The 144,179-nt window shown below is 41.5% G+C and overlaps 3 protein-coding genes and 1 long non-coding RNA gene across 6 annotated transcripts in view; 3 read left to right on the top strand and 1 right to left on the bottom strand.

Annotated features, from left to right (window-relative positions):
- Positions 1-46,097: 46,097 nt before the first annotated feature.
- TTC14 (tetratricopeptide repeat domain 14) lies at positions 46,098-55,452 on the top strand. Its single transcript, XM_075098414.1, has 12 exons — positions 46,098-46,316; positions 46,432-46,553; positions 46,758-46,957; positions 47,343-47,427; positions 47,513-47,642; positions 48,243-48,395; positions 49,075-49,146; positions 50,327-50,446; positions 50,530-50,652; positions 51,372-51,489; positions 53,402-53,511; positions 53,985-55,452. Exons 1-12 carry the CDS (start codon positions 46,147-46,149, stop codon positions 54,946-54,948), a joined length of 2,367 nt encoding a protein of 788 aa, XP_074954515.1. The 5' UTR covers positions 46,098-46,146; the 3' UTR covers positions 54,949-55,452.
- A 585-nt stretch (positions 55,453-56,037) lies between these two features.
- CCDC39 (coiled-coil domain 39 molecular ruler complex subunit) lies at positions 56,038-79,030 on the bottom strand. The gene is made up of 20 exons (XM_075098413.1): positions 78,754-79,030; positions 78,153-78,272; positions 76,878-77,024; positions 75,688-75,846; positions 74,647-74,739; positions 74,433-74,561; positions 72,515-72,706; positions 70,739-70,842; positions 70,266-70,398; positions 66,892-67,086; positions 66,011-66,175; positions 64,585-64,722; positions 63,106-63,314; positions 61,713-61,836; positions 60,295-60,454; positions 59,179-59,285; positions 57,744-57,884; positions 57,419-57,598; positions 57,093-57,181; positions 56,038-56,477 (listed from the first exon to the last, which is right to left on the bottom strand). Exons 1-20 carry the CDS (start codon positions 78,862-78,864, stop codon positions 56,315-56,317), a joined length of 2,859 nt encoding a protein of 952 aa, XP_074954514.1. The 5' UTR covers positions 78,865-79,030; the 3' UTR covers positions 56,038-56,314.
- A 107-nt stretch (positions 79,031-79,137) lies between these two features.
- On the top strand, positions 79,138-84,284 carry LOC142059598 (uncharacterized). The gene is made up of 3 exons (XR_012661436.1): positions 79,138-79,514; positions 82,132-82,202; positions 84,022-84,284. It is a non-coding gene; the product is annotated as an uncharacterized LOC142059598 (long non-coding RNA).
- Positions 84,285-136,636: 52,352 nt separating this feature from the next.
- FXR1 (FMR1 autosomal homolog 1) overlaps positions 136,637-144,179 on the top strand; it is a 36,315-nt gene continuing 28,772 nt past the window's right edge. For all 3 annotated transcript variants that reach the window (XM_075098409.1, XM_075098408.1, XM_075098410.1), the window contains exon 1: positions 136,637-136,783. In XM_075098409.1, coding sequence (XP_074954510.1) covers positions 136,733-136,783 — 51 coding nt within the window. In that variant the 5' untranslated portion in view covers positions 136,637-136,732. The remainder of the gene's footprint in view (positions 136,784-144,179) is intronic.

Raw genomic sequence — 144,179 nt, 5'->3', positions numbered from 1 at the left:
CTCTAACATAGATGAAACACTGGTTCTGTGCTGGCTAGCATAGCAGTAGCTGCATTCCCAGAACTCTTCTGTCTGCTTTCCTTTCTGTTTCCCTTCTCTCTGTTACATTTCCTCACCTTCCCTAGTTTAAGCTAAGCCCTCTGGCTTCATTACTATCTGCAGTCCTTGTCCCTTTCAAAAAACACTTGTCAGTGGTCTCCATTCTTTATGTAATATTCCTCAAGAAAAGTGGGGTTAATTTTTTCTCATGGAAAAGTAGTAAACCTGAGGTCTCCAAAGTGCTGCCTGTAGCCATGCTTGAGGCTGAAGCCATTTGAATTTGTGGTATTATAGCACTGGACAGGTAAACAGAATCCAGCTCCTCACTTTCCATGTAATCCCACAGAGCTGCGATAACTAGTGACAGGAGGTATAAAAGCTTTAATGCTGCATTTGCAAAACTCTCAGAGAGTGCCAGAGGCTTTTGCCAATGAGCGTCAGAGGGGCTGAAGCAGAAATTGGTCTCAAAATCATTGCTAATCATTCCCATAAACCATTTCTAAATGAAAATGGCGTAACTCTACCATAAAACAGCATGCTTTTCTTGTAAACAAGGGCCTAGAATAGCATGGTGTTACGATTTGCAATATGAGTAAAAAAGAAATCAGACTTCTCAGGTCTCACACACTGCAGAGGAGTTGTCCCTTGTCCCTCTGCTGCACGCTTTGCTGTCGCCATCTCCTGTAGCTCCTTCATTGACTGACCAGTGCCTCAGTCTCCGTCTCCTCCCTGATCCCCCAGCTGGTCATTTGATTGACAGGTGTTTCCACTAGAAAGGCTGTGGCGCGCTATGGCCTATGCCAGCATGTCCTTCACCCTCTACACTAGTCCAGTGGTTTTGGAGTTAAATGGCTTGGGTGATATTTCTGATGCCTCAAGCATGAAAAAGCAGGTGGTCTGCACGAAGGCTGCATACAAATCTGTGCTACAGAAAGGTTTCTTTTACAAAGCAGCTCCTGATTGAACAAAACAACTCCTGATCAAACTGCCAAATCACGTTCACACAGTGATGTCCTGCCCATGGGTGCATACGCGTGGTGAATAGACAGGGCATTTCTGCATATATTTTTACAGACCCTAGGACGTATCTGTTCTGGAACTGGAAATTCTGTGATTGATAGGTTTTGATGTTCAAAAATGTAGTCTAAAATATCTGAAGCACAAGCAAGCACCTTAAGAGCATTTTGAAGAAGCTGGAGGGAGAAGAGATCCTATCCAGACACAGGAAAGGGCCAAGAAGGGAGGAGAAGGACAAGGACCCAGTGCTGAAAATGGGAAAGGAAAAGGAATTAGTGGCTCTGAAGGAGCAAGGCGATGGATGGAAAGACATGCTGCTGGTACATGGGCTAGACTGAGGATGAGTTAGAGGTGGTATCAGTCAGTTGCTTTGGAAACAAGGCCCATCAGAGGAGCACGGTATAGCTATGCCTCCTTAGAGCTGCATTTCTTTCTATTCAACCCAAGTTACAGAAATACTGGCAGTGCCATAGCCCTCGTTCGACCACCCAGTGAAGTCTGCTTTGAGTTGTGATGGGGACTGGGTAGGGGTGTGCACAATCCCTCCATCGGCTCTGCCTCTCTGGTGCTTCCTGCATTAGAATGATTTATCCCACCCCCACCCCATGATCTTGTTTTCTCTCTCCCAAGTCTCTCTACCGTGATGCTTAGGTTGAAATTGGTCAGAATAATGGTCTTGGACTACATCTGGACTTCATCTTCTCTGTCGCCATGACTCCTCCATTTATTCTTCTGATGAAGATTATTTCTGTATCTTGAAGACTGTCCTTTTCAGTTATCCTGTAAATTTTTTTTAATCATCATATAACCTGGTTGTAAGATTGCCTAAGGTTCAGATACCAGCTAATCATATTGAAACTCAAAATTATTGATAAATGCACTAAATGCAAAAAAAACCCTACCAAATATACAAAGCTTTGCCAACTTCGGATGCTTTGACAGTGACAAATGGAAGCTGTATGGAAATCCAGCAAGTGCATTTATTAGCGGTTTCAAAATGCTTGAAAACCTTTTCACAATGATTAAAAAACCCCATCATACTGCTTATTCAGTTGCTACTTAAAAGCTAATGGTGAAAATCCTTAGTCACGGCTTTTTGTTTCTTTTTCTTGGATGCCTTTCTCTGCCCAGGTCTCCAGGTGCAGGAGTGACCTGCTGCGTAAGGCCTCCCTTGCACCCTGCGAATACGGAAAAGTTCCCTGCACTCAAAATCTTGAAACCGTGTGAGCCTTTCCTGGGTTCCACATCCAGAGCCTGTCTGCCTACAGGGTTGTGAGGAGCAGAACACCTAGTCAGCGTAGAAGAGCATAGGGTTGAAATTTAATTTAGTTTATATGTCTCAGTTTGAATATTTGAGTATTTAAGGTTAGACAGAAGTTGAATGAGGAACTGTGGGAGCAGAAGCAGGTAAGGAGACTGTGTTCTAACAATGCCAAGGGTACCCGGAGAGAGAATGCACTTCCAGGTTATCTCTTCTTTCCTGGCATTCTGGGCAGCATGTCCCCAAGGCAGACATGCTCCTGCATACTACTAATCAGAGCCACAGCAGAGGATCTCGGTGGAGGGGTGGCAGGGATAGCTTCACCTTTTATCATTAGGTGGTAAAACCTTTTATGTGGATGGAAGACATAGCTGTGCTCTTGGAGTGTGTGTTGGATTGGGAAGGTGAGTCCAGGAGAAGGGCAGGTTTTTCTCACAGGACTTGATTTGTATGCATCCTGCACCCTTGGGAGGCAAGACAGGCCCATTTACTGAGCCTTGTTCTTCAACAGACGTCCACTAGGGCATATCAGGACTTTACCGAAAATCAGCAAGAGCTCCAGCCTGGCTCACTGACTTCAGAAAGGAGTTTGCTGTGAAAGGACTTCTCAGCCAGATGCATATTCTCTCTATGCCTATTGTGTTTGGTTTAAAAGAGCACAAATAAATTATCTTTTTTTTTTTTTTTTACATCAAGAGGCCTACACACAGATGCAGTCAAGTTGTACCAAGTATAAACAGAAAATGAGAGAGACAAACTGTTCAAATGTAGCCACAAATGGCAGTTGCATCACATGCCCTGAAAACTGAATCCAGTACCTAGCTTTTAATAAGCCTGGAGCGTCTCTAAAAGGTGCATTCCTCTGCTAGACCTGAGGTGCTGCAGAGGTGGAGGCGGCACAAATAATCATTAAATTGTGAGAGGCATTAAGCACTAACATAATGCTTCTGTCTTCACAGCACTGAGCAATCAGTGAATTGTTGGCTCTTCGAATAGCCCTGCGAGGTAAGCTCTGCCCTAGGGAAATACTGCAAATGCTATGTGATGCCCTTTCAGGGAAACCAGTTTTGTGCTGTAGAATGATTTCTGAGGCACGATAAAAGTCAAGTCTGGCAGTGTCTATACAAAAAGTTGTCTTCCTCCAAGGGCAGGGCAATCCATCTGTGCCTCCCAGCACTGCAAACACTGATTCTTATCTGTTTGATATTGTTGGTGTGTCCTCTCGTATCTTCTCTTCTTAAAGTCTGTGCTTTCTGAGAACTTTTGAACATTGTTCTACAATCAATAATACACTGATAATAGTCTAGGTCCTACATAAAGAAATCGCTTAGGAGAACTCTCATATTTGTACCACGTTAGTAAAATCTATCCTAAATTAAGTGAACATTATAAAACTACAATCATAAATGCAAACTTGAATTGTTAATCCACTTTTTCTAAGAACGTGTATATTTATTATGCTTCATTTTCTTAGCTATTCTAAGAAATTATTTCCCTGACATGAACAGCAAGAGTAAACCAAATACTGAAAGGGGCTCTGCAGAATGTACGTTTTAAATCTATAAAATATAGCACCAAAATCCTAGTTTAGGATTTCATCAATTAGATACAAAGATCTATTTTGTATGACTGGAATTTCCAATCAATTCACATCAGACTTTGAATATTGAACATCTCCCAAGAAAGTGCAGTTGCAAATCAAGAATTATTTGTGAAAGTTGTCTGGGGAATGTTTAAGAAACTAACAATTTCTTCTAAAATGATTTGCAATTATAAAGAAGCATAATACATCATTTAAACCAGCACAGTAAATTATTTGTACAGTTCTATTTTAGTTGTAGACTCTGTGAATCCACTTCTGGAAAAATCATTAAAATCCGTGAAAAATGTGTATGCACATTTGCAAAAGTTCGCTGAAAATAGTCACTTGTATGCTTATGTGCAGGGGTCTGAGCTTGTAGACAAATGATAGCAGTGCAGTGGCTGCAGTAAGTTTTGAAAGTGTGAGGGACTGTAAGATGCTGGTCCAGCGACCGGAGAGCCACGAAACACAGAGACATGAAAGTAACGGCAATTTCCCCCATCTCCCCCCGTTTCTTTGGCTAGGTCCTTTGACCAGCTGTAAAAATTTTTGCTGGCTTTTGAGTTGCTATGGGTTCCCTCCACCTGACAAATGACTGCTGCAGATGGCTAACCTGACTACAGGGCATTTTTACATGCCCGGAGCAGTGCAAAGTACCCGAAGCCAGGGAGACGTGTGCTCTGCAAGTATCATCTGTGTGAAGGAGTTGTGAAAACTTATAAGAGGTTGCCTAGTTTCATTCTTTTCCTGCTGGTTTCAGCTCTGTAGGTCTTTGGTGCTGACTAACCAATATTTGATTGTGTGACATTAAGACATTGCAATATGTCTAAAACTTGCATTTTGCCCCATGCATCAAGCAAACAAAGCAATAGTATAGATAAAGAAAGAAGTCTTTTGCTGTGAATTATCTGTTGTTTCCTTATAAAACCTTCTGTTCAGAGCCAGAGGAACTATCTAAAATCATATTGAGCAGAGCTGGAAAGAGTCTTTATGTCTATTATAAAAATTGCTGAGATATATTTTTGCTCATTTTAAAAATAGTGGGAATATTGCAGCGTGCCATGACTGACTCTTTTAGCACAAAAAGGCAGTAATAGAACGTTGCAGTGTTATTCTAACATGCCAGCTATCTCATTTGCTGTGCAGTCAAAAGCTGGTTTGAAAGTAATTAGAATGAATATACAGCCAAGATTTTAAGTGCTAAGTAATACAGCATTTTAAATTCAAGTACCTTGCTGTATAAGGACAGGCACCAGCCTAAAGGGATTGGACAAATTTCTGGTCTTGGGAGCTCATAAAGGTTTTCCTGTTTAGACATAAAAGTTTAGAATCAATGATAGGAACTATTGAACAGATTATTAATTTTTAACTGCCCATTTTTTCTATTTTGTAATGGTTTAAACGATCCATTTTCTTGCTTAACATTCCTTTTCCCCAAGAAGAAATAGTCAAACTAAACCAGTCATTCATGCATTGGCGCTCTTTCCTCCAACTGTTCCCCCATTGAATTCCCTTTCCTTCTGAATATTAAGTCTTGGTAAGGTGCTCTTACTTTCAAAGCCAATTAAAATAAAGTGTTTAGCTTTGGCCTGATTGTGAAGACTGTCTTTTATCAGGGAAGTCATGAAAGTCATTCTCTATATGAATGCTTTCCTGGATATGCTTTGAAATCAGCTTCCTTTAAACTGAGAAGGATCCAGCTCATGTGAGCTCAGCTATGCCAATATGCAGTGTTGCCAACATCAGATGTTGAAAATGTCTGCCAGCCATTTGGGAACCCTGAAAATGGTGTCAGGAATATGAAATGTAAAAATAACAGCTTTGAGGGTTTAGCCTTCCCTTTTGTGAGCTTTGGGTGGTTTTTCAGCCAAATCACAGAAGCTGGCAGCAGCTGGCATGGCGCTGGGAGAAGAGAGAGGTATTTTTCCAAGTACATTTTCAAACTTTCTTTGTGGATGGAGCTTCAGCCAAATTTGAACAAAAGAAGGTGCTAGGAAGTAGCTGATGTACAGTAAAAGACATAGCAAGTAATTTGGCAGTCAACAACATTTTACCTTGTAATATATCTGCTCTAAACAAGTAGGACAGATTGGTATGTACTCTGCTTGCCCCTTGAGGTGGTGTGGGCAAAGTCTGAACTGAAGTGGATAGTAAAAATTCCTAATTTCTACCAACAAATTCAGCTGCTGAAGAATGTGGTGAGGTAAAGATTGGCCAGCTTGATTTTGACATACACACTTGAGATTCAAGTAGGGCACAGGACTTTGGCTAAGGCTGGCCCAGGCCAGTGGCCATGACTACCCTTGGGTAGCACATTTTTCTCTTGATGCAAGCTCTGACATTGCTCCAGTTCCTGTACTGCAGGTTTCTCTCCTCTCTAGCCAGGCAGCTGTCTGAGCAGTTTTGTTGAAGAGAAGGGGTTTCTGTGCTCATGCAAGCTGACGGATACAAAGAGAGGAAATAATTGCTGAGTGAGAACGAAAAAGCCCAAAGGACTGAGACAGATGTGGCTGTTCGGGGCTCAGAAGGGAGCCTCTGCCCCTTGAATTATCTCTAGTATGTCAGACTTGGGATGCTGTGTGTGGGTGCCATCCAGCTTTTAGCATCATTATCCACTGGGACACAGACTATGACTAAAAGCAAAACCCGAAAAAGTAGTGGAAGAAATTGTCTCTAAAGAACACCTCTGTTCATTCACTGTTGCTTTTTATTCCCAGGTTTGCCTTATAGCCTTTTCAGACAAAAGCATAATGTTTTCTGCAGTCTCTAAGGGAAACAGGAACGCAAGATCCAGTGAACCAAGAATAGAATGGGATGGTTTTTCAGGTTTTGCAAATAAAAACCACTGTGTGTTGCTTGGTTGAGGGTCATTGGGTTGAATTATCTGTTGTTCACTCATACTTGGACAACCAAGGAGCTTTCACTGAACCTGTCTTGTGAATGTTCTACATATTATTTATCAGGTATACTCTTATCTTCCCCATCCATGCCACACTGCCTCCTGTGCGTATCACAGGTTGTTTTGTCTGTAAACAATTAGCTAAGAGTAAGCCAGAAAGCTAATAAATCAGTTATCAGTTTGCACATATAGATGGTAGTTCCTGAATTTTATATAATTGTTCTGCACTGCAGATTCCCTTTCTGGAGGTACTTATGTGTATTCTTAAAAGCCAATTCAGAGTCTCCTTCCAGGATGACATAGCGCTGGAGGCTCAGTGGTTTTCGCTAGAGCCTGCCAGTGATGCTGGGAAGGGCAGGGCTTCTGTTCTGGCGTCTTGAATGGGAGGTGTGGAAGCCACCTTCCCCTCAAACACTCCATCAGTCTTCAGTTCAGCTTAGTGATGGGATTGCTGCTGTTCAGTGACTTGCTTCCTTTCTGTGCATTTGTACTATCTTTCCAGGCCCACCATCCTTCCTTCTCTCCCGTTCACTCCTGTGAGTTCACAGACAATGGGTTTTTTAGAGTCAGGGGACCACCAATCCACACTGCCAGATTAAGGGACAGATTTTAATAATGGCCTGGAGGCATTAATAAGCACTAATTCATTAAATGCTGGAAGATAGCAGGAGCAGAAAAATGCTTGATTCAGAGATAAAGTGACTTAATGCTAATTACATCTGTTGAGCAATCCAAAAACATGTCACAAATTGGAAAGGTCCTTTCCCAATTAGTGAAGAGTTCATTAAAAGAAGACTAAAAGCTAGCAGGAGATAGGAAAGAGCTTGAAGTGCACATATATATTTTAATGAGTCTTGAAAAGAGAACTGTTCTCACATCTTAAGGAGTTTGCTGATTCTAAAATCTTCTGTATCTAATTCTGAACAACTGAGACAAGTACTAAGGGGTTTCATTCAGAATTCAGTAAAGCTCCAACCTAGGGACGCATTTTGCCGTGTTCTTAGTTCACCCCGTCACGAGGGTATTCCAAATATGTGCTCAGCTTCCATTGATTTAAATATTGCTGATTCTATTAACAGTTGCAAGAATTCATTGTGTCTGATAATTTCAGTAACAACTATGAACCTGTCTGTTAATCTTCATCCATTTTATATTCCTGCTTAGGGATGCGTTTCTTTCTTGAAGAAGGCCTACTTCCTTCGCATGGTAATGAAGAATACCTAAAAAAGTAATTTATGGCTTTCAGGCATACAACGTCTTAAGAAAAAGTGAACAGACATGCCAGTTATTGTTTCTAAAAGAACAACCCTCTTTTGCCAAATGCTGCCCAAACCATAAGTAAAATGACAGAATGGGCCTGGGGAGTTTAAGTGTCTATTACAGAGGACAGATTTATCAATACAAGGTGTATACAACACGTATTTTGTGAATGCCTTTGGGAGAAGCTCTCCTTTTGAAACTTCATTCTGTCCAGCTGCTGAGAAAGCTGACCCATGGATGGCTCAAAGATTTGCAAGCAGAATGTTTAGCTTGTGAATCTTTATGTCACCCTCCCCCACTGTGTCTCTGGCAGGTGTCTTTTTTATATTATCCGCTGACCAGCTGACTAGCTTTAATTGCCTTTAGCACTGAGAAACTGTACCAACAGTGAGCTAGCCCACGCTGCCAGCAATTAAAGGGAGGTAGTTGGTTTTTGGATAGTATCAATACCTTGATGTTTTTTCTGGACTCCCAAAGAATTTGTGATCTACAGTGAGAGAAATGCTTTTTTAATGCTGTGTTTTCACATGAAAGATGGGTTCACAATGCTAATGAATAAGAAAGACAAATTTGCATGTGCTTACTGTGCATATGAACAACCACAGAAGATGCAGGCAGTGCAGAAATCAGTGTGTGTGTACAAACCATAAGGCAGTGGGGCTTCAGTACTGGGACCCTGGATGTCACTGTAGTGCAAATCAGTGGAAATGATCAAGGCTGACTAACAGGTGGAAAGGTAGAGGAAATACAGTTCTTTGCATATTACTCTTTGCCTGTGATTGAAAAATAAATGACATGCTACAGCTACATATTAATATACAGCATCATTCTACAATCTTTCTCTGGCCAGACTCAGACAGGAGTTCCAAGTTGCTAAGCATCCTTGGTTTTCTAGGGCAAATTGGTGGAAACAGCAAGCTCTTAGCCTGTCTACGAATTAGGTTAACTATAAAAGTTGCCTGAATGGTGGCTCTAGAATCACACCGTTTCACTGCTATCTTGCAGAGTTTAGCAGTCTTGCCTAATATAAAAACATTAATTGATACATCTGTGGTCTTGTAGATAAATTCATATCAGCTTCTGGAATACACTTATTCCTTCTAACTCTTGTACTGCTGTTTTCGATAATGGAACACCTTAAAAAAGACCTAGATAATCTTGTGATGTTTTCTGACGCATAGGGCCAGCTTACAGATAGTCTCAATACTATCCATATATCTGCGTGGGGTTTATATTTTGAAGCATTTCAAGTTACAGCTTTTGGTCTTAGTAAAATTCTTTTTTACAAACTTCTAAACTAATAATGTATGTGAAAGTATGGCTGTCAGCTGGGCTTGTAAGTATATTTCTTCCTATTATGTCAAACTCAAATATAGAAAGGTTATGCATCTCGCCCAGTATCTAAGGAGAGGATGGAGCTCTGGGACTTCTGCATCTTGCTTTCATATTAAAGCTGCCAGTCTAAAGGTCTGCGTAGCAAACAGTCTGCTCCTGCTGCTGGGGATATAACAAAGTAGCAGTCTAATGTATAGACATAATCATCCTCAAAATACAGGTATTTCATTTTTTGATTGCACTTACGCAGAAATCAGAGATTAAAATAATAAATTCTGGTCAAGCAACGTTTTGCCTTCAAACATGACTGTTCCCAAATTAAATTAATTCCGTTTTAGACAAATCAATTCACGCTTAGCATAAGGAGGGCTCTTGAGTTCAGATTCTCAAAAATCAGCTGGAAAGGATAAAGGTTGAGCAATTATTTTTACGATTGGCTGCCCATTCAATTTCTGTTTCTGTAATGGGATTGTTCAGTGAGTATTCTACCAGAAGCACGGAAATTGGTTAAGCTAATTCCGCTCTGCAAAAAAGACGAAAACCCATAACATGGTATTTAGCTGCTTGCTTTTTTTATAGGTTCTGCCTAAGCTCTTGTACTGCGTTTTAATCTGTATAACTTAGTTCAGATAGTTTTGACAGAGGAAGCTCAGCTCTGGCTTTCCATTGAGCCATGCTTCAGCAAAACACCTACACATGTTCTTCAGTCCCATTGCCTTTTGTGAATAAGCGTGCAGCTAAAGATAAGCTGTTGCTTAAATTTCTCCTTGCCTTTGACATTAAGGGGGACATTTATTAACTTGCTGCATATTGTTATTGCTTCGTTGATATGCAGTGAGTGGCGAGGATTTATAACACGTAGGGATCTGGATAAATATAATTCATAGGGAAAAGCACGATGTTTTTAGCCAGAAACAAAAACCTGCCAAGGATCTCTAGCAATCTATAAATTCACATTTAGCCATAACAACCAGGTTAAAAAAAAAAACAAACAAGTAGGAAAGTTCAGAATATCAGAGACTGTCTTCCCACATGCGCTTCTTCAGTGGATGTGATTTGCCCTTGGCAATTTGTACCCACACCAGTATCAGTCTCTCTACGTGTTTGGCTACACAGCAAAACATGGCAGGGAAATTAAAAATCACCTCCCCACGCCCACGTTCCCTTTGGATTATTGTACAACTGCAAAACCACCTGTGCTGGCACAGGCAGGTGCAGGTGGGGGTTAAAGATGGAGCAAATCCTGCTCAAGCAGCCTTAGGCAATTCTGCTCATTAATGGGAAATGATAGCGTCAGACTTTAGAAGCACGACAGACATATCGCTAATATACCCCTCTAGCCTGGGCATAAAGATGCAAATCATAGCCCAGGGGCAGTGTCATGGTTTACCCCGGCAGGCTGCTAAGCCCCACGCAGCCCCTCGCTCGCTTCCCCCCCACAGTGGGATGGGGGAGAGAATGGGAAAGAAAAGATAAAACTCATGGGTTGAGATAAACACAATTAAATAGGACAGAAAAAGGAAGGGAAAAGAATAACAATGATAAAAGAATATACAAAATAAGTGATGCACAATGCAATTGCTCAGCACCCACTGACCGATGCCCAGCCAGTTCCCGAGCAGCGACTGCGCCCCTTGCCCAACTCCCCCAGTGTTTTGTTCAGCATGATGCCATACGGTGTGGGACAGCCCTGGGGTCAGCTGGGGTCAGCTGTCCTGGCTGTGCCCCCTCCCAGCTCCTTGTGCCCCTGCCAGCCCCTTGCTGGCAGAGCAGTAGGAGAAGCTGAAAAGTCCTTGACTCGGTGTAAGCCCTGGTCAGCAACAACTAAAACATCAGTGTGTTACCAACGTTATTCTCACACTAAATCCAAAACACAGCACTGGACCAGCTACTAGGAAGGAAATTAACTCTATCCCAGCCAAAACCAGGACAGACAGGAAGACTTAGGCACACAACAGGAAACATAAAGACCAATTCATTTTAAATGTATTCAAGTTTACCTAATATACGATCTCAGTGTACAGGAAGTGAATCTGATGTAAAATCTTAGTGGTGTTACAGCTACAAAATTGCATGAAATATTTATGACACTTTAATAACATTCTACAGGGCTGAATATTAGCTACATAATGTCTGATCCTCTAACAGTGCCTCTGCTCATGTGAGGCTGCTTTGGGAATGAACTTCAATCACACTGGGGAATTTCTTTGACTGGGTATTTTTAAGTAAACAAAAAAAACCAAAAAGTTAATGGCCTGGAAAAATCTGAGATATTAAATGAGTTTATCAAGTATGTGAAGCTCTGTCACTGTTGCGTGGTACTTCATCTTTCAAAAGGTCAGGCAAGATGGAAATGACTGGGGCATATATCAGAGGTATGAGAAAAGAGTTTGCTGTGGCAAACTTACTGCAGGGCACATAGGGCAATAAGCAAAGGATGTCTGAATAAAAACCTGCTCCCCAACATAAGCCTGAGAGGGAAAAACAGTGGAAATTAATGAGTGCTTGAAGTACGGGGGAAAACAGTGCAACAGCTCTGAGATGAGGATGGGCCTACAGAGCAGAAGCTGGAAGCAGAAGCAGCATTCCTCTGTACGAACAAGTTGCCTCAGTCACAGCCTGACTCCCCACCTGGGACCTGCTGATCATGGACACGTAGCACTGCTCCCTGTTTCCAACACAGGTTAATATTATTTTAGTTCATTTATTAGTCAGAAGTACACTGTGGGGCAGATTTATAAAGAAACAGAAGTGCTTAACTCCTGTTGTCAGCAAAATGCCTTTGAAAATCAACCATTGTCTTCTAACCATCTGATTTCTTTCTATTATTAAAACAAGTTACTTGCTACTTAAAATAACTAGTCAAGTCATGAAAAGGAAAATTATTTCCTTACTGAATTTTAATTCCTACTTAATAATAGGCTCTCACTGGCATTTGAATGTAGGATCAGTGGAGAGTTCAATGCTTTTTAAGATATATTTCCCTAATGAGAAGAGGAACAAAGCATGTCCTATAAGAATGATAACAAATAAGCCTTAATCTTGAAATCTTAGTCCTGGCTCAGTCTTTACCACATCGCACCTACTTCACAGGCCCAAATTCTGCTGTGACTGGAGCAGATAGATCCCTTGTCCATCAGGGAAGGGGTGAATGAGAGGATGCTTTTAATCCATGAAGGGGGAAACACAAACTACAAACTCTAGGGAGTGTCACATTCTACAAAAATTATGAGAATCCTTGGGAAATGCAGAGTTATCTCCATGAAAAGTTGCAGCCTGCGTGGACTCTGATATCCCCTGTGGTTTATCCTGCCAGCAGGTTCCTTTGTAGCTGTAGTGACAGGTTTGTGCAAGCCACAAATATGTTGTTCATACCAGGAAGGTCTGCAGGGCCTGGGCTGCAAGAAAGCGTGTATCCTTTGCCTGCAGAAAATACAAGAAAAAGCAAGTGCTAGAACTGTTATTTCCTTAATTATCAGCTACATTGTCAGACTAAATCCTCTAAAAATAGAAATTATTTTATTTAAATTGTTACAATAGCTTTATTTAATCTAGAGCAAGTATGAGCAAAGCTTATTTAAAAGCTGACCAATCTTTTTAATTATTCATTGTTCTTCAGTTGCTTTGTAATGTGGGAGGAAAAACACTTGAAGTTTTTTCTTAAAGTGGCTAAATCCATATTCATCTTCAGCTTGGTGTTCCCGTTGCTTTTGACGGAGGTAGCGAGCCAGTTTAAACTGTGTCAGCATTTGGCTATGAGTGAATTGTAGGAAATTATTTTAATTGATTTTTATGTTTTGAATAATATGTTAACAGGCAATCATTGAATTTTGCTTATGCATATAAAAACAAACAAGCAAAACTCATGGGAACGTGTAATGTTAAATCAGATGTTTTTCATTTAGGCTCAAATCTAACTAATAACTTCTAAATCCGCTTTCGCATGCACATGCAAATTTCCATCAAAAGCAGTGCCAGGGACTGCAGGGTTGGCCTACCAGAATGTTTTAGGACACTTTTCTATCAAATCTGAGTTCTTAGACCCAATTTTCATTTGAAAGCAGAAATGAGTCCATACAAGTCAGTGGAATTACAGTTATGCAATTGATCTCACCCCCTGAGATCTCATGCAAGCGAAGGGCAGAAGGAAAGCCTGGACCTCAGGCATCCTTTATATGCTCCTGCTCTGAAAAGAACGGGGAATCTGCTTGGTCTCTGCGTGTATTGATCTGGTTTGGAGGTGCAGCAATTTAGTTCTTTACCCCATGATCCTTTTGAGTCTCAGGAGATGGAGGAAACGTGCAGTACAGCGGAGTTTGGCCACAGCCCACGTCACTGCGCACAGTTCTCTGCATGCAAGAGAGGAGTCCCTGTGCTGACACTTCAGCAAATTAATCTCCCCTTCTTTATGGCCCTTTTGGTGCCAGAGTACTATTAAGAGACATTAGCGTAAGGAGTTCAGTACTTTAAATTGCAGGCTTTGCTTGTAATCTCTGCTTGTATCACATATGATGTAAATACTACAGGAAAATTCATGGAAAGATGAAGTCCCTGCAGGAAAGGAACATTTAAAAGCTATTAATTGAAAGAATCACCAGGGAGGAAGGAATAGAGGAGATTAGCATCACTAGAAACGAAAGACAGAAGTGATAGACCATTTCCATCACTGCAGTTCAGCAGCATGCAGGTGTTGAAGGCAGATGCTGTGTGATTTATTATTTTTCTGTGTGGGTAGTTCATATATGGTCTTTGTAATATACTCTAACTCTGCAAAATAGATTTGTGCCTTTTCTTTCTGTTTTACCTCTTATAAATATAACTTCTCTGATAATGATTAGCTTCTTTAATAATTCAGACGTTAAAAAACTTTTGCCAGTTATAGACAGGTATTATGAAATACTCCTTGACTGTATTGGGAGCCACTATTAAAGCATCCCTATTGGGTGTCTGTTAAAGAGGGAATATCAGTCATATCATAATAAGAAAGTGATAAATTTATTACTGAAGCATAATGTAGCTGCTCAGAAGTATTGGCTCTATTTCCTGCTTTGCAACCCTTGCTTTATAGTCCTGGGCAAGTTGCTCCAAATTTCTAGGTATCTCTATTTCATTTTTATTCCATCTTTGGTTTTGGCTATTTAAAATGTTTCTCAGGGTAATGGCTTTCCCACTGGCTTTCTGGCTTACTTTGCACTCTGAAACCCAGATCTAAAGTTGGGATCTAGGCACTGGTGGAGTTCAGTAATAGTGACAGATAGCAGTAGCAATAAGTCAGCATTCAGAAAGGCAGTTCCTCTGACACTTGACATTTACTGTAATGTCAATGTGCAGAAAGGTTTAAAGAAAGTAGTCTGAATCATGCCACTTTCATTTGTGAAATCTCTGAGCCTTCTCAAATTGAGAGCGGCATGCATGGCTAGTATTTGGATTGAGACCTCCAAGAAAACTTAAGTTTTAAAAGAGCCTGCACTGAGACTTACAAGCTTCATATCCATAACATTCAGCTCTTGGTAGCAATTGTGTAATCAATGGTACGGACAGAGTTTGAGTGTGTTACAACCATGATGTTTGACATGACTGAAATATTTCCTCAGTGGCCTCTGCAAGGTTTTCTTTAAGCACCACTGTCATACAGTTGATGGAAATGTGAAAAAGCCAAGACAGCAGGAGGCAAAAAGGCTCAATTCCTAACTACATCACAGCTTTTACAGACCAGTAATTCTGGGACCATAGTCAACTGCAGCTTTGGCATTAACTAACAAAGATACATCCTGAGTCAGTGCAGGAAGGATTTTTCTTTCTCAGACTAGACCTGGGCAGCTCATCGTCAGCAAAGACACCAAGAAACCTTCTGTAAGGATACAGGTATAGGATTCTGATATCTTAGTAAGGTTAGTTTGCCTACAGTTTATTTTACAGTCAATAAGGATCGCAAAAAATTCCTTCGAGGACAGACAAAGCCGATCCCTTGTGCAATAGGATTGGTTTATAAATTCTTTTGGCAGTTTCAGTTGGATCAAGTGTTCCTTTACCTGCTATGTCGTGTTGTGCGCTGCTAGATCATCTCACCCGCAGCTCTGTGTTTCACTGATAAGTGAAGTAACTGCAGTCACTTATTTCAGCAGTGTCTGTGGATCCTGCCTGAGCTCCGGGCCTGTGCAGCTGCATTCGGCAGAAGTCTCTAATGAGCAGCTGTCGCCCTGGAAATGGGCGGATTCCGATGGAAACTGGAAACCTCACAATGGCAGCATCACCAAGCCTAACCTTCTGAATTAGGACTCCAGAACCAAGGGACTCCAGAGAACCACTGAAATGTGCCTAGTCCCCAGGTTATCTATAATGCAAAGGCAGCCTGGAATCACAGCCTTCACACCAGCGCCATCTGGGAAGCCGGGGCTTTGCAAGAAACAATCCAGAAAAAACTTTGAGAAGCCCAGCAGCTTCCAGCAGGTCTCTACTGATATGATCTCTGTTTTGATAAACAGGTATTTTTCAAAAAAAAATTATTAAAACGTTTTTTATCATCTCTACCTCTAATGCTGAGCTGATCCTGATTTTTCAGTGCAGAAAACAGGTGTCAGGGCTATTCGCGTGTTTTCCATAGAGGGCACGGAAACTAAAACCCATTCCTTATTCAGTTCTTGAGAAAATCTGGCAAAATCAACCCAAGAAATTTTAATTTTCAAATTTTAAAAATGATGGGTTTGCTCTCTTTTCCACTGCGAGTTTGAAATCTTTCTACAGACTGCATTTATACTCCTGTTGTAAGGCAGTTGCTAAACAGAACCACAGCAGTTAGAGACAGTAAGAACTTACTGAGTCATCCAGTTCAAGCCCTCTGCTAGTCATATTTGAAAAGTAAAAGAAACAGGCCTTTTACATAAGGATCTTCCTGGTTCGAATGATGACAAATTTGCAGGATTGGTGGCAGAGGATTTTGAATTTTGTTACTTGCATCATATAGGAAGCAATATCACTTTTGCTGTTGATGGAATATGAGGTTGGCCACGTAGCCTGGCATGATTTATGATGGAGTGCTGCACACTATAAAGTTCTTTAGCCTTTAATTCCACCAAGACTTACGATCTTTACAACCAGAATTTTCAAAAATTCACGAACATAGCAGTTGAGTAAGCGTGAAAAGGAAGCAGAAATTATTCCCTAATGACTTTGTTAAATGTTTATTTTAATGTTCACAAGGGACCTTGTTTTTCAAACTTAAGGCTCCTCATGGAGAAACTGGCTCTGAAATGGGACTGGTTAAAAGACAAGAAATTTATTACATTCCTAACGAAGTGATGAAGCTTTAGAAATACAGGTTTAATCTCCTCTTACTTTGCAGAAGGAATACAATTTGAACTTCATCTTAATGTGTTTTTTCTTCCCTTCACCCCAGCCAAATGTAGCTACACTGCAGTGTTTAGGTGTTGCCAGCGAACCTGACTCAGATTTCTTCATCATTATTGTAGGTAATGGCAATGCTACAGGCCAGGCAGCCCCACTTCTGATACCTTTGGGACTTCTTTATTGCCAATGCCAAACAAATGCTTCAAACTCAGGAAGCAAATCTGGTAGAAAAGCAAAAATTGGAGCAGCAGTCAGCTCCCCGTCCTTCAGCTGTGACTCTTCAGTAAAACTCTGGGTTTGTGACTAGCAGAAACGAGCTGTAATCTGGAAAACTGGCAGTAACAAATCTTTGATGTGCAAAGTTCACGTTCTTAAATATCTAATTTTAGAGTAGAATGGCATTAATTTATTTTGGTAGCATTTGAATATGCTCAAGCCATAATCAAGTCATAATATTATCAAGCAAGCAATGATGAACGTGTGAAAAGGCTAGTCACCCAGGGGCTGTATATTACCAAGTCCTTGGAAATATGCATAAGGGAGGATAAAACAGAGCTATGCAGAGTGATGCTCTTCTGAAAATGTGGCCAAATGCATAGCTTTCAGAAGAGTTGCTCCCCTAAACTGAGTCCAAATATCCTTATTATCCTTATCCTCCATATAAATGAAGTACAGAAACCAGGATATGTGCAGCCCTCTCAGCTGGGCAGTGCAATACGCTTTCAGAAGGAGTCAAGGCTGAGAGAGACAGTTATCAAATGACCAGGATATATGGATCATGTTTGCTTTCTCTGTCGGGGATTTAAAGAGCCAGAGAAGAGTATGGTCCATTTTTATGGCCTGAATATTCCTCTTTATGATAGAGTCCTGCCTCTTTTTCACTAAAACGGTGCTAAATCATGCAAGCCTATGCACTGTGACACAAAAAATATATGAATATTGTTTTGGGATGGAAAAGTAAATATCCCATTTCCAGTCAAGTTCATGTTTCAGCACAGAAGGATCCCAAATGCAGCAGTCACTACAGGAGTGAACGCTAGGTCACCACATTTTTGCTGCTGCAGAATTTCACCCTTAAGAAAGGACAGTCAGAGTAAGCCCTACAATCTCTTTTTGGACGTGCCTTCTCCAGCCCAGGTATATTGTCCTGGGTGCCTTCGCTCTCCTTCAAGAGAGGAATAAACCATGGCTCGGAACTGTATCAGTGGAGCAGTGAGTTTTTGTGCTAATCTTGTCCATTATCCACCTACCATTACCTCTGCAGGTTCCAGCGTTCAAAGCAGAGCTGTATTTTTCCTACACTGGTACACAGCCCCATGCCAGCTTTCTCAGTCTTGCTTTCAAGCTTTGGGGAAATTCTAATGGAAGCACTAAATCATTTTGCTGTGGAAAGTGAGCCTGCTTTGGCTATTAGCTGCAATCAGCATTCACCCTTCCTGTTTTAATGAGCACACTGCTCTGGGTTGCCCCTCTAAATACAACATTTTGCTCGTTTTAGGTCTTGATTGTCTTTCTAGTAAATAGGTACCTTGAGAACTGCTCAGTGATAACTGCTATCATGGTTCATCATTCCTCAAGACTGGGGGTTTATGATAAATTTGTGCAATATTTATATAAGCAGCGGCTAACACAGTTATGCGAATTATTTCCTTTTGTACTGAAGAATAGATTATTAGCATGAGCTTACATGCTTTACACATTGTACTATCATTTTTGACCTGTGACTGTAAAAGGCTTCTAGCTCCATTCTGCTATTCTAGAGACTAAACTTACCGAAGTACCGATGTGTCTGGGAATTTCTTCTTATTAAGTGGGCATTTGAGGTGGAAGAGTGACAAAGCGGCAGCACATTATTGGCCACCTTCTAGCTCCTGTCCTTGAAACACGGTCAGGGAAATGCCTGTCAGCCACAGCATATCCTTTTCTGCAAGAATAGCCCTTTGGGGCTGTGCCAGCCCATGATGTACCAGAGCAACCTCTATTAGATGGCTCTGGGCCATGAAACCAGGCCAACCTCCAGTGGATTTATGGCCACTTTACCCCAAGCTATACCTGCTTGAGTGCAGTTTGGAGCACAGAGTTGCTATAGGAACCTGGAGAAAGCACCCAAGGTTCCCTTTTGTTCAAATGTCATTTTCAGCCCCATAATAAATACACTAATTTACATGGGAAAATGGTAGCTGGGCTGCTGGGCTGTTGCAGTTACTCCCCGTTGGGAGAATCCACTGAAATGATTCAGAAAAGAAAGGGTCAAAAGGAAGCATAAGAGTTTGAGGGGGAAGGGTACATTTTCTTATTTAGGTTTTTAAATATATATTTTCCTTCTTCCGTGTTTGAAGGCAAGATAAGTTTAGTTAAACTAAATGGAAAAATTGTAAAGTGAAGAAAACACCATTTGGACAGGAAAAGAATGGCTGTACAGAACATCCTAACTATGAGGAGCGGGAAGCTGCTTTGCTGTGCCTAGGTGCCCGTGGCAGCAGAGAGGTTTGGACTGGGATTATTTAAACCAACTCATCTGCTTTGCATTGGAGCGGATAAGCAATGCTCGTTTGATCCATTTTGCTACTTCTCTGTCCTAAAGTCCAACAGAAGGTGAAGCACAGAGCTCAGAGCGGTGGCTGCTTCAGACACTAACAAAAATATGTCTCTTTGCCACCAGAGTCACCTGCCCTTTATAATGCCTGTTCCCATCTCCACTAAATTCTGACCACCGGCATCTCGGAATTAGGGAATGCACCATTTTGGTCAGCATCAGACAGGCCTGCTTTGGATTAAATGTTTACCAAACTGTTTACAGACAAAGGTACTGGAATAGTTCCATCTTCTGCCCTTTGCACAGTAATACAGGCATACCGCTATCCCCTGGTGCGCAGGTGCGCTCATTGCAGGCAGGTATAAAGCCTGGTTTTCTGCCCACCTGGGCAGGCTTCTAAGACACAGGAATGAACCGCTGAAGGAATATTTAACTGTTGAAGGAAACTTCTACCCTTCTGAGCTCACGTCACATTCAGAGAGACAGTTTTTCCACAGAAGGCTTGTTTTAGGAGAAGAGCAGGAAAACAGTCTCTTTCTGAGGGCCCAAATATTTTAGTAGGCTAAACATCAAGGTAGGCTTAGATTAAAATAGGTATTATGTAGCAAAAAATGATGTAGTTGCCAGGTTATATGGAAAGAAATCTATGGCTTGTAAGCCTCACTTTTCCTTTTCAAACTGAAAGCGCACCAGGATCAACAGGCAAAACTCACTGTTTTTGCAAATGGCCACAATACAACACAGGCTCAAACAAGACAGTCTTTTCACATGACGGCTCTCTGCCAAGGCTGTGGGCTACTCGTCCCATGGCAAGCAGTAAAGCAGAACTGGCAGAACCCCTCAGATCTACTCCCTAGCACTTGACGTGCTGTTTAAACACACATCCTCAATCTTCAAGTATATAGCCAGCTAAATCAAATCTGTGTCCCGAGCCAAAATTCTGTCCTGAAACCACTATTGTGAGGGAGCTGAGGTTGGTATTAGAAGGTATTAAATATTTATTTGGGGATTCTGATGATGCTGAACATTTTTTCCGGTGGAAGCTCCCAGTGACCGTAAATGAAGAACAGGACTTGGATGAAGCAGATGGTTCAGCAGATGGTGACTTGCTCCTTTTTTAACCAGGCTTTTGTGTAAATGGAGTGTGGCATGGATCTCTGTATGCTTTTTGACTTTGAGAGTGTACATGTGTGCTTTTAGGTTTTAATAAGTGTTTAATTATGAAACCATGTGCCATGAGGATGATACAGATTTTACTGTCTCTTTAAAGATTTGAGAAGTTCTTGAGCAGCCGCAATCCTTGAGCGTAGGACTGGGCAAAGCAAGATTTTATTATAGTCCTTTTTTTTTTCCCCCTCTTTTCTGGTTTTGTTTCTCCACCATTAGGCTTAATTCCCTGACTGCCCAGAGCATTAAGATTTCAATGAAACTGAAAGACAAAAGAGCCAAGAGGTAACTGGAGAAGGGTGAAGTCTGAGGTTCACTTCGCAAACAGTTCTGTCTAGCTGTCGGAAGTTCAACAGGCCCCAGCACCTACTTACCCTTCCTGTGCTGAGGGTAACAGCCCCTCCAACCTGCCAGCAGGACTGCTTGTGCATGTGCTCCCTAACCCATTTCATTCCAAATTTGATGGGTTAGTGAAAAAAATATACTTTTGAACCATTTCAACTACTGTGCCTCATTTAGACTGATGGAGGTTAAGGAAAAGTCACATGAGCAGCCGGAGCTGCAGCAGATCTGAGGCAGCATAATTCCTACCACAGGAAATATGATGATTTCAGTGAGGATTCGATTGAGGGTGGCAGCATATTACACTGGCACAGCTGGAACCAGACGAGAATGCCCTTTTACTGTCTAAGCGTAGTTAAACCAATACAGTGTCTTCTGTCTCCTTAAAGTTCATATTCCTGTAACTCACCTGTGAATTTGCTTCTAATTTCACATTATTTCATAAGGCCACAGAGTGGTCTTCTAGGATCCAGCTTTGTAAGTTGGAATGTAATTGAAGATGGTCATCTTGCATCTCATTTTATGTAAATTCTCCCATCACCTAGTACCCAAGTGCCTTGTAACCTTTCATTGGGAAAGGGAACCTTTTGACTTTTGAGGTTTTTTCTTTTGCCCGTTATTTCCCCAGGTAGGAGATTGTGTAGGCAGAGCGGTGGTTTTGCTGGCAGAGTTCACAGGTTTAGCAGACTGTTTTAAATTACACTAAAATACATTTTGGTTTCTAAGCCAAAAGACAAGCTACTTTCAGAGTTGTCCAGCTTAACTTTGTCTCCTGCTTGAAGTGTTTCTAAGCCCTATATAATGAAGATCTACTCTAAGAATTCCTAAGGGATCTCTTCACACAGAATCTGGAACTGATCCATGGGTTTCCACACTTTAATCAGTGGACCATCTAATATTGATTTTCTTGAGAAGTCAAAGCGATTTGTTTCTCTTCCCTGGAGGCTTTGGGTTTTTACTTTTGGCTGCAGTCTTTGACTTAATACAGAAATTGAGAACATCACTTAGAAGTCTCACGTGCAAGCAAAACGTGCAGTTGCATGGAGCCACGTATCCTGTGCACGCTCAGGCACTCAGGTGGCTGCTCTGTCTCCTCCTCTGGTAGCTGCACGACTCGCACAACTCCTTGCTCATCTCTCTCCAAGCTTCTTTGTTTGAGGAGCAGATTTGTGAGTGACTTATTACTGATCTCTTTTTGCCCCCCTTTATTTTGGTAGTTCTTCCTCATGTCACTCTGGAGTAAAGACCAGCACAGTCCTCTCTGGAAATTTCCTTAGGCTGGTAAGGTAATAAGGAGCTGATGACAAGCCAGAAAGCAGCTACATGGAAAGCCAGCCATCTTTCCCGTCATTAATCCATAGGTACCTATAGGCAACTCTCTGTCAAGCAAAAAGTTTCAGATTTGCAGCTAAAGCCTAATACCTTTCTTCTAATCAGCATGTCGAAGCTGCCCGTAAGAATGATCATAACGTCACCTGCGTGAGGTTTCCTTTCATTGTTTGGCAGTGTTAGGGCAGAGCGGCTCTCACTTGCTTTATTCCACATAAAACTGGAAATGAAATGCTGGGGAATCAGATGTCGCATCAGGGTGTTCCATGCTAGAATTACTTATGTAAGCCTGGTATCACAGAGGACTGAGGATCTTGCGCTCTCCTCTTCCTCGTCACTGTCTCTGTGCGCAGGCTGTACACATGTAGATACAACTGAGCATAAAGAAATACATAGCATCACAAGGGCAAGGGTACTTGCACAGCAGAGAGGTCACCAAAGTCATTCTTTTAAATGACACGTGTGATCTGGTGAATTTGTCACAATGCCAAGGGAGTTGAAACAATCCCTCCCAGACACAAAGACACGACTGCAGGCAGTGATGTAATCAGCTGGGGTCATATCCAGCCTCATTTGAAGGGTAAGGTTCTTGGTGGTGTTAAATGACAATCTGTCCTGAATTTGTCATGCCCATATGTCATCAGTAACAACTTACAAAACACACCTCTCATTTTAGATCCAAGTTTGCATCTGTTCCAAGCAAAACATGTGCTGTCTCCCTGTATATTCCTACCAAGTCTATATTAGACAACACGAGTAAGCTGAAAGTGAAACAGAAAAAAGTCCTTTCTATATTTTGGGGAAATTAATTGCAAATCACTGTCATTTTTGCCTGACTTTATGTGAATATAAAACCTCAGTGGAGACAACATCTCCAAAATACCTCACCATATTTCAGTGACATATGAAAGGTTATTGTAGCTCATGTACTATCCCTCAGGAGAAACACATTTTCATATGTTTTCCAGAATGTGACGGTAAACAACATATAATTTGTCCTGTGTGGGGAAATCAATCAGAAAAGGTATAGAAATTTAGTAATCATTGACATCACCACGGATGCTTCAGTTGTAATTTGTCCATCTGTGTTATGTTGGTCCATCACACAGGTAATGGACATCTTTAAAATAAGGATCCAGGCTGAGAGCAATCCATCCCTGGATATGCCAGAGAGCCGATATGGTTTATGAGAGGTTGTAGCTTCAAAGGAATTGATTTACAAATGTTTTCTATTTTTAAATATGCAGCTGGACATCTAGTGTGATTTACAGAAGCATCTGACTGGCTTATACGCTTAATTTTCACTAACAACCAGTGTTCAGGTGCTTCTATAAATGTCCCTAGCTGTGTCTCTTTATCTTTAGGCACATCATAAATGCTTTGTAAAGCTGAAACAAAAAATTCAGGGCCCATTTTCAAAATCTCAGATCTCATGGGACATCAACGGCCAGGTTTCAAAAATGCTTTTTTTCTCAGCATCCTGAACTCTTGCAAATTCTGCAAATTCACTATCATTATTTAATAGATACTTTTTCAGGAATTTTGAACTTCTAGTCTGAAAAAAATTGAGCCATATTGCAGATATCTGCAGTCCCAGACTATAAACATTTTAACACTAATATTTACAGTTAAATGGTTTTTTAGTTACAGTGATGCAGAACAAAAAACCTTTGAAGTATAATTCTGCTCTAAATAGATATTGTTGGTGCTTTTTTGCTTAGTCTTACTGATTTCTGTATCAAATACGCTCACTTTACATTTTAAAGTATGTTTTATGAAGTGACAAGTCAGGAAAAAAAAAAATGTTTTCATATGTTATTGCCAAGAACAAAGTTTTCAAAGGCCAGACTCTTTAGACTTCTAGACCTTTGCAACCCCAGCGCCTTCAGGGAGAGCCTACAAAGGGAGGTAATGAAAATGTAGTAATTCTGCTGTTGTACCAAGTAGTAACAGAACCAAATTTCCATCCTCTCAGATGCATCAGTTCCAGGAGGTGTGGGAGAGCAAAGTTTACTTTTAGCCTTTAAGTGATCAGCCATAGTGGAGAGCAGCCTTGTTGAACAAGGTGCTGTGATTGCTTGCCAGAACAAGACTGCTTTAAAGGGTTCAAATAACTGTGCTTCATTTAATACTCAGAACAGATTTGACTTTCCAGATATTTTTCTAAAGGAAGTTTCTGCTGGGCTGGCACTGAAATTCCAAGTTGCAGAACTGAGGAAATGTTTAAGATCCAAATATAATGAAAAAAAGAAAGCAACTGATGTCCCACAGAAATGCCAACAGTATATAAACATGGTGACATTCCCAAGTGCTGCCTTTGATATTAATGGTCGTATTTTCCCTTGTATTTGCACTTTGGTGGGACAAGGTCACACACGCACTAGCATGACTTTTGGAATTGTTCACTGACAAGAATATTAACATCTTGTAGAGTTCCTTCTCTCCTTCCTTCTCTTTCCCCATCGTCCCTGCTTCCTGTTTGCATGTCAATATGAATCAAAATTAGGCCAAAGGATTTGAGGTGATAAAACCTGAGATGAGTTATAATTAAAGTGATAGAACTGTATTGCTGAGCTCTGCTGTGCTTTGAAATATTCTGCCGACTTACTGAAAGCAGATGAAATGCGCTGTGCCAAATGATCTGCTTTCTAAACGGCAAGTCCTTCTAATAGGAGAGATGCTATGAGTTCCTGGTTGTTTTGCAAGGCTATAGTTAGGGCTGCAGACTCCTATTTTTGGATACTTCAGTGACTACTGTGAGAGTTTGTGTGATAAGCCTGGGAAGGCAAATTCACATCTTCCCAAATTAGCACCCTCTATGCACCCATTTTTCTGCTCTTTGTCCCATTTTGTGCAAGACCAGCTGCCCTTGCAAGCGTATAAAAGAAGGTACTACCCGTATGTATGCAGCGTTGGGTATTGTAGAATCACTAAGCGTCTAAATGGATTTCCCCAGCAAGTGCTTCGGAGTGCCTGATAGTATTGGGGTTACAGTTAGGCCTGGAATTTATTTTGTTTGGTTTACTAGAAGATTGCCAGTCTCCTGATGTTTCTGTAAAATTAGCATAAATACTTAAAACCAGACAATATAATCAGAAAGATTTTAGGGAGAACTTCCTAATTCAAGAGAAAGTAAGAAAATACTCAGAAAGTACAAAAATCCCTGTCTTTATATATTCAAACCCCAAGTTCAGATTTTAAAATCACAGCAATTCAATTTCAATTTTATTAAGATGTAAGGATGTTTTTAAAACTAGTGAGGATCTAGAATTGGCTTCTTATTGAGATACCAAGCATGTACAAATCTGACCTGATCCCAATACAAGATTTCCTAATTCAGATTAAGGCAAATGCAAGTTAAGCTGAATTATACATGAAAATGACTGAAGGAATGTACAGTTACAAAAATTTCAATAAATTTTGTATGAAACTGAGTCATTCCACCATGTTTTTGTCACAAGTGCAGTGTCAGGGACACCACATTAAAAAAATTGTGGGTGAATGCAGAAAACACAAAATATAATTAACTCTGCTGTTAGAGTCATATTTCTCTGCATGATTAAAATTTAACCCAAATAAATTAAAAATATTTTTTTAAATCTCCCAGCGACCTGAAACCTCTTCCTAAGCTTTGTACACTTGCTGCAGTTTTCTCCCTGTAGTTGTGTTGACTCAAGCAGATAACAGCTGTGAAGGTTCCAGCAGGTAAATATGGCATTTTCATCAAGGTCCCAGAAGGGAAATGTGGTGAAACCAGCCTTATCCAAAATCACGGTCGGATGAAAGGAGCAGTCACGATCCCAGCTCTTCTCATGCTGCCAATGCTACTTAAGGCAGACCAAGTGTATTCGTCAGATCAGCTCATATATACAAGCGCCTCTTCCCACCCAACCCCGCCTCTTGCAGCGAGATTTATTTAGCTGTGGTTAATTCAAAAGTGACAAGAGTGATTCCGCTTGCACCCCTTCCGGAGAGAGGCCCAGTCACCTCTCCCTCCCTCCGCTGTCAAGCAGGAGCAGTTTCAGCGGTTTATCAGTGCTACTCACTGGTACATGTGAGAGGAGAAGAAAAGAGGTTTGTGGCAGAAACAAACCCACCCGCAGCTAGGACGAGCTGTAGCCTAATTAAACTTAACTGTCCCCAAGTGCTTTCTTGAGAATAGTTGCTCAAAATTACCTAAACTAATCCACTTTCTTAAAACCCCCTGAGGCTTTGTTTTCCTCTCATTTATTAGGATTTTACCTTTCTAATACCCCTGATTGTGATAATGCTCCTTTTGATTTATGCTGAGGAATCTGCATGCAGAATTTGGCCACTAGGCATTAAGAGAGAAGTGCTCATCTTTATAGAGCTCTTCAGCCTGAGAAATGCCTTCACCCCTTGCCTACTAACATTAATCCCAGCGCTCTCCATCTGCCAGCAAGTTGCAAGCTAAACTGTTTATTAAAAGTTCTTGAGAAACCCCAAAGTCAGGCCCTGAAAGCAAAAGTTCATGGTGACTTGAGTAGCAGATTCAAGGCCTCAGAAAGAAAGTGGAAAAACTTTCTTGTTAATGAGAAAATATGATCTATTTTGTATAACACCCTTTTTATTCTAAAGAACCTCATCAGTTCGGGCTTGACCTTATCTTTCTCCCCATTTGTTCACCGCTTATGTATTTTCTATGCAGTGTCTGCCAATTAAGGGGACTCTAAGAGCAGAATTAGGCCCTTTATAAGTGAGCAGCTATCTAACTATAAATAAGTAATAATCTCCCACTTAACAAAAGCCTTTGAGAGGGCAAAAGAGTGCTGCAGTGTTGTATAACGACTGACAGAGCCGAGCTCAGGAGAGGAAGAGGAGGAGATCCCAAATGGGAAAGAATTTAGGTGCATAGATAAAATGAAATGAGACAAACGCAGTTTGGCTGTGCTGGCATTTCAATATGGGCACATAAGAGCTCATTGGCAATTTTCTGGAGGAATGTTTCCTTTGGAAAATGCTGATAACGTCAAAATGTAAGCGTTTGGCTGGGCTGTGTACTGAGGCAGCACCCTGTAATCAGGCAAGGGAGGGAAACCTGTGTGGCAGTGGGCACCCTGCCCAAGCGCAGCTCTTGGATCCCACGTCCTGCACTGCCCAGGCCAGAGCTTACCCTTTGCCCAGCTGGTTTTTTCCCTGAATTTTAGGCCCAGAACAAATAACCATTCTGCGTGCCAGCATACAGAATCATCCACACCTTCCCTTTGTAAGCCACTGCTAAAAAGCCAATTTAGGTATTTGCAGCACTGTGGCAGGACTCTACCCACCACCTCCACGTCATCTCCACATGCCAGTGCATTGAGCGTGCCTCTGTCACGTAGCCCTAAGTGGGTGGGACTTACCCTGAGCCACATGCTGTGGTGCCGGGCACATCCCACATGACTCCCCTCCTCGTCCCATGTACTCAAAGGACTTCTGTGCTCTTGGGAACAAACTGGGTTGGCCTGACACTGAAGAAATACATTGGGGTGCTGGAGCGTGTCCAGAGAAGGGCAGCGGGGCTGGGGCAGGGTCTGGAGCACAAGTGTGCTGGGGGGCGGCTGAGGGGGCTGGGGGGGTTTAGCCTGGAGAAGAGGGGGCTGAGGGGAGCCTCTCTCGCTCTCTGCAGCTGCCTGAGAGGGGCTGGAGTGAGGGGGGGGCTGGTCTCTTCTCCCAAGTCACCAGTGACAGGACGAGAGGGAACGGCCTCAAGCTGCGTCAGGGGAGGTTTAGGTTGGAGATGAGGGAAAATGTCTTCACTGCCAGAGCGGTCAGGCCCTGGCACAGGCTGCCCAGAGAGGTGGGGAGTCACCAGCCCTGGGGGTATTTAAAAGACGTGCAGATGTGTGCTTAGGGACATGGGTCAGTGGTGGCCTTGGCAGCGCTGGGTTAACGGTTGGACTTGATGATCTTAAAGGTCTTTTCCAAACTAAACAGTTCTGTGATTCTAACTGCTGGCCCGGAGACTCTCCTAGAGATGGGCCAGACAGCTGCTTCTCAGTTAATAAAAAGTTGAAAGGAATTTACCCCCATTTTTCTAAAATAATAATAATTTTTAAAAAATCATTTAGTCTTCACAGGAAATGTTGACATTTCTATTTTCATTATGAAACTAGAATATTTTTTTTCAAAAGAAAAAAATATTTTCTGCAGGAATTATTGCTTTCATCTAATACCACAAAACCGAGGTCTTTGTTTTTCTAACAATGAAGTCTTCAGACTTTTAGTCTACAAAAATGTCTGGGACCTTGACCATGAGTCTGTTCTATTTAACTTTGGAATAGATTACAGTTTTTATGAAGCCTGATAGATGCATATACTTTGCCCTTGACCACGTGTTTCATTTCATTGGTATTCCATTCCTTTTTCCATGGTTTTAATGAACACACTTATTTACAGACTAATTTTTACCACAGAAGTGCACTGGTATACTTTAAAATATGAATTTAATCTAATATGGTTAAGCTAGTGCAGAAAAACTCAGGTTTCTTTTAGTTCTATTCGAGTGGTTTATTTTTTAATTTTATGTGAAATTGTTAGAAACACTTTAATCTAGTTGGCAACAAGCTACTCTTCTGACTAAAATAATAGGATATGCAAAATCTTTTGCATTGATGTAATTACACTTGTAGGGAATCTGTTTTATCTTATGTGAATGCTACTTTCTCATATATTCATCCTATTTGCACCTTACGATTTAAAGATACCTATAGATTTCCTTGCTTCTGTTGAAGGATCTATTTGGGAACATTTGGCTCTGGAAAACAATACAGCCCTGACAAGGCTATGTTGTCTGCTTGGCAGTTAGTCTTCTGTTTAGGTGAATCTGAGTGGTCTTATGAAGGCTGGCTTTTTCCATTTCAAACATATACAACAACAGCCTTCTGGACCCTTTCCTAAGCAACAGGGGATGTCTCTAAGCATTATATTCTGCCCTCAAAGTGTGGCTTTATGCACAGAGGTAATACTGTTCACAAAAGCAAAGCCTGGGGCCGCCTACGTTAACAATTACTCTCCAAGATTTGCCAAGGGCCTCAGATTCCGCTCATCATTGTGCTGTTACAGCCGTGCTTTGGTGGGCACAGAGTTAGGCAGCTGAGGACACAATGCAGAAGGTAAAGTGAAAGCAGTTGTGACCCTCATCGGTTTAGGGGCTAGGTTCTAGTCTTGAACACCCCCGAACCCATTCAGTCCGCACATATATAATGAACACTGTGTAGGAAAAAATTGAGATGAGAGACAAAAATAGGATAAACACAGACCTCTTTATCCAATAAAGTAAACTTTTCTATGTCAGCTGAAAATAGCTGCCTCCCATGAAATTCAGTCTCTGCTTGATGTGGTTCTCTGCATACTTTGATCAAAACCGCAGGAATGTTCTAAAGAGAATACAAGCCCTTCCTTGCACCCAGTTATTCTGATTGGCTTTGATCGCTGAGGCAGCTGTTACTTGAAAATTTTAAGAAATAAATATGTAATTAATAGCAAGGGATCCAAAATTCTGAAACTCTTAAGGTGTAAGAAAGATTTTTTTTTAATCACAAAATTACTATCATTTTATCTCTTCGAGGCAAACACTAATATTTACTAATTTTGTATAACTTAGCACATTAGATTTGTATACTTAGCACATTAGGTTCCTCTCCCTTGTTAAGGAGGATAACTTTCAGTGGCAATGCAGATGCTCGTTTTGAGTATTTGGGTACTTCAAGAACCTGAATTTGATTTTCAGGTTATGAATGGGCCTGAATGTCAGTAATTTGTCTTTGGAATTCCTTGACACATCAAGCTGTTGCAAAGGCTTTGAAATCTGCTCTTTTCACTGAGATTTCTGACCCACCGGAGGATTTTAGGCAAGTGACTTCACCTCTATGTACCTCAATTTCCCCATCTAGAAATTGAGGATAATCATATTTCTGTAATTACTTTGAGACCTCCTGACTGCAAGTGCTGTATGAGAACAGTACTGTTCTTACACGAGTTTGTTTTGTGTAATGCCTCCATCTTGACAGTCAGAACAGTTTGGTTTTAATTCAAAGTGATAAGAAGAGGCTTAAATGAAACAGGGTAGTTTGTGGATACACAAGATTCATTTTTTTAATATATAATTCTTTCCCATATGAATGCATACATTTCTTTGGGGATTTATTGTATAAAAAGATTCCAGAAAATTTCAGAGCTCTCGCCTCCATTAAATGTAAATTATTGCTATTATTGCTCTGTGCAACAGGTCAGACTGTGTGCTGCGCTGAGAAGCATCTAATGATACTCTTAGAAGCCTGTTTTTAATCATTTCAGAGCATTGATAATATTCCTAATATTTTTAAAGATGCAGACTATCAAAAATAAAAACCAAACCCCAAAGATTAAAGTACATAAGGAAAAATTATATTCTGTGTCTCCAGCAGGCAATAACCTCAGTCGAATTCTAGCTCCGAGTCAGGTAAGATTTACTCCATCACTCTTCAGTCAGTGCAGAGGGAATTTTTGGCTATAATTAGATCTGAGGAGCTGGGTTCCTGTTAAGAGTTTACTCATGAGCAAGACAGAGGTGAGCTCTTGTCATTCACATCCTTGCCTGCATTTCACAGCTGGGGAGCCAGCATTAACAAGAGTGTTCTGGAGATAACTAGTGCCCTGGTGACAGGAGACGGAACACAGATAGCAGCAGTAGTGTTGCAGGTAACCCTTCCCAGCCTTCGGTTTCGCTGATCAATCAGCAGAGCCTTGGAGAGCCGGCGGCCAGGAGAGCATCTGGCGCTTTATCCCTATACGATGATTTCTCATCATCTTCTTTGGCATGTTTTAGTTTGGACCTTGTTAGATATGTGATTCAAAGCATTATGCATTAGAGCCCAGGCATAGAAGCATGTGCAATTAATAGTAGATCTATAAATGTCACTGGCTGGTATCTTCATTGTTGTGGAACACAAAAGGGTGTTCTGAACTCTGGCCTCCTTAAGGCACAAAATCAATGAGTAAAATTGTTTAAAAAATACGTGTCTGTAGACCTTGAGGTCCTTGTGCTTCTCTCTGGAGTAAAATGCATTAGTTCCCTGGGGAACTGTGGGGAAATTACAACTGCTGTTCTAATTTTCTCAATAAAGGAAAATTTAAAAGCCCTCACCAAGCACTCAGGAAATGGCACTTCGCATTTGATGCTTGATCATGATAAAAAGACTTATTCAGTGGAAGAATAACTGTAAGAGAACATTTTAAGAGCTTTTATATAGATTTTTCCACCCAAACTTAGGTCAGACATAGGCCTGTCAATCACCTGCAACGCGCATTCCAAAAACCTTTCCAAAAAGTACATGAAACTATTCTTCGAGAAACAGGAAAGTTCTGAGTTGGTTGGTTGTTTTTTTTTTTTTTAATGGTCGCTGTTTCCATTGTGGCATTTGAAAGCTCAGATGTGACATTAATGGTTTGTGAGGATGAACTGGCCACTGACTCAAATGGCTCCCAAATTCGATGTTCCAGGAAACAGCAGGCAAAGGAAAGCTGCAGAGTCTGTCAAGAGTTCAGCTGTTTGATCTGCTGCCTGGTAAAATCTCCAGGCACCATGCCCTGCTCTAACCCGTCTCTTATTACTTGTGGTTAAAGCTATTTTTGAGTCAATCAGCAGTTATATATTGTGCTTTCTCTTTGCTACAAATCTAATTAAAATAATATTGGTACAGGAGCTATAGTTAGGTATTTGATTTTCTTGGAAAACTGTTTGCTTTGGCTGAAATAGGGGTAACACGGAGGCCAGAGTGTGATGAATTTCAGCCCTACTTTGCCATCTAACACCATACTTCTGAGATTATCTTTTCTCAAATGTTTCCTGTGCTCTAAGCCACAGGCTTCCGATTCAGAGATGAGCTGAAATAACTGCTGGCTGAAAAAGTTATAGATGATACAGATATCCACTGGAACTGGATTTTAAAGAGAACGTTCAGGTTATACAGAAAGGAACACCAAGTTATATGTCATTAGGCATGGGTACAATTTCCTGTAAATGTTTTGAAAAATATAATTGTGGCAAGCTGTGACTTCAGTGGTGTTTGCTATCATGAAATTCTGACCTTCCTGTATCAATACTGTCAGAAAATTTGTGGAGAGTGATGTAACTTTCAGAATTTGTGGAGATTTCAGCATGTTTTGTGGAGGTCCCAGAACACTGCAAAATACATTCAGGGGACGGTCACAAGAGGATGCAGACGGTGTTCCTTAACAGTACATCCCTCTTCGACATATTGCTCAAACATACGCTTGGTCCAGAGGCTTACAAGTTACACTGTCATACATCCTGATCTGTCCTGATTCCTTTTGCTCGTGTGTGGTACAGTCTGTAGGTTCTCTTGTTCCCTCTGACCAAAAGAGGTACAGCAGAAACAGAAAAGGGTGCCAACCAGGAGAGAACTTCCCGTGCTCAGGCATCGTGAAGGGCACATCCACATCACACAACGAAACCGAGAGCAGTGTAACTTCTTTAACACAGTGTTCCTAATGAGTCTGCCTGTGAAGCTGGTGTTATTATCTCAGACTTGGCACTACACCAAAGCAGCTACACTGCTGTTAAGACCTCAGCACTGTGTGCACTGTCTGTCTGTCCTAGTGCTGGTCAGCAGTAGTGATGGGTTCTCTCAGCCTTTCCTCACAAGGGAGATGCTCCAGCCCTTGATCACCTTGGCAGCTCTGCGCTGGGCTTGCTCCAGCAGTTCCCGGTCCTTATTGAACTGGGAAGCCCAGACCTGGACGCAGCACCCCAGCTGGGGACTCACTGGGGCAGAGCAGAGGGGGAGGAGAACCTCCCTCGCCCTGCTGGCCACACGCCTTTCCATGCACCCCAGGACACCGCTGGCCCCCTTGGCCCCAAGGGCCCGGTGCTGGCTCAGGGTCACCTCGCTGCCCCCCAGCACCCCCAGGGCCTCCTCAGCAGAGCCGCTCTCCAGCAGGTCCCCCCCAGCCTGTGCTGGTGCGGGGGGTCGTTCCTCCCCAGGGGCAAGACCTTGCACTTGCTCATGTTGAATTCCATGAGGCTCCCCTGGGCCCAGCTCTCCAGCCTGGCCAGGTCTCGCTGGGTGGCAGCACAGCCTTCTGGTGCATCAGCCGCTCCTCCCAGCTTGGTGTCATCAGCAAATATCATAGATCAGACTGCTGTGTAGATCCTGAATTACATCACAGCCCAGAGAGCTCATCACACTTGACTTGAATCCCTCGCCAAGCCACAAACAAACAAAAGCAGGTGTTCCCAAGGGGACTGGGTGACATGAACCAACCACAGGTCTCACACAGTGTGGTCAGGTACCAGGAGCAGCTGCACAGTCCGCCAGCATCGCTGCAGCTGCCTCCAGCTCTGCATAAGCCCTCCGGGCTGGCCGTGCCGTGGGCTGGCGTTTTGGTGCTGCATCTCGCAGGGGCACAGCACAGGAGATTACCATTCAGTTTTCTCCCCTGCGGTTTGGCACAGACAAATAATAGCTGGAACTAAAATGGTTAGCATAGGTTTATTAACTTTGAGGAAAACAAATCATAAAAGGGTAAATTGAAATTAACTGGGTTGAACACAGGGTGAATCGATAGGATTATACAAGGGTCACAAAAAATGAGGCCTTTCTTCTATTGTGCGACCTTTTGTAAGGACAAGCTTGAGGAAACGCACGAGACAAAAGAAAAGGCTGAGCTCTAGCTAAATAGCAATAACCAGATATTTTTAGCAGGTGCTGTAAGCCTGAACAGTGGGATTTTGCTACATGATGTCTTACTTGTCTAAATCCAAAAAAGGACTTAGACTACAGCCAGAAAGATGCAGGTGGCTACAGGCTCTGCTTCCACAAGCTCAACGGCATCTCGTTTGCTCTGGCTGGAACGCAGAAGGAAAATTTCTTCTCAAGAGACAACTGATCTAAGATTAACTCCCTCAAACAGACTTTCCAGCTTCTTTCGTACATAGATTTTAAACAGAATTAATTCTGTGACTACTGAGACAAATCTTGTTATTAGGAATTTCCAGAAAGTTCTTGATTATTTCAGTTCACCATCCAGGACAGTTTATACTATGGTTGTATAGTGCGTTATAATAATGTCTGTGGCTGCAAGCTTGCATGAGCTATTGCTGCAGGGAGCAGTTGCTGCGTATCTACTATATTATTAGAAACTGATTGAAATAATTTTGAGTATTAAATATAAAATTGTAATCTGTGCAGTGAATCATACTCATTTTCATAAATATATCTGTGCATATATACAGCAAAATTGCAGTTGTCTCCATTTCTGGAATATGATGCCATTGATATGATACCTTTTAATGTCAGCCAAACAGTTGTTTGTTTCCTAAAGCTAGTGGTGAGTCAAGAGTAACATCAAGAGACAGTTTGATAAACGGGCGGATGCTGGGTTAGAATAAGGTGACTAATTGTAGAGACCACTGGTAGCTCCTGGGAAAATACAGTCACTAATAACCTAGGCAAAGAAGTAACTCACATGTTGATGAAACCTCCCGACTGTGCTTTGGATGTGCCCTGGATGAGTTATAAAAAAAGCATAGAAAGCAACAGTCTGTTTCTTGGAGGTCTTAAAAACTTGATGGAATGCCACAAAAATTGGATTCAACATGCAAAATTGCCAGCTGATCTATCACAAGAAAAATAATTCAAGTTGTACGTACTCATTGTGATGGACAAATCTGGAAAGCAGCAGTGTGAAGGACAGGGAAATGGTTGGAGTGCCTGTGCTCGTGCAACACGAATATGATGGTAGTTGCTCATCTCCGTACAACTCTGACAGAGAATACATGCATTTCGAGGTAGCTCATTACAACAAACAAATTGAAGGTCATTCAGCGTACAGCAGAAATAACTACTGAGGGATTTTTGAATAGACAATAGAGGGAAGATTGGAATGGATCAATATTTATAGGCTGGTGAAAGGAAGGTTAAGTGGTTGAGAATCAAAGAACTTGCCAACAATCTACAGATGAGGTAAGCAGCAAGAAGGAAGAGGAATTATTTAGGATGTTCTGAGGCAGAAGGAAGGAAGAAATGAAAATTTAGGCTGATTACTAAGGTAAAAACTCTGAGTCAGAAACGAACTATGCAGTGTAAAATTCTCCCAGGGAACTTTTTAAACCTTGTTTCTTGAAGACTTGGACAAAGTCTTGACTAAGTATATTTCAGCAAATAATTTATTTCCATTAGCATCAGGACATGACCTTCTCCCAAACTCCCATTAACTTCCGTGCCTTTGGCGTGAGCCTCACGAAGCGGCAGCAGGGACTGGGCTGGCTGTTAGCGCTTGGCTGCAGTACAGCAAACTCCAAACAAATGCAGTTCAGACCCGTGACAGGACCTGGGACCCGTCCGACCTCCAAGAGGAGTCTGTAGATCTACACTGAGTCAGTACCCCTAAAAGGCTTTGAAACTCGTAAGTCAGGTTGTATTAGAATATAAACTATAGTAAATAACTTCTTTATCTACAACCAACTCTAAAGCAAACGCAAAATGTAAAATAATGTCTGTCTGTGCTGCTTGTCAGTTTGCAGATTGTGTCTTTCCTTCTAGGTTTACTTTTTGACAACTCAATGACTTTCTGTTCTGCTCCTTAGGAATCTTCTTCCTGGGAGCACTACGTGTCTCACTGTCTTTGCTTTGCCTACAGGCAAAGCTCCTCGCTGTGGTTTTCTTGTTCTCCTTTTGCCATGTTGTGCCAGTGGGACCATTGTCACCAAACAGGCTCAGCTGCTTCCATGGGAAGTAGCAGCCTCCCCATGGGCCTGACGGGTCCATCAAACTCAGACATGCTTTTAAGGAATATCCGCAGACTGAGAACGCCCAAATCAAACACTTCCCATCCATTGCAACCTCCCATAGTACTCGTGAACCACCTCTGGTTCGGACAGGTTCGGACAAAATTAAAAGCCTCTGGACCGGTGGTAGCACAGGTGACCATAGTTGTGACCTCAAATCACAGATGATCCAGATAAAAAATACTAAAAGCTACTGCTGCAGCTGGCACAGACAGCTCTGTTGGCAGTCACGGTTAGGTGTGTCACCTAAAGATGAATCAGAGACAGATTTCCCACAGGAACCTTTGCAACCCAGTAAGATACTGGTGTGGGGGAAGTTTTCGCTGATGCTACCACAGGGTGTTCATATGATGCCAAGACTAGGTTTTTACGTTCACACTGTTGTTAAATTTAGTAAATAAAAGTCTATGCAATTATATCCCAAATCATTTGGGATGACTAGCACGAAGTAGCACAAAAGTACACCACCCTTCTCTTCGCTTTGTGCTCTAGGGCATTTCACTGACAGGATCCTTTCTGTTTCCAAGTGTGTTTTGCCCTGCAGAAATGTCCTCTGGTGTGGGGTTTGGGTTTTTTTTAACATCAGTAAGGGAGCACAGTGTGTGCCTGGGAGCGAATAATGACTCTAAGATGATTAACATGTTATTATTAAACTATGGGATAATCGCTACCCTATCAAAGCGTCAGTGCGTGCATTTCCTCGGCCCCCGTGTGACTGCAGATCCTGCGCTGAACTCCCAATAGCTTTCTTTGATCTAAGGAGAATATTTTTCATGGTCAGCTGATGAATGTGACCCCTTTGGAACTGCAAACAGCACAAAGAAAACAAAGGTGGATAAACACTACGAAGTCACCCCAAAAAATGATACTTTTTTGTATAATTTGAAGTAAACCTAGGCTGACTTTTCAGATGGCAACATACTGGTGGGACTGGTAATAGTGAATGAGCTGAGGCATAAGTGCGAACTTCTCAAGAAATACAGTTAATTCGGCTTTTCGGACTGGCTGGTGAGGGATGTACAGGGCCCCTGTGTGATGAAACTGGCCTGTGCCGTATGTGCAGCTGCTTTTGCACTGGTCACAGCGTACAGTCTGAGTCTGTGCCAGGGCCTTGTATGCCCTTCCGGAGCTTGGCTGGCTATGTTAAGGGGTTACTGGGCTGAGCTCAAGATCAGCAACTTTGCTGACAAGAACTACTGCAAAGAAAACTAGAAGTGAGGGCTTGGCCCCCCTTTCCCTCGGGAGCTGCTTTTAAGCTGAGGGTTTACTGTTCCTTTCCCCGTGTTACTTTGCAGCCACGTTGGAGCTGTGTCTGTGCCAGGCTCTGACCTCCAAACCTGGACCTGGACCCAGACCCACTGGCTGGGCAGACTTCCCTAAGAGTTGCTTTCCAAGGGCCAGCATGTTGCATAGTCAACAACTGAAGTGAAATTTTTAAGTCATGGTGTATTTTGCCCGAACAGATGAGTGAGGCTGAAGGCAGATAGAGGCACCCTGTGAGGTGGTATGCTCACACTACAGATCACCTGCTGGTACACTTTCATTTCTAACATCCTGCTGCTGCCTCTTTTCAGCTGAGAGCGCCACTGTACAGATAAAAGAACAGTGGGTTTATCCACTGAAAAATTCATTTCTTTTGTTTTTTAGGTTTTGCCAGGGAGCCGGCATTTAATCACTAAGATGTGTCACGCTGCTAGGCTGCGTGACAGCTTGATGCACCAAAGGATGCTCCCCACTGAAAATGTAAACTATTTATGCTGTATGTTTTTGTACTGAAGGAATCTACAGATTTTTGCTAGTAATGGCTTTCCTTTTTTCCAGCTAAATTACAAAAAAAAGTGTCTGTGTTTCCATTCTGGTATCAGTGAAGCTAAACAGCTCTAGTGCTCTTATCTTACTTTACAATATTTTTTTCTTCTCTATGATCATTATTTTAAAGCATGAAGGCAATAGTATGTTTTCCCTGTGAAAAAAAGGCTTGTATATCACACTAGCCAAGCTGCCACTTTCTCCTGCTCTTTCTGGCTCTTAACATAGCTCTTAAAGAGACCAAATGACTGTTTCATCTCCCAGCAGAGCGAGATGCAGTTTCTGAAGTAGAACACAGAGGATTATGGTCCATTTTAGGTGCCATCAGGAACCTATCACTGCCCGGAGTCTGCAATTACAATACCTTAGACTTCTCTTTATAGCCCTTGTCATATTTTGATACATCCATTTGCCCCTCCTGAAGATACTTAATCTACTTTTAAGTAGATCTTCATCTACTCTTTCCCCATCATATCCCTGCCCTATATCCTTCCTGTAGCTGTTGTTGGGGAGGGGTTTGACAGCACTTTGCAAAAAGCGATTTATCAAAGACCCCAGGCAGTTTCTGACCACCTGACACAGTAAATGGTGTCCCTGCTGCCCACCCCTCTCAAGAAGGCCCTGCTAGTCCTGCCTAGGGAGAGTTCTTCCTTTCATTGTGGCACTCGATGCCAAAATGACCTTTGCCATCTAGGGAAAACCTTCGCACATTTTGAAATTTCCAAACCTCTTCTGGACCGCAGGACCCAAAATGCTGTTCGGATGCCGTACGTTATTTGAATTCACTGATTTTGAAGAAAAACTGTTCCTTGTACTTCGTGATCACTCCTAACACAAGGCAAACTTTTTCAATTTTAGAGAAGCAAAGCGCTGAATTTGCATTATGAGATTAAAAACCAAGTTAGAGAAGTGAAAGATAAAAAATAATGGAACGCTGCATTTAAGGACCTGACAATAATCTGTTCCCCTAGCTGTCATTTCTCAGAGGCACGTTCTGGCAGTGGGAGCCGGCAAGGCAGTTCAACCATGTCTGACTCAAGTGTTAGTTTTCAGGACCAACCTCCTCCTGGACTGTTAACCTTCTGTTTAAACTTCTGAGGCTACGCATGCGATCTAGCACTAACCAAGCCTTACAGCAGTTTTGAAAGTGCCACATCATTTCCTTCCCACCTCTCAACTTAAGAAAATGTTGTACTGGAGCTCTGATTAACTCTCACTGTCAGTGAAGATACAGATTAGAACTTGACCAGACTGAATTGTGCTTACAAGGATTTTGTTGACGGCTTTTTATAGTCAGTATGTTGACATTTTGTACAGATGGAAAAATCTGGTTTTCTTTCTCCCACTTACTGTTCTCCTACACATGTACACACAGTCCCTCATGTATGTATTTGCCAGTTTTAGGAGGATCAGATCATTACAATTACAAAGGAGGAGTTTTAAACACCAGTGTTTTAAATTTTCATGTTTATTTCTCACTCACAATCAACTCGACACAGAGTTACATCTGTAATTAGTTGCGACAACAAACAATTCCATTTGCATATGTAAGAATTTCATTTGTGGTACTAATTATAATCCTTTCTTAGGGCAGTAATTGCAAAGGTATTTACAAGCCTCACCTGCATTTACGTTTTTTGAAACCTTCTCAGGCACCGTTCTGTGGCTTTAGCAGCCAATATCTTTAGAATCAGAATTTGGCATCAGCGTCATAGAACAGGCTACAAAAGAGAGGTGAATGGAATGCATCCTTTTCATTTCAGTTTGCCTCTGTGTTTGTTCTGGGATACGATATTAGAGGTTGTATTTATTTTTTTTTTAAAGAAAGAAATTCTGGCTCTTGCTGTACTTTTGGCACAAGTCCGTGACCTTTACCTGCACACGTGCACATCTTTCTTTCGGAAGTGTTATTTGTTCACATTTCAAGCGACCTCCTCTTTTCTTGTTTCAGAGCTTCTGTTCCCTGTGATTATGTTTTTGAGCTCAACTGCCTTAGTAAGACAAGAATCTAGAGAAAATCAACAGATGTATATTACTTACATTTCAACAGCCCCAGCCAGTGTCTGGACTTTGACACTTGATTGCGCTGACGTGTTGTGATTAATGCTTTCCTAATTGTAGACAGCAGTGCGAGCACAGAAAGCTTAATGACTGATTTCTGACTTTCACGCTTGACCTGAAACCTGCTGAAGCCAATGGGAGCCCTCAAAGTCTTCATCCAAAATCCATCAGCCGCACTGAACTTCCCATGATAAACAGTGGCAGTTGTTCCATCTCAGCCTTTGTAACTTGTTCGCTGAGCCAAAAGGCAAACTGGAACACCAACAATTTTACTTACAACAGATTTTACTTACAGATTTTAAAAGTTTTGTGATACAAACTGGAAACCTCTAATAATACATTATAAACTTAAGGATAATTATGAAGTTCAGAGCAGATATAATCTTGGTTTTTTTTCACGGCCTGTTATTTACTTGCAGATCAGTCCAGCTTTCTGGATTTAACACTGTGATGAATTCAGCAAATGCTTAAACAAATATCACGTACATACATCAGCTTGACGTTTCACTATTCCACTTGGCTGCTGCTTTTGGCTGTTGATCAGAAAAACAAACCTGATCTGCCAGGACACTAATGAATGCCTACACGTGAGGGTCGCTACTTGCGGCTGTTAGTTACTGGAATTAGACCATCCAGATAATACTGGAATTAACTTCTCTTTCTATTTGCAAATGTATATGTTAATCACTGTATTTCCAGACAATTCTTATTGAGATAAAACTTAATTGGAAATCATATCAGATGAACTCAACTTTAACGGGAGTTTCACCTGCTTAGGACAAAACTAATTTTTAAATATTTTTTATTTGTCTTAAATAAAGGTATGCTTGTGCATTAAGTGGGAGCAAACATGGAGATAATCGATCTGTATTGTGACGTTGCCAACTGTTTAACTCTTCATGAGTTAATTAAAACAGTTTTTAACTTTTTAATTTTAGTGTAGTTTAAATAGCGACAGGTTTTAAATAAGTTAGGAGGCTGCTAATTCGTTTGTGAGGATGGTTACATGCCTGGTTCATTGCGAGCAATTAAGAAAACAACTTCTGATATTTGCTAATTGCTCTTTAGCCAGTATTGATTGCACATGCTGCACAAATGGGATGTTAGAGCAACCGACCACGAGACACAAAAAGTAGGTTGTTTTACCAGGCGTAGAAGAACTCCAGTTGGTTTAGATCTTCAGAATACTTCAGCGACTTCTTTGAACACCTTTGCAAAGTTCCTACCTGTGGCATGGCAACTGAGAAAGCTGACAATTGCTGGAGGAAGAATTTTACAATGAAAACGTGAATACTGTTCTACTATGGGTAAGAGACTTAATAGTTGAGAGTAGGTGCTTAAAGTTAAACATCTCCTTGTAGTGCCTGCAGGCTTGAGATCAAATGTTCTTACTGTGCTTTGCTATATGCTGGAAATATGATTTTGGGTTATAAGTAGCATTCTGCTCTGCTGACTGGAAAGCTGTGATGCCGACCGCAAGTTGCAATGACTTACTTGGAAACTCAGAGACCAGGATGACTCTCCCTTGCTGTAGGCAGTAGATACTATCAGTCTATGGAGCGTTAGAATCTGGAAAATTTATTAAAAAACCCCCAAACCCTGTCTGCTCAGCATACCTTCTGCTGAGTCCCTCATGTATCATAGGAATTTGCTCCGTAGGCAGGATTTCTAGATGTGTTCCAGCTGTACAGGTGGGTGCACACGTATTGTCTGTGTCATGATTACCACTAAGTTGCCTGACTGGCGTTCCTGTCAAATAAGCAAACCTTCATTCATGACATATTTAGGTAAAGAAATGTCAGCGCCAATGTTTCCTTCAGTAACATTTTCAGTCTCACCTGAAATCTTCAAACACTTGTCACTAATCTGCAGGCACAAAATGCTGCACTAAGCGCACAAGCAGTTATCCTTAGAGCCGTACAAAGGCTCAGCAGTGCCACTGCCTGCAGACTGACAGAAATCGCCCCAAGTCAGAGGGGGTTCGCAGCTGACATTTCTTAACTATTATTTCTGCTGTATTCCAACAGGGTCTAATTGCTGATCCAGAGCCTGGGCAGTTTCCACAGCCCGTCTTTGCATTTTTATTACACATGACCGACAATTCTCTGTCTACACATTTCCAGAAATCTGGGAAGTGCAAAGGTCCTGATGGCACCATAAGCAGGTGCTCAGCATATCTCCAGGTGACTCTACATGTCACTGATACCGTACTCACTCTCACAGACCGTGCTGAAGGTGGACTTAACGATGACCTTGTTAGAAAGAGAAATGCTTGAATGGGCATGGCTTGTGTTGTTCCATCACTCCAAGTTTGGTGGTGTTTTCACACCTCCTCCATCATATTTGGTGAATTATGCCTGAAGACATAACGTTTTCCTCAAAGTAGAGCTACTAACTGGCTAGCAATTATTTTGTGCTGAACTTCCTTTCATCGCTCTTGAGCTAAAATAGTATCTTGGATATCATGTCATCCCTGAACAATCCCTTTGCTGTTTCATAAATTAACAGAAAGTCTGGGCAGCAGGACTGCTTTTGGCAGAGTTTGCCAAAAATCTGACAACACAGCTGGAAGTACAGCTCTTCATGTTAATTCTCATTACTACTATTAGTTTCATCTTTCTTTGCTCAAAGAGCGTATTGAGTTGAACATTTCGCTCCCGTTTGCAACAGGCTAAAATTTATCTCAAACCTGCCCAAACTTTGGAGAAAATAATACTTTGACAAGCATGCTCTTGGAGGATCCAATCTTTTTGTCAGTGATAAAATGTGGCTCTTGACATAAAATCCTTTCCTCCGCGCAATTTTCTTGTGAGCTTTACCACGGATATTGGATGCTTGGGAACATTTGAAAAGCAGCTTGACCTTGTTGCATTCAAACTGTGCTTACTGGCGTTTGATGAAAACCTGCTTGGTATTTCACCTACCCACTTTGAAATTCTATCATGCCTATCAGGTTTTGGGTTGTTCAGGGGCTCTATCACTGCGAGTTTGACCCTGGGTTCAAAGCTGGCTGGTGTAAAGTCATAAGCTTTGTATTGTGGGAGTTGCAGGCTGCGTGATGGATTTGGGGAGCTGTCTTTTATCATGCATTGACCTAAACTGTCAGAAAATTCACATCAAACTCATTCAGACATGTCTGGTTTCAGAGTATCTGGAACGCTCCTCTTCGAGTAGGACGACGTGTTGGCTTGCGTCACTTTCTCCTGCAGAATCGGGGCACTTCCTGCCCACCCTCTTTGTTTATTCAGCATATGGGATGAAGCGCTATTCATCCAGGCAGTTCCTAAGTCAATGATGCAGAGGATTAATGATGCTGCAGCATATGGAGAATGCCCCTTCCTCTGGCCTGGGGTCCCTTAAGCTGTAGATCTATACCTCTGGGTTCATTCCATACTGCTCCATTTGGCACTATCCCCGCCTGAACCCTGGTGGCTGCTGTATCGTTTTATCAAAAATATTTCCTATTGGGTAACTGAAGGAAAACAAGCAAAAATTGAAAAGAAATAATCCACCACTGAAAACATGCAGAGAAATTTTTAAAAGCACAGTGGATATCCAGGCAGTATCCCACGAGAGAAAAGGATGGCAAAGGCTCATGGGTGCCCTGAGTGTGGTGGAACAACGTGCAATATGCCGGAGCCTTGCTTTGATTCTGAGCTCATTACTCTGGCCTGCAAAATAAGAAAGAAAATTGCAAGTCCCTGCTCACATACCCTGCTGTGGCAAAGCTATTTCTGAAGACGGAATTATTTGGAGTATTTCAGTTTGCTTGATTAAGATAACCTCAGAATTTGTTGGGCCCAGTTAAAGAAAGGATCAATTTAAACATGAAGTTAACCCTTCTGTTCAGAGACAACTAATCTATGTTCTGTGTGTTAATATGACATAAATCACTGAATTTCCCAAAATGCAATTGATTTCTACGCATAGAAGAAAATGCCTGCAAGAAGAGTCCATAATTACAGTGGTTCAGCTTTCACTGTGATTTTTTGCTGGTATGTAAAGTCCGGAAGGTACAATACATTTAAAGTATTTATTGATAATATCTTACTCTTTGTACATTGTGTGTGTGTGTATCTGCATATTAGACCAGAGAAATGCTTACACAAGCAGAGTTTGTGCTTCAAACAACTTTTTTTATTGCTAGATCTTTGTATTTGCTAAGCAACATAAATTAACTCTTCCTCAAAATACCATTCCCTCAAATAAAAACTGCCATTATTTGCAGTTGTGCAACACAGTTGAGGACATTGCACTTGCAGTGTGATTCATCCAGGAAAGGCTCCCGTTCTGCACCGCATCTTCGCAGGTGCATTAACCTTTCCATGTCCATCTCTCTATAGTCGGCTTTAAAGTCTAAAGATTTCCATCTAGTGTTTGTGGGTTTTTCCCACCACAGTAACCAGAAATCTAAGTACACACTTGGTCCTGTATAGATCGGGAAGAATCTAAATCAAAATCCTGGTGGCTGTTCGATACATAATAAGTGTTATGCCTCCTTCATCTTGTGTTGTATTAAAACAGGGGGACGTGAAATGAAAATAAAATATGAATTTGTCCTTCTAGTGTCTTCCCAAGCCTGCTCTGCCAGTGATATCCCTGCTGGCTTTGAACTGAGCTTCTGAGCCCAGAGTCTTTGGTATGATCCTTGCCCTCTCAGTCATGCTGCTTCCTAGAGGAGTTTGTGTCACTGATCTGCTGACAGCCAGACTGCTATTTTTTCTTCAACATTGTACTGAGGGTAGAAGTGACATTATGCTGTTTGCAGTGGGTTTTCTTTTCCTTCCCCTCTCTGCCCTTTTAAAATTAATTATTAAATGTGATGCCAGGGACAAATTATTCTTGGGGACTGAAGAACTGTGATCCTTCTAATAGACTTGGATTAATTCCAGCCCGTTTTAAGCACCTTTCTCCATTAGCTAGAAGAGGTGATTAGCACAAAGAGCCTCCTGAGTTAAGTGTCTTTTTAGCATCTAAAGTTAGTGCTGCTAAACTGAACCACCGAATCCTGCATTAGGCCCATTTTCAAGGCTCAACTATCACCTCCGTGCATTATCTTTTCCTGACATAACCGCCCATTTTACCCTTGTTGCAGTACAGCTATTCTGACAAAGCAAGCCAGAAAATCCCTCGCCTGCACACTTCCTTGCTTCTGATCGGAATTTCTGATGGAAGCCTGTCAGAGGGACAGATCAAAAAAATGGCATTCTGAACATCGCAGCCTTGACCTCCGGCGGGAGCCCCCCATCGCCTCCAGGGCCAGCTCCAGCCCCACACAGCTGTGGGGGCTGCCACGCCCGTTCCTTATTCTCTTTGCCCGAATTCGATGCAAATTTTTAAGAACTGACTGAGACCTGATTGAGGACTTCTTGAGCGGTGGGTTTCCTCGGGTCAGGAGCCGGGCAGGGATGGGGCCCCCGTGCTCGGCCCTGGGGAGGCCCCACCTCGAATGCTGGGCTCAGGTTTGGGCCCCTCGGGATAAGGAGGCCCTGGAGGGGCTGGAGCGTGTCCAGAGAAGGGCAGCGGGGCTGGGGCAGGGTCTGGAGCACAAGTGTGCTGGGGAGCTGCTGAGGGAGCTGGGGGGGGTTTAGCCTGGAGAAGGGGAGGCTGAGGGGAGCCCTTCTCGCTCTCTGCAGCTGCCTGAGAGGGGCTGGAGTGAGGGGGGGGCTGGTCTCTGCTCCCAGGTCACCAGTGACAGGACGAGAGGGAGCGGCCTCAGGCTGCGTCAGGGGAGGTTTAGATTCGGGAAAATGTCTACTGCCAGAGTGGTCAGGCCCTGGCACAGGCTGCCCAGGGAGGTGGGGGAGCCGCCATCCCTGGGGGGGTTCAAAACAGGTGCAGACGTGGCACTTGGGGACATGGTTTAGGTGGGATTTGATGATCCCAGAGGCCTTTTCCAACCTTAGTGACGCTGCGACCCTCTGGCCTGAGCAGCCGCCGCCACCCGCAGCAGCGCACACCGCGGGCTCCCCTCAGGAGCGACCGCCCCACCGCGGAGCCGCTGCCCTTCCCCGCCCCGGGCCCGGCGCGCCCGCCTCGGCGCCCCCTCCCGGCGCGGCGGCGGGAAGGGCAGGGGCCGCCCGCGGCTGCCGCTCCCCGGCGCGGGCGGGCGGGGCGGGGCCCCCGCCGCGTGACCTCAGCCCTGTGCGTTTATTATCGTTTACTATTGTCCGGTGCTTTTGTGTCGCGGCCGCGAACGGGTGGGGGGGCGGGCGGTCCTCCCGCTCCCCAGGGGTCGCTGCGGCCGCCCGGTCCGCTCCGCTCCTGGCCCCGCGCGGCGTATGTGCGTGCGTCCGTCATCGAGGCGGTGTCGCCGCGCGAGGCCGGCGCTGTTTCCGGTTCCGGTTGGTGCCGGCGGCGAGGCGGCGGGATGGACCGGGAGCTGCTGCGGCAGGCGCTGAGCCACCACGGCCCCGCGCTGCTCTCGCTGCTCCGCGCCGAGCAGCACGACAACCCCGACTTCCGCGGGCTGCTGCAGCCGCCCGGCGCCGACCCCGACCCCGACCCGCCCCGCGGCGCCGCCGCCCCTCCGGCCGCCTGGTGAGGGGGGGGGGCACGGGCCGGGGCGGGGCTGGCCTGGGAGGGGGCGCCCCTGGGGCGGGGTGCCCGACCCGGGGTGCCGCGGTGTGGGCCTCAGCGGGTTCCCCTCCCCTAGGAAGGAGACGGCCGGCCTCGACACCGAGATAAAGCGCTTCATCGCCAAGAAGGCGGACCTGCTCTTCGCCCACGCGTGGAAACCCAACGGGCCCCTCTCGGAGACGATCGAAGAGAACGAGGGTGAGGCCGCCGGGCCGCTGGCCCCAGACCCGCGGCCGTTCGGGAGGCGAGGCGAAAAACTTGCGCGGTTGCTTTGCGCGGGCCGTGCCTGAGGCTCCTGCGAGAGCAGACGCCGGGTCTAACGTGTTCCGCCGCCCCGGGGCGCTTTGTGCCTCCCGGCTGTGCTCGGCCGTTCCGTAGCCGTGACTCTCTCGTGTGTTGCAGAGTACTACGCCGTCATGCCCCCCCTGGAGCGGTTCATGGAGGTTCCCAGGGAAGACAGGAGGGAATTATTTTTTCGCGACATCGAGCGCGGCGATATCGTGATTGGGAGGATTACTTCTATTCGTGAATTTGGCTTTTTCATGGTGCTGATTTGTCTGGGAAGTGGCATCGTACGGGAGATTTCAGACTTAGAAATAACTGTAAGATACGGCTTTGATCAATATTTTATTCTTGATACGTAGTTTTTAGTGCATTAGTTGTCCTTTGTAGCCCTTAATGGAGCGGTATGCGTAAAGGTGAAGGTGGGCTGTGGGGCGGAGGGGGTGGCTGAGCTTGCGGACAGCTCGTGATGCTCTGTGGGGTCAGCAAATGCTTCTTTTTGGGACCCACACGATATTCATTACTTCTGCATTGAAAAGTTCATTGTTTACGGACGCATAAATTTGTATTTGAACCAAGCCGTGCTTTTAATTATCATGGCTCTGGTCTGCATTAAGATTAAACTAAACTTCTGGCTTAATCTCGGGGAGGGGAAAAAAAGAACTTTTGACTTGTTTGTGACATTCCTACTTTCTTCTATTGTAGGCTCTGTGTCCCTTGAGAGATGTGCCTCCCCAGAGCAACCACGGAGATCCTTTATCTTATTATCAAACTGGAGACCTTATTCGAGGCATGTAGCTGCAAAAATTGCCAGGAATCTGTTTCGGCTTTGAGACATTGCTGTAATTTTATCTTAACTTTTTTTGTTTCTGTAGCTGTGGTCAAGGACGTTGATCGTTACCATGAGAAGCTCACGGTGTCGCTTTACAGCTCAGCTCTTCCGCCCAGTCTTTCCAGTACGAGTCTAGGCGTAATCACTTCCGACGACTTCCCGCTACACTACAGGTACGAGCGCACTGTGCAGCTGTACTCACTGGGTGTGCTCGCTGTGTCTGAGGCGCGTCTGTGACGGACTGATCTTTAAACTTGTCGATGGCGTTTCTGATTACGTACTTCTTGGTGTTCCTCTCTCTAAAATACTCGTTTCTGGGCACGTCAGGTGGGGTTGGTCTTTTAGCACCTTGCCCAAAATGTAAGGGAAGCAAAAAGCAGAGTGAGGGATCTGTCACTGCCGGAGTGTGTTAACAAATAGAAAAGACAAACGGAAAATCCACCAACCAAAACAACAACAAAACCCCAATAAACAAAAACCTTGGGAGACTGGAATATAAAACTCTTAAATTTTTAAAGTTGCCCTTAGGAGACAGAAGGACACGGCTATCTCTGCCGTTTTTGTAGTGTTTTTTGTGTCCCAGATGGGTGCCAAAACAGGTTTTAAAAGCTCACCTAGGCTCAAGTAGCAGGGAGATACGTGCCTGTAAGAGAGAACAGCTCGCGAGCAGGAACAAATACCAGAATAGGCATTTTTATTCTAAACATAAGCACCATGAGACTGAGTACGGTGCCTGTGAGGTTGTGCTTGTGTACGTTGGTGCTTTTTTTAAGGCGAAGCATGGAAGTTGCTAATACAGCAGAGACATTCGAAGAGGTTTTGCATCGTTCTCCAGGATTCGCTAATCCGTCATTGGTTGAATATTTAGCAGAAAAACTAGGAATAAGTGAATCAAATCCACCGTCTTTGATGAGAAGCCTTCAAATGTAAGTGATTTTTACGTTGTTCCTATCCTATAGCTTTGTGGAGATTATTCTAATCCATTGAAAGAGACTCATGAGTGGAAGCCCTAGACCACTTATACTTAAACCTTTTTCATTTTGATTTGCATGACTCCAGCCTTAAATACTTAAAAGCAAACTCCTCTAGAGTAACAAATTTCCATTTGAAATTCTGGCGCTCTGAATAAGCAAGACACCTTATCCCAACAAATGTTTGATACCAAATGCTTTAAGAATTTATTGCTAAACCTTGTTGGCATCTTTGGATTGAAATGCAGGCTGTTTCCGTTTTAATGGTTTCTGTCAGGTGTCTGTTCACAATGTCTTGTTTAGTAATAGGCCCAACCTCTTCAGTAAAATAGGCTCAAACATAGGCAATGATTGATGCTGTGAGCCCTAAATATAGATATATACACGGCCCCAAAGCAGGTGTGAATATGTTATATTTTTGCTAAACGTACTGTAGCTGTACCCGTTCAGTTCAGCACTTTAGAACAGGTTGGGAAAAACTGGTTTCAGAAACACGGAAGACCATTCCTGACTGAGGGAGAGCAGTAAGGCATTGTGTGAATAATATTTCAGCTTATTTCAACTGCGTTACATATTTTAAGTTTGTAGACTCAGAAGGCCAACTTGACGTTTTTGTTTGTTTTTTTCCTTAAAGTAAAAATTTCAGTGAAGAAGATTTTGCCCCTGCACTGAGGAAAAAGCAGTCTGCGTCTTGGGCCCTGAAATGGTACGCGATACTTTTTCTTCCCAGAGCTTATTGCTGGGTTAGATCGGGTTGCAGGTTATATTTCTTAAAAGAAAACACACAAACCAGTTTTTCCACTGCATTTGTAGTGATGTAACCAGGAAGACCTTCTTTAGAGTAACCCTAACTGCTGAGTGGGTACGTGGTAGATAAAGCCTTGAGATTTGGTTCTAAAAAGAATGTCAGGTTTAAGCTTACAATGCTTATGACGCGCCATCCCAGCGGTGAGATGAGAGCGAGAGTCGTGACAGCACCGGGACACAGTTCTGCACTGCATGACCGGGTGTGGGATGCTTTAACAAGCGCACTTGCTGTCTTTGAGAAGTTACATGTACGTCCCTGGCTGTGTTTGGAACAGCAGCTCTAGAGAGGTGCTACTGCTCTTCCCCTGTGCAGTGCACTCGGGTGTGCTACAGCGGGGAGGGGGCAGAAGTAGAAGAGACTTTTCTCCTTAAAATCTAAATTTTTTCTGTGGAAAAACTCCTCTTCAATCTACCAGTGAAGCCTCAGAATTTGTGCCAGCAAAGCAGAGTTCTTAAAACAACAGCGTTTTGCAACTTTGATTAATTGCAGAAAAAGTTGCTTGCAACGTTGGATTAAATTTTAGTTTTTAAAAAAGTCGGTAATGAAAAGTTCTGAAAATCAACTCCTACCAGTTCTCTTCCAGTAAGTTGATCTCTTGGAAAACGTAGAAGAAAGGTTCAAGTAATATGAAATATAAAACCTCAGAATATTCCAGTTTGGGGTGAACTGGTTTCAGTGTGTGCTACCACCTCCCCACCGCACCTCGTGCCCATGGTCTAATGGTGGTTTTTAGCTTTGGGTATAACTAAGCCTGTCCTAGTTTAATGGCAGTAGGTCACGCGTAGAGTTTTGTGCGGAAAAGTGCTTAACTATTCATTCTGTAAATGAGGAACCGTGTAATGTAGTAGCACCGTCTGCAGAAGTGCCCTCCAGTGCCTCCAGATGTTGGATTAAAGACAGTATGTTGTGGAATTATGGTGATACAGCGCTAACTTGAAATGCCCGTGTTAAGTACATGATAACAAGGTCAAGCTTTGTTACCTACCACTTGCTTGGAACCGTGATTTGTGAGTAATTAACAGTATAAAGATCTGCCTAGGCTAACTGTACATAATGTCTTCTAAATATTTTTCTCCAGCGTGAAGGCTGGGGTAGATTATTTTAAGGTTGGGCGCCACGTGGACGCCATGAACGAGTACAACAAGGCCTTGGAAATTGATCCGCAGAACGTCGAAGCTTTGGTAGCGCGCGGAGCTCTGTAAGTCTGCTTGTTTCCTTGTTTTTTCTGCTTTGTGAAAGGGAAACGTCGCTAAAATCTGCCCAACTTTTCTGTTGTTCCAGGTATGCAACAAAAGGCAGTCTGAACAAAGCCATAGGTGACTTTGAAATTGCATTAGAAAACTGTCCTACCCACAGAAATGCAAGAAAATACCTCTGTCAGACACTTGTGGAAAGAGGCGGGCAGTAAGTGCCAGGGTCGTGCGTCGGTTTGGCTGTTAATTTTTAAATTTTTTTTAAATCCCATTCTAGTTAAGACACAAATGCCATCTTTGCTTCCTGGCTGCGTGTGTTTTTAAAAATAAAAAGTCTTTGTGGGAAATATACCTGCTTGTGCAGTGGTTTACGCTTTCTTCTCTGTCCCAGTTAAAATCCTGGCTACATATTTGAGGTTTAATCTGTGATACCCTTCCACTGGGAGGTTGCCAGGCTTGGGTAAAGTCTTGTGGAATGCTTGAATATATTTCAATAGGTTTGTTCATTTCGGGGTGTTGGGGGTGGGGGGATGTTTTGGGTTGTTTTGTTGTCGTTTGTGTTGTTTTTTTAAAAATATTAGTAACAAAATTGTGATCTCTGACGCTACAGAGGTATTGGCTAGCCGCTGTAACACAAAATTTTGCTTCTGAGCATTCAGGGAATAGATTTTTTTTAAGCCCTGTGTTAAGAAGAGAGAGGTGTATTTTTCAAACTGAAATTTCCAAGAACAGTATTACTGATGATGACTGGGAGATGTGTCCGAAATACCACTGTATGTCTTTACTGAGGTGGGCTAAGACGAGAGACAGGGCCTTGGACGGACGCAGTGGTAGTGCCGTGGTGCACATGAGAAAAGCTGTCCTAAAAATAAGAAAAAACCTGTCAAAATCTGTGGCTTAACTGTGTATGAATTATGACCTCAATCTTAGGCTGGAAGAGGAAGACAAACTTCTGAATGCTGAGAATTACTATAAGAAAGCCTTAAGTCTGGATGAGACTTTTCAGGAAGCGGAAGAGGCTTTAACGAAACTCCGTAAGCACATGCAGGTGATTCTTTACTTTCTCTTCACATAGTGCTCAGTGAAAATAAACGAGCATCAAAAATCATGTTAAATCTTTCAAACAGGGAGAGTTCAAGTTGAGAGTTTAAGTGGTTTGTCTTACTCTCTGCCTGCCTCCTCCCCGGTACGTCTTTTGCCGTGAGCATTATGGCTGTACCTACCAGAGGAAAGGTGCCTCTGCTGTTTTGAACAGGATAGGAAAGAAATGCCAGACAGTGGAGATGGGGAAGGAGCAAAGCCTAAGGATAAGGATAGTCTATTGCACAAACGTAATTAATAATGTTAGAACATTCTGCGAATGCAAACCGGCAACGTGTAGAACACTTACGCACGCCAAATAAACACTGCCCAGAAAGCTAACTGAGAGGAGATCCCTCAGAGGGGGAATTCAGAGGCAATTTAAAGGAAGACAGCAGGAGGCGGAGGGTGTGTTGGGAGGCAGCTCTGAATACCTTAGCTTGCTTCTCTGCTGGTTGTTTCCTCTCTTCTCTTGCACGCATCGTGTTCCCCAGGTGAGCCCTGGTGGGTCTCTGTGCCAATCCGAGTCGTTGCCTTTTTTTTTTTTCATTTACCTCCTCAACTTGTGTTGTCTTCCAGAGAGGATCAGAGGGTAAAACCGAGCTTTGAGACAGGCTTGCTCTGTTCTGTGCTTCTGCACGTAAGGAAGCACTCAGAGCGGGGCAGGGGGCCTTCATCACCGCTTCGTCGGTCGGTGGAGCCATAATGCTGACGGGCTGTTTGACAGAAGGGGGAAGAGGAGATTTGGCAATCTCTTTAATAAAACTGAGCTACGTCATAGGCAAACCATTGTTCGGTGTTTGAGCACTGTCCACATTCGGCTGCTTTAGGAGCAGGTGTCAGTCTCAGTTAAAATGATGAAAAATACTCCCAATGAGTAGGAGATAATTTTGCTCTCCTTTAGCATTTTCCTGGTGTAACGAGTCCTCAATGCAGCAGATAAAAATCAGGCCGCTGGCTCTTGTTTGTTGGTTTCCACGGCCTCAACCGCAGTCACGGGTTCCTTCATCGCATCTATTAAGACATTTGCCAAGTTTTGAAAACAACCATCAGACTTTCTGCTCGCTCTGAATACAAACAGAGCTATCTTTAGGGCTGTAGATGGCAGAAGTCTCATCTCTGATAGACTTAAGTAGTTTATCTTCAAGGATTATTCCTCTGATGAGGTGCTGCTCTGCATTTTCATGTATTTTAGTGCGTAAGTCGGATACTGTCACTGTTGTGCTAGAATGGCTGAAACAATGCTGAATGCTTTCCTGTAATACTGATTATGTGTTTTTCTCCTAATGCATTTTCTTCTGAATTGGACCGTTGTTGCTGTATCTGACACCCGGTGCTGCTCATCACCAACAAACCCTGGGAACATGATTTCTTACATAAACTATGCATCAAACTGGTCTGTGAAACTGTTACAAAACGGTTTGTATTCAAACGTGGCCAACTTGAATACATTTTGAAACGGGTTCTGCCATGTTTTACTTGTAAACTACAATAATGATTCTTCCCCTCAAACCCTACTGCCCCCCCGCCCCCCTTTTTTTGCCTTCTCCCTGTTGCTAACACTGTGTTTCTCTTGCATATTCTGTCCGTGCCTTTTGGGCTCCATGCTTCACGGTGTGCTGGATCCACGGGTACCACTGCAATGGCTGGGCAAATACACTTTTTAATGGGATAAAAACTGCAATACGGTCCTTAACGTAAACCTGATTATTACAATGGCCAATGCCAAACTCCTCAACAATAATTCTTGATCTGGGAATCCTGGTAAAACATCCCTGGTGTGTTCATACATTTGAATGGGGTTGGGGGCACGGGGGAAAATACCCATGTTAACGCTTACTTTTAATGTAATTTTTTTATGATGCTTGGGTTCAAAAAAGAAATCTTTGGAAATGAGGGAGAAACAAGCTGCCAAAGAAGAGAGACAGAAAGAAAAGAGAGTAGAAACAAGCGCAGAAAAATTGCGTAAGCTCTTAAAAGAAGAAAAAAGGTAACTTTGTTATATTCAGTGTGCTGATGATGTGGCAATAAGTGCAGATAAGCCCATGAACACTCCATTCCCAGACAGACTGTCCAGGCTAAGCTCGGTAGAACTTGTACCTAGGTGAGCTGCTTTTCCTCCGGAATTTTCTAGTGGGTAGCATCCTTTAGAGCATATACCCTTTAATGGAGATAGATGTGGAGAAGTTGCTTAAAAAATACTTTGCAATGCGAAGTATTTGCAAAGAGTAATGCCACATCAAACTGGGAAAGATGCCTTTTCTAAGAAACTGTTCCCTGGATTTCATGTTAATTTTGTGATAAACAAACGATATTTGAAACTGCCTGGCCAGGTCAGGCTCAGCTTCCATTTGTGCCGTGCAGCCCAATCTCAGCCAGACTCTGGGGAGCACAGATTTGCTTTCTGTGTGCAATTTTTGCCTGATACTGAAGATTATCTCACAGGTTCATTAAATTTTTTAGGTTGAAGAAGAAAAGGAAAGTATCAACTTCCTCCTCCTCTTCCTCCTCCTCATCGTCATCAAGTGATTCTTCATCAGATGTATCAATTTCTTCTTCCTCCTCTTCCTCTGATCACAAGAAACGTAGGAAAAAGCGTCGGAATAGATCAGAGTCTGCTCACAGCTCCAAAAAATGCTCATCTAGAGCTTCTTCCCATTATAAAGATCAGATTAGGAAAGAGGAGGAGTGGTATTCGCCTCCCGCTGATACCTCTGCTTCCTTTCTTAACCAAAATTTTGAAGTGGAAAAGCTGCTGGAAAGGCAGGACAGCTTAGAGTACCCAAAAACAGAAGTAAGAGAGAAAGACAGACACTGTTCTTTTTCGAGGACGTCAGGTGATGATGAAGACACTTTCGGAGGTAGGTCTGAAGAGGCAAGAGATTCCTACAGTAGCTCCAGAGCTCTGCCAGGTAGTAGCAAAATGGAAAAATACGGGAAAACCGATAGATTTTTCTCCAGTTGGAGGGGTTCCTCAGGTTCGTATCGTCAGTCAGACAATAAACCCAGGATGCATTATTTTAGGAAATTAGAAAGGGACGTAGAGGGGAGAAGAGAGCACTTTAAAAAATACGGCTCAGGTCAAGAGAGGTTTTACACGTCTCCATCAGGGTCCGACTATTGCGGGAGGGCAGGGGGAAGGCACAGGCCGTATCCAAGCACCAGCCTACATGAGGGTGACAGAGGTTACGACAGCGACAGGCGCGTGTTAAGTCAGCATAAAAATGAAAGTGAGTCTAAGAACAGGAGTTTTGAGGAGACTAATAAAGCACAGGAACCAGATGAGGAAACACCTTTAAACGGCGCAGCACAAACAGAAAGCGGCACTAAAAGAAACCTGCCCCAGAACTTAGTTAATATATTCAATCAAATAGCGGAGTTTGAGAGGGAAAAAGGAAGTAAGCAGAAGAAACAGAAAAGTCCCTAAGAAAATGCTGTTCTGATGAGTGTAGCTAAAGGGACGTTAGATATCGGAGAGTCTCGTGAGGAAACGCGTATGAGGAGTCACAGACGGGCAGATTCTGTTCTGTCTTGCAGAATGTCAATGAACTCTCAAGCTTGCATGGTGGAAAGAGGTGCAAGGGAATCTTACACAAAGTATCAGTTATCATTTAAAAATCTAAGTTTCCTGTGCCCTTAACCTGGGATGCTCCTGTACAACAGTCTCTGTCCGATGGGTTGAAATCTTGTCGTGCTCCCGGGCTGTAGTTAGCTGTGGAACTCACATCAAATATGCACTTTAACAGCAGACAGTTCTGTTTGGGTTTGGTTGCTGGGGTTTGGGCTTTTTTTTTTTTTGGTCCCCTGGGGTACCATTGACTTTACTTTTGTACCAGAACTTCCAGCTCTAGAAAGGGGGTAACTGAATGGAAGCCACGTGCCATCAGTGTGTATAGCTCATCTGATCATTAAACTTTCTTAATTTTTCTTACTTTTGTGTCTTGGTTTTCGTTAACGGCGCTGGGACGTTTCACAGGGGTGCACTGGTTACCAGTGCTGCTTACGCAAATGGAACCCTCCGGGGCTGTGAAGGCAAGTCTGTTACATTCTTCAAAGGCATCAAACACGGTCTCTAAGTGATGTTAAAATAAAAAAGAAAACATGGAAGTAGAAGAGAGAGTTTTAAAACTGTTCATTGTGTAGGTAAGTGGGCCTCTGCTTTCTGTGCAGGTGTGTTTGTCCTTGGCAGCATTGCTGTGGGAACTGTTTCGCTGTTTCCAGCGAGTTCTCCCGTGGTGGCTGCCAGAACACGCTAAGGAGGCGACGCCTGGCAGGCTGTGCGCGACCAGCGGCGCTGCAGCCGCCAGCCTCCCGCATTATTCTGTAGATACTGGTCAGTTGCAAAAAAGGTACTGTGTAATTTTGAATAGAAAAAGTACAGCTTTACTGACTTCGGTCATACACTGTCACCTTTCAATTAAGGTATGAGTAATAGTCAAAGTTGATCTTGAAATGAAGCACACGTTCTCTTTCCTGGGTTGTTGCAATGTAATCTAAAACTATTTTGACAGCAGCGAAGATACCAGTTTGCTAACATGAATGGCTTTAACGTAACTCCATTATGTGGAAAATGAATTAATGGGAAAGTAATTTAAAGGTTAATTTGTTTTATTGTATAAAGCATATGCTTAACACTTCCAGAAAATATTTCTCAAGGTCTATCGGCAATCTTGGCATTAATTTCTATCAGAAACGTGCGTTTCACATTTCTTCTGCAGTATGCAATAATTTACAGACTAATCAATTAAGTCTTAACTAGCGTGAAGCCTTCACTGTGGCCTTCAAAAGATGACCTAAGACTTTTTTTTGCGGTTGCAAATATTGAAGATGCCAGCTCTGCTGGGCGGCTGTGAACCAAGAGCAGCTGCTTCTGCGGGAGTGGGGAGAGGCAGGCTCAGATCTATGACTCTGAGCGATGAAGTCTGGCTAGAGCCTGAACCTGTGCTTCTGGAGGATCTGAAAGATAAAAGCTTGCTCATGGGTGCGCAGAAACCCCTGCGTGCGACGCAGCGCTTCCGGCAGCAGCTTACAAGCCAGCAGCAGCAGCGTTCGTTCGAGGCGAGATCCCCCGCAACCATCTCTGTAGACGTGACCACGAATGGCTTCAGTGACTCGTGGGGATGGCGTCGGATTGTAACCGACCCAAATGTCACAGGCACCATCAGCTGAGTATTTGTTGAACAGCGAAAAAGGTACCAGAAAAGTGCACGCTATTGAATTAGGAAAGGGAGCGCACGCTGCCAAGTGCGACATGGGGCTGGAGCTCAACCTTGGGCTTTTGGACTGTGGAACTGCTCGCTCAGAGCACAGTTAGCAACAGCAGGTGTCATTATTCTGCAGTCACAGTTTCGATCTGTGATGGATGCAGAAATAAACTTAATTGTGCGCTAGAAAAAAGTCTAGTAAAGATGGGTGAGTACAAGGAGGAAGTTTTTATAGAGTGTTCAGGAAGTAGAAGACTGAGCAGACCTTCAGGAGTGAGAAATTCTGTCATTTAGGGACCAATTTTGATGGTTTACACTTTAACTTTAAAAAAAAAAGAAAAGCCAAAAACCTACTGCTTGCACTTACCTGGTAGAAGCCAATGAGTTTTGTGTGGATGGTGATCGAGAACTTTGACAACCACCAGCAGACGCAATTGTAGGAAGCTCTAAATTGGACTAGAAAATTTGGAAAGAAAAAAAAAAGTTGCCCTAATGGTTGCATAACAGGACTGGGTTTGGGGAGGGAGGGTCATAATCCTTTGTATTTGAAGAGATGTTGGAAGCGGATGAACACTTTTCCTGTTTTACCCCGAGTAGTTTGTTGTGGAATTTAGGAGTTACCCTTGAAGGATGCTCAGCAGCAGACTAGAGCCATCAACCAAGATTTTGGTGGCAGTTAAGTGGAAAGCTCACCTGGTGAAAATACATCTGAAAGGGCGTAGTTAAGTCAGGATTTGCTTCCAGAACATCAGCTAACAATTTGTCGATGTTTCTGTTGAAGCTTTTCAAGTCACGAAGATCAATGTCTCTTTCTTCTTGTGTTTCTGTTTTATTCTTCTTCAGAGCCTGAATTTCTCTGGATAGTCTGGAACACTTTTAACACACATATTTTTAAAACATTGCTCTTATGACAAATGCAACACTTGTTCAGAAGCCTGCTGAGTTTAAATGCTGTGGGTTTAGCCATATGACTGTCTATCACCACAAATTAGAAGTTGTCATTAATGAATATACAGACCTGTTTTATAACCCTCTCTAGTTTTGGCTTCTGTTCTTCTACGTCTCTGTTCAGCTGCAAAATGAGAGCTTCTTTTTCCTTCTTTTGCTCTTGGAGGAGGGCCTCCTGCTTCAGAACCGTATCAAAATTTTTTTCCATGCTCTGCAAAGCCATTTGAACAGCAGGTTTAGTTGATAAAGCCGTTCTGATCTCCTTTCACTTTTTGAATTACTTTGTGGGAGGGTCTGCTATCGCTACTGCTTGTGTCTAACTGTAGCTCAAGCCATTAGTGCCAACGCTAACACCACTCACCGCTTTCTGCCTGTCAGCCTGTTTAGTGGGTAAACACCTGGATAAAGAGACCACCAGGCAATTTACGTATCTTTAAAAAATTACTGTAAAGGTACTGTTAGCGAAGTTCTACGTATGTATTTTCAGATGTGCCTCTGAGCAGTGTCTACAAACGGTTTGCTTGGCAGGGTACCAACTCCCCAGTGCAAGCGCTCCTAAGGAAAATACCTTGTTTGCCCTGGGAAGAGGTGGATGCCTTTGTTGGGAATGAGTAAAGTCAGCTCTGTGAGGGTGGCTTTTTTTTTTTAAATAAATAAATAAAAAGGCAGGAAAGGTCATGCCTTAACACCTCATTATATCCTAGGCCTGACTCCCTGACAAAGACGTGCATCCCTCTTCCCTACTTTCAGAGATATTATTTCTGAAGTATGGTGGTAGAATAAGCAGTAGGAAGGTTTGTTAACCTGCAGCCAGTGACTCAGGGCTTAGATATAACGGCCTGCCTCTGGCTGCTTCTGACTAAGAAAGTTTTAACTAAACCATCACACATCAGAATTAAGCATGGGCTTTTTGATAACAAGGGGAACCAAGAGAGAGTCCTTGATGTGGAGCCTGGAACACAAGCTATCCTTTACCTGCACTTAGTGCCCAGCCTGCTACATTCAGAGTCAGCTAGCTTTCTGGAGCTAAATTAATCCTGTTTAACCTGAAGCACCCTGAATGCTGATAAACCAGAATATATTCTAGAAAAATCCTGGGGCTTAGATGCCAGAAGACACAAGATGTGGGGATTTTAGTCTCTGCAGGACCGGAGAGGATGATATAATACAGTGGTGCACACTCCACAAAAATACAACCGCTTTCTTAGATGCCAGAACACAGCATCTCTCAGTGTGCATTTGGGATTTTGAAACTTCCAGCTGCACGGGACTGAAAAGCCTCAAGTTTCATTGGGATTCAAGAAAATTTAAACAAGTACTAAATTTTTGAAATGCGAGGTAGAGCCTTCTAAAAAATTGCACCCATTCACACAAAGCACAGGATATAAAAGAACAGGCAAAAACTTGACCCAGAATTTCCTCGTCTTTAAATAGGATAGCTTGCATGGATTTAGCTACATGCTGCAGTCTCGTCTGCTTGACCAAAACTTGTACTCATAATTTACCTGGAGATTTTCCTGAAGTTCCTTGATCTGCCTGCATTTGTACCTGTATTTTTCATCAGCAGCCCTCTTCTCTTCCTCTAGTTTCAATTTTTCCTCATACTCCTCACCTGTGATCCCAAACAATGAGGCAGCATTAATGCTTGACAAGCAGCACATACAACTCAAATTTCACTTTAAAATAAGTTGCACTTTGGAGTAACTGCATCACAGAGCATTGCTACGTCAGTGCTGGCAGCATTACAGAGACCTCAAGGTTTAAGGGTTTTTTTTTTAAATAGTCTGCTGCTAATTCAAAATCACTGTGAAAAAGGAACTGGCTTCATGAGAGTGAATGATTTAAGAGCTACTGTTCCCAGAGCCAGCAGAGGGCACAAAAGTTAAATAATCAAATATTTTCTAGAAAGTAAGTTTATGTAATTTCTTGCGGTGATGCTTTTTACACACTAAAAAAAGAAGATTCCACTGAAGGAGAGCACACTTATGAGGTCTAAGTGGCAACAGAAACAACAGGTGAAGACATTTTCCAGAATTCTGAGGAATTTCCAAATATCCAAAAACTCAGAGTTAGGTAGGCCGTATCTTAAAAATCTGCTGACACGATACTAAAATAACACAGTTTAAGTAAGTTTTACTCTTCCTTATCATTTTCCCAGATGACAGGTTACTTCTGTAATTTCCCTGAGTAGCTGTGTGCGACACAGCGCGACAGCGAATGGCATGGGGTTTGTGCTGTGCAGCGTTACCCCCTGGACCCACGTGCTTCAGTGGGCACTCCTTTCTCCCAGTAATGGCTTTTTTCCCCAGTAATCACCTTTATGCTTTGGCTCTTCTGAATGCTCCTACTTAGCCTACCTACATTCTGTGACTCATCATTAGGTTCACCAAAACCAGCTGTAAGAATGCAAATATTAGGTGAGTAGGCCTTACCGCACTTTCTGCTGTGCTTGTTCTGCTAACTAGCCCCAGCAGCGTGGGCAGTACGCTCCCCTTTGCTACCACCCGTTCAGTCTCTCCCTGTGATTCATGCTTTTGTGCCATGGAATTCCCCCACTATGCACATGAGCTTCACCATCATCCTTAACTCACACAGCAAACGGCGATTTCTATTTTACATACTTGTCTCAGTGACTTCCTTGAAGGAGTTTCGGTAATTGCTGTTGCAGTTATTAAGGACACACAAAGTGTTTTCCAGAGCTACAATTTCTTCTTCGGCTTTGCAGATCTTTGCATCTAAATCATCACCTTCACGTTGCAGTGCTTCCTTTTCCTGTGCAGCCTGAAAATAAAACTGGTATTTTAGGTGACTGCTCGCATACTGAAAATATCAGGACAATTAGATGAAAAAAAAAATATACCTGCAACATTTAGGGGTTAAAATCCTAGGCAAGATATGGGGCTTATCTGCATTGTCAGGCTTGAGCTGAGATTGAGTTAGCAGGTAACTGGACAGAGTAGTTATTTACAGTACGGGAAGTTCTGTGAGGTAGTTCATCCACATGCCTGCCTCTCCCTCTGTCTCACTGGGTCCCGATTAGCAGTACCCACACTGCGGGCAGAGCAGCTGGCGTGCCTTGCGCTGCTGCTGTGAACTGTGGCACGTGCAGCACATCTGGTTCCTTTGCCCACAAAATCCAAGTAACAGTTGAGACTGTACGTGATACAAAACTACCGAGTACTAAAGGCCATCCGTTTGCCCAGGAGTTACTCATACGGAAGTCTTCATTCGTCTGATCGGTGAGATCTAAGACACACAGCCAGCGGGCGAAGGGACATATTTTCGATGGCCCCTGAGAACATCTGATACAGTGCAAAGTCTCCATAGCTGGAGAGGGGCTACACCCACAGCGACCACTCGGGTTTTACTGAGAGGGGCTTGTGCTGTGCTGGATCTCACAGTAGCAGAACTACCATCAGTAAGGAATTTTAACACTTAAGAATGAGAAAAAGATGGGCTTTAGAGCCAAGATCGCGGTTAGAGGCATCTTGCTTTAATAGGAAATTGGAGAATTTGTGGATACCAAAAATAATAGGGGTTTTTTTTGATCCTGAATCAGGGTATTGCCTTATGGACGAAGACTGATTTTTTTGTTTCCCCAATGAAAAGCCGAACAGGCCTAGGTAGCTGATAAGTAAAAGGGGGAAGTTGACATTCTTCAAGGTTTAAATGCCATATGGTTAAATAAATACCTAAAAATAACTCTGAAGGGTAGAAGAATTTAAGATCAGGTGAGACTGTGATAAACTTCAGTTTATAGCAGATTAGCACGTGACTGGTACGTCTTGTGGTTTTGTAAATTAATGAGCACTGAAGGGAAAATTTCCAAACTGCTTGGTGTTAAGGCTCCACTGACGTTAGGCCTGGCCAGAGCTTCATGTGAAATCGCCGTATCATTTAAATAACCAACGGTGTCAGTGTAAAACAGTCAGACTGACAGACAGGCAGGCAGGCAGGCAGGAGGCTGTCTTAGAGAACAGAGCCCAGGAAGGTCTGCAACTTAAATACTTGAATTATAAGAGGTATGTTAATAGAATACCTTAATTACATAGTAGGTATGAGTTTTCTCCTCTTCTCCTTCAGGTGGCATCATGGCAACAGTAAGAATTTCATATCTGCACCTCAGTTTATGAATTTTATTCAGGCGATCTTGAAATTCAGCACTGATTTATTTGGGAAAAAAAAAAATGGGTTGAGGACGTGTCTGGTAGTGTTTTGTGGGCAGCTCTGGTTACTGCAGTTTAAGTTACTGGTGTTATTCCAGCAGCCTGCCTGTGCAGCAGGAGACAGGCAGGGCAGCAGTTGGGTTTGCTGCTCTCTGTGCTCTCCCAGCCACAGCCAACCACTCGCCTCTATGTACCGACACATCTCGTGCAGCTCCAAGCCGAGGCAAATTTATTTTCCTATTCCAGCTCACTGCGTCTTGGAGGGGCTGTGCCATGGTCCGTCCCCAAAATTTTTAAAGGTTTGGCATTTAAATGCTACAGCTGCACAAGCTGTCCCCTGCTGATATTATCTTAATATTGCCACTACTAGATGAGTGTAAGCAACAGTAGGCAACAACCCCAAATCAAATTACATGGAAGTATCAATTAGCTGTGTAATTATCAAAGGAAAAAAGCCCCACAGTCTGCTTTCTCAGTAAGCAGTTAAGCTTTAGTCACACACTAAATCACTCTAATTTCCTATTGTGGGGGGTGTGGTAAGCAGAGGAGTGAATAAAAAGCCTGCCAGATTTCAGCAGTTCAGCCGCTGAAGCGCTGGCTTTTGGCTGGATATAGATACTGGGATTTCAGAGCTAGAACTGTCCCAGATACTTTGCACTGATTATTACAGAAGGGAGACGTTATTTCATGTGTGGTTGCTTTATAAGAGGGCACATACATAATTCAGAAGATTTAGTTTTGTTATATAGGACACATAATGGACAGTTCATTTGTTAAAAAGGTTAAAAAAAACAAACCAAGCCAAACAGACGTACTGTATGAGTCAAAGAAGTCAGTTTTACCAAGCAGTTGGGAGTAAACCCTCTTTAAAAGCAACTCTTCTGTTTCAACTATTTTGTCATACCTCCAGACACATGGATTTCACATTTCCTGATTATCTTGAAGTATGCAGGGTCACACACCTGGTAGATGTTTACTTTAAAAAGGTGGTTTTATACTGAGGCTTCCTCTCAGTACTGTAGAGGATTGTCACTAACAGAATAAACAGTGACCTCTTGTTCACCAAGCAGCTAAAGCTGTAGGCTGGATTTCAGAGACAGAATCTCATGCTGGCCTCAACTGTCTCACTGTATAACTTTGAAGAAGATTTAATTCTTAAGTTCTCCAGTTGGTTAAATTGGGTAAAATGCTTCTCTTTTTCAGTAAGTCCCCATATAAAACGTACTCAGTAAGAGTTACCAGTTTAATTTATATAATGATAGTTACCTTATGCGTTGCCGTTCCTGATCCACAAGTCTTATCTGGGAATCCAGCATTGCCTTATGAATCTTAATTTCCTCAGTTCTTTCTGCTATGGCTTTCTTTAACTCCAGTTTTTGTTTTTCCAGTGTTAGAACTTTCTCTGTCTTATTACACAGAGTATCTTGAAGACGGTTCAATTCTAGTTTTAAGAGATTATCTTCGACCATCATCTCCTAATAAATGCCAAAAAGGTCTCAAAATAAGCAAGCATCATTTTTAATTAAGTTAATAATTTTTTTTACAAAGCATCAGTTATCTTTAATATATATACACACAACTGTAAAACTCATTTTGCTCTGCATTTAGAAGTGCTCTCACTTTCTCATTTGCTGACAGTTTACATGGCGAGTACAATAGGGATAGATTGTATAAAACAGGAAACAAATTCATCAGAATTTCTAATCCCAACTGCGATTCCGGTTGTTAGACTTCTCCATCTACAACCTTCTTTCAATTGGGGTGGTTTCAGAGAAATTAAGCAGACCTTACAAGGCACATTCTGAAGCAGTTAATGTCTCACTTGAACCATTATAACTGTCTTGGAATATGTTCTAGATTCTGTAGGTCTTCAAGTCACGTTGTTATATGAGCAAATTTATATGTACCAAAGCTTATGGAAAGCAGCAAGTGGTGAACTTCATTAGTATGCAAAGACTATGAATAATTTTTTTAAAAAAATCTCCTATGGATCGCAAACTCTGTAACATTTTCTCCTCTGAGTTCTTTTACACCATCAGCTTCTTTCTTTTGTGCCCCTGAATTTCATCCCCAAAGAAAAGTTCCAGGTTAGGAAAAGAAAGAGTTTTCCTCAAAAAGCAAGTGCACCAGTTCATAGCAAAACTCTTTCCCCGGCTGCTTAGACCCTGTATTGTTCTGCTCCCTTAGTGCTTCCTTCAGGAAGGCTAGAGCTTATTGCAGGAAAAAATGCACAGTAATTAGAGGACTGGGAACTGGGGTTTTCTGTTTATCAAAGTATGGGGAGAAGGACTTCCATTTTATCTCTAATGCCTTAAATTGAATAGATCCAAACCATCTGCTGGAAAAATTGTCACAATTTAATAACAAAACTGAGCCAAACTTATTAGCTGGCATCACACATTAAGAATAAAAATTCAGTGCTAGGTAAAGATGTCCTTGACCAGTAGATAATTTTCTATTTTAAAGGCAATTGTTTCTCAGGAAAAAAAGGAAAAAAGCCCAAACGAACTTTACACTGGATACAGAGGAGAAGCAACACTTTGCCTAGTAAGGTAAGAGTGATGAAAATTATTTCAAAGTTTGGGAAGGAAGGTGTAAGTCAAGAAACCACAGAGAGGGTTCTTAAGGATGTAATGATGTAGCACTGTGGGAAGCAGACAACAGCCTTCAGATCAAGCCACGAGTTTACGTGTTTTAATAAACAAGTGTGTCCTGTGTTAGTAAAGTTACAAAACAATACTGTACCTGCTTAATGGCTTTAGCTTTTTTTAACTCCTGATCCGATCTCTCATTGAAAAGATTTAGTTCATTTATCTTGACCATCATGCCACTTGTTTCTTCTCCTGTCTTGTCCATTGCTCTCTTGATGAAATGGACATCACTCTGTTTCCAGACAAGTTATATTTATTTCAGTGAATGTAGGTTGCAACAATAGCTAACAGTTAATTTTAAATGAGATCTTTTCAAGTCCTGGAACCAGGCACCATAACCATCTTGTGGCCCTATGCTGCTCTGCAAACAGTGCCTAGAGCATTGCAGTCCTCATGCAGAGTGTTGTTGCAATACTAATGTCCTTGCTCGTTTTATGTGGAGTGTAGTAATTGTTAGGTACACAATATACGCCCTTTGGCCAATAAGGCAGTCCTCATGTAGTCACGTATTTTAGTCTAGGTAAAAAAAAAAAAACAAACTCCTGGCATGTCTGGCCATGACTTTGATACTCGTAGCTCATCTCCATAAAACCATCTGTCTTTGATAATACTCCAGAGTGTGAATACATTCCTGGAGGTGTGTTTCAGTGTTTGATTGTACTCAGTGCTCAAATTTTGCATCTCCTCAAAACAGAAGCGTGGGCACCAGTTGCCCGGCCTCACATCTTGTTATTGCATGGATCTCCAGTTAAAGGGCCCTCCTGTAAGCAGTTTATTCCCCTCACTACATTGGTCAAGTTTTTTCTTAACTACCACTAAGAAACCAGTTGTGATGTTTTATTAAAAACCTGGCTTTTGTCTTTGTAAGGTTTCTCTTTGAAAAGAGGTTTCTAGATGTGCTAAAAGGTAGCTGATCAATAAACAAATATATTTCTTAAGAAATTATGAATTGGCTACAGAATAACTGGTTCATATCTACTAGCAAGGTAAGTGCATTTTTAGAGAATTAATGGTGGTCACTGGATAGTGGAAAACATGCAAAATTCTCACATGGGAATAAAGACAGAAAAATAGTATTTCTGAATTACAGATCAGGATGGAGTCAACTCACACAGCGGATCTTCAATTCAGTAATGTTACGTTGCACAATTTTAAATGCAACTGTACTTATCATTTTATGAAAAACATAAAAGTAAGTAGTAATATCACAGAATAACATTATCCTATTTCCACATGGTCCTAACAATAAACTCAGACGTTTGCAAGCAGTCAGTGCCATCCTGAAATGGAAGCTAAACTCTACTTTCCAACACTTCAATGCTTGTCTTCACACTAAGGTGTCTCAGTTGTGCAGTAGTGACCTGTTTTTCTGGAAGGTACAGGGAATACATGAAGTTTTCCACATGGATTACACAAAGTTCATATATCTTTTAATCTAACACCAAGCTATTGATTAATTTACATAAGTCACTGAGGCTTCCAGATGTTACACAGCCAACCTGACGTCCTAAGGAAGTTACCTGAAGCTTCTTGTGCTGTGCATGTAAGACATCATATGCGTTTTTCTTTTCTTCTAAGGTTTTCTTAAGCTCAGCAACTTTTGCCTCCAGAACTTGTTTTTCATCTGCATTAACCTCTCCTTCTAACCGTGACAGCCGCCTCTGTACTTGCTGAATATAAAAATCCTGTTAAAGTAATTTTTAAGAGAATTAATAGTCTGAGATAAGCAATTATAGCCTTCCTATAAAGCTGAAACACTGTATATAAACTTGGAGCTAAATGTTGGCTTTAGGACAGTCACCCAATTAAGCTATTGTTTTTACAATAATTTACAGCTTATAGACCTCATTAGCAAAGTATTCTTAGATGACTGATGTGCAGCGATGGTGCAGAGTAATCTTCTAGAAGAGTAACAAAGCCTACTCAGCACAGTCTGCTGTAGGGAAGCTTACAGTGGTGTTGCCATCTTGCTGTTACCAGTGGATGCTGATATGAAAGAGCAAATTTTCAAAGTGGTGCATAGGAAATATGCACAAAATCCAATTAGGAAGTAACAGGATTTTGGCATGTACCTCTTGTATTGCTTTAAAAATTTACCCTGAGGTGTCTGTGGTTCAGAGGGATCAAAGTACAGAACTGATTTGAGAAATCAGTAGGAAAAGCAGCAGATCCAAAAAAATAATGAAATACATGTGTGCATAATGTAGGTAATACTATAGGAAGTTTCAAATATTTCAATTTTATCCATACATCTTAGAGACAGAAATAAATGCAGACTTCGAATTGTACTGTATGGCATTTCCAAAATGGTAAGGTATTGACAAAGATTACAGAACTCAAGCAATTTACCCTCAGTAGACCCAAGAAACAACCATACTATGGAAGTATGTTAATATTTTACCTGATTATATATTAATTCTTGTTGTTTTAATGCATCTGCGTCAAGCCTGTGCAGTCGACTCTTAAGATTTTTAAGCGATGTTCGACTACCTTCAATTTCCGCCAGAACACACTTCTCCTTATCCTTCTGCACCTTTAGCTCTTGAGTCTTCTTGAAAAGTAGTTCTTTTAACTGGTTCATTTCTGTTTCTTTCTCCTGGTGACAAAGCAGTCATTAAGTAGTAAGAAATAATTAATCCCATAAGAAGTAATTTCTGAGTAATTATTAATCATATATAGGAAAATAAAAAACTTTCAATACTATATCCATTAATATGAACATGGAATTTCACCGGTCTTCAAAATGGTTGCCAAGAAAAGTCTCTGACTTGAAGAGAAAGTAATTTTTAATTTTTATTTTTTTTTTTTTAACTTGGATCCTACCCTACTATTACATGACCTTTTTTTTTCCATTATGGGAATGCTACTCTTTTCAGCCTTTCAGAAAACTAAATTCCTGTCATCCTTTCAAAAACCCCTCCTATTGATTCCAGTATATGCGGATATTTGGAGAAATATAATACAAAGCTGTTCAGTGGTTTATTAGAAGTTGTAACTCTGTGTGTACGCACATGTGTGTTTATATAAATTGGAATAATTTTGTTTCAAAAATTAATTACACATTTTAAAATCACTTCCTTATTCTGAGAGGTAAGTTGCCATTTACACCTATATCAGCGCAGGAAATGAGCTTTTAGTGGGGTCTGTTACAGTGAGACAAGGCTGAACATTTCAGGTAACCTGAAATGTACTGAAAACAAACAAAATTGAGATTTTCTTTTTATAACCCTAACACGAGGACAGGTTTATTCTTTCCCTCCCTCCTCCTACCCCTGCCCCACCCCATAACCCTAGCTCAGGCCGTTCAGCGTGCTGGTTCCCTGTAAGGTAAGCCTCTAAAACTCGTGATGTGGCATCACAATCCTCTTCCAAATGACTGATTTACATTTAGCTGAACTCTGGCAGAGAGTTCAAAGATGCACATTTAAATTAATACAGCAAAACACCTTAGAATTTGCTTTTCTACACTAATTAAAAATTTGCTTATTCCCGATTTTATGTGTATACATTGTGAAATTTGCTTGTAAAGCATCTTGCTGGCTTTAACGATGGTGAAAGATACCTTAACTCCTCTAAGAGTTCATAATTACATTCTACCACGACAGAATGTTTTTGTAGTTGAACTCACTGTAAGTGCGATTCAAATCCAAAACTGAAAAGCAGGTGTAAGTTTAATCTGAAATCGTTACAGCCTGTAGCGTATTACGCTGATGTCTGTGGGCCTGACCATGCCTGAACAAAGGAATTTCATTTCACAAGTAAACTGTTTTAGGCATGCACCCAATTCTGAGCTGTACTTCTGAAGCTAATGACAATGATGAATTTGTCTACTAAAACTGGATCACGATTTGACCTTCATTTCATAGTCTTTCTTGCATATCTAAATTAGTTTATTTCATAGAAATTGTTTCTCTCCCTTTAAGTGAGGTTGTTAACAAAGATATTCAATAAGCTTCACTGTGCAACAGTGTTTTGCCACAGACTGAAGAGGGAGAGGTACCACAGAACTGAAGTGCAGAACAGCGACATCTCATCCCCATTGTTCCTGTAAATATCTCTTCATAGTAAATTAATAGATGCAGCAAATAGCCACGTGTGTAACAGTGATGGAAAGCATGCTTCTGACTAATATGTTAGAACATTGGTAGAGAACAGTTCATCCTAGTTAAAATATTACCCTGAAGCTGTGGAGCTGCCAAGCTCAATGTCATCTTAGGTTGTCTGCCACAGATGCCAGTGAAGAAACCCTGCTAACGGCTTAGCCACCCTGCTAACAGTCTTAAGGGGAAGCGAATAAGGTTTTCATTTTAATGAAATGTTATATCATTGCAACTTGTTTTCAAATTATCTGAAAAACCCAACCAGTAAGTAAGGCGTGTCATTTAAGAAACTCTATAAAGGAAAGGTAACCCCTCTACTTCTCTGCACATGTATTTTAAATGTACAGTTAATGCCTGTGGAGTTAAAAAGTTTGAACACTAACACTCAACCTGCTGCAAGGCATTGTGTCACGTACATGCTACAGGAAACACAAAATAGGGAAAAAAAGTATCCAGTGGTATGCACAGACACATCTTTTTGTCACTTGTGTGGGAACGCCTGCTGTCACATTGATTTAACCTGATCATTTTACAGTAAAGAAAGCTTCAGCATATTCAATACTTAATTGTCCAGCAAGACGTAAAAAAGAAGAAAAAACCCAACCAACCAAACTTGTATCAAGTTCAGTGAGACACTAAGTAGTAAAAGCCTTCAAGAGAATTAAAAGCAAAATGCCAAAACAGTAGGAACATTTTCTGAAATGCAGGGAAGTTCAAATGATTGCATTGCAACATTGCGTTTATTCAAAAGCCCTCTGCAGTTCATCAGATGATAATGAATTAGGATACTTTTACTCCTATACTTAATTTGCAACATAAGAAGTGGGTTTTGAATTAAAAAAGAAGTATTCTTAGACATATTAAAAAAATAGTCACCATGTTACAGCTTGTACATGCCACTTCCAAGAACAAAATCTTTATTCATCATGAAAATGAAATCTAAAGTGAGCCAGTAATTATTTAATAGTCCACAACAAGTTAGATGTGTCAGGGTATCATGTAGTAGAATTAAAATAACGAAGAGGAGACTAGACCAGCCAAATTTGATTAAAAGATTTCAAAATCTTTTTTAATCCCAATTTGCCAAAATCATAGCTCTTTGCAGGTTCGTAAGTTTTGGCGGTGTTATACTAAAGCCAAGAGGTTTTCAGTGGTAACATTACTGAAGAGTCATCCTGACAAGATTCTCAATCTTTAACAACAACCTTATTGATGGGAAACAGAAGTTCAAGGACCCTTGCTTCTCAGCAGCCCATAAACCAGAATGTTTAGAGACATGAACTCCCAGAAGAGCTAAGCAAAACATAGGATTTTGAAATTTTTCAGTATTGTTACACAGCAGAAGCAAAACATTACTGTGTCTTTATAAGAAAATTTGCCACGTTCCAGTAAATAACTTTTATTTCACTCTAGCCAAGAAGTTCTAAGCAGCTTCTAGCTGATGTCAGAGGTAAATTCCCTGTTCAGTACACTGATGCCATCAGAATACTGGTTTTATATTGATATAACAGTTCCAGTATCCTGTGTTAATCTACAGCAACCCCATCGTCTGCATTTCTAGAGCCACGTCATATTAATACTGATGTTCCATTTTAATTCATGTTTGTTCTAGATAAGCTTGCAAATTCAAATTCAAATGAATCCTTATTTGCAGAAACCATGAAAAGCATTTTACCTTGACAATTTTTTCTCCTTCCTTTAGTATTTCCTCCATCCTCAAAGCTTTGTCTTCTGAGCTGAGAGTCTCCTCAGTCACAAGCTTCAGCTTACTGGAAAGACTTGCATTTTTTTCTTTAAGAAAGCTTAATCTAAAAAAAAATTACATGATTTCACAATTTAAATGTATGTTGCATATACAGCACTGCCAAAACCAAGCAGCATACTTTGCTGAGCAGTTGCTTAATAAAGCAGGCTAAACTTTAACCCATGATAACCAAGGCCCTAACCGAGTTTTTCCACACCCTCCAAAAACAAGGATTACCAGGAGTATTTCCTAAACTGCCCAGTGCCAGAAACTATGCAGGACATGAAGTAGCCAGAAAGTTGGGGGCTTTAATCATAAACATTATTTAAGGTCCTTCGCTAGCTCAAGGATTTGATTGTATTACTAATCCTAACAAATTATGTTTTTAAAGGTCTGTTTCTTACCTGGCTTCTTTTTTCTGAATTTCTTTCTTCAGATTGGTTACTTGTGTTCTCAAAGACTCAAGGTCAGAAGCAGTTCTGTCCGCAACGGACTTCAAAGCATCCAGCTAACAAATTACAAAATGGAACAATGGAGCTCTTACGTACTTTGGTACATGTCAGGATATCTAAAATTGTAATGGACCTCTTTATTGGAAAGCATTCTGTTTCTTTTTAATGGTGTTTTCCAAGTGAGAAGCGCTGCAAATGGCACAGCTAGTGAACTCCATAGGCTAATTTACATAATCTGAGTACTGGGACAAAATGCTTCATCAGTACAAATACAGAATGAATTATGAAGGTGCTGTGGGCTGCAATTCTTGTCCAACATCATCTGTAGAAGTGGCACCCTGGTTTTAGAGAGCACAGCTAACTTTGCTGAGGTTCTTTGTGGTCATGGATACCCTTATGTAGCTACTAAACGTTTCTAATTCAAACTTTGTCAGGTACCTAAAATTATTTTGATTAAGATAAGGGAACACTGTGATAAAAACATACAGACATTTAATTTGGTAAAAAATACATGATAGCATACACTCATTGAACAGGATAGGAATACTTTACAATCAGCGGCTCATTAGTCTTCACAGTATCACTTAATAGTGTAATTGTCTTCACTTTCACAGATGAAGAAACCTGATCAAGGGTACATATAGCAGGTCTCTTCCTGTACCAGAATGAGAAACTGGGAGGTCACAAGTTGTGCAGCTGGCACAGTGGAACTGTAAGTCTGTCTCTGTCCTTGTTTCTCACTTGCATGCCACAGATATTAGGTGGTAGAATAATGGCAGCCTGTTCTCATTATCACATTATGTGAAAAGCATCAAGCAAGAACATCACTGCTTAGCGATGAAAACCTACTAAATCTGGGAATCCTCAAGTTTGCACGAATTTTAGGGTAATCTAATAGCCTCCACCTTGTTTAGCTACCTGCAGTTTCATTAGGATATCAGTTTACAAACCATCTACCACAGAAAAGCTATCCAAAGTTAAGGCAACAGCAGATGCAAGTTTGTTTTTTAAAATCCCCAAGCTTGCCAAGTAGCCCAGTGTACCATTTTCTTGTTAAGGGAAAACTTACTCAGGTAACACAACTGTATCCCTTCTCATCAGAGCCATGACACTTGAAGGACCTCTTAGAATGCCTATGGAAGTGTTTCAAGTAATTAAGCAGTGCTGCTCAATCCTAGCTTTAAGTGCATATCAAATAAAAGTAACAGAGCAAGTATGGACAGCATCAAGCAGCCCCATCGCACTGCCTCTCGATCAGAAAGCCATGTGAAAGTGTTTGGGCTTTTTCCCAAGAATTTTAACCTGGCCACCAGGGCCACCAACACTCACTTCGGGGAGCACAGGATAGGAGTTGTTTAGAATCCAGAACAGATTTCTCCCATCTTTATACAATACTGCAGTCTATGTATGCTAAAGGCAAGACGCCTCCTTCTGAAGCATCTAATAGCATTACACCATTTAAGAGGAAATTCATTCATTTTATACCAACACAACAGAGAACACAAGCTAATCTCCTCACCACTGTCAATGAAAGGACTATGTTGAGGGTTCAGATCCCAATAAACATGAGTAGACTGAGCAGAGCAGACATTTTGTTGCATTATTAAAAGTCTAGTGTAAAAACAGAGAAAAGCAAATGCTCTTCCTGTATTTCCTCCATCTGGTCTAAAGTTAGAGTTAAAAGTTATAGTTTCAGTCTGTTTTTCTGAACTGTTTGGGCATCCTCACCTCATCCTGCAGCTGAACTCTGTAGGTATCCTGAGCTTGGTATTCATTTCGGAGGCTGGCAGCTTCCCGTTCAGCCAAAGAAATTTTCTTTTCATATTCCATATTATTAAGAGTTTCATTTACCAAAAAGGAAGTCTTCTCTTTCAGCACAGTTTCTTTCTTTCTGATCTCCTGTTTTATCTCTGTGATTAGCTAGCAGGATAAAAATAATTTAGATTTATTTGCATGAGTTGTGTCAGATTAATAAAGGGTACAACCAGAAGACAGATTGCTCTTAAGACTCCTCTGTGTGAGACAGACGAGTGATCACAGCACTCTTAGGTCACCATATTCCACTAATATATCACAACACCAAATACAGTTATTTTGGATTGGAAACTGCCAAACTATTCCAATAATTAAAAAAAAAAAAAAACCATGACACTATAAACTTATATGAAATAAAAATAATTTTTGATTGATTGAATGGGGGAAAGAGAAAAAGCTACGTGAACAAAACTTCAGACAGACTTGAAAAGGAGGAAATGCAGGAAGAAAAATACTAACAGTAGTGATGTTTACTTCAGCTGCCAGATTTATAGCTATTCAGTGAAAGTTGTGTACTTTGAAAGGTTAAGTTACTGGGAAAATTATACTGTAGTTCTAATGTTGAAAAAAATAATAATCTGTTTACAAAAGCATCATTAGGACCATTCTAAGGACTACTAATATATGGAAGGTTGGCCGGAGATGGGGGTTTTTTTGTTGCTGGGGCAGGTTTTTTTATACCTGTTTGTTGTTTGCTCGTTGCAGGAATCTTCTGACCTGAAATACTATGAAATCAAAAATATTTCTGCTAAATTAGACCATTATATTTTCTGTTTGGTAGTATTTCTTCCAGCTTGTCACCCTCTATTGTTACCTTTTTTAGTGTTATATCTTAAGCCTATTTAAACCATGTTTCTACTCAGGGTATACCTAATACCCGTATGGGCAACATAACAAAGCAGATATTCTTTCGGCAGGAAAATACTGTTCTAGAAGAGCTAAGGATTTAGGTAGAGCCTTCCTGTACATGTAATTATGCTTTATCCACTGCCCCCCTCCCGCCCTTCAAAAAAAGCCATTGCTGCTTTGGAATCCACATTTAAAAAATTTTTCTCTACGCTGATCCTTCAGGCTTTTTCTGGTGCATCTGTTCTATTGCCCTGCAGAACTTTCTGAGGAGTTCACACTTTTTCTGACAGAGTCAGGATAAAATATACTTTATTTGTACCTCCTGCATTGTACCATCTGTGCATAAGACACTGACAAAACCAAAGACAACTATATCTTTTAGAAATTAATTCTGACTCATAATGCCCAACAGGATCTTTTTTGGATTAGAAGAGTGCTGTTGCTTCTCTCAATTTGCAGAATGTACTTAAGGACAAATTTTTAACCATAATGTGATTATTTATCATAATTCTGACATAAATGTGAGTCGTGCATTTGTTCAGAGGTAGCAATGCCAGTTCCTTCTATAATAAATGTTCTATTTTCTGTCTTATATTGCATGCCAGACACAGAATCCTCTCCTTGCAGTTGACTGTCCTTATGTCTAAGAAATAACACTCCATCTTGTTGATTCTTAGATCACAGAAAATACTGAAACTGGCATGCTTTGCATTTTCCAACAACCTTAGATTGACAATTAAACCTTGTAGAGTATCAAGCAGAGCACCATGACTTACACTGAAAGATACTGTATTCAAAATAAATTCTGAATATATTTCAGTAATATCTGAACTTTGAAACAACTTAATAAAATACAGAGGTAAACACAAAGACAACACTGAACATCTGAAAGACCCTATGTGTGACTGGCAAAATTCCTATCGATATCATAGATACGAATGAAGGCCGATATACCGATATGGATCGGTTACAGCAGTTTTACCAAAGCATAGTGATCAATCTGTTGATCTCTTTTCTCCATCTGTTGTATTGTGTTCTCCCACTGCCTGATGACTTCTTGCCTCTCCTGATGAACTCTGCGAAAATCTTCAGCTGTCTTGTCAAGCTCTATCTGTTGAAAAGAAAGCACCCCCATGATTTCTGATTTTGAAAGTTTCATATACAACAAGATATCTTCAAGAACCTTAAGCACAAACCTGAGCTGTTATGGTTTCTGTAAGCTCATTATCAAGAGCTCTACGCTTCTGATTTGCTTGCATGGTCAACTTTTCTACTTGAAGGGTTAATGCCTAAAATGAAAGGATATGAAAATAGAAAACAAATAAATAACGTCTTATAAATTCTTAAAGCTCTGCCATAGTCTGGGGTGAAATTACTGAGGCATCAATTTTATTGTGGTTTAGATAACAAAAAACCTGAGAATATAGCCTCACAAATTTTTGATCATACAAGAGGCCATCATCTCTTGTCAGCCCCTGGGACCCGACCGGAGCTAGGCCAAAGTAACCCTCCACCACATATAAATGTGTACGTGGTGTCCTCAGCATCAGCTGTTTCACTTTACTCTACTTACTATGCAGTGTGACTTGCTAACGTAAATGATATCTGTGAGACTGTGTAAGCTGAAGTTTTTGGTTAAGTATTTAACGAGTAAATAATCAGTTTTCTCCTCCCTGTATTTAAAGGCTCAAAAGAATATTAACCAGGGATACTTATCTCTAAATTAGTATTATATTTGAGAATGAACCCTTATATAAAGTCTGAATTTGTGCCTATTTATATCATCTTTCATTATTCTGGGCAGCTTTACTGAAATAGCCATACTTTGTTCTCAGTAATATTAACCAGTTCAGTTCTAATGGGGAAATCTGCACTATTTGTCCTTAACTGGAATGCATTTTTGAACAAAGTCCTCTCTTAATTCACTGGCAGTGTCTTCTAGACTTTATTAGCCATTTGTGCACTTTCTCAGAAAACCTCAAACTTAAATTTTGCCCAGATGAACAAACAAATTAATGTCTTCAATTACGCCTTTCACTTGTTGTAAAACCTGATCTTTCTGACCTTTAAAGTGATCCTCATGCAGAATTGCTCTGTTGTGCTAAGCGGAAAGCAGTTTAAAAGCACTGTTGTACAAAAACTTGTCTCCACCTTACCTGACTTAATAACATAACAAAGGCTTCAAATGCTAAAATGGTTCTCTGTTTTGTTTCTGAATTGCTGTCATTTCTACTTACTCCTAGTTTCCCTTCATCTTGTTGTGCATATTTCTGGATTGTAATAGCATCATCATCTTTACGACTTGATTCCTTTATCCAGCTCTCCAGAACTTCCTCATCACAGTTCATCTGTTGTTTTAAGTTTTCCAACTTCTTAGTGGTTTTACTTATAGTATTCTAAGAAAAATAGAGATAAATTAAAGGGTTAATATTAAATGTCTAATATTTTCCTGGAATAGTAATTGAAACAACCAGTTCGAGCTACTGTAACAAGTTTGCATACATCTTGTCGCCAACAGAACTGCTAGTTTTCTTTTTTTTGTTAATTGTGCATTATACTTAAGGAATGCTAATACAGATCCTGGTTTTAAAGACGAAACAGGGCAATAGGTTACCACAAACTTGAAATGCAAATAATTTTAAACAGAAAAGTCAACCTCTGGTGAGATACGCCTATGTGTGGGATATTTATTCTTTAACTGATCTGAGGCATCATAGGGTAAAGCTTCTCCCTCACACATTAAGTTCCAGTTCTTAGACCCTTATCCTGCCTATCAGTTTACAAATGGCCCTACATGACTGTGAAGAGACTTCCTGACACAGCTATGAAAGAATCTGGATCCAGCTGAATAGCAAGGATATCTTCATCGGGCTACCCATGCCAAGAGACTGGAGATTACAAATAGACTTAATGAGAAGAGAGAAAATAAAAACAATAAACAAATATAATTTAAATTATTCTTAGAAAAAGAGATGGTTCCATTAAACAGAAAAACGCTTCTAATTAGATCGCATTAGATCACTTTTTTTTAAATGTAAAGCAAATTTTTCATCTTGGAATCATGCCCCAAGTTTAAGTGGGAAGATTTGCCACCAACAATTTAATTTTTAAACCATAAAGAAAATACCTGTGAGAATTCACAAGATGGTGACATGGATGTGTGGCTGTGTATCTGGCATTAAGAACATTAGGAACTGCAGTCTTTCAGTATCTAGCTAATATTTGCTAAGCCTTGACCAGTCTACACAAGGAGATCCTCAGTGTCACCCCACTTGCCTACAGAGGGAAAGGCACACCCAGATAATTTATTATTGTTTATGAGATTTAATTATAATTAGCTACTATAATTTCTGTAAGTCCAAATGAGGACAAGTCACAAAATCTACTTGCAATATGGGGGTTTTCTTACAAAAATTTTAAGCCTTACTTCTTGACTGTTTTTCTTTCCTCTTAAGGAAACTATCTCATCTTCCAGTCGTTTAATCTCACTTTTGAGACGTCCACATTCTCTCTCAGCAAGGGCTTTAAAGTGTTGTTCAGTTTCGACTTCATTCTCTCTGGCTTTGTAAAGAGACTAGAGAATAATACAGTTCAGCATTTTACAATAAACAAGAGGCATACATCAAAAAAACACAAAACTTACATACAACCAAATCCCAAGTCAGAGATGGTATGATTTTGTCATGTAAATACAGGAATTTTCAGGGCAACTTTACTGTGTGGATTTTAGTATCTCAAATATACATATTCTAATATACACCCACCCCTACCCCCGTTGTATTGTACCAGATATCTACAGATCAACCATTTATAGTCCTAAAAATTCAGCTGAAAGATATTTTACCCAAGATTCCAAATCTTAATCTTTCAAAATCAAAATCCGAGTCTCTTGATCACCAGCAGCTTTACGTCTGATTCAGGAGGCACAGAAAAAGAAACCATTTTATTGTTTTGTCCAGAGACAGACCACCACCAGGCTGGCCTATAGCACTATATTGCCTAATCTATCTGACAAAAGTGATTTAACAGGGTTTTCTTCCTTGTATAATAACAAATCTATAATTTACTAGAACCTTCTCTTAAACAGAGACTAGTATGTGCTGCCTCTTTCTTTGTGTGCAGGTAAAAACTTGACTCTAGCACAAAAAAAAATTAATAAGTTGCTCAGCTGCAGGGAAGTTTCTTAAGACTTTTTCACCTGGGATATTTTACCTGAAAGGTGTGCAGCTTTGACGCGGGACTCTTTAGAAATCTAAACCACCCATTTTGGCCAATTACTTCCAAGTGTAAGTGAACACGTACCTTAACCATCTCACTTTCTTTTCATGTCCATGAATTAACTCTTTACTAGCATTTCACAATTAACTCTTGACCATAATGGAGATTATAAACTTGTTTTCCCCTTACACTGATGTTTTACTTTCCTTGACTGAATTATTCTTACAAAAGCCTCTATTAATATAGAATTCGAAAACTCATTATTCTTGGCGTTCTACTATGCACAGATCATTTGATCTTGGGTGGTCTTTCTAATGACCACCACATAATACCACCGATATGTATAGTTTAAATTTTGTTTCCTATGAAAGTCCTGACAAATCTCCAACAAAGCTGGCAGAATACATAGGGATACCTGCCACAGAAAGATACTACAAGTCCAGGTTTGTCCAATAAAGCGGATCTGCAAGAGGTAGCAATTTACCTGAGTGAAGCTCAATTCTTGTCTTACGTTTTTCAAATGAGATGTCATCGCTTCTATACGCTCCTCAAAGTCGGCCAACTCATTCTGCAGGTTTACCTTTTCTTTTTGCATCTTCTGCAGCTATTTAAGAGTTAGAATTGTCAAGCGACTGCTTTTAGTTGAGCACTTAATACCTGCAACTACTTAAAAAGATAGTCTTAGCGCTTACTGACCAAAAAACACAACAAGGACGCACCACATTCCTTCAAAGCGTTGAAATGAGAGATTTCGGAAGAAAACGTAGCGACATAGCCACTTTTGCCATTAAGTACCGTTGCTTATCATCAAGCAACCCAACCGGCCGAGGTTCCGCACCCGGAGCAGCCGCGCTGAGGGGAGGCGGCGGGGGCCCGGCGGCGGCGGCAGCCCCGCGCCTCACGGCCAGGGCCGAGCTCCCGCCCTCCCGCCCCCGCGGCTCCGAGCTCCGAGCCGCCCCGCGCCCTGAGGCGGGCGGGCAGGGACGGGCCGCCGGAGCCCCTCGCGGGCCGGGGAACCCGCTGGGGCCGCCGGGGGCTTACCTTTACCTTGCCCGCTCCCTCCCCGCCCGTCGCCCCGCGCTCACTTCGTCTTCCAGCGCCTTGTTCTCCGCGTTGGCCACGGGGACGGCGAAGCCATCGTCCCAGCGGAGCGCGGCCAGCACCGAGGCGGTGGAGCGGCTGCGGACGCCCTCCATGGCGGCGGGGAACCAGCTCTGGCGTCGCCGGGCCCCTTAGCAACGGCGAGGCGCCGGCGGCCGAGCCCCTGGGCGTCGCGGAGGCGGGAGCCGCCCCGCGCCCCGCCCCAGGCCGGGCCGGCGTTACCGGGCTGGCTGGAGGCGGTGGCCGCGCCGGCAGGCGCTTGTCCCCGTGCCGCAGCGGAAGGCCCCAGAGCCGGTGTCGTCGGCCCAGGCCGCCGAGCGAAGGCCGCCCCGCGCCATGGCCTCCCTGCCCGCCGGCCCCACAGCCGCCTCAGCCCGGGGTCAGCCCAGGCAGGGAGGCTCCGCCACCTCACCGCAGCCTCCTTTCGGGCAGCTGCAGAGAGCGAGAAGGGCTCCCCTCAGCCCCCTCTTCTCCAGGCTAAACCCCCCCAGCTGCCTCAGCCGCCCCCCAGCACACTTGTGTTCTAGACCCTAGAACCCTATTCTAGAATAGATAGAACAACTCAGATTAAATATTTTATCTTTACTCACTTACAGTAAAAAAAAGACTTTAACATTATGCCGGGTTATAATTTGCAAGGGGTAAAAGATCACTTGAGTTGCAAATGCCTTAATTCTTGAGGGAAACAACCAAGAGAAGATAAGAAATTCCAACCTTGAGTTTCTGATCCCATGAACTAGGAAAGGTAAGGCTTCATCTTACTCTCTAATTGTTTTACTTAGTCTGACAAGAAGCACTGACAAATGGGTTTGGAGGAGTGAGGAGTTTGCAGTGAGGTTTGTTAAAAAGCATGGGCCTACGGTGTAACAGCAGCACTGACCGTAGCTGGAGACACTGATTTTGCTAGATATCTGCCATATGTTATGGAATGATATTTCCAGACAAGAAAAGATCACTGAAGAACCGTGAAAGTCAGGCCTGATGAGGCTGCACCAAAGCAGCAACTTGCAATATTGTGCAGGTTATTGCTTGTCTTTGTTGGTTGCTTCACTGATCATCTCCCTGAGAAGAGTCTCAAGTTATTCTTAAAGGTATTGAAATAAAAAAGAACAATGTGAGGAGACAACCTAGTTTCTTAAAAATAGAGGAACAGTGCCTCAAGCTACCTGTGAAAAAAAAGGCAGAGGTCATGAGGAAGGTCTTTTTTGCCTCTGTTGTCTACGTGGCACAGCGGACTATGTCCTAAGATGTGCTGAACGCTATTTTTGAAGAAGCCAGCTTGGCAGTCCTGGTAAACAGCAGGAAAATGTAGTGGCTCGAGACAGTAACTGGCAGCAAGCAGCCTCCTGTCACCTTCCTGCTCGCCTTCTGGGGTGTGTGAAGACATGATGGCCCAAGTCCTCTGCTTTGGTCTCTTTGCATATGCTTCTGCAGCCTGCTCAGAGATGGTGTCCGCCTGATGCTGAGAATGATGTGCAGAGCACAGTTAGCGTCTTCCAGAGGAATGTGGAATGGTTTGACCTGCATTACCAGGGTGGACAAGACAAAGATGGTCATCTGCAGGAGGATAAAAGATAGCTGAGATATACGGCTATTAAGAAGGGAAGTTTCTATAGACAGAAAAATGAGGCTTCTTAAGATATATGTGTTCTTGATTCTAGTATATGTGGAGGAGACCTGTAGAAGATTGACATGAGAAGACAGCTGGCTTTTCAAAATGAATTCTTAGGACCAGCAGCTCTCAGCACCCTATCAGAAATGGGGATAAGCACAAAGGGGTCGGTGCAGGGGTGATGCATTGGTGTGATAACGAGGCAGAAGCACCAGCTGTCTGGGAGGTGTCGGGCGAAAGGGCTGCCTGCTAAGTACTCTGCTTTTTGACCCACTGGAGGGTAGCATGCCAAGAGCTAGGTGTTGCAGAGTGCAGTTCGGTAACCTGGCTGAATGGAAAGGTTGAATTCCAAAGACACTACAAGCTACTAGAAATACAGCAGAGACTACAATAGCACATCAGCGTATACGTGTTAGGGGCCCTTTCCTTCCCTAGCCAAAATGAGAGCCTCTTGCTCGCTGTGTGTGAAAAATAAATACAAATCACCTTGCAGGGATTTTAATATAATGTCTGTAATGCAGTGTGGCACTGCAGTGATGAGCGCCTGATAATCTTGTGTTATCCAAGCAGAGTTTATGTGTTAAATAACACACGAGACCACATAGTGCGTGATAAGAAGGAAGCAAATTATTGGATAGTTGTTTGTAATTAGGTGAACAGTCAGTCCTATTCACTAAGCAAGGCAGGCATCCAGTGCAAAAAATGGTAATTTATAATCATGTACCATAATGCATAGATGCAAGAAATCAAATTAGATCAATCTTGATCCAGTTATTTAAAACACCTACCAAACTTCTGAATTTTTGTAATCATAAACATTCTGTTCATATGTTTTTGTGAGTACAGTATTTATACATAGTGTCTGAAAAGTATACAGCGTTGTATGAGTAAAGAGTATTGTTTCACGATTTTAATGGAAATTCCGCACCCCTTGATTTCTCTTGCCTGATCCTGACTAAACAAATCTCCATGATGTGCTTTTGTTTGTATGGCTTTTCGCTTCTTCTGCCCGTGGTAATATATTCTGCGAGCGCACAGATGCTTGACAGACAAACTAACCCAGCAGATGGTGCTGCATGTCTGTGTAGTTCTGGGGGGTTTTGTGTTGTTTTCTTTTTTAACAGCAACAATATTTATTGGCTTCTTGGTTAAAAGGGAAAATACAATTCCTGTTCTTAAATATATATATATACACATACACACAGAAGGGTTTTTTTCTAAATCGTGTGTTATTTTTAAAGCTGTTAGGGGAACAAAAGTAATTGTAACATGACAAACTATCTTCCTCTGTTAGCATTCCTTTTGGATTGAATTTTCAATTATGTAGACCACTGTGCCCATTTGTTACAATTACATAAATGTAAGCCCACTCTTTCTGTCCTTTAAAACACGTATAGCTCCTTTCCAGCCTCTTAAAAAAATATTTTCTGTTAGTTAGTTTATGTCCAAGCTCCTTAAATAGTTACGTGTGTGAAAATCAAGATTTCCATTACAATTTGCTTTCTAGCAGGTGATACTTTTGTTATCTAAAATACAGCAAAACATTTTTTCCTGGCTGTTCATCTAAGCCATCTACCGAAAAAAGCCTTATTTAAAGGGTTATTGGATTATCTGTAACTAAACCAATGTAGCCAGTGAGTGTCATTTAATCACTGATTATAATAAATTTCACATGTGAACCTTTTCCCCTGTAAGTCACAAGGTGTTTGATGACGGGGTGTAATGGGGCCCATGGTATCTTTCCTTTCAGATGGGTGCACCAAGACTGCTAAGACAACGGAAGAAGCAAAAATGGGAAGAGAGAGTGAGGGGACTGCACAGGTGAGTCGGAGATCAGCACGTGCAGGAAGCTTGAAGGACGGGGAATCTGGCATGGTGATGACTTACATATTGACTAAAGGTCTGGTGTCTTTTTTGAAACCTGGCTCTCCTGATTAGGTAGGAGAAACACAGGTGTATAAAAAGAAAAATGCTCATAATCCAGGTGTGATACGTTATCAGTTACATACAGTCTGTTGCTAACCAGGAAATTATATACATTGGCACCAATTTTAATGCAGTGGTCTTAAAAAACAAGTGTAAGCCAAAATCAAATACCTCTGAGGAAGTTTAAAAATGTCACCAGTAGGTTCTTTTTGGTCTGTTCTAGACTTTTTGCATAACTGTGCTGGTGAAGGCTGTGACTTGCTGGTACAGTGTTGTGGGCATGGGCTTTTGTGTGGTGGATATGGGTGCAAAGGAGACAAAAACCCATCTTTTTGCTGCAATATTCATGTAAAAAAATGCTGTAAGCCGTAACAACATAGGGTAATTTATTCTACTTGTACAACCTGAGTTTTCAGGAAGAGGCTGCTAGGGTAGCTGTAACAACAGGTCCCTTTAAGCAGGGACAAAAGCTTGTTTTCTGCCAGTGGCGCAGGGTCCGTACAGCCCCTTTGAGCATCAGCCAACAGAGGGCACTGCAGCCAGCAGTCTGAATGGGGCCCAGTGGGTTCGGATGTACGTTTTTCAAAACACTGTTCAGAAAAATGTTCATGTAAAACCATTACTAGGTTTTATTTAATAACCTCCTAACCCCCTCTCTCTCTCCTCCTCCTCCCCTGTGTTCCCCTAATGCCTTTTACAGCTCTTGCTGCACAGCGTGAAGCCTTAGAGCTCTATTCATCAATGACTCACACCCTTGCTTAGGGGCCAATTTTCATGGAAGCTATACAGGAAAATCTTGAAATGCACCTATCTCATGCAGGGCACAAGATGATTTCTCTATTCATTACTATTCCAAAAGGACTTGTTGCCCTTTGGAAATGTTCCAATATTACTTACATTTGTGTGTGCATGCATATGTGTGCAGAGCTAACTTGCCTTTAGATTGGAGTGTTCTAAAAATAAAAATGTATTGTTATTATCATTGATACTAGTCAGCTGAAAGGTAACTAAGGGTCTGCTTACGCTGAGTGGAAGCAGGCAAATGCAAAAGAAAAAGCAGCACTGTGCTTTAGATGGGCAAATCCTACAGGCTCAAGCACAAAACTTGTTAAAAATTGCCCTTTTGTTTGACGCTATGATTAGCAGCCTTCTGATGAATTTGGGGGTAAAGCCAAGGACTTACTCTGAGAAACAAAACTGCACTTTTGCCTCCGGAAGTTATTCATGTAGGTCAAGGTTACAGTACATTTCTAAAACCGTAGAAGAAAGCATGTTCCTTTCCCTTAAGACATCATGTGTTAACTTAAGCTTTTAACTTTGAGGGGGAGAGGGAGATAAAATCATAGAAATTATGAGCCAAAATGACCTTTCCGTTTAAAACCCATCTGACAGGAGGGTACTCTTTACTGCAAAACTGCCAGTCACAGAGTAATTATGTTCTGAGGGGTCACTAATTATAACCAAAATTACTTTAAACAGTTTTCGGGGAGAGACTGAGACTTACTGCTTAGTATAAAGCGGTTTTATTTATGCAGGATTAAACTAATTGCAATATTTCACTGTAAGTTGTAAAAACTGTGTCATGCAATGGTGAATCAGAATGCGTAAGAAAAAGGAGGGTAAAATAAACTTTTGCATTTCATAATTCTTCTAACTCGGTCATTTCATAGTGTAATTCTAAAACTAGCATTTTCCTTCTCTTTGTTTCTTATAGAGAATGGGAAAACTTCTTTCTGCAGATCAGGCCTATGCTGTGACATTAATTTTTACCTTCAGTCTGCTCAGGTGAGTTCCTCAAGAATGTGCTGAAGATCAGATTCTTATTTTCCTTATTTGTGGATATTGTTTTGCCTAAGTAAGTTTTGCTAACATAACTTTTTGTTTGGCAGATCAGGTTTTTCCATGTTAAGATGACCTGGTGAGAAAGCATTGTGTTACGAAAGTGCATATGATTACCAAGGTCCACATGTATGTTGCACGTAACAGGAAAATTAATGACCCTATCAGGTCCAAAAAACATGCAGTGTGTCCCATAAGGGCAGTAGTATGATCCTGGTTTTAAAGATGACGAAGCAGAGGCACAAAGAGGTTAAGTGACTTGCCTCAGATTGCCCAGAATGCAGAGCAGGAGACAAGAATTTTTTACTTGTGTTTTATTTTCAGGCACAACTTTAACACCTGTATGAAAGTAATTGCTATTTGGTTTACATGGGGTAGCCTGTACCCAGTTCTTCCTAAGTCCGTTTGTGCTGTAGAGAATATGTGGGGATTGCAAATGTATCCATAAGTAGCATTCCACAGTTGAACTAATTGCCAGTCCAAGTGAGGACCACAGTAAATGGGTGAATAATTTGATCCAAGATGGATTTGTACTCTGCCAACACAGCCTGAAATCTTCTAATGCTTTGGATTTGACTGTGAGCTGTTCATTGTTGTTTGAGCCTGTCCTTTTCTATTACCACAGTTTCTCTAGATTTTTTTTCTGTGTACTGTATCTTTGTATAAAAGACCGCGTCTTTACCATATTTCCAGGGAGTAGTCAGTAGAAGCATCCAAAATGTACTGCTGTAGACCAAAACATGGCAGATAGAAGTAGTGCATTACAATGTACTCACCCCCAGTCACACAGAAGGCTCTCTTTGCTTCTGTGAGCAGTGGTACGTATGTGGCTGCACTGTAATGGGAGAAGGATTAACAACAAACCAAGACATTTTCTGCAGCAAAAGCAGAGGGAATCTTCTCTAAGCAATTACCTTTTATGTAATAAACAATGTCAGCGGTCAATAGAGTTTTCTTACCCTAATCCCTTTCCATTTAACTTGAACTAGAAATGCTATTACTTTGACTAGCAGGTCGGTGTATCGTGAAGCCTGGCCATACGTGGCTGCACGTGGAATTTAACTGCCAGCAGAAGTGTTACTACAGTAGCCTTTGTCTGTCCTTTCCTTGAATAAAATACAACAAACAAATAGAATGTGTGCTAGAGCTTCAGTGGTGTTAGGTGCTTTCTTTTGGCAGATGTGTTTACTGATATACCACAGTCTCTTTCGAATACAGAGTACTTTGCTTTTTATTACAGGTTCTATTGGCATGAAATTTTGAGTAGCTTCTCCTGAACTTTTAGCTTCTATTGACTTTGAAAACCCTGCTCTAATTACTAACAGAAACTTTCCAAAATAGTTTGATTTTGGTAAAGGACACGTGTAACCTGTTATCATTAGATATTTGCTGGCAAAGCAGATAGCTTGTGCTTTGACTAACCCTTAAAGGAGGGGAAGGTTTAATAAGTGAGAAATGCCAAAGGCCATGATACGTCCTTGAAGTAATGAAGAATTTAAAGATTACAACAGCGTATCTCTCTTTCTATGTACAAGCTTTGACTTTCAATGGATGTGATTTTCCTCATGGATGTGGTGAGATTTTTGGTACAGAACAACCATACAGCTGAATATTCCATAGCTGAATAGGCTTCAGCTCAGTTACAGGATACAGAATAGACTAGAGCTTCAAGGCAGCATGCTTATAGTTTTCTGTGTTACAGATAAACGGTGTCTCTATCTACTGTTCTTTCAAGTGAAGTGCAACTACTGTGATCTCTTTCCTGACCATCAGTTTTCCCGTGTCTTCTTTTTTACTTCAGAAGTACGCTTACTTGAAGAAGAGTTGCACTCATAAGAGAAAAAGGGAGCACAAAATTCGAGATAAAGTTAGTCCTACTTAATATTATCAAAAGGTTATTTGCAGAAGTAGTGGAAATTGCAAATGGATCCTTTTTATATTGTTTATTATCACTTTCTTCATAAACAGCATAATGGTAAAGCAAGGGCAATGCCATGGAAGGCCAGTGGCCTTACAGTTATAGGAAGCTGACCAAAGAGAAGAACCTTAGCCTGACCTTAGCCATAGCCATTCCTAGTGTCACTGGTCTCAAGTAACTGCAGTTTCTTCTGTTCCCCACTTGTGTCTGTGAATTCTCAGTGCTTGAATCCTTCTGCTTCTGGCTTACGAAATCCTGTGTCTGTAATCGGATTCTTCATTTTCTTCCTCATGTTGGCAGTACTGAGGGAATCGGAACAGTTGTTAACTGTTTATTTCTTAGCAGTTCTATTTCTTGTGGAAGGAAATTGGCCTTCCTCCTACCGGCACACATGGAGCCAGAGAATGCCCCAGAGTTGTCAAGGCAACAGCTTTTGCTTGGGGAGCTGTTGAAGAGAAAGTGACAGGAACGTACGTCCTCCAGAGGACCAAGGTCTTTTGTTGTATGTCATATAAAAACGTGCGTGGTCCCTTTGCTGCAAACAGTATCTATTTACGGGTTAGTGAAAGTCGAAGTTCCACGCAGTGCAACATAACGAGATGGAGCTTATGCTTCTAACAAAAACGTTCTAATGTACATGCAGATATGTAACTGCAGGCCCAAGCTGGGCTTCTTTTCGATGCGTTTGTTCTGTTGTGCAAGGTCATTACCTGGCCATGTTAAAATATGGGCATAAATCAAATGTTTTTAGATTTTGGAAGAGAAAGGGAGCTTGGTTTTCTCTACTACCGGGAACTTCTAGCAAGTGAAACTTTCTACTTAATATTTTCATCACTCTTCAGTGCTCCAGAAGAAGGGTGCCCATTGGTCTAAACAACTAACTGGATTCTTACGGTGATATTGCTGGCCTTCGCTGGAAGATTTGTTTCTCATGCTGGACAAACTTCAGAAACAGTGAACTAGATCCTTGGTGAGTACCAAATACATAGCTTATCTGCACGAACAGAGCTATGCTAAATTTTATCTGGTGCCGACTGTGGACTGCATGAATTCAACGTGGAAAACGCCAATGCAAGCGTGCTAGAAATGCATATAACCTCACAGAAGTACCTTCATTCTGTACCGAGGGCAGGATCCAGGGATTCTTTCTGCATTGTAGCATTTCTGTAATTTCTACTGCCTCAACAGCCAACAGTAAGAAAATCTTAGATCTATATATTATAGTTGGAACACTCAATGCATATTTCTATGGAGGCATGAAAAGTGACGCATTTCCCATTAGACATACAATGAGGCTAGCAAGAGTTGAACGACATATTTTGCACGGGGAGATCAGATGGGCCTCAGGCTTGTTGCTGTGCTTAGCATTAGGTACACAGTGTTACCATCTTCGTGCAATGGTTACTTGATATCTCTAAAATGCATATGTGCAGTCATGTTACTGCTTTATGTATCTTAAAATACTATATAGGACATAGCATAATCTTGTTTGATACTATGATCCTGTGATTTTCTTTAAAAATATTGATCTTGTAAATACTATAATTTTATATTTATTTAATATAGTAAAATTATAGTATTTAATACTACTGTATTAGTAGTTGCAGTAGGCTGTTTAAGATTTATGTGCAGCAGCAGTATTTATATTTATAGCCAGTGGCCTTGATACGTTGCACTTTCAGTTGAGATATTTTTCTCTTTTTTCCTTTATTTTCTTGGCCTTGGTCAAAACAAAACACTGATGTTTGATTTTTTTATTTACAGAAGAACTTCCAAACTTTTACAAACTGTGATACACGTAGCTTTCTGAGCTGTTTTACCACTTACTCCCATTTGTGTCACTGGGGAGTGAGAAAGGTACACTACAGATACAAAATATTAGCTATGAATTAGGCTCTTTGAAGTGCATTTCATTGCAGTATCATTCATTGCAGTATAAGGTTCTGAGCCAAGAAGTACAGATGAAAATAAATACAATCCTTTTAAAAGGCAGAATATTTGAATTTAGGTTGCAACATAGGCAGTTGCATGAAATCATCTCTCCTGACATGTCAGCTGAAATATCAGAAATCCTATTTCTAATCCTTTCCATGTAATATGGCATGGGGACATAGATCCATATCAACCATAAAGAGAAACAGCACAGCCTTTCAGACAGACTCTGCAGGCTGCCTATAATTCAATCCCCCTTCTCCAGCCTCTCCACCCACTGGTTGAGTCTCTCGTTGCTCTTCCAACACCTAATGTACTCCTGACACAATGGAGGGAGGGCAGGAGCAGTGTGGTGAAAAATTAGACACTGCAGACAAAAACTTGACAGACTGTCTTTCTCCTAGTGTCACAATATGAACTGGCCAAATGAAAAATAATGGCCATTATCCCATCTCACTGAGTGACTTAAATGACTTACAGCCACATGCAGAGAAAGTTCTTTGGACTATTTCCATGGGGGTTTTAAATTTAATTTGCATGATAAGATGTACAAGGTGGATTTTTACAGTTTAAGCGGCTTCATTTTTCTCTGACCCCCATGTAAAGTGAGGATAATTTCACTGAACTCATTGGAGTAACGTCATTATCAAATGGATGTTGTGAGAGCATTTTCACAGTCCTTAGGCAACTTTCCAGCTGTTGCTTCTCTATGCTCATGATAAGCCCCTATTTACGTCTTCCCTAAACCGAGGTTTCTAGGCATGCTGTGCATTTGACCAGCACTGTACCTGTGACTTTCTCAGGAAAGACAGCTCTTTATGTACAGCGTCAGTGTTGGAAAGGCCGTAACTTGAGTCAACATCCAGGAGTCTCATGCACCCAAGCAGCTTCTATATTGGTAACAATCTGGAAAATGTAGGTATTCTAATAAGTACAAAGTTATATTTACAACATCACAAATGCTGTCTCAGGTTCACCCGAATGTGAACTTGCACACTTGTCTTTGACACTCCAGGCTAGTACCTAGATCCTGGGATGCTGGTCAGGCCTCTCTTTCTTACCTCTGTCAGAAATCCAGTTTTTGAATTGAGATACTTTTCCCTCTGCAAGTTTCACTAAAATTGGTAAACTCATGTGAAAAGTTTCAATTCTGAGAAGAACAGTTTTCCAGAAGAATTCCCAGCAAGTTCTTTACAAGGCCTGTGGAAAAAGCAACTGTTCTCTGCCTTTTGTGTCCAGTTACTCATGCTAATTCGAAAGCATAGCGTGGGCTTGAGAAGACCAGCAGCAGCCAGAATGTAAACGTGAGGGACTGAGAGCTGTGTAGCATTATAAACTGTTACATCACACGGGAATGTGAGCCACAAATCCTAGCTATCTCTCCTTGTGTGCTACAGCTTCTGCAACCTGACCTGACCAATAAATCCCTTAATTACTTACAACTGGGACTGTGCTTTTATACAGACACACAAATCAGAAGGCTCCTTGTACCTATTCACCAGTTGCTGTTAGTGTGTACAGCTCTTAAAAAGCACACTCGGAGCAGCAGATGTGCTCTGTGAGCTTCTCTCCCATCCGTGCTACCAGCCACCCGGAGCACCTATAGGCAGCGCGTGCGTGTTGGGCTTGGAAGGCCTCCAACCTTTGGAGGCACTGCGTGTACTTGGTCACAGGGCTTTCTCTGGGTGTGCCTGAAGCCGTGCTTATGTGAACAGCCTGGCTGCTCTTCAGAGCACACTGAAGTATTGACAACTTGAGGGGCAACAGAAGATGCTGTTTGTCTTTTATTTATTACTAATGTAGATAAGATACTGTAAGTAATGTCAAGCCAAAAAAAAAATCATATTGTTACAAGTGCAACATACCAGAAACTGCTTTCTTCCCTTTGCAGCAGAAATGTGTTCGGTAATCTCTTCCCATTTATTACTTCTGATGGAAGCAAAATCTTACCACATAATTAGCCAATATTTCATACACCTGAATCCACATTCATTCTTCCAACAGGACACTTCATCTTTTCTCCCTTCCTTCCCTTTTTTGGAATTTGTGATTAGACAGAGCAAGGTGTTTTCTCAAACTGCATTTAAAAAAAAGCCTTATCTCTTCCTGGTTGTTATTCCCCACAAAATGCATACTGTCATTTGTCTGCTGGTATGGAAGTGAAATAAAACCAAAAGCCTGCTGCAATGAATATAAAACTATGAAAGTTAAGAACTTGAAATCCAGTAAAGGAGTTCTGATTCCATATTTAATATGCATTAGAAACATGAATTTAGTTCATTGTAAAATAATATTTTTACAAATTATTACTTGCAGGAAATCAAATAATAATGTGTGTTCTTTTTCCTCTTTTCACCTTTTTCCAATGTGCTAAAACCATATTTTTTTGCAGTGTAGCACTCTGTTGATGAAGCCTGAAATACATGACAATATGACGGAAATTCATTATCAAGCAAATAGTGTAGTGAACTTGGCAGCAAATCATCACAAAGTAATCTTGCTTTTCTCTCTGGCCTTTCTCTAAATGTGATTTGCACTCTTATGGAAAGAGGACCTTGTGCTGTTTTTGACGTTACACACAAATGGTTTTGCTTTGTAAAATTTCCATTACGCCTGTTTACATTTAGTAGTGGTGTCATTGATCCAAGCTGTACTGATTTGAAAGTAGAAGTCTTTAACACTACGCCCCTTCAAAGTTTCTCCTAAATTTGTGACATTTTGCCAGCGTTGCTCACAAAACAGCATAGAGCTGCAGGGAGGAAACGCTCCAGCTGCAGGCATAAGTGGAGCCAAAAAGTAATGTCCAAATAGAAATTATCCACTTCGTGATTTTGCTTTGATCACCAGATGTTTGTCATGTGACTTCAGCATTAGAGAATACGAGAGAGGAGAAAGTGGATGGTGTGATGCTTAGCTTAAAGCTAACGCAAGAGCTGATAGCTCAGCAACAGATACACACAAACAGTTACAGGCTTTATCCATTTTGGTTGAGAGATGCCTTGCTTTATCGTGACATGGATTACAGTAAACCGTGCCCCCATGCAAAGTTTTGGTCTGGTTTCTTAATTCTTTAAACTCTGAAAGACTGGGTAAGCAGGGCAAGGTACACTCCAGATTAATAGTATAGATTACTCTGTTTTGATTGGTAATTTTCTCTATCAAGAGCCTAAGTGTTCTTTGTGTCCTGGTTTATAGTGACGTTAGTAAATTAGAGAGAGTACTATTCTCGGCTCCTAAGGGTTGCAGAATTGGATTCGTATCTTTTTCCTGGTTTTAGCATTGGCATTCATTTGATGTAACTTCCTCCAATACAGTGTACTCGAAGGAGCTTTTTTTCAGCTTCTCTTAGTTTTGAATTAGTTGAGCCATTTCAAAATGCATAGAATTGAAAGGACACTTGAGTTTTCAAGTCGTAACTCTTTATCATCTCTGTCAACCATCTCATATAATGCAAAGCTCCATCTAAAATCTCCTTATGATTTTTGCTCTTGTTAACCTTGCAGGGTGGCTGACGCAAACTTTTGGTGCTCTAGGGATTAAAAAGTCTCTTGAAATGTCCATCCTAAACTTATTCAGGATCTGCTTATAGCTACTTATTCTGATAACAGAAACATTATATGATACCTGCCATAGAATTTCTAAGTGAATTTGGGTAAATGACTTAATGTCTATGTTTGACTGTTGTCCCAAAGCACGAGTCCCTCCCCTCCATCCTCTCCCACCTGGCCTCTCTTCGGTGTCCCCTGCTGTCTCAGGTAACTGGCAATTCCTTTACTGATCCACATCAGTACCTTAGTCTGGCAAAAGTATGCTCAGTTTGGAGAGGACAGTTTTATGCTGGAATAGTGAACTGAAGCAGCTCAGCGAGTGGCCTAGGGAGCACGTAGAGAGAGGAGGGTAGCGGCAGGGCCTGGCAGTCACATTTCTAGTTTAGGCTGCTGTGGAACTGTAGTCTCGGTTCTAGCTTGATAAAGCTGTGGTAACACTTTCCTATATTTTGTCCATATTATCTGTTTAGTTTCTAAGCTCTCCAGGTCAAAGACTGCATCTTTTAGTGAATTGCACAGTGACAACCACAGTGGACCCCACATTTAGATATCAAGACAGTACTGATAGAAGATCACAATAGCAGAAGCATGCTTTCTTCCATTGCTTATCTTCTATCACACTTCTTGGGTTGTGCTGCAGACGTACCCAGTTTTACTGAAAACAGATCATATTCTCTGATGATGATATTTCAGCTTATTTGTGATAGGATGTGAATTTTTCATTAGGTGGACTTAGTTTTTTGTAGTGCTTCTTCTGAGAAGCATAGGTTTCATTAGCCGTATAAATACCCACTTTTCTTTCTAACGTGAATTTTTTTTTACTTGTGAACTTCCTTGACCTACTTAGCAGTTCTAGCAGCAATTAGTTTGGAACCCTTTTTTCTCTATTAACCACAGAAGTGTGTGATATAGGTTTACAGTACAACATAGATTCTTTTAATGTAAGAGAAAATAATGCCACCTATTAGTTTGGAATCTGGACAAAAATGTGTATTTTGTAATAGGTGCTTTTATGTGAAACAAAATATTCCTAACATTTTCAACAACTTCTGAAAATACTGTCTCTACCCTTCACTGTAGTATTTTGCATACGTCTGGTGTTTCTGGTCTGTTTCTCACAGCAGTGTTGAGAAAATTTCATGCTTTCACATTTTTCAGCTGTAATGCTATTTGCTTCGAAGAGAAATTAATATCCTCTAGTATTCTGCCAGGTCCCTCTCTAGAATTCCACACTGAGGTAGTTTTATTTGATCCTTTTATGCCAAAGATTAAATTTCCTTGTGTTGTATGGTGAGATATCAATGCTTATTTTTAAGGCATAATCTTACGGAAAGTTCTGTGTTGGAAATTATTTGCACCCAAATCCAAATGCCAGTAGCCTTTGTTTCAGTAACAGAACACCTGATTTGCTCTCATGCTTTCAGAGAAAGTCCATTTCCCAATATTTAGATATAGTCTCCATCTTCCATTATGGGACCAATCCCTTAGTTCTTACTTAGGAAAAATGAGGAGGAGTTAAGAATACTAATATTTCAAAAAGAAATGCATTAAAAAAAAGGTTGACTAATGGGGAGGAATTGACTGAGGAGTTCTGAATGTTCATGGGGTTTAGGGTATATAAGTTTGAACTATGCTTAGCGCATTTCTTCCATAACTTTATGTGATTCAGTAATTCATCCTTCTGAAATGTTCATTTAACTTACCATATAAACGCTATAGGTGTTTCAGAGCCTGTGCGCACCGTCTACATTCAAACAAATATCCACTGTCTCCAGTGAGGAATTTTACATTCAAAGAAGTTCCCCTGTGATGGGAGTTTTGCCTGAAGAGAGGAAGCTGCATCAGTCCCACATGTTGTAGAGACTTAAAATCAGGAATTAATATGCAGTAGAGCTATGACAGTGGCTTTAATTCTACTCACATTAATTTTCACTGTTATTATTAATTAAACCCTGAGAATCAGGGATTTAATGGAAACTCTGACAGACCTTTAATTATAGCATTTCAACAGTATTATAGTATAGGATGTCCTCTACTAGTGCACAGGACACTCTGTACTTGAGAGAGTACAGAAAGAAGTCATAGTTTTTGGTGTTCTTTATGTTCAGAACGTTTTTTAATTCATGGCAGGCTTTTACTCAGTGTTGACTGCTGCATCTGGGTAAGTTATATAAAGTGAATAATTGTTGTTCAAGAACAATTTGGAAACGGGTTTTTTTAATGCAATTACTTATTGTTGAAAATTATCTGTTACTGTTTTAGGAGAATGTATTTCAGTCTATGGATTTCTCACAAGCTATTTATATAGCATATTGCATTATGCTCACAGATATGTCTACAATTTATATTATTTAGATTGCAAACTTCTGGCAGGACCTTTTTTTCTCTGTTTGTATCACTGTATCTAAAGCCTTTGCATTATGTGCGTTCCATTAGGCCTCAAGAAGAACTGCTTAGGCCTCGACTGCCTAGGGTAGGAGTTATGTCAAAAGGTATGGTCTGATTTCCAGATACTGAATTGTCAGGAGGGATAGGAAACTGCAGGGCATAATCAGATATTGTGGATAGCAGTGTTTGGTAATGTTTAGAACATTGCATTTCAATTTATTCAAGCATACAACCATATAATATGTGGTTTTATTTGTGAAACACAGTATTATACACTACCTGCTAATTTTTGCATTTTTATCACAAATTTTTCAACATACACTTTCCATTAAAGAACATTCCTGGATTTACATGAATTTATGGTAATTGAAATTGTTATTGAAGGGTGGAAGGACATGCACGCAAAGTTTTAACTCTGGAGACCATGAAGGAAGTACAGTCTAAAAGTCTCAAAACCAGAGACAAATTTAACAGTATTTGTAGCTATTAACAATATTTATAGCTAGAACAATGCATTATTTTGGAGAAGATGAGCAATGAGTTTTTAAATGTTTTTGATATTGGTAAAAACTAGTGTTTTATCAGTTCGCCACTAATCCTCTTGATTAGATAATAGAACTGGAAGAAATGAGAGAAAATGTGTACGTTCTAAAATAAACAGGGAAAGGAACTTGACAATGTTCCATATTAGAAAGGATTTCAACTTTTAGGTGACTCATTCTGAGATTTCTAACTTTGCATAGTATAAAATGATGTTTGGGTGTGTACATATGAACCAATTCTAGAAACATTTTAGGCAGTTAAAATATACGTTTTGCTAGGCATCTAGTAAAAACTCTGATCAACAGTTTGCATTTGCATTGTATATTCTATCCAGGCAAAAACTTTTTAAGATTTATAACATCCTTGCACAATGGGATGTTTAATTTATCCCATTTTTATAGAGCTTCATACGCAGGAATGTGAATCACTGAATAGAACCAGCCTCCGCATTAGCAACCGCTCCTGAGCATCAAGAAGCACTCTTAGGAATTAAAAACTTCCGGATTATTTTAGGGTTGATAAACACATGAGTTGCTGTGATCAAAAGCTGTTCTCTGAGATCCCAGTCCCAAGTACTCTGGTTGGCTTTTCTCACATGATTGCCCTGAGTGAGGCACAAGTTACTGATATGAGTAAAGCTTAAATGTCACATTTCTTTTTTATCTGCCCACGAAGGTAGACCCACTCTCATGCTCCACGGCCAGTAATTCAGGTGCCTTTGCATAAAAGTGGCTTCAGAAGCAGTCTAAGATCTTGAGTGCTGGCCCAGGGGTTTACATCGTGAGGGGGCAAGCTTGCCAAGTCCAGAAAATCACCAAAGCCGTGGCACTACCCCCTGTGCCACCTGCCAGAGACAACCCAGTGCTGAGCACCTCTTACTCGTTCTGTGTTCACATGAAATTAAGACCCAGAAACCAAACTTACAGAAACAAGCTATTCAGCTGATTCTCTTTTTCTTTACTCAACTTTACAAAGAACCCAGACTTCTAGCTTTGGTTCCAGCAGATTTTCAGAGCTCCGCAGTTTCTTGTCAGTCTATGTCTAGTTTTAGACCTACTGATAATTTTTCATTCTCCTATCTCTCCAGAGCCTTCTTTCATGGATGAAAAGTTGAAATACCTCATTGAGAAACCACTTGTTCTTCACTGGAATTTAAATTTGGTGCGGAGCACCAGGGAAACTGGTTTCACCTCATACCTAAGTCAGTCTAGGACTGCTGTCTGCCCCCTTCCCTTTGCCAGCCATATGCTCTCTCTGCCCCTATTGCCCCACACTGCTAAACCAGTTAAGGAAACTCAACTATCAGAAAACTAACCGTACAAAAAAAAGTGGATGCTTTTCTTCCTGTTTACTTCTGTGAACTGCCTCGCTGTGGGTGCTGGTGCAGTGGAGGTGGAGGAAGAGCAGGACAGCCCCCCTTGGTGGCACGTAGCTGTTAGATTTGTGGGGCTCTAATGTGAAACAACAGCTTAAGAGCGGGCGGTATTGTAAGGCTCTAGTCCCCTCTGAGAATGCAATATGAAATAAAATAACACCTATGGCACATAACAAATAAATATGCATTTTATGTAAATTTAGTGAAAAACTCTTCTGAAATAATTGCTCCAAGTCGTTAGGAAAGCTGCTTTAGTATAAGAACTGCAGAGGCTTCTTTTTAGCAGTGCTAGCATTGATTGGCTGGGTTTAGCAAAGCACTGTGGATGTCAGCTATGGACAAAATTGTTGTTAGCATTAGAAAATTGCCTGCTGTGTGGATGGGCTTAATGCACTATTATAGGGTATGGATGCAAATTTAATGGGCTTGAAAATAGAGAGATTGAGCCTGAAACCTGTAGGGCACGTCCTTGGCCCAAACTAACCCACACCACTTCTAATCAGGAGTCAGTCTACCGAAGTGGAAGGCATTAAACCAGTAGCTGATAAGAATCAGGACCCAGTTGCTTAAAAGGGATCTTTGACTGGGCAGGTGGCCACAATGGCATTTTGATTATTTTTTTTTTTAATATTTGTATCTTTTTCAAGGAGCAGAGTAGCTATCAGTTTAAATGCACATGGAATACAAACCCAAAGTGTTAAAATGACATTTAGAAATAGCATAACAATACAGACAATAGTAAAAGCATGCAATTTGAGAAGGTGTCCTTCCTCACACAGTAATGGGATTGCCGCTGCTGCTCAGCACATCACAAGAAAGTTTTATCTTAAAAGCGCAAAATAATATCATTAACAGAAAATTAAACTTAAAGTCACCATGAACTATGGACTTAAAAGACCCTCAAGAAAAGAAAACCATTTGTCTGTTGGAAAACCAGGAGGTCAAGTAGTCATTGACCAACCAAAAGCTGCACCGACTGCTGAAACGTACAGTACTTTCAAATCCAATTAACTGTTTCACGCAGGCAGTCCTCATTTTCTCTTTCATCAGGAAGGGAAATTTGCAATCATATATTCCAATGAAAGTTAAGTTGTTTTGATCTGATAATTGTCAAATGTATTTATCTTAATTTGTAAGTTTCTAATGCTAAAGCTCCAAGCTGTTCAGATATAACAGAAGTACTGGGAAATGAGGTACAAAATGCTTGAATTCAAATTAACCAATAAATATATTTTAATATATATCAGCAGGACTCTAGAGGATTCCATTAATGTTGAAAAATAGAAAGGATTTAGGTTAATTTGGTAAGAAGGCAGGTCAGAACGTTTACAACAGTGGCATAGAATTGTATAGAGATGCAAAATTTTTCAAGAGAGCAGAATTTTTTCAAAAACGCTGACTCTAGCTGTCACAGCCCTGCCTTGGTTAAATCCAGTGGAGAGATATGAGGACTTTCTAATTTGCTTTCCCTCTATTTTAATAATAGCTGTGCATAAGTAATTTATGAAAGGCCAACCAGGCAGTGGGCAACAGAAAATTAAACTCATTTTATCTGAAAGCAGGTGGATTTCTATATATCATTAGCATGCATAGAATTCTCACAATGTTATTTCTCATACTGATGGAATGTAACCAAATAATATATGAGTTTTTTGCTTATGCACGAGTGAAATTTTTAGATAAAAGTGCCAGCCCCAATGGCAATTTTCTGCAAAACGAAAACTAATTCTGCGAAGCTTCTTATTACTGGGAAGGCTCATTTGGCTTGCATTAGAGACTGACATAAGTGACTTTAGGATTTTACTAACAGATTAGATGAGATGTGCTATATGCAGTAATATCATTAAGGAATGTAGCAGCAGAAGCAGAAGAGTTTGTCGCACTTAAGGACACCGGCACAAGTAAATTGTTTTCATTTATGACAAGCTTTTAAATGATTTTTTTTTTCTCCTGATGAGAAGATGTCTTAGTTTTAGGTTTCCCTCACCCTTCTCCAAGATTAAAAAAAAAAACCCTTCTGCCTACATTATTCCTCATGCTATTTCACCCACTGACAGTGAAGCTGTTGTACGTGCCTGCCTTATCACCTGTATCACCTCCAGAGAGGCTAGATCTTTATGAAGAAAACAACACTGGAACTAAATAAATGTATTGTCAATGTTATTCTAATCTAAATGAGGGGAGGGAAGCAAACCACATAGTTCCCTACTTGCTGTATTTCGGTGTTCATTAACAGAATTGTATTTGTGATCTATGCACATACTGTTCAAACGTATTTTAAAACAGAAACAAATATGCTACAACCATTTGAATTGACTAAATGGAGCTTTCCTTTTCTTACCTCATAAAACTCTGTTAAATTTCTTTCAATTATGATACCCTAAGGTACATTCTGCATAAGGCCTTTTTCCACTCTTAGATCTTGCTTAACAATAAATGGCATTTACCACATAGTATTTTTCTCTGAGGCAAGGAGAAGGAGTAAAAGATGATGCTAAATCCATATTCTGTATCATATTATGTAATGTTTTACAATGAGGATGAAGGAACAGCCAGGTAGTTTGTCTGAAAATGAAACGTGCCATTTTATTTTATTTTTTTAATTCAAGAAGCAATAGTAGCAGCTACCAGGAGTTAGCAGTAACTACTCCTTTAACGGGCTGTATTAGTTTGTACTGAGTCTTTGTAGCTGGCAATATATTTTGTTCACATTTGAATTTCAAAAAAGAGGGAAGATACGACTGTGTTGTTGGAACCAATAACACTGACCCAAGCCATGCGACAGAGATAGTAGTCCTTTGTAACCCTCACCCATGTGAGGTGACCGTGCCTGGCTCTTCCTCAGCTGCTTATTCAATTTCTTATATCAGCACTCATGTATGTCACACTTACGTGACTTTTTTATGTTACATGACTTTTTTCTTGGTTTACTCTGATAGCCAAGTTTATATTGTGCTTTTACAGAGCTATCTTGACTACTAAAGGCCTTAATAGGAAAATAAAATCCTCAGGCAAACGGCATGGCTGTAAATGTAGAATGACTATGTTTACCTCAGCAAAGCTAACCCAGGTATATAATGCTCTCCTTTAAAAGCAGAGTTTGGTCCAACGTAACCAATATGGAAAACAGACTTGATATCAAAGAGAACTATAAGTTCTCTTCACAGGTGAAAATACTGGTCTTGGCCATACTGAAGCAAATGCCAAATAGTTCTGCTGACATCAACAGAGGTCCTTCAGGCTTTGCTGAGGATAAATAGGGATGGGGTTTGGCTCTGTTGTGACATGGATTCAGCTGGTGTATTGAATGATGATGGTTAGAATTCAAATGGTAACATTCAAGCAGATAGATTGCCAGGCCCTTTACACAGCCTGGTTTGTGAAGTCCTTCCCTGTTGCAATCCCTTGACGCTGTTAGTGAATGTGTGAAAGGAAGAGAAGAAATAACTGAAGAAATACAAAAAATCTGAAACTTCCGTATCGAGGTGCACAGCCATTTTGCCACCATCTGCTGCGATATGGCTCCTGCTAGCATGGGAGAGCTGAAATACAAGGACAGGCATCTGTTCTCATTCCACATCACCCCTTCTCCCTTCTGTGTTGTCTTGGACCTACCTCCCGTAAGTGACCCGACAGTGCTCATTTTGATAGGATGCTGACACCTAGCATAGAAGCATAGGGCAAGACTATCTGGAGCATCACAGACCACTAAATGTGCTTCTCACAGTCACTGATGTGTCACATAATTCTGACCACAAATGTCTGAAATTCCATCCTGAGGCAAGTTCAGTTCTCTGGTCCTACATTCTCTGTTGGGAACCTGATCCAAGACCTCCTGCCAGGAAAAATTTTCATGACAAACCGAATGTAACAGCAAGTTTGTTCCTGCACTGTCTTCTGTAGCTTAATTAGCTGATCTCCCTCTTTTATCTTTGTTCTACACCCCATAGTAGCTATGGAAGACCTGCACAGTAGACCTGGAGCTCTGTCTGACTATTCCATAGTCTTCCCAGATACTTCCTGACTCTTCTGGCGTTATCCAATTGTACATTCAAACAAGTAATTCTTAGAAAAGCCAGTTCAGCTCCTCCAGTGCTAGGAAATGCTTTTTTCCTATGGAGTATTCCCATTTACCTCTGATGCTTAACAGATACGTATACAAAGTGCTCCAACACTTACAGCCTTAACCATAAGACTTCTGTAGGGTAATACAAACCATTTAAGTCGATTGTAACAGCGATTAGAGCACAGACAAGAGACAGAAGGGAGAACAGAGAAAGTCAATAATATGGTAGAAGAATATTAGAATAATTTTTTACTCCAAGTAGACTAAAAGAAGGTGTACTTTTTTCTCAGTTTGCATCTTATTTTTTGTTGTATTTTATTTCCTACTTAGTTAAAATATTAAAGTCAAAACAGGCACATGGGTATGTCTTTATTTTTCCCCCATTTTCATTTAAATATATAACATTTATGGGCATTCAACCATCTGCTTTTTATTTGCAGCCAGCAATCAAAAAGTATTTTCACTGTATTATTAAAAACTGAAAAATAAATACTATATTTTTAATCTTAAGCGTTTTAAAAATGGAAGGATATATTTTCCAGTAAGTGTCAGTAAGTCTAGCTCTAAGTTGCTTGTGTTGACATACTGCCGAAGGCTAAAAACAGCTTATACAGATTTCATTTGTTTATAGGGCAAATTATAAAATGTTCCACCAAAATAAGTAATGACAATTTTTGTCTACATAAATGTGCATGTAAATGTAATGATGTTTGTTGTCATTTCAACATGACTACCATTATTGAAATAGAAGAGCCAGTACTAATTCTTGCTGTCATATTGCTTAAAAAATGAAAATAAGGCATTTAAAGAAGCGTCAAGGTTTTCAGTGTTGATCATTCATCTCCTGCATGCTCTGAGAATAATACCCTCAGCAAAACAGGCAGACAAAAGCTAACTAGAGTTCTGCTCTCTAATCTCTTTAAGAAACATACATTTGAAGATATTTTCCAACTTCAGAGTGTTCTGAAACTCAGTGAGACCTTAACGAATAAGATGTGAGGTTTTGTCATTGTCTTAAAGGTTGTATAACATGGACACAGGGTAAAGACCTGAAAAGGTCTGCCTTTGTTCTCATCAGCCAAAGGAAACCCTCCTCTTTCTTAATTTAATACTTAGAGGTTGTAGGCTGTGCCGTGATGAGCTCTCATGGTGCCCATCCTCCAGTGAGACTATCCACAGGATAATAATTGATAACACCATTCAGGCCAAAAACCCCTCACCATTGAGCTTATATGTGATTTGAACATAGCAGTGTTTTTTCAAACTCCTTGGAAGTGTGATTCCTCTCCTCCCCTTCCCTTGTCAGTGTTTGTGTGCCATCCCCAGTCAGCAGTGGTTCCGCGCACGCAGGGCAGGGGAGCAAGATTTACTAACTGCAATTACCTAGACTTCCTTTCGTGCTCTAGAGAAACCTGGTGCTGATGCTTAAGAAAAACTGAGCATGCGGCAACTGATACTATTTAAAACTTTCCAGAATTTTAATTTCTGAATTTTGTCATGCTTCCTACAGCTGTGACCAGCCACTCAACTCCGGCTGATAAGACCTGGCACTAGCCGCTGTACAGATGTGCTGTCCTCTTTGTGGGAATGCCTTCCTTTGGTCTTTCTGGCTTCCTCTGCTTTGGCAGATGGCTACAGCATGATCAGGAATGGAACTGGAAGTGTCATTCCTAGATAATAATGACTATTTTAAGTAGGTTTTATGGCTGAATAGATTTAAGAGTTGAGAAATCCTGAATTCCAGTCCTGCCTCTTCTACCGAAGTGGCACGTGACCCCAAGGGGGAAGTGTCGCTGGGAAGAGTAGTGTCACCTGCTTTGTGAAAGGATTTGTCTCATATTTGGTGCCTAACTAGCCATGCCTTTAAAGGCCTTAGTATTCACATGCTTCAAAAATAAATTCAGCTTAAAACTGCAGACATACAAGTCTTTGAAACCAGATGCCTCACGTGTTCCAGAAAGCAAAAGCTGGTTTTGAAACATTTAATTTCTCCATGCCTCAGTTTCCCCCAGGTGCTAGCAGGATGAGATGGAACATATGAAGTGAGGTTGAGAGGGGTACTAATTGATTAATATCTGTGAGGTACTTTGAATATGTGAATGATACTAATTATTACCGCGTGCATTTCCATTCTGAGGGCTCACAAGGCGTTGGGCAATGGGACAGGCAGAAGTCCCTGTACCACACTATGACACAACTGCAATGACTATATTCTGCAAGGTAGGGGGTGCCTCCTTCCAGTGACTTTCTGGAGCAGCAGAGAGGGGTCAGGGGCACTCGTGGAGTTGAAACGTGGAAAATGAAAGGCCGAAACTGTAGGTTCACCAGAATCCAGGAACTCTGTGTGGGGTTCTGCCTAGGTTAATCCAACAGACCTTCTGCTAACTGTAAAACACATCTCAGAGAGAGGCAAACACAAAACCAGCAAGCTACGCAGCATTATGAGACTGTTTTTGGGAAATAACTCTGATGCAGGTCCTAGACAAAGCTCTGATCATAAAACTCAGGAAAATATGGGGAAACTTTTCTCCTTCCTTCTTAAATTGATTGAATCCCCAGATACTGCTTTAATTATTCATGCTCATGATGCGGTATTTTGTTCAGCAGTTTCTGAGAAGCCAGCACGACGGTACGCTCACCGATTGTTACTGTCATCATAAACTTTCCCACCATCTTTCGTCTTATGTAAATTTAATTCCAAACACACTTCATGCTTTATTATCTCACAACAGCAATTGCATTTGGCCCTTTGATTCATCTGTGGAGAATGCATTATGAAGCAAAGCATAAATATCATAAAATGGTTAGTTCATGGGGCTTCTAATTTCAGGAACATCACAAAATGCTAATTTGTAGTCTTCATACTAGCACAAAAAAATATATTTCAGTGGATGTCGTGAGGGTAAATCCCTGCTCTCATCCTTCACTTGGAAAATGCTGCAGCTTAAAGAAACTTAAAAGCTCTAATAAAACTTAGAGCAAACCAACTTGCTGGAGTGTTCATCTACACTTCAGTGTGTTCTGAATCAAAAAAAAAGAAAAAAAAAGGAAAGAGCCTTCAAACTAGCCTAGATGGGAACTAAAGTAAAGAAAGAACAGGTTGCATTTTCTTCTCTTTTACCTGCCATATATTATGGGATGCAGTTGTTTTCCCATTGGCGTAATTCGTGTTAAACAGTGGTGATGCTGCACCTTCAAGGTCATTTGCTAATTGTAATGGTACCGAACCACTGAAAAATCAACACGACTTAAGTGCATATGGCTCCAGGAGAAGTGCTGGGCCATTTGGGCAAGACCCATAGGTGTCTGTGTGTGGTTTCAAGCGGGGGGTGTACGGCACAGGCAGGAAATCTGGCCCCGGAGAGGAGAGGGTACATTGAGTAGACAAAATATGAAAGACACTGTTTACAAACGCCACTCCTGTTAAGAATGGACCAGAAACACGGTGCTTTTTCACCTTCTGACACGTACCGGTGCAAACTTCATCCACAGATGTTGCTGTATTGATTTGTCCCTATTTTCCAGTATAACTCAGGTTGAAGATTCATGGGCTAGGCAGATACATAGATTTATATTGGCTTATATTTAACACCATAAGTAGCATAAAAAGTTTCGGCAAAATTTCTCAGCTGTTAAAGGCAAGTGTGGGGTGTGCCCGTGTGAAAGGGGATTGAGACAGACTGAAAAGCTGGCTGGGCTGTCTCTAGGCAGCTCTAGCTCGCACGACCCATGCTTATGCAGCAGATCAATAGGTCTTAGTGCCTTGTTAGAATTTATGAAGTGATCTTTGCAGGAGATCATTTTCTTTTCGGCAGTTATCAACCCAAGACACTGAGTACTATTTTTCAATTTTCTGACATATTTGCCTGTAATTCCCTTTTTTCCGTATTTTAAATGTGTTGTTTGGTGCTCGTTGTATCTTCCCAGCAGCAATGTGAGGTCACGTCTGAGATCCTAGAGAGCCCTGTGCATACTGAACAGCTCAGTGCAAGCCAAGTGAATGTGCTTGCTTACAGAAAGACTGAGTCGCAGAGACTCCTGCCTGCTGCCCTGCGGTGCTCTGAAGGAGCAACCTTTAGAGCAGCCCCCAACAGGACACACTCCTCACACCTCCTTGGATCAGGTCACCTGCCTCCTGAGCTGTGTGTAAGAGCCTACGGGCAGGGTCCTAATAATCCGGGCGTACCGGAGAACGCAGGACTCATGCTGTGGAGGCTGCATTTTGGTTCTGTTTGCCATTTGTCTCTGGAGATGGTGGGTAATTTGGTGCCTTAAGAGTGCAGAAACAGCAAAGGACTTGTTAGCTTCTGCTTTTCTTGTCCATTAATGATAAAACTTTTCTAAAATTGGGATTAAATCATCTTGTTACACAATAAAATTTGACAGGTGTCTGTGTCTCACCTTCCACGTCTGGTAGCTAGCACAGCAAGTTCAGCCTGCTGATGTTGGTATGGATGTGGTCCTTTCAGAAAAAAAATATGCAGGTTCACCTACTTAGCTGATATTTCTGGTAGTCTAAATCTGAAGAAGGCTGCTCTTAACCATAATTTTCAACAATAAACACAACATTGTTTGGTAGCTCATGCTCAGAATTACTTGAAAAGTCATGAAGTTAGATTCTCGGCTGCTGCAAATTCAACCTACTTTTGCTAGGATGCCCAGAGATATATTGATTTATGCTAGGGAGGATATATAGTTCGTTGTCCCCCCAGACTGTTTATGCAGCAGGACTACTGTATCCATCCGGAGGCATTCTGATAAAAGCGCATCCTGCTGCCAGTTGTAATTATATATGCATGTAGGAAAATACTAGCTAGTCCAATTCTTTTTTTTTTTTTTTTTTTTTTTTTAAGTTGGGAGGATGGCAGTTGGAATAGGGCAGAAATAGGGTTCCCCACCTCATACGGGCAGTGCTATTTTTTATAAATTTTGGATCAGGCTTGCTTAGGATCAGAACATTTCTTTGTGTAATGTGGCAACCTTGATTTTTGTACTGGTTATCAAAACTGTTGAGTTTGTGGTTTTATTCTCTGCAAATCATCATCATTATTTACTCTTTGATGAATATTTAGATATGTTATTTTTACGAAGACTGGAAGGAAAATTGAGTCTGTATCTCGAATACCAGCAGAGAGTTTGGAAATTGTATTAGGATGGAGTTTCTGAAATCCGGTCAGTGCTGTAGATTATTTTATATATGAATGGAAAGGAGTAAAGTATATTTATTGCAAGGTGCATTTAGATTTTCAAACCTGTAGGGAAACTTTAACTTCTTAATATTAATAACATTGCATTGGTGGGAAAACAAACTTGCTCGCCTTGTGTTTTTATATTTTCTTTAATTTTAGGTATTACAAACAACATAGGCATGGGAAGCCATAATAGCCCATGATTTCTAATATTGGGTAAAGCACAAATATAAAATATACTTGAAGCTCAGCTCTAAGTAGATTATAAACATTTAATATAGAATGTTATCATAATATTCAGAGCACCAAATTGCAGACTTCTGTCACCCACTTTCAGGCATGCTTCTGAAGATCATAGTTAATTCTGCTGATTTATGGTAATGCTGTAGCACTATCATATGCAGCATCAGAAACCACTAACAAGCTTAGTATAAGCTTGGACTGAAATGGTTTGAGGTTTAAATTTCTGTAACGATTATAAACTAGAGGGAGTGAAATCCCACTTCAGCAAAAAAATAAAAGTGTCTTGTTACAATTCAATATTGCATCCTCTCCCCCCCACCCCATTCCAACCCCCCTTACTTTCTGTTCTCTCTTTAGCTTCTCTGAGGAGCCATATTTGAGAAAAGTAATTTTAAATTGTGACTGGCATTTTTAAATTTAAAAATAATCCTTTTTGTATGGTAATGCGCTTTATAATTAGGAGACACAATGTTAGCATTTATTGGAAGTAGAAAAAAAGCTAGGCTGAAAAGTATTAAAATCAACTAGATTTTTTTTGCCCGTTTCATTTGAAATGATAGCTATTTATAAACCAAATCTGATGACTTTGCCAACCCTTTCCATAAACATTTTAATAACGTATTTTATATTTGACTGTCTCAGGGATACTATGGACTGCAATTACCATAAAATGTTTCAAAACTCACTCTGAACTTAGGGTTAGTATGAAGCTAATGAAGGTGGGCTAAGAGAAAACATTATGAACCAGAACCTTAAAGGGTGTAAATTGCAAAGCTGTTGCTTCATAATGAAATCAAAGGAACTACAGTAACTTGCACTTGTTGAGAATCTACCTTTGCGTGGTTCCCTGCGCACACGGGGCTCCCCTCGCTCCCATGTCTTTCGGAGAGCTGTGCTCAGTAGCCCTTTTTGGCAAATGGCTGACACTGTGCTACAGAGAACTTTAGGAACCTTGTCATTGGTTTAGGCAACATATTGCCATTTAAAAATGGTAGATTCCCTACTCCCGTCAGCCCTAATTGCTTTTTCTCTCTCTAGCCTTACGAAAGTGTTACAATTACCCAAGATTTTGAAAGGATTTTAAATGTTTACTTTCTGGGCATCAATTTTGATAGCAACAATCAAATCATGAAATCTGAGGATCAAATCTTAAAGAAAGCTGGTTTTTAAAGTTATCTAAGTTTGGGCAGGTGAAAAACCTGTAAACCACCCCTGCCTCCCCTCCTGCCCCCAGTGCTGTAATTCATCAAAATTAAGGTCAAGTAAAACAACACAAGGCAAAACAGCTACCTTTTTCCTTTTCTTGCAAAACTTGTACTGAACTGATTGTTCTACCTTGGTGCCAGCTGCTTGAATTTGTAGAGTTCTGTTACTTGTTTCCCATCTATTAGAAAACAAATCATGATGAAGCATCAATGAAAACTTTAGTATATTGGGCCAAATTAAGGTATACCTCTTGACTTCAGTGGGATGGTGAAGTTTTTTAAGACAAGAAAAAAATCACTGTCAATTCTTTGTAATTTACTGAAGCTGAGCCACATCTTGTTTACAGTAATCCTAATTGTGCATCCATATTGCCTTTTTTATCCCAAATGCTTAAAAATAGGAATTGTGACTTAAACAAGACTCCTAGACATTTTCACTAGCACCTTTTCCAAGGAAATTCTGCAGTTTGTCATCTGAATCCACCAGCATCAGGATGTGGCACAATAGCTGATCGTATGGCAATGGGATTTACCTTCATCATGGTGAAATTGGTGCTGCCACCAAACACGTCATATGATCAGTGTCCACACAGAATCATGGGTTCACGTACTTCAGCCCATCTCCCACTTCAAGAAGCACATGGAATCCACTGCCTTTCTGTCGAAAAGCAGAGAAAGGGAATCAGCTCCTCTGGGATCTGAACCTGTGCCTCCAAGTCGTTCGGCTGTTTTGCATCTGCTGCCAAGGCTACTGATGTGGCCAATGGTCAAAGCTATGTACTCTAAAAATGGATCTAACTTGTTCTGCTTCTTTTTCTGCATCAGCCTAGCAGAGATGTGAAAAGGAAGCCACCAGGTTCTGTAAGATTTGGGAGGGCTCATCATCTGGTGTTGAAATAGCGACTCCACATGCTACAGCTTTCTTTTCAGGATGTCACTCTCCCGCCTCCACACTCACCACCAAACAAACATAGAAATCTACTACTGTTCTCCCCATGCACTCCATTTTCTTCCAATCTGAGAGCCATTTGTGTGTATAATTGAAAATTAGCAGTGCAGCTGTTTGAAGAGAGTAATTTATCACAGCACATTGTTCGCTCCTGACACTTTAGACCTGGCTCTAACAAGGCAGTGGTTGCTGGGGGTTGAGCTGCAGAAAGTGATTCGGCTGTAATGCCGCGTTTCCCCTGCTTTGTTGCTAATTGTAGCCTCTTTTTCTCCATTGAATTGGGAGTTGAGTAAAAGAGCTTGTTTGCTCTGTGTGACGAGGCTGCCAGGGCCGCTTGGGCTATTATCACAAGATACTCTTGATCTTTTGAAAAGCAGGAAATAGAATTTTTCTCCAACAGGGAAAGTAATTTGCGATGCGTCCATTAGTTCTTCATTAAAGCAAGATTAAATTGCACGGCAAATCACATCTGTGTTTGGATGATTAAAGGGTGGCATTTTAGAGGCCAAAACTAATTACTAGCCAAAATGAATGGGAGTGAAAAAACAGTCATGTTTTTACATTAGATAGTGTGGCTTGTAATTAGATTCAAGCTAATTCCACTATTTCTTCTCATTTAATGAGATGAGCCTGTCCTCATCTTTTTCTAGGCCATGCTAACAGCCCCAAATGTATAATTTTGATAATACTGAGAGTTTACTTTATTTAAATTTCTTAGCTACCTGCCACAAGTGACTGTTCTGTCTAGTGGTGCTTCATTACACATCAACACAAGCTACTGTGCGTGGCCCAAGCAAGCATCTCCAGCAAGCTCTGTACGTTTATATCTATGTGTATTTATATAACTATGAATTTATGTGTCTGTATATACACACACATATATAAATATACTGGCCATGACACGTGCCTATATTTTTGTTAAATGAATACAGGAATGTTTGAGAAAGTATTGCAGGAAATACTCCTTGCAGGAAAGGAAGATAGGTCTTTGCGTATCTGGAAACCTCCATGGAAAATTCCTTTAATTATGGAGATTTGTGGAGGTAGGTGTTTTTCAGGCATGAGAAGGAGGCAAATATGTGCATCAAGTGCTGAATGATTGAAATAACACAGTTATTTCCTAGAATTTTTTTAAAAATTAGGTTCTGTTAGTTGTTATTAAAACAATAATAGGCACTTGAAACTGATAGCTGATTCCATATTACCTAGTAATTCATTAACTTTAGGACATACTAATTCCTAAGATCAAAAATTCTCATTTCTCATAAAGAGAGGGTGCCAATGGAATGTGCTGCTTTCTCCTCTTCTTGGGTGCCTATGTTGAGAAGGAAGTGTAAAGGGCCACAAATTGGATGAATATGAGGTGCCGTCCCTTGCTTCTACTCCATGGAGACCCTCTGGAAAACAACAGTCTGGAGGTGTGTTGCCGACAGGCATAGACACGGCCAAGCGTCTGTTCACAGGCCTCCAATGAAACGTGCTACAGGGTAGGGGAGAGTGGTAGCTGGAGTGGGGCAGAGAGATTACTGGAATTTGGGAGTAAGCCTGTAGGTAATTCCTGAAGGCTGGAATACTTCTCACTTCGGTGCTCCCAGCTCTAGACCCAGTCGAGCATTCAGGAAAAAGCTTTGAGGAGATCAGGCCCTGAGAGACACGTATGGAACAAACAATAGAGCATGACAGAGATCTTGCAGTCAGGAAGACAAACACCTTGAAGAATTTGTAATTTAAAAGCCTGATCTGCAAAAGTTTACCATTTGTGGCCGTTGATTTATTTTCATCAGCTCGCTATTGGCATTTTAATACCTTTAACCTAAGTGTATAATCAGGCAAGTGCATGGACTTAGTACCTTCTTTTGAGCATGCATTTGATGAATAAGTGGCGTGAATACTTCCTTTCTCCTCCGATTCCCCAAGTGTTTTTTTTAGAGATCACAAATGCCATTCTAAGGGGAGCCTGCCTTTGTCTGTATTTGCCCTATCCTTAGGCTATTCCCAAAATATTTGCTGCAGGCCACTGTCAGGAGACAGAACTAGAGAAGAGACCTTTGATTCAGTCCAGGATGGGAATTCCTGTGTTCTCAGTACTTTCTGTTGGACTAGTCACTGCAGGTTCCTCCAAATATACCATCATGGAGGACTTGTGAAAATGCTGTAAAATAATTTCTAATGTAACAACATGTATGTACAGCTGTACTTTCATAAAACAAATCCTTATTTGAGCAATAACAAAGAGTTCCCACTACCTGCAAAATTCTCTTCAACCCCAGTAATTTATTAGGGCATTTTTCACTAACTTTTCTTTTGATGCCTTATGGTTTTCTATGAAACTTGAGCCAGTCAACATTGTGATCCATTTGTTGGCTGCATTCTTTTTACTAGACCATTGTCTTGCACTCACTATAGCAGATTTCCATTGAAGATGATATTTGTAAATAGAGCCATGAAACTGCCTCCTGGCAGAATACCCTAGGGGCGATTAAGCTCACTTCTGATTAATTTTTAGAGATATGGGGTTTCTTCTAGAGAAGCAATAATGTATTCCACGATTGACAGTTTCATCTAAATTTACTCTTGATGTTATGCAAAGCAAATTGTGAAAATAATGCAGAAGTTCTGGCAAAGGAAAAGGTAAGCTTCTTGACTGCAAAACTGCAACTACAGTTACAAAGAGAAATCCCCTTTGATGATGGAGTCCTTTCCTACTTCTCACTTAGGAACCTTCAGGCAACTTAGCCACAGGGGCTGACTTAGTACCTGCATCGTATTTTGCCCCATGGAAGTACTTTTCAGACATCACGTGTAGTTGTGTCTCAGAGATGATAGTTTTTGCTTTAGTCTCATGGAATTTCCCTCATGAATTTAATTTTTGTCTTTTTTTAAAAAAAATCTGATAAGAGTGTGATTTTAGTGTCTCAAGTCTCCGCTATGTATTGTTTATGTTATCTCTGGAGACTGGTTTCTGACTAATGGACAGGAAACTTGCAGCTTGGTTTTAATGATTATTTAACATCAATGTAATAATCAGGAGTTGCGCGTGGGACAATTTTAAACAGTATTTCAAAGTTACTGTACTATTTTATTACTTGTATACCATAATTAATGCTCACTCTACATGACATCAAACTCATCGCCATCTTTCTGCTGCGATCCACATATTATATTAATAAAAATAGCTGAAAAGCTTGGTATTTTGAGCGTTTTGTATAAACTACGTTTCTCTACTCTTTATCAGTTTCAGGGACTCGTGCCATTGCACCTGCATTTGAATTCTTCTAATTATAGGGAATCTTGCTTGCTAAAACAATAAGAGAAATGTGTCCATTTATCATTCCTTGTAGCTAGAAGAACTATGACTGACATTCCTGCAGATATTCTGGCAAGCTAAAAGGCTTCTTACAGCTAACAGGAGTGGCTAAGAATTCATTTGAAGGCAGAAGGGTCCTATTTTCTTCTAAAGACAGTTTATATTTTCTAAACTGGGGATTGCAGATTTCAAAACTTTTTTGAGCCTTCTGCCTTGAAAGCTTTCTGGAATAATGGAGCTGAAATCTGCAATGACAAGCCTTAAATTCTGCTTCAAACCCACTTATATATCCTGTATTTTTGGTTATAACAGTATATGCAGCTATGGGTCACAGCGTTTTCTAAACAATATACTTGAAAATGAAAGATTCTCAGATTCTGGAGAAGCTAGTTTTGGCTGTGGCAGTGGTTCTCAGAGTGTTTTCTGCTGAATATCCCCCTCAGTAGCAATTGGTGTACATTTTGTTTGATACTTCCAGAGTCCTTGTGACTGGTCTTTCAAAAGGGTAGCCTTCCAGATGAGTAGCAAGCATTCCCACTTTTTCACCTGTCTGGATGAGTAGTAAGCAGTAACTTGTGGGCTCAATCATCCAACTCTATGCATGCAAAAGAGTTGTCCAAATAGCTCCACTACAGTGAGCTTGAAAGCACAAGATAGGATAAAATACAGGTCATAATTTTTTAATCCATGAGCAGAGGATCTATAAAAACTTACAATTAGTTTTGTGACCTAAAGAAATAGTAAAAGGCCAGATTATCTTCCTTCTCCATATATATAGAGGTCAGTCATTCATATTCTCTAGCTGTTTCTGATTGTTTTCCAGAGAATGAAGCATAGCTGTTAATACCATTACATATTACTGTATACACAGACGTCCTTTTTTTCCTTAATATAATTAAAGAAGTTATTACATTTGAGGACCTTACAGTCTAAGTGAGATACAACAGGACTTGACAAAGAAACAGATGACATCTAACAAAGAATTGGAAGAGAAATATATGCCGTAATACTAGATCGCTAGATTTTTCAAAGGATTAACAATTCACACAGTTACCACACTTCTGGTGGGGGGAGATAACCAACAGATGAGTTGGCAACAGTGACTTCTTAATCTTCTTGAACTGTATCCTAAGTATTTGTATGACTGCATCCGTAGTAAGGCTAGAAAGCTTGGTCATAGCTCAAGAAATACTGGGGAAAAGTGAGTTGTGAAGCAGACTTTGTAAGAAAAGGGGACAGTTTTATGGCCCGCAGCAGAAGGAAAGGCTTTCTGGGCAGAGATACCATGAGAGGTAGGAAGAAGGTAGAATAGATTATGAGGACAGCAGCTTTAGCAAGATAGAGTCAAGATTTAGCTGGAAGCAAGGAGGGGGAGCCAGCATCATATGACTACCCAGCTATTGCTTGCTTTCACTGGTATCATAAGTGAAATCTCAGGAATAAAATTTTATTTGAGACAGAATAATTTTATCTAAGTCACGATCTTGGCATTTGGTGGAGATACTATAATTTTAAAAGTTGATCAGATCTTCCAGTAACAAATTCTGTACTATGACAAGTAATATTCAGGTCACTCTCCTCCTTTGAAGTTTTAATGGCCACTACAATTTTATGTTAGTCACTCACTTATGTTTGAAGTAAGTGTGCAAAGCCTTAGCTGTTTCCATTTGTCTATAACTACTTTAGAAGCTTCTGAAGGCACTGAGCTCATAAAACTGCAGGCTTCAAAGAACTTATTCAAAGATTTCATTCTGCTGCTGCCGTCTATCAAAGGGGCACTTTTGTAATATATATCTCTTTATAATAAAATGTTTTTTAAAATATAAATCTGACAGTGGGGATGATTGAAACAAAATCTCCATTGGCTTCAATGGCAGCAGAACTGAGTTCCATAGTTTTACAGATAACACTTATATTTCTACAAATAATGTTATATTCAAGTAAGTTGCTAATATATGGAATCAGGATTCATTTTTCCCTCTTTTTTTTCCCCTCTATCCTAATTTTTTGGAATTTCAATGTGAGTTTAACCTTGAACTTTAAATCACGTATTAAATTTAACCCCATAATACTGAATATTATTGTCTTTCCTAAATAAAATGAAAACTCACTGCTTCTAAGTGGAATTCATCCTATTAGGCAGATGCAAACCTGAAAAGTCAGTGGAATGCTAAAGTGATTGTAATTTATTAATAAATAGGACAAGAATTCTGTAATTTATCAGCCCCATGTAGATCTTTCAGAGATCTAGTACTTGATGCTGGATAAATCACATGGCACCAGGCTATTTAATGTCCCCTTTAAACAAGAATAATAATACTTACCTACATCATGTTCACAGTGGCATGCTCTCTTGTCCAATCCGGTTCCCAAAACCCGGGGCAGACTTTTGACTGACTTTCCTGTTTGTTAGGTCAGCCCTAACTCACCATCTTAACTTCTGTAACGAGTCATGGCCTGGGGCGGGGGGGGGAAGTGGCTGTGGATGTCTGCGAAATGGATATGATATCAACCAGCAGTGATTTTAGAAATGCGTCTTTAAGGTTTTAATGTACTCCTACTCCCTCCTTATCCCGACAGCTCGGTCGCTTGTTTTGTTTGCTCCACCAGTGGACATCATAACATCACAATCTGTTGCCATGGAAATGGCTGTGATTTTTGCAAATTCAGCTCTGTGTCTTCACGATGAAATCAGGCAGCATAAAAAGAAATGGGCGATAGGGAAAAGCCCTTGTTTAAGGGCAAAAGCAATTTGATTCTAAATTCAGGCCTAGAACCTTTGACTTCAGTGGGATAACTTCCCATACGAGCACCTTTTGAAGTTATGCTCTGCTGCTGTTATCTGGCTTCCCTGGTTGCTTTGGGAAAGGGTGGCCACATCAAGTTTGCTTGAAGGCTGCCTAGCAGAGCAGCCTGATTCAAGTCTCTGGACTTACTATAGTACAACTAAATCATGATAAAATTATGATAATGATACTGCAAACATGGCTAATAGCATGGGAAATATCCACCCAAACACAGGGCTCGAATGAATTGTCTGTATTTTCACTGCTGTAATTTATCTGCCACCTCAAGCATGTAAGAGCCTGCATTTGGGCCATATTCTGTAGATTCGCACTTTGGCTGCATTTTGAAGTTGGCTTGCATAACCACCCCAGAAGAATTATTTCACTTTTGCTATACTGAGTAATTCCCCATGTAAGTAGTTTCTTTCCAATTACAGGTGACTTTATTCTGAAGTAACTTCTCTGGTTTGGGTAACAATAATTTTTCTGAAATAAAATTATTATTATTTTAGAATAAAATTCCCTGCAACAGAAAATATATTGGAATACCTAAATTAAAGGTATCCAGTGGATCCCCTGTTTAGACAAAACCCATAGGTAGAATTCACAGCATATCCACTGACAAAGTGGGCAAACCTAGACACACACTAAGACCCTATACAGTAAAATTGAGACATGTAGTTCAAAATCCAAAGTTTTGAATACTGCAATAAACCAGGAAAGGCCTTCTTTTGCAGACTGGCAGTTTATTTGAAGCTGATGTGGATACTGAACCCCCCCAAATACACACACACTGCCTGCTGTTAAACTTCGCTCTCCTCTGAGGCAACCCCAACAGTACAAAACAAAGATGTGCAATTCTGATAAAATCTGGGGGAGAAGCTGTGACTAGTCACTTTTATGAAAACTCTTAGGTGGAATTTATAATATTTTAATTGTAAAATTAGTTCTACAGAGGGCTTTGTTTTCAAAGTGAGACTTCATTACCAAAATTTCTTCAGATCTCCTCAGATGCTCGCTGTAGTTGCTCTCTAACACTGGAGATGTGTGTATCCCATAGCCGTACACCTTTAAAGTTCTCCAAATGCCTAAAGTTCTGCCTAAAGTTCAGTCTATGCATTATGCTGCCTCACAGGGAAGACAAGCAGAGCACATGGGCTGGTTCCTTCTGCAGAGGCTGTTGCGGTTTAGACATTTATGGAGCCAGAGAAAGGAAGGATGATTGTGATTCTTCAGTTCAGTGGTTACATTTCAACCCATTGCAGCCAACAGTGTCTTTTTCAAGGATCAGTCATGGGATTAAGTACTGAAGTAAGCCCAGGGATGGGAGTTGGAATGTGGGTTGTTTGGGTTTTTTTTGCTGTATGATGTTTTTTAAAGGGAATGTGTTCCAAGACTCCTTTGATCAGCAACATTACTTTGCAAAGGTACTTTATGACAAACTGTTGGATAAGGTCATTGATCATTATGGTGCAGAGCTAGCTAATGAATCTATATAATGTGAGGCTGATCAGACCAAATGTTTATGGTAGAAAGAAAAAGGAGGCCAAAGCAATTATTGGAGTAAATTGAATATTTTGAGAGCTACTGAAAAAGTCTTCTTTCCAAATGGTACTGTTAGCAAACAGTTACAGACTCGAACCGCATTCATTGGAAAGACATACCTTGGCACAACTACAGAAAACAGAGTTAGCAAAAGGTGAAAAAGAAGGACAAGTTGGTTTGCATAAATGTAGGACAACTGTAAGATACTTCAAAACTGCTCCGTGAAAAGGGATGCAATCATGTGTCTAGCTAAGCTGGCATAATTGTATGAAGCCTCGGCTTAAATTTTGCTGTGCCTGTTACAAACCTGAAGACAGGGATATGCACTGAAAAGCTTGTCTTTCTCCCATTTACAGCATTTGGTCTAATGAATTGTACTGCCTTTCTCTGCCTTACATGACTTACTTATATAATGTAAACGTGCACCCACCGCTCAGGAAAATTGTTACGGTGTAAGAGCAAACACACATATGTGAGCAAACAGCTTGAGGACAAAGCTGTGATCACATGGGAGCAGATCTCTCTGAGTCTCTAAATAGACGTTCAAAGCAGGATTTTGTACCTGATTAGTTCCTGGATGTAAATTTCAAAATAAATATTGGTATTCAGTGCAAGATAATTACTAGAGGCATTATGAGCCTGACCACTTACTGTCAAAAGCAAAAGCTATGCTTGTTCAATGATGTGAACAGAATGGCAACCCTTATGTCTGAACCAGTTTGAATCACATTACAAGAAGATGAAAATAGCACTTGAAACAATGCAACAGGGATCCCGTGTGAATTTGGATCGAAGAGCAGGCTGCAGAATCAGACTATCAACTGTGTGTTTTGGGTAGACTTTGACTGCTGATCAGGATTCAAATGCTTTTCTTAAAGCTCTCACGCACTTTATTAAGTTCTGTGTGTGCTTTCAGCAAAAGGTAACGCATCGGTATAAATTCCATTGTGCTGAACAGTTAACACCAAAAGAGAGCTAGGTGGTTAAAATAATAGTTACTGAATAAATTCAGGCACCAGTAAGGTAATAATAAGCTCAGTGTTGAAAAAACAAGATGAGGAGCCAAAGACAGTGGCAGATACCACCACTGCATTTTGAAATGAAGCATTGTTATTTTACTAAAAAAAAAAGCAAGCCATTAGTTTGAGGAGAACCAACTTAGTAAAGAAGGTTCAGAAGTGTTAGGTCTATTCTTAGTAGATACCTTTTTCCAAATTTTCTCTATAGCTTGAACCCAGCCCAGCAATTAAAAGCCTTCAAAATGCCATGACCTGACTCTTCAGGGTTCTAGAAGAAGAAGTAACCTCTGGACCACTTACCTGAAGTAAAACTAGTTAGTCCCACGCTCTGGGAGACAGACTGAACTACACATAGCAGGGACTAGATGTCAGGAAAGGATTAACCGTACTAACTACAGAGCAGTTGTACTCACTGGCAAATTCATCAGAGCACCATACGGGAGGGACAGTTGCACACAACAAGGAGAGCCTTTAAAAAGCACCGTTACATGCCAAGGTACCTGGGCAACGGCCCCCCACACGTTCTGCTTGGGCTGGAGCTTGAGGACAGAATGACTGATACGCTACCAGGAGGACTGGCACAGGAAAAAACCTTATGGAAGTTACAGAAACAAATTATTAATTATTTTTTAAGTCTAACAAAGCACAAAAATCCCTCAAGAAGCTTATACAAGATTAATCTGTCTGCTAGATGATCATCCAGTGGTGCAAACTTCTGATCGATTCTCATTTTAAATATTGAGCTTATGCTGAATATCAAAGGCTTATCATAATTTGTCCAAGGTGGGATTCCACGCAAGTTCATAGATAGTGATTTACAAGTTGCAACTGCCTCATTTTTGTTATGCTCTGTTGTGTCAGTTCAAGTATAACATACCTGGCTTTATGGTCACAAGTGCTAGAATAAAAATCAGCATAAATACGAGAGAAATTGAGTTTTAAAGAAAACAAAGTATCAAAAACATAATACCTTTTTCCTAAACTGAGAGTATCACGTATTAGAATTACCAGATCTGAGACTTAGAGGCCAGAGGAAAAGAAAAATGTTGCCAATACCGAACAAAAACAAGAATTCCCAAAATTATTGTCACCGCAGATCAAACGGAACATGATAACAAATTACTCCTATCTCAAACTGAAAAAAAGAGATAAATTTCAGACAGTGGTTGCTAACCCAGGAAGATAACAGATAGTCCATTCCCATAAAAGTAATGTATTATCATTCACCCCTGGGTCAATTTTACAGGAAGAATCAAAGCTCCTTCGACAAAACTCGGGATAGTCTACGAGGATAGAGACAGCATGAGTGAGAGGTTATAACAGCTGCTGGAGGTAGGATTATGTAGTTTACACATCTTATTTTTTAATCGTTATTCAGATATAGCTGAGGTTAGGCGATAACAGCCTATTGCCAATGCTTTTGCCACACCTTCCACACAAAGGCTATTTCTAAGCACACATGGGATTGTTTTTCTTGTATAATCTCATAGGGTAATCACTAATCAGGGTGAATAATACTTCAGGAGACTGCTTGTTAGGCCTTTCCTTGCACTGCGCAATTTTTATATTTGTCAATCTAGCTTGCCAAGGTCCTATCCCCCACTTTCCTGCTCTGTTAAATTTTCAGGAATGCCCTGAAGGGCCCCTCTCCTTCCTTGTGTCAGACACTACAGGTGCCCTCGCAATGCCGGACGTCGCCAGCTGTGAGTCCTTCCTTCCACCCCCAAGCCATTCTCTCTTCATCCTATATACGTGTCGGACTCTTGTGGCTCTTTCCTCCAGACCTATCTTTCACACCGTTGTTAATTCTCTTTTCCTACAGTGAGAAGACAAGCAGAGACGAGATGTTTTGTTGTTATACTGCGTGCGGTTAATGGCTTTGATCTGTAGACAATTACAGGTCATACTGAGGCTTCTGGTTCCGCCAGCTCTGTATCTGAGCTTCATATATTGCCTGTTTAGCTTTCTCATTTGATTCTGCTTAAATCTGTAAATACCTATGCATTTATGCCTAGGCCATTCTGTGAGAAATTCTGTGACTGGATGTATTATTCAAAAGTTCCCACGTTACAACCAGAAAGACAAATGACGCCAGCCTGGGAATAAAACCTTGCTTCATTTGGCTACCTGTGTTATCTGCAGCACTTGTCCTGGGGCGAGCTATCTGGAGGATATACAGAAGCACGCGCGACTTTCATGTTGCTGTTAAGGTGAAGCCATTGTGACAAGAGCTGTGACTAGTTTTCATAAAGATAGTTTGAAAAGACAAAACCAGGACATGGGCTTTACTTCACAGGTAGGTGAAAGAAGGCAAGGGGCACAGCTAGAGGAACTAGGAACCAAGAACAGCCAGCTAGAGAAAGTTCTGTGATCAAAGTCCAAGAAAAGGGGTTTTTTTCATTAAATTTGCCATTAGAGATATTGAGGAGGCCTATGTATTAAATTCCTGAGTTTTGAGGCACTGTAATAGAGCTGTCAAACAAAGATATAGAAAGTGCTACTGTTTCCACTAGACATGACAAGCTAAGGATTCCCAACAAAGTAAGCTGTCGAGGCCACCTGAAGAGGGATAATGAAAGTGATTACATCAGCAAAGAGGAAGGAACAATCCAGGTAAAGAGTTGGTGGATGATTGATCTTGGAGGGTTGCTGTTACCTCCAGTGCAGTCATCCAAAGCTGTCTAAAAATTAAATAGGCTAAAAGAACAAGAATGCCTAGGATTTCTTCCAGGAATTTCTGTAGTTACCTACTAGGCATCAAAGGAGACTTCTTTTGAACCTTCAAATATACAAGGAGGTCACATGCACTAGTGACTGCAGATTTGGTAACCTATTCTTCATTATTTTCTTTTATTGATTGTTTTACAGTCCCCAAGGCATGTGTGTTGCTTTCTGTGACACAGAAAAAAAAGGGTCTGTAAAATCTTGGGGTTTTTTACCGGAGTAAGAGCGACTGTCTGTCATTGTTAATGACAATGGCGGCTTACTTCTTCCCCTATTCATTCTGATTAGGGGCTGTCATACAAATATTAAATCTAATTTTTTATGATGAATGATGTCCTGCAACCAGGGAAAAAAAATGTCAGGTTGACCTAAGATATTTCCTCTACATGTAACCTTATTTAACAATTATCTTTAAAATCCCCAAATGACAATAAGTTATTTGGCTTAACCACTTCGTTAATTTTTTTTAAAAGAACATTAGATGCAATACTTGGGTTATACTGACGTTCAGGACAAAGGGACAAGCCAAAGTAATGAGAAAATTGTGGAAGAAGTAAGGTATCACCCACGAATATAAATAGCCACTAATTAAATAGCTCTAGTTATAAAAATCATATACTTGGTTTATAACTCTAGGTGGCAGCAGTGGAACGAAATAGAGAAAAATGTATGCTTATGATTATACTTGCTCACTGTTAATACAAAAATCCATTAATTAAATAGTGCTGATGGTGTTGCTTGACACAATATCACTTTTATACTCTAGATGGCAGCAGCATCACAAAATACAGAAAAATAAGATTCATTGTATTCATGCTGTGTCCAAATATGCAGCTCCTTCAAGTTTTTGGAGGTCAAAGTTGGAGAGATCAAAATGCAATTTCCTGTAGGCACTTTCCCACCACAAAAGGAGGAAAAAAACCTAACAGTGATTGTTAAATACCATGTACAATTAGAGGTAAATAACTTCTGAAGTAAGGCTACGTTTTACTTGTCTTAGAACATTCTGGGTTTTACTAACGGGGAACTGGTGTGCAGGAAACGTAATGGGCAGCACCTCCCCAGCTGGGTGTGGTATACTGACCCTTGAAAACCTGTGCCTGTGCGTACCTCTCATGGGCCTTGCTCTCGTGTGTCAGGACAGTTGCAGCTTCTGCAAGAGAAAGTGATAACAGCAACCATATCGTGTGTTTGGTCTTTAAAGTCTAAGTTTTTACATGTATCAGTCCAGGAGGACTTTGTACATGTAAGTCTGGTCAAAGGACTTTGAGGTGAGAAGGTGGCATTTGTTTTAGATTATACAAAGTTTTGGTAAAACCCTTTTTGAACATTGTTTGAATAGGAAGCATCACAGGTGCCATCTCAGCAGAAGGCTGACCTGGAGGTAGAAGTAGGAGGGACTGGAACCACACAACCTCAGCTCCCCTGCTTTTTCCTCTCCTGATGGAGGCAAGGTCCCAACTGGATGAAAAGCTCAAGCAGTCCAGGAGTACCTTCCTATTCAAATCATTACCTGCCAGGTGAGGTTATATAAAATTCTGCAGAGAATAATTTAAGCGTAGCAAGTCTGTTGTTTGGATTGTTGTGGGTGTGTCCCTGTTTAATTTTACTGCTGCTATGGCCAAAAGAGCACGTACCCACCAGAGACTCTGTGATAGGCAGTGCAGTACATCACCGGGTTTAAACGCTGCAGATGGAGGGAAATCCAGTGTATGAAGAGATTCTCTTCAGTGTGAGGAGAAAAAAGAATTGAGTTTATTGCTGACATAGAGGAGGGACTTAAGGAAAATGGGGCACTCGCTTTCTCCAGCTGGCTGGTGTATTATCCTTGGTCTTGGAGGCTTCTTGAGGGTTAAGAAGGGTTTCGCCTGGTCCAGTTTTAATTGTGTCAGGAGCATGTTTTGTCAGACACAGATTATTGCCCAGTGCCACGGTAGGGTCACACTGTGGAGGTAACTCCTTTGACATATTTTGGGAGCATGTTGTGTTCAAAGGTACAAATCTGTATGCTGAGCGGGATGACTGTGATCTGTTAGTGGGATCTACGAGCAGGACTATGTGAGAGACCCAAACACTAACTGGGGGCCCATCAGGGTCTTCCTTGACTGCTTAATATTCACTCAATATGGAAAGGGTCTTGGTCTGTGCAGCTTCTGAAAATAATGGCTTTTTAATTAAATTATTTTTTTGTTTTAAAAATTATTAAATCTCTAGTAAAAAAAAAAAAACAGGGAACTAAAATTGTGCTGGTATCACCAGAATTAAGCTAAAGTGAAAGTTAAGGCAGTCCACTTACTGAGTGAACCCTGACAGAAGTATTTGGTTATATGAATAGCTGTTTGTTAGCTATTGATATATGGGATTGGAATTAAATCATGCAATTAATTAAATCATCGGATTATCAGTTCCACAGACTGACTGTAAATGCTAAATAATTCATTATGAGCTCTTTGATTATAAACCCTAAACAATTTCATCTGCTGAATCTGTAACTCAGAAATGGTTAATATTTTGACACGGAAGTGAAAAAAAAACCCTCTAGCACCTGAACAAAACTTTCTGGCAAAGATATGAAGGTCTCCTTTCATTTTGGTTCCTCTGTGGGGGCTAATACCTACCTTTTCTCAAAAGTACGCTTACCCAACTATTGTTTCAGACTGCTTAAAACTATTATAAAGTTTTCTGGCACTTTTCCCAGATAAACTACAGGTGCTTATAATGAACTGGCTTAACTGCATTTTCAAAGCCTAAAATTAAGTTAAAACTACTTTGGCTGTCTCTCACCAAGGAAAAACAAGGATTAAAGTAGATAAAGGAAAAAGCAAATACTGAAGATTGCAAAAATTTTGCAACTCTTCTGTTCTCTGGTCTTATAGTCTCTTGGAAGAAGAGGTGAAGTAATCGCAGAACCCAGTGGGGGGTGCTGGTCCTGTGCTCGCTACAGGCCCAGAAGGATGCTCATGTGCTGGGCTGCACGGGCTGCTCTGAAGCTCTGCAATTAGATGTGCTGAGGTTTCTATTTTCTGGTGGATGCCAGGTGCCACTTGGACTGTGAAGCACGCCGTAAGCTTTGTCTTCGGCGGTCCTATGTAACTTCATGGTTGCAAGCCAGTGATGTGTACGAGATCAGAGGTTTCTGAGGATTAGACATAGCATAGCCACTTGTCCTGCAGGTACAAGTACCTGCTGGGAGGGTTGTTCCAGGGAGACGGTGATTCCATGGAAATAGTATTTTTTGCTGTTAAAATGAGATTCCTGTTGAACTTAACACTGTGGCATTAATTTTGCAAGAGGTGTATGTGCACGTTCTCTCTTTTACTCCCTCCATGCTGTAGCCAGATTCACAGACAAAGCTGCTTTACTGGTGGGATGAAAAAGTGCAGTGAAAGTAAGGGTGTTGTATCCTTCACCCGGGTAACATCTCTCTGTTCCTTCTCTGCTTTGAATGCATTCTTTTAAGGTTTGGACAACTCTTGATGGTAGAGATCCCACTACCTGGTGCCAGCTAATGTTGCTGATGGGATGAGGGCAAGAACTGCTGCTGCCTTCTCCATAGTAATATGAATATATATAGTAATAGTAGTAGTGTTATTTTCTGCCCGCCATTTAACGTGTCAGCTCAATAGCAGCTATATACTGCAAGACTAATCAGCAGGGTTCATCATTTTGTTTATTTCCTCTTTATTGCAATGATCTCGAATATTTCTTGGGGGGCGGGGTTCTGTACCTGAGGCTGTATCAGACTCACCTACTGTCTGACCTACAGTTTAGCTGTATGGGGAAAGGACTGAAGACATGTTCTAGAAAGAATATCTTGGAGTAATGCAGGAAGAAGAATGGTACAAGAAGGCTATAGAATGTATGTTTTCTTTGGGGAGGAAAAAATGCATTAAGACAGAAATGTTTTCTGCATGTGCCTGACTGCCTGGCTCACTGATACAATGCCACTTCATTGAAGTGGTCCTCTCAGCCTGTGAGGTACCATCATTAGCCAGAGAGACATAAATTATTCCTTGCTTTGTGAACTACGATAATGATCAAGCATGGGCATGTCTTAATTTGCTGAAATGAGACAATGACTGAAGATGCTGAAAAGCACTGGCTGAGGTTGTCACAGGATCCTTGCAGCAGAACCTGGCCTCTTTGAAGTGTTCTCCAGCACTTTTTAAATTTTTTTTTTCCTTATGCCTTATAGAGCATTCCCGTGACTTCCAACACACAGGTACCCCCATTCACAGTCTCACGCTGTGCAACCATAAATCCTAAAGAAAGCAATTCACCAGCACCTCAATCCACCTCTGGTGGACATCCTCTGCTGGTAGAGCCTTGGAAATATCACTAAGAGCAGGGAAATTCTCCAACTAATATTTGGTTAATAAAGAGATGTTTGCTTAATAGCATGTGAAGGTTAGGTAGTGAGGAGGACTTTCGTGCAGGTAATTTGAACTGTTCCCTGGTAAAAATTACGGCAGGACCTTTCATTAGAAGCCCATGAAAAAGAAGCTACTCAAATAGAATTATAAATCATTGCATCATGGCACCATTTGGGTGAGAGCACTGTGCTGAAACAATCTGTCGTACTGATGAGCACAGTTTCTGATAGAGCTGTCCTGTTCGTTTGAAGTCTCCCTCACCTGCGTTTTGCTGCTGTGTGATAAGGCAAAGCGGAGATGCGCAGCCTCGGTAGCTGTGCGTTGGCTCTCTGCTTTGCAAAGCCCTGCAGCTCCAGCTGCAGCCTGGGTCCCCGCTCCCCACAGGCAGCTGGCACCTCTGCCATCCCCATCAGGCAGCAGCTCTCCTGGCCTGTCTAACCCACCCAAGCAGGCTTCAACCTCTACCCTTTAGCACAGCCAGCAGCACCTTGCTCACCTCCTCAGCCACCTAAATCACCTCCACTGGGTCAGCAGCGATACTCTTCTCTTCACCGCTCGGTCAGCTTTCACTTCCCTGAAGCCCCTGCTACTAGACCTTATTTTCTATATCTGTAGAAGGCTGGTGCAGCAGGGAGGAGGAAGAGGTAGGCAAAAGGTCTGGGCAGGGAAGAGGAAAGGCTGGAGCTAGAATGGAAATAGCTTATGGGCCAACTCCAGTGTCAGAGCTGACTGCTACACTACCACGGACTGTAGTGTTTTCATGTACTAAGAATGAAGCTGGCCTTCTCCAGCTCCAGCTCACATGTACCCCAACTGAGATGACAGTCTTCTGGCCATGTTCTGCTGAGCTTTGCAGCTTGGGTTCAGCATTAATGGACATTATGGTTTCCACTTAGTGGATTTTAAATGCAATTTTAAAAAAACCCTCCCCTCTCGATGTACACAGACAGCACTGCGTCACTCCAGACAATCCCAGAAAGTTCAGTAGATCTTACTCTGCTGTAAACACCAAAGCTGTCACTGCTTGTTTAGTAACCAGATTTGAGCAGTATGTTTTGAACCAAAGATCTCAAACCTAGGAGAAGAATAATCTCACCATTTCATACTGAAAGCAACTGTTATCTTTGAGGCATGAACAAGCTGTGCCAATAACGCTCCCAGCTGAGCACGCAGATTCTTAGTTTGGCTTTGCTGATAACTAAAAATTAACAATTCAGCATGAGTCTTAATATAGACATATCTCTCTCTGGCACCTGCAAGACTGTCCTGCAGAACTTTCTCTCTCTTAATGCTGTAAACATCGGTATTAGCAATGACTGATTCAGCAACGTATGCCTTGAACTTTGGAGCAGTGCTTGGCACCTCAGCGCAGTACTCTCTTACAGCTTACCAAGTCTTCCCTTCAAAGGTTACATGTCAAAATGCCACCAGACTGTATTACCAGCCTATTCAGAAAATGGGGAGTATCAAAGTAAGATTTGGTATTTGTTTTATGATACAGTTTCTACTCTGATAAAGGGATAGGCAGAGATACGGTTTTTTCATAACTGATTTAACCCTTTCGTTATGTTCAGTCTTACCTACTGCCTTCCAACTGCATTTTACTCCAGCTAATTTTTCCAGACCCAATCAGGTGAGCGAGACACCAATTTTTCCACTTTTTTGTCCTATTAATTGAGTTGTTTACTAAGTTTCATGTAATTACATGCATACAGATCTATTGAATGAAGCCAGACAGATGATGTAAGTTGACATTTGAAAGGCAGAGGTCCTGACTGACTGCAGGTGAAAGCCTAAAATATTACATATGCACAACGTGATGAAACACTGGAAGCACAAGCTCTAGCTGCAGTTTCAACTCCAGGGGTATGGTGTCAGGCCTTGGGTTGCAGGTTTTCCAAACCCAGTGGTACAAAAATTATATCTTTTGCCTATGAAGTGAATAAATTTTGTGCAGAATCATTGACAGACAGTGGCAGTACATCTACTCTGCAGAGAAGAATAGGTAGAAAATCAAGTATAATGTGTAACCTCATCATCAAAGAGAAGGTAAAGCTCTGATGCCAATGGGAGTCCTTCTGTGGACTTCGATATAGAATTAATTTCTGTAATCTTAATTATTTTTCCCATCATAATATTTTATTGCACCATGAAATCGTGTTTTCCTAAGTTTGGGGATTTTTTTTGTTTGGTTAGGGATTTTTTGTTATTTTTTCAATTTTATTTTGGTTTTAGTAGGAGCATTTGTTAGTTGCGTTGCTGAGAGAAAAGCGAAATGCCTCTGTCCAGAGGGACAGCAGAGGATGTGTGTGTCTTGTAAGGGAGGCATAGGTGGTATGTTGGCCTGATGGTGGATGCTCAGGAATGAAGAGAGAGAATTCGTTCAAAATCCCCGGCTGTAATATTTTGATGTATTATGACAATATAATCCTGCATGTTCATAACAGATTATAATATGTATATTTAAAGGGCAGTATTTAGCCATATGGGATTTGCTTACGAAAATGCTACTATCTTTGTTTGAAACTGATAGTGGCTGTTACTTAATAGTGCTCAAAAAAAAGCAAGCGTAGCTTCAGATTTAGGTGGGATTGTGGCTTTGGGGGAGTCTCTCCATGGTTATTTGTTTCATCCTCACTCTTCATGGAGGATCCCTAGAAAAATACATTCCATCCAAGATGTCTAGTGTTCTTCTAATTTGGTGATATTAATTTCATTTAGTTCCGTGCCCTTTTCACAGGCTCAATTTAATGTGCCGTTTTCCTCTGTCACACAGAACAGGGATGAGCGAGGAGGAACCAAAACTTTCCTGAAAACAGAAAGAAATGCTTTATTATATGAAGCTGAAACAGAAAAGCAAGAGCGACAGGATTTCCATACAACTGAAAGATTATCTTCTTTAAATGTGTAACTCATGTTTGCTCTTTATGGGTAGACTGTTAGACTGCATGTTCCGCTCTCTCAAGAGGCATTTAGGACTTCAAATACAGTAATAAATTAATTTGCAAGATAGAGACTATAATGAAAGATTTAATTTCAAACCGCTGACGTGAAACTTTTGTGGAATTTTCAAACATTAAAAAGCAAAAATGACAGCCTTATTTACTTGTGTAAGTGAACCCACCGATGAAGTGAAGTACAGGACTGGCAGCATTAGGAAGAGAAGCTCCTTTTTTTAATCTCCCAAAGAGATGTGACTTACACAAGCATTGTTGCTAGCTTGCTTCCAACGTCACTTGGCCACCCCGCTCCCCTGCAAGGCCAGTCACAAGGTGAGGGCAGAGCGGAGATCTGGCGTGCCCAGTCCTTGCTTTCTCCTAGATGACTAAGGTTACTCTTGCCAACAGGGAGGCGATGAGTTGACACCCCTCCTCTAAGAAAGGAAGCCATTAGTTTACTCAGAGGCCAGTACAAAGCTACCAGATGGGGACAGTTTTCTGTCAGTATCTACAAGGCTAGAGCACAGCTATCCAGCCTTCTGTGACATCAATTTTATGCTGCGAGCACAGCAGTCTCAAAAAACACTGAAGAGCCATTTACTTGTAAAGTATAAGAAACATCTGTCAGGGGCTAAAAGCGTTAAAGAAATGCTTAACCGTACATTGAGTTGGCAGATTCTTAGGCTCAGGTTACAGGAAAAACATTAGCAGTGAAAGTCCACAAGATTTATCCTAATTTATCAGATTACTTCCTCAGAAACTCTCCTTTTGAACTGCTCTTCAACAGAAGAACAAATGTGTAGACTTCAATGCTTAATAAAGCTAAAAGCTTCTCCCTGGGGTAATTGAAATTTTTCTATCAAAGGGTAGATAGACCTGGTTGCAGCTGCAACAAAGAAGAAACATATAAAGCCAAGTGGAAAGCAGTTAGACAGCATTGGTGGTGTAGGACCATTGAACATGGTCTTGCTAATTGGAATCTATAGCACAGGACATTCAACTACATGCTGGGCAAATGACCCTGAAAGTTTCAAGTCTATCTAGTATAAAAAAAAGTTCAGATGTAAAAATAATCATACGAATGATGGATTCTGTATCCTTGAATGGGCATAACCAACCAGAGATCTGGGTAACTGGCAAATTTCTTTTTTAAATAAGGCCCTTTGAGTCCCATATATGCATCTACTTTCACAAGCATTTCAAAACCTGTCTTCTAATAATTTCACACAGAGCTTTCAGAGAAGCAATGTTCAAAAGAATGAAAGTAATGAAACACAGCAAAGTTTTACATTTATATTTCTGTACTTTGGGAAAATTCCTATTGAAGACAGAAGGCAGTTCAAATTGGAATTGCTTTACTGCCAACAAAAATGTGTGACTCTTGATCTAATGAAAAATTAGAGAGATTGAAAAGCAGAAGTAGACTTAGGACGGATTTCAGTTACAGCAGGATGCAGCCCTTATTGCATTTGTAGTTCAAACTGTGATCTCTAAGGAGACCTAAATTGCTCCAGAGTGTGGAATTTCGGGTATTTGAGACTCTCTTCTCAGAGGAACAAGTATGGGTAGCTGAGACATCAGGCTTTATTGTCATGCGTTTAGAAAACATAGTTTAGTTTAATTAAAATGTTGTTTAATGATGATGATGTTCAGTTCTTAAAACATTTGTCATGTCATGTGAATTAGAAGCTGTTTGAAATGGTTCCATAAAGTGGAACTTGTGAATTTTTTCAAAGTTTTCAGTCCTGCAAACTCATTTGGATAAGCATATTTTTATTTTATATAGAAAAAGCTATTGTATTTGTGATTGTTATTGGTATGCAAGGATTCACCGGCTCAAAACCTAACCTGTTGTTCTCACACGCTCTGTAGCTTTGTGAGCGCTAAAGTATTTCTGGGAGGTGAAACAGCTCCCACAGAAGAAGCTGAATTACATCTGTACTTCACGGTGTGCTAACATACAAGGAGGTCAGAACAAGCTGCCTCAGGCATCGGAAACACTTTGCCCAGGCTTGTTTGGCTTTCCACACAGGCTAAGCTCCCTACTGAAAGGCAGGTGCCTTAGCTTGGGTGCAACGCTATGGTACGTGGCAATGTTGCTTCCCACGCAAATCCTACTTCATTCCGAGCTTAGCCCAGTATCTTGACATGACGCAACAATGTGCGGTACAGACACGCTCACACAGTAAAAGAGTCGCCACCAAATTCCTGCTCCAAGTCAGCAAGAAATAGATTTGAACTCGGATTTCCCAAATGCCAGCAAACACTATGTTAGATATGAATTAGTCTTGTGGGTTACATTGTTGACGTCTTCTACCATCTCTTCTTCCCTTTTCATTTAGTAAGAAAAAGCATGTGAACGTCAGAGGTGGCAATCCTATTTTCATGTATTCCCTAGCACTGTTCTTTCTCTCGCGCCTTTCCTCATTTATCACCCATTTTAACTGTCTTCCTCTTACCTCATCTTTTTCATTCATCAAACTTTTATTTCTTCAAAGCCTAAATTTTGAACCTTCCTTTCTTCTGCTGTTCTTTTCCAGCTGCTCTTGATGTTTTTTATCATTTGTCTCCTCCTTGTTCTTATTTCTTTTCTTGCGTATTTCATCTGTTTGCATTAGTCCTCCTCAGCCCCTCCTTCTGATGACTCTTTAATGTGTTTGGTTTCTGACAATTGGCCACTTCTTCCCCCCTGCCTAAAGCAGCATTTTAAACGTTGAGCAGAGGAGCTCCTTCTGAGGCACCAATTCAGCCCAGCAGGAAGGGTCCGGGGCTGGAGGTGTAACTCCACCGAGCCAGGCCAGAACAAGCGGGCACACGCAGTTGTGGGAAGAGCAGGTTAAAGCACCCTCAGTTTTTAGGGCTCTGATGATGAGTCTTGTTGCAATAAATCACAGGTGAAATCAGGAACTGCAGTGTCCAGACAGCCTAGAGCATTTGGTATCAGGGTAACAAACAACTGAAAAAAAAAGAAGTGGGAGTGTGCCAAAGACATGACGATCTGAGCACTCGTGCAATAATGTTATCGATTAGATCGAAAGGATGGTCGGTTTTGGTGTATTTATCAGAACTGTCTGCTTTATCACCAAAGTAGCTTCATGAGTTCCCTTCTGCAGCTCAACAGATACGCAGTCTGGGAAAATACTATGCTATTAATGGAATGTTATTTTTAGAAAGATGGAAGAAAGAAAAAAGCAAGAGTCCAGATTTTATCCCACCCTCTTCAATGGCATTTGTGATACAAGTGGAACACACAAACCAGAGGAAGGTTGTCTCAGTTAAGAGACTGACCACAAAAGCCACAGAAAACATATTTTAACTTCTTTAACTCATTTCCCTGAAATACTTTCTGTACCGTACTGCCTCGTTGCGCCTAACAGTAGAGCAGGTTTCAGGTAATGCGTATTTATGTGGTATCGATTACTAGCTATGTCTTGCAGACATCAAAATGCACATGTTTAACCCCTGATTCTGAGTATTGGTATTGAATTTCTTAAAGCCAGTGCCTATGACTAAAGCAATAGGAAAGGTTTCCTGGATTTTTTTTGAGGCAGTTGAATACAATCCACTTTGGGAGAACGATTAATGGTGAGATCCTGACATTGCCATGTCAACATTCTTAGTACTTCGCCTGTGGAATGCTTATCTTTGCTCCTAGGGCACTGCGACTCGGTATTTATCTGCCATTTCTTTATATATTTATATATACACATACATATAGTAACAAAACGTACAACAAATATATAAATATATACATGTGCATTTCTATATATATATCTCTGTTGTTCTACAGGTGGGACTTTTCAGAGGAATCTGGAAATACCTACATTCAGAATGTTTTACATTATTGTTCTGCCAACCAATTAACAGAAAACTTTCTGCTCATCTTTTTCCTTCCTGGAAGAGCACAGATTAAGCCAACTATTTAAAGTCAGTCTGACATCTCTTCTGTTCAGATACTAAATCAAGTACCTACCGAAGTACTTTGCTGTTTTGGGGCCTTCAAAAAGTAAAGCATGAAAAGACAGAAACCTGGTTTTGGGACTCTCACGGGGAAAGTACCCTGAGCCGACAGCCGATCTCCTCTTGAAAGGGACTGCTCTGTGCTTTAGCTTCCATCAGGTAATCCTACAGACTTTCCAGTTTGTTTGCTTAGTTTCACACGGATGTGTTGCTGACTCCTCCCTACCTGTGAGCTCCCTCCCTGCTCTTCCATACTGCATTTCCTCATTCGGACTGATGTGTGTCCCTCTGCTACTTCAGATACACCTCTGTTTAAGTGCTACTGTTTCAGTTTTTGATGTCCCGTGGCACTAAATCCCTATACCTCAGATCATGTGTTTCTGACAGCAGCATGTCCGCTGTCTCTTGCAGATCTGGCTCAGGATGACATTGCCTTTTTTTTTTTAGAATAGGCCCTGGCTTTAAGAAATTAAATACTAATGCTCAGAACCGGGTATTAAACATGCACATTTTGATGTTTGCAAGTAGCTAGTAAGTCGTATCACATAAATCTACATTACCCGAAACCCTGCTCTGGTCCAGCCCAACACTAGAAATGCAGGTATCTCTTTACACTCCACTGACACTAAAAGTTAACCCAGGTGTCAAGTCAAACCAAAAGGTAGTCTAGACTTGTCTGAGGATTGAACAAGGCCCAGGATTGGATCAGCAATAGAGAAAAATATAATACTTTCCTTTCCTGGTTTCCATGTAAGGTACTCAGAAGACAGAAAATACTCATTTGGGGTTATGTGGGTAACAACAGTGACAGGAAGGAGATAACTCTTAGCCCTTGGAGATGAGAACTTCTAGGCTTTGATGCCTAAAGCTAATACTTTGACCAGCCTTTCCACGTCATTACTTCACCATGACCCCCCACTACCACAGAGGTCCCTCTCTGGTGCTCGGTGTGTTTCGCTTTTTGGCTTGGAACAAAGTCAGGCACAAGCCAGGTTATTTTTGATCAGCTGCATCCATAGTAGCATTCAAAAGAGGCAGATGTAAAGTGATGAGGAAGGTTGCCAAGCCAAGCCAACCCCATGACAAGCTGTATTGTGGATGGATGAGCTTCAGGCCATTGCACGAAGTCTGTTAAACAGCGGTGTTCTTGCTTAAGTTTGGTTAAATTTTGGTGATATGATTTTGCGGCTTCTTTGCACAGCGCCAGAATTAACACCGCGCTTAGAGCAGGCATTGTCTAGTGCTTCTCCTTGCTTTTAGAATGACATCAGACTTCTAGCTGTATTGTGCTTACTTTCCTGTGCTGCTACTGACAAAAACAGGAAGGCCAGACAAGTGATGGTAAGCCAGAAGTTCATCCAGTGTGAGAAAACAAGCTTCGTATGTTGTCATTCGGTGTGAAGTTACTTTCACATAGTAGTCTGTTGCCCGGATGTATAGCTTTCTTTTGCTGAGTGTGCACGTTATCTTGTGGGCTTAGAGCAAATGAAATCTGAATCATATTACTCATCATTACTTCAGCATAAACGCAACTGTAGTCAAAACCAATTTTCTTTTAATACTAGTTCCTGATGTCTTCCTTACATTATTTAATTAGCTCAGTGACTTTTTCTTCTTTAGACTGCAGTAACAGGAAGTAGAATAATAGTAAACACCTACTGCATTCTGTGGATTATTAACACTTTTTATCCTACCAGACATGGTGGGGGGTGTTGACCCTGTAACTGTGAAACGCTGAAGTTCATTGTGTCTAGACAAAGATAGATAAACGTGAGTGCTGCCAGCTGTAATGCACACAAAATAAACTAGCTCTAAAGATTTTTCCCTTTCAGGAGAGGTGTAAGTAACTACAAATGTTTCTCGCCAATTATAGGAACACTTAGGACTTCTTCTTTCTCTGATTTCCATACCAGACAGGGGGTTTTAAACGGCACCGCACAAAAATGTTTTTACATACACTCACTTAGCAACACCTTTTGTGGATCCTATTTTCAGAAGCGGTGTCTGCTTACAGTACTCGCAGATGTATCTGGGTATGGCACGCTCAGTTCAGCTAGCCTCCAGACAAATATTCATTCATTTGTAAAGGTCAGGAATGCATTTGTAAAAGGCTGCTGAAAATTGGTAGAGGTTCTTCTTCAGCTCAATATTCAAGGAGTGCAAAAATCACAGTGAAGAACAAAATAAAACAAACCATGAGATTTTTCTTTAGTTTTCTTTCTGTTCTTCCAAGAATCTGGCCCTTTACGCAGTGACGGCCCAACAGAGCGACCTGTACCGAGACCTTAATACCGGTTTTGTGCCACAGAATAGTAGATTCCCCCGCTCTTCTTGTACAAGTCTATTGGTGCTGATTTTGTGTGTCTCACAAACCTCCTTCTGCTACCGAAGTACAGTATGTGGAATAACAGAAACGCACATACGTGAGTAAACCCCCCACACTTGGAAGCCTGTAATTCTGCAAAAGAACTTCTCCAAGCCTTTTTCTGAGTTGCAGTTTTGTCATTTGGTAAGACATGAGGCCAATATGATCTTATCTCATAATATCCTTCAAATATTCACCTGTGTTCCTTGTCTCCACTGAGGACAAGGGATGCGCAGCAATTTACAGAGGGTCTAAGTGCTGCCAGTTGCCTAAGCTTCTGCTAAGGTTGCAAGTCTCTGGATGCACATCTCATACATATCCTTCTACCAAAATTTCAGAATGAGCAACTGAACCAAAGAGGGTTTTAGCCACTTAAAGGCAAAGCTAGATTAATATTTTATCATTATTTTACTCTTTTTTAATGGCACAAGTTGCTAAGTGTCAGGATTTTCCTTCACTGAATGAAATGTGAGACCCAGGTTATTACACCCTGTGTTTGTAAGTAAAGGCACAAGCCTGAATTTAGTTGACCTTGATTTTTACCTAATTATTTTTACAAAGCGTGCTAAGCAAGTATGCTTTTGGGGTTTTATTTTACTGAAGGGTAGGGAATATGTTCAGTAAAACACAGCAATACTCCTAGTTTTGCTATCAGCAAAGATGCTTAAAGTTAATTGGCATAGAAGTAACTGATCAGTTAAAGCTACAAAAATTTTTCAAAAATAAACTACTAGTAGTTTTCAGCTTGTTAGTGGTTTAAGATGGCTGTCAACTTGTGCATCTTTTCCTAACTAAATATAGCCTCAGTTAAAAAGAGCGCTGTTCTGAGGAGTTCTGCTGTTGATTTCACAGTTGTCTCACAGTTGTGCCCAAGTTGCTGAAAATGGCTGAAATTTGGAAGATGAACATCTAACAGAGCCTGATGTCAGAAGGTCCCAAGATGACAACTCCATTCTGGCCTTCAGTTGCAGAGATAAGATGGCCATAAATTCAATTTTGTATAAACCAATCTTGATTTAAAATTTGCTAGTGATAGGAATCTAAAGGGGCCCTTATAATTTTTTCTCCTACCCTGGGTACTTGCCAAATTTTTGTGGCCAAAAAATCATTTCAAAATATTAAACCTCCGCTGTGATACTGTTTCACTGAGTTACATTTTCACAGTCCCTGGTTTTGTGGCTTTTTCCTGAGCCCAGTTTGTCCACGTACTTCCTGAATTTTAGAGGGCAGCATTTAGAAGGATGGGGATGGGGGCTGGTTGTTTATTTGCTGGAGTCAATACTTCCCAAGTCTCCTATCTTGAAAATATGGTTTATATTGCTTATATCATAAATGCTTTTTCCATCCTAAAAGGAGGCAGGCTTTATTAACTCTCATTATTACATTTTGAAAGGCTATTCCAGAAACTTCCTCAACCTCCCATTTTAAACTCTAACTTCCAGACCAGATTATTAATAAATTTAGTATTTAATATTAAATAAATGTAATGGTCAGTCTGTATCTGTTGGGGAATCTTTTTGCTAGTTTTGTTTTCTGTCTCTTATAGCCATACTCTCTCATTGATCGTTATCTCCTCCGTGTGCCTTGATGCATTTGAAGACAGCAATCCTAATCTTTTGGTGTTTAATCCTTTATATGGTGTTTGTTTGGCGTTTAAACCCTTTATTTTGCTCACTTAAATAAGCAAACCCTTTTTCTGCTCTTTCCCACCCAGGGCCCCAGGGATACAGAACCCTGTTATTTCTTGCTTACTCTCCCTTTGCCACGATGAAGCTTGCTCTCCCTCCAGCATCGCCGAACAGTTTCAACAGAGGACAGAGCGCGGTTCAACTAGACTTTCTCATAGCATCTCCCTGACCAGAACTGCTCTATGAAATGCAAGTGGCAGTTTCACTGTGGGTGTTGCAAAATTAAAACAAAAATAATAATGACCTCACGTGGTCTTGTGAAAAAAGTTGTGAGTAGCTGCTGTCAGAAGAAGACTCCTGAGTTCCTGAAGCAGAGCAAAAGAACCTACCTTTCCCTGTTTCAGTAATTACTCAAAGTAATTTAATCTAGTAGTTACTTCTAATTTACGTTAAGTGAAAACTAAACTTAGAACAGACCCTTCCTCCCCTGTCTGGCTGCGTGCTGCAAACCATTATGGCCCACAACCTCATAATAATCCTCTTCCACCGCAGTTTTCACCTAGGTATAGCAATCTGCCTCAATATTAATCTATAAATGACCCTGTCACTTTAACTGCTATCCTGCGCACACTTCCAGAAAAACAAATTTTATATCAGGGAAATTTGGATGCAGATTGCATTGGCTCAAGCCAGTTCTCATTATCATTATTGACCAGAACTGTCCTGCAAAGGTGGACGCCCAGATACCTCACGCTGTTCTGAGGTAATTTTTTTTACTCTGGAGGACGGCAGCTCATGCACAGTTTGGGTTTGCTTTTTTTTTAAAGAAAACCCTGAATGCCTCTGTTTAGCAGTTGACATGGAGAGCCTGTGTCTTGGAAGCTGAATATTCATTCAGGCTCAGTCTATACAATCTTGGGGCAATAGAATTTTTTGGTGTAGAACTTTTGTAGCACAACTGCTTCCTTCATATTATCAGGTTTCATACTTTATCCTGGAAAGTCCGGGGTGCGCTCTGCCAATAGGAGAGGGGGCACCTACCATTTCGCAAGAAGGGCTCTTACCTATGCGTGGCCTAGGCACCCCTGAGAGTAAATTGTGGGTCACTTCTGAAGATGTAAACAATATTTGTGATAAAAGGTACCCTCCAACATTCCTGTGGAATACATATTATTATGCAAGAATGAGAATATTCATGCACACAGCATGGGAAAAGAGTAGATCATGTAATTGCATTTCTTCTAAACACTACCTCATAGCTAAAGATATGAGTTATTGACTGGAAAAAACCACGGTGTTCTCTGGATCGAGCAGAGCGTAGCGGGGTTTTTTCCCAATTAATTTGTGTCTCATTTCCCCTCATGCTTTGCCGCGGTGACTCAGGGCCCTACAGTCCACAGAGCTGATGGCTTCAGCCATGCCTTGGTCCCCAGCCCTTGCCCAGTGAACCCTCCCAGCCCACCCGCATCCCCTCCCGACTTGCTGGACGCTAGCACAGGGTGTTGTAGCGGGCACCGGGCAGGCGCGGGGTGAGCCAGCAGCACGCCGCGGAGCTGGGGGCTGAGCCGCCGTCCCACCTGAGCCTCCCCCGCAGCAGCCAGCCTTCTCAAAACTTCCAGGCCTGCCTACCTGAAATCCTCATCCCTCTGACAGACATGGTTAAAACTGGAAAAAAAAAAAAAAAGCTACGCTAGGAGATTAACATGGAGAAACTAAGAATGAAAGCATGATGGGTGAAATACCATCGTGTACGCTTCTTAATTTGGGGCTGGCATCTAACAGCAGGAAGGACATTTGAAAGCACTCTTATTGACATTTAAAGCTATTGCAAAAAAATATATGCGTTTGGCAGAGACACGGGACTTTCATCAAGCTCTGCATGACTAAGCTGCTGCGAGCGCTGAGCTCACGGAACTCGGCTGTGGCGGCGGTGCGAGGGGCACCCTGCCGCACCGCCACGCCGGGCTGGGCGCTCCCCGCGGCAGCACCTGGAGGGCGGGCGCGGACTGCGCGGGCCGCCCCCCGCTCCCGCCGGGGGCCGGGCCCTGAGGAGGGGCGGGCGGGGGCGAGGCCGGCCCGGAGCGCGGCGGGGACAAAGGGAGCCGGGCGGTGCCATCTTGGCTGCGCGGGGCGCCGAGCCAGGCCGCCCGAGGCGCCTCGGGAGCGAAGGTGTCCCCTCGGGCCCGGCCTTTTGAGTCATTATTCAGTTTAAAAAAAAAAACAAACACACAAAACACCACCGCATTTCCCTGCAGCGCTGGCGGCGGCCGCGCCGCGCGGGCCGGGCCGGCGCCTGAGGGCGGGAAGGCGCGCAGGGCCCCCCTCAGACTCCGCGCCGGCCGCTCCCACTCCCGCGGGCCGCGGCGGGGGGGGAAGGCGGCGGCCGGCCGCCCTTCCCGCGGGGATCGCCCTGCTCCGCCGCCCCCGCGCCCCCCGCCCCGCGGCGTGGGCAGGCCCATCGGGGGGGAGGGAGGAGGGGCGGGGCGGGGCCGGCGCCCCCCGCGGGGGGCGGGGAGCCCGCCAGCGCTCCCCCCCGTGGTGACAGTTTCTAGAAGCACGTCCCGGCGTCCCTTGCGCGCCCAACATGGAGGAGCTGACGGTGGAAGTGCGCGGCTCCAACGGGGCCTTCTACAAGGTGGCGGGGCGGGGAGGAGGCGGGGGCGGCGGGGCGGCGGTGGCGGCGGCGCGGGGGGCCCGGCCCCGGGCGGGGGGAGGCCCTGCGGTGGGACGGGGGGCGGCGGGGTGTGGGGGGCGGCGGCGGCGCGGCGGAGGGGGGGGGGGGGCTGCGGCGGGGTTGGAGCGGGGAGGGGGTGGTGGGGCCGGGCCGGGCTAGGCTGGGCTCAGCTGGGCTGGGCTCCGCTGCGCGGAGGTCGGGGTGTCGCGGCGGGGGGCGCGGGGGGCAGGTGCGCGGCGCGGGGATGTGCTCAGCCCCCGTTTTGGCAAGGGTGGGCGGGCGCGGGGGGCGTTTATGGAAGCAGAAGGGGCTCTGGGTGCGATGGGTGAGCTGAGCCGAAATGATAATAATTTTTAAATGTTTCAAATAATTCCTCAGAGATTTCGAGTTTATTTATGTCATCAGAAGGCTTCCTTCGCCATCACCCTCCCCGGAATGTCAGGATGTTGCAGGATCAATGCAAAATACCCTCAGCTGCCGCCCGTCAGTCATTTTCCCCTAAGCCTGGCTTCAGATGTTTAAGAATCCCAGCTCTTTTTATGGCAAGAGCCTTCTGTCTTCCTTTCCAGGAGGGCTGATCCCAGCCAGTATTGTGAGCACGCAGCGTAGCTGCGCTCTGGGAGCGTTTAATCTCGGGACTCTCTCTAGCTATTGTGCCTGACCGCATACGCGGTCTGCTCTCGCACATGCGGCGTTACACGGGGCGGGGGTCCTTCCCCCCCGCCCGAATTTCCCGTGTGCAGCTGTGCATCTGGCTTGGGAGTCATGTGGTAATTGTACAGTATGTAAAGGCAGTTGGTGTTTAAAGGATTGTAACCATCTGACTTCAGGAGTTCGTTTTTTTAACTGCTTGTCTATTGAAAGAGACAAATAGGAGATACTCTTACGAGGAAAGAATGTAGTGGGGTAAGCTGTATCCCCTTGCTAAGTAAGCCTCTTAAATTTTTACCCAAATCTGTAGATAATAAATATTGTCAATCAGATACATTTTAGTTGGACTTGAAATACCACGCAGAAACCCACATTAGAATTGTTTGCATTTAGAACAGGATACTCCTAAATAGAATCGATTTCCCCCGCCCATTAGGAAGCCCAGAATTTGGACACACTCTTCTTAGCTTTCCATTTTCTACCTTGTGATCTTGGACAAATGTAAAAACCATGGATTAGTTGTTCTTCTGCTTAAGAGGAATGTGAGACTAATGGGAGTATTAGGAGGCATACTGAATTCTTGGACCGAAGGGGTTTGTGTACACAGAATTTATTATAATAAGCCTGTTTTAAAATGTACGACAATTACGTCGCCTTAGTCAGTGAGAATTGTCAGGCTTGGATTAGCACCAGCATGTGTTTTAGCCCTCTGAACAGTGACTAACAAAAGCAAAAGTTTTACTTAAAAATGGCATTAATGGCTTTCAGATCAACGAAATGGGGATTAAGTCCAGCGATGGCATCTTCACAGAGAATGAAGTCAGGTTAGAGCTATTGGGCCGGTAGTGACCCAAGCCCCAACTGGGGGTATTCCACTGTTAAATGTGGAGGGGGAAGAAAGGCACAGACACCCACCCCCAGAAAGCAAAACTGAACAAACCAAACTGGAACACAGTTTTGTAAGATTATTCTTGTGAGCTAAATGCAGTGAAATGTGTGTGTCAGTGACTCCATTTTGTGAGCCTTGCTGTTGAGGGAGGCAGAGGTTATGCCTGCACTTTCGAGCTAAGAAATGCTACCAGTAACTTTCTGTTTAAAGTTTCTGAAGCAAAGGAGGGAGGGGTGTCAGTCTTTTTATAAAGTACCCTGTTTTGGACACCGATAACACTGATAATAGCATTTGTGAGACAGTGAGAATAGCCTCATCTTCTCTAAGCCCCATGTCACTGCATAGGAGGTGGCAAACATTTTCTAAAGAGAAAAGCAGAATTTGTATGGTGGGATGAAATTAGAGGTTTGCCCCTCAGAGCAGTAGGAATTCAGATTCACTAGGACAGCACGCCTCCCAGTAAATGAGATGAGAAGGATCCTGCTATGCCAACAGAGATAAAACCCAAAATAATTATGTAAACAATTACATGACAGAATTTTTTTAATGAGTTAATATGATGTGCAATTTAGAACGTTAGTAGAACAAACGTAATGATTAAATCTGCTGGAGCGTTCTAGTGGGGGTTTTGGTAGTTATTAGAGATACGACCATGGTAAATTATACTCTCTAGGTTCTCTTGTTCCTCTAATAAGTGTTCTTCATTTTAGAAAAATCCAGTTTTAACGGGCGGTGCTTCATACGTGTATTTACGTGTACACTATGGTTGCTATAAATGACTAAGGAAAATGATGTTCTTTACTGAAGTACATGAAAAGTCAAAATTTTTTTCGTGATGCATAAACCAACAGACAGTAACTGTGGTTATCGTGGGCATCCCAAGATAACTCTTTTATGCTCTGTTTTTACAAAAAATATTATGATCTAAGTGTAACATTTTTTTATAAATCTTCAAACTAATTTATGCTCTTTTTTTTCCCCTTTTGCTTTAAATAAGTAATATAATCTGGAGAACAGAACAGCATCTATTTTGTATTTATCCCAGGCCCTCAACCAGCATACAGCAGAGCCAATGTTTAGCCACTCCCTGCAGCTCGGAAGACTTTGCATATATCACAATATTGAGCACCCATTGTCTTCGGAGAGCAGATGGGGCTCAAAGTGGTCATGGTCTTCTGAAAAAAAGATGAGGTTTGTGTTGTGGGACAGGGAGGAGAATGGGCAGGGTTGATGAACCCTACTAGTTAAGGGTCTGCATATATTAGAGGTGTGGTGAGGACTTCCTGAGAGCAGAACAGTCAATGCTTTCTAGGTGAGGGGTAGATTGCAGGTTAATTTTGATCTTTGGGACATTGGGATGAGACTTTTAATGTGAAATGGTCAAAAATATCTGGATTTCTTTGGGCTCCAAGTGGGTTGGAGAGAAAAAAAGCTGAATACTCCCAGCCTCATCTTGGCCTGACTGCAGTGTTTTCAGGATGATGATTCTCTGTGTCATTAAGATCGTTAAGTAATTCACAGAATCCCTGTGGGATGGTTGAGGCTGTCAGAGAGTGTGGGAGGTCAGCTGGTCCTCACCCCTGCTCAGGCAGGGCCACCTCGAGCCCCAGGTGGCCTTTGAATATCCCTGAGGATGGAGGCTCCACAACCTCCCTGGGCAGCCCGTGCCCGTGCTCTGTCACCCTCACAGTAAAACGTTTCCTGGTGTTCGTACAGAAACTCCCGTGCTTCAGCTTGCGCCTGTGGCCTCTGGTCCCGCCGGCTGTGACGGGTGTCTGCGCAGCTCTTGGCACGAATGAGACGAAAGCTTCTGTTTTATCCAGTGTCTCCCTCAGCCGGCGTACGCTCACTTGTATGCAGAGTAGAGCCCCGGTTCTGCACGTTATTCATGAGTTCAGGTGTCAGCTTACACGAAATAGGTTGGGCCTTAACGATACAGTGAGACCAAGGTACAGGAATTGAATGCCAGATAACTTCCTCCACCTGAATCAGTCAGCGGCATCTGAATAACACTGGGAGATCCGTTGCGTTCTTCATTGTAGGGACTTACCTGTGCTGAAAAACTGACTCTGGTGTGTTGCGGGCCCTTGCGCTCTTTCTGTTCTGGAGTAGTCGCTGTTTAGATTATGCATGGGCATGAAATAGATAAAAATGTGAATGAGGATGAAACTCGGCCTTTAGTTCGCAGGTTCTAACAGGGCTTCCTTCTTGGTGTGTTTGTCTTTCAAGAGGTGCAGATGTTGTGGTAACGGGACTGAGCGAAGCGTTGGTGGCAGGAGTTGGCGTAGGCCTCAAGGTAGAGGCTAAGGCTAGCCAGAATACTGCTAAGGGAAAAAATGACGAGAGGTACATGGAGTTTCTCCACATGTACAGTGTCGAAGCACAATGAGCAGTTCTGTGTGAGAAAAAGTTTATGCATTAGTTAAAAAATGCAATGGCTTTTTAATTTTTCTTACTATTTTTAATTAGTGGCTTTGAAAACAACCCTGAGTTCCTCTGAATGGTTTTTAGCTTGATGGTTATTAAAACAGGAAACTCATTAAGAGTATAGCTTCCACAGCTGTTTGTGCCGATTACTTGCACCAGTGAATGTGGTAACTGGAATGACTTTTTTTTTTTCCTTTAAAGATCTCACCTGTCTTATAATGATCAGCATTTATTTATTAAATCTGGCCCTAATGGGTGGGAAATTTCAGACATTTTCAAGTAGTTACTGATCTCTTGAAAGTTGTGTGGGCTGGTGCGGGAAGTATCTGTAGTCATTATTGCTGTTGATGAGCCGTTTGCTGTACCCTCTTAGGCTGATAACAGGGAGATGCCACAGGCAGTGGTTACTGATTGCCGATGTGTGTAATCAGTGCAGGGGGTCTCAGAAGCTTTGCCCTGTGGGAATATGCGTATGAAGAAAGCAGTGTAAGTCATGGGAGTCATTTAGACTTCTGTGAATAAGCCTAAACCAGGGGGTTTGGCGCTGAAGTTCTTGCATAGCTGTCATAAGGACCCTTGAATTTACATGTGATAATTGTGAATGGAAATAAGCAATAACGTCATAGCTTAAACTGTGCTTGCTAAAATTGGTATAATACTTCAGGATTTCTTTCTCGCCTGATACCTGCTTGTAATATTTGTGCTTTGTGGCAAGCTAGATCTGCTTTCTTTATCAATACCTTGTATAAGTAGGTGCAGCTAGTCACTTCTAATGAAAATAATGCTTTATGAAGTTCAATCGTCTTTTGACCAGTGGTTTGATTATTTACCAGTTTCCTGTGTTTGCTTTGATTTCTTAAATTATTTATTAATTTCCCCCGGGGGGTCAGCATGGGATACATCCCTTAGTAGTAATTATTTCACATACTTGTTACGTGAAAAAGTTGTGTATGAATGTTAGTTAAAAATACTACTGGTTCTTGCTTCTGAAAGGAGTGAAAGGACTGGTAATTGGATATAAGCTTCTTGACCTTTATGCCACTGATGCAGAACAGTCCATGGCACCAGATGCCAAAGCGTTTACTGTTTGAAATTCGCACAGCAGTGGGTAAGGTGATCTTCGTATAGGTTTTAGTGTGCAGGTATGTGTGACTCAAAAGCCAACGCAGTGGCTATCCCTGGAAAGAATGTTTGCAGCTAAACCAACAGCATCTCATTTTTAGATCAGGCTATCCTACATGGGGGTCAGATAAATTTAAGAAAGCAGGATGAAGAGGGAACTTGGATTGCATCTGCCTGTTACACAGGGTTAGTGACTTCGCCTGGAACTGGATTTTAAAAAAAAAAGTGTGTGTATATATACAGAGACGTACAGTTCACTGTAAGGGCACTTCAGTAAGTCTTGATCCGTTTATGTTATCAGCAGATCCTAATCCTAAATCCATGAGCAAAACCCAGGTAAAAGGGAAAGAGTGAGTGTGTGTTAAGAGATGAAGTCTCAGCTGTTGTGGTTTTGGTGGCGAATGATCCATTCATAGTTTGCTGTCCTTCCGTTCATACTTCACGCGGTACGGCCCCGCGTTAGATTTGCTGGCTGTCTGATCCCCAACCCAGGCAAGAGCCCTAGTGGCATTAACCCTGGTTTTACAGGTGCTTGCATTGGCGGCTGGCTTCTGCCAAGTGAGTGGCAGAGACAGGTCTGTACCGAAGCACCCGGGGAGCCAGCACGACATTAATAGCCCGTAGTACAGTACGGTCTCCTGCCGGCCCCGCGAGCTGGGCCGCAGCAAGCAGGGCATACATGGACTGCCAGCGATCCAGCCCGCACTTGAACTGAGTGACTGACACTAATATCTGGACGATCCAAATCAGAGGTCTGGCAAGGTGAAGTCACATCAACTTTTCTTCCCTTCCTGCCCTCCGCAGTTCTGTACGTGGTGTGGAACACACAAACGTTACGTGTAAGGTTACTTGCTGATAACAGGATTCATCACTGCGTGTTTCTGATGCCAGTGTGTTTATTGATGATGTGTGTGGTGGGCTCTTGTTAGCTCTGCCTCATCACCCCTGTTTGGAATGAGGACACATGGAATGATGTGTAAGGAACGTAGAACGTTTCAAACTTAGATATTGGCGTGTCTACCTCAGGCAATGCTGTTGAATTTATATTTCAGTGATGGAATACCTTGTTCATTTGAGCAAAAGTTAAAATGTTGCGTCATTACTTAATTTAGTATAAAATGGTTTTGGTACAGTAGCAGACGTGACTAGTGCAAGCTTGGAGTATGAATCTATTTATAGAGGTTACCTCACTGATAAAGAACTCCTTCAAAATTCCTAGTTGAAAACCAGGATATTTGCTGTTCCGTTTCATGGTCGTCATGTTCTTGCTGAAAAAATCCTTGTGAATTTATAGGATTTAATATAAATTTTAATGTTAAAAAAAATCTGCTTTGTATTGCAAATGTTTTAATGTCAAAGGTTTTTTGTAAAACCTTTTTTAAAAAATCTCTAGGTTCTTTGAATACTTTTTCAAAAATTACACTAAATCTCATCCTCACATGCATGAAATCTATTCCTCTGTTTTATCTTGGAGTTGTAAGTGACAGCTGATAATGCTTATAGTAAAGGTCAGGGTTGTAGGTAGGAAGGCAGCATGCAGGAATTTTTACTTTCGACAAATGTTCGCATGATGCCTTTGGCATGTTTCTTGGCAATAAGGGAATAATTTATTATAAAACTATTTAAAAACCTATATTGAATTCTGATCATTCCTAGTTGTATCACAAATGAATCATACAATCTATGATGCCTCATAGGCTGCTGTGCTTCAGTTACTGTAAATGTGATTTCTTCCCCACAGCTGTGGAGAAAATTGATAACAGTAGGAGAATTGGGGATTTTTGACTTTTATGTTACTCCTTCACTATTAGTCTTGTGTTTGTGCAGTTAGACTCTGATCAGACTTTTTTTCAGGCCTCACAGCGATACGATTCAGTAATAATGTAATTTTATTTAATGCTTTACATATGTCCGTTTGTGACCTGAAGCGCATATCCGATAAATGTTGTATTTGATTCTGAGTGTTTCTCATATGGAGACACTGAGGAGTTAGAGTGTGAGAATGCCAGCTGAAAATGCTGTTCAGATAATTTCAAGTGAGTTACTGCTGCATACATGTCTGCTAGCCGTGAGTCTGCAATGTATTCTCGTCTGGAAGAGCGTTGTGCGTGCTTTGAACTGAAAGACTTCCTTGTGCGAAGGAGTTCCTGAAACCCACATGGTGTTGTAAAATGTACAGACTCTTCGTCAGAATTTGTACTTTCGATTTTATTAAAAAGTGTTCAGCGTTTCTGTTCCTGCAGCTGACGTTTGTGCAGTGTCAGCTGT

This window comes from Phalacrocorax aristotelis, chromosome 7, assembly GCF_949628215.1.
Source record: "Phalacrocorax aristotelis chromosome 7, bGulAri2.1, whole genome shotgun sequence".
In the NCBI taxonomy this organism is placed as follows: Eukaryota; Metazoa; Chordata; class Aves; order Suliformes; family Phalacrocoracidae; genus Phalacrocorax; species Phalacrocorax aristotelis.
This window is presented reverse-complemented; position numbering and strand designations above follow the sequence as displayed.

What these genes read in the sequence shown, in the direction of transcription:
- TTC14 (XM_075098414.1), top strand. Translation starts at nt 46,147, where the DNA reads ATGGACCGGGAGCTGCTGCGGCAGGCGCTGAGCCACCACGGCCCCGCG. An exon ending in TTGATGAGAAGCCTTCAAAT is followed by an intron (nt 48,396 to 49,074) that starts GTAAGTGATTTT and finishes TTTTCCTTAAAG; the next exon opens with TAAAAATTTCAGTGAAGAAG. An exon ending in CTCTTAAAAGAAGAAAAAAG is followed by an intron (nt 53,512 to 53,984) that starts GTAACTTTGTTA and finishes TAAATTTTTTAG; the next exon opens with GTTGAAGAAGAAAAGGAAAG.
- CCDC39 (XM_075098413.1), bottom strand. Translation starts at nt 78,864, where the DNA reads ATGGAGGGCGTCCGCAGCCGCTCCACCGCCTCGGTGCTGGCCGCGCTC. An exon ending in GAAAGAAAAACAGTCAAGAA is followed by an intron (nt 75,847 to 76,877) that starts GTAAGGCTTAAA and finishes TATTTTTCTTAG; the next exon opens with AATACTATAAGTAAAACCAC. An exon ending in AACTTCAGGAAAATCTCCAG is followed by an intron (nt 57,885 to 59,178) that starts GTAAATTATGAG and finishes ATGGCTTTGCAG; the next exon opens with AGCATGGAAAAAAATTTTGA.